Consider the following 144,179-nt stretch of genomic DNA (forward strand, 5'->3'; position numbering starts at 1 on the left):
AAGCACTCTCAATAACAATCAAGGCAGAAAACTTCACAAGTTAAGTGCAAATAAAAAGTAGTGGGGACTAGAAGAATATTCTTAAGCCAAAGCAGGGTAGATTTAGATTAGATAGCAGGAAGAAATTCTTACTGTAAGGGTGATGAGCCACCAGAACAGGCTGGCTAGAGAGGTTGTGGATGACCCATTCCTGGAACTGTTTGAGACCAGGTTGGATGGGGCTAGCGAAAAGTGTCCCTGCCCATGGCAGGGAGGTTAGAACTAGATGATCTTAAGGTCCCTTCCAACCCAAACAATTCTATGATTCTATAATTCTATGACTCTATGATTCCATGAATGGGAACTTCAGAAATATCACAATACCTAATTTTATTAGCAATTTTCTTGTAGAGATTAAAAGAAATGTCTATAAATCAAAAGAGCTCTCATACAATACAGCTGAAACACAAAGCAAACAAATAGTCATTTGGATTTTGTATTCATAGCTAGGAACAGTTCCACACCTTCTCCTTTAGTGTTACATAGCTACACATATTTATACATACAAGCTTTCGGGGTAAACAAAATCAAAGAACAAAACATCTGTCATATTGTTTCTACTGAGAAAAATGGGTATTTATATAAACAGTGTTCTGTAAATAAAGATTAACAATCTTGCAATGATATGTGAAACAGTAAAATCTTAAAATATCCTCCTTTTCTCATGCTGAGTTTTTGTCATCAAGGGGATGAGTTTCAAGCTTATTTTAATCAGAAAAGGTCATACTATCAAGAATATCCAGATTGAGACAATTGTAGTTTAAACTCCTTATATTTTATGGGTACATTTTTTTATTATAGACGCAGCCTGTATCTCAGCATTATGTGAAGACAGAAGAGTAACTGTGTGCTGACAACTCAAGGACACAGCAAAATTTCTAGAGACACTTCTACCTTTGTATGTGATTTTTACATAAATAGAGCTCTTCCTGTATCAGATATGTATCCCACTTGTTCCTTGGAGCTCCACAAGTCAAGTAGGAACAGCAGAGTCAATTGCTATAGGAACCATGCTTCTACAATGTGAGAGTAAAATAGGAGTCAAGTAGGGGAATGGAGAATGGTGATACTCCTCTGTTCTCTCTCCAGAAAGTTAATTTGACGAATGGTGTAATTCCTGAAAATTCTGCCTTGCAGCAAGAAAATAAAAGCACTTCCCCTGTTTATCACAGCCAATAGAAAGTGGTGAGATGAACATGATCCACAATCAATATGCAGAGATCACACTGTGATCTTAAATCTAACAGAGACCATTATATATTACAACTGAAATACAAAATCAGCAAGGTTTAGCCAGAAACAACATGTAAAATTGCCTATTGGTACAGCTTTGCAAAAAAATGCAATAAATTCTCTTCACCCTTGGACAGCTCTGAATAAAAACTGCATATCTTTCAAAATAATAAATTACAATTTTGAGGGAGACGGTGAACCTGCTGCAGGGATCTCTTGATGGATATAGTAACTGGTCCATGGAAGGCTAATGAAGTCAAGATCACCATATTTTGTAAATTAATCTACTGCTAGGTTTTTGACCCCATTAGGACAGCCAAGAGTAACAACAAAAACTAGGCAAGAAGAAGTTATTGTTATAAGCATCTCCTAAAACTTCCACCACCATGACAATCACTGCCAAGTTTAAAACCATTGCTGATGTGCCAATATCTACATGCAAAAGGATCCATTTCAAGGCAAGCATTTTATTTGTATTTCATTCATCCAGTTTTCTTTGCTCTTTTGTAGGTTGTGCTACAAAGGAGAAGCTTTCTGGTATTTCTACCAGTTCCTCCCATGATTTACCATACAGAAAGTGCTTTGCATGACTTCTTAGTAACTAGATCTTAGTCCCATGGATAAAACCTGTCACATCACCCGGCTCTAAAGCACATCTGTATTATAGAACCACTTTGATTGCAGCTACCAGCACACCAAAGTTAAGAGAAGTAACCCTCTTGACTTTTATATAGTCCCACAGTATTTCTACCCACCCCACAAGTTATATGTCTTTATTAATACTGGCTTTCAGGTTTTGGGGAGAGAAGCTTACACTGAAGTCAATTACTTTGGCTGTGACTGTGGTTTTTGTCCAAGCAGACTAAAAATCAGATCTTTTCAAGGCACCTTTACCTTGTCAGTTTCAGTAAAAATGTCCTTTGCATAAATGAGAATTGGATCAAGAGTATTTTCCCCATTGTTATACAAGTACCTATATTATTGCTTTGATCAATAAGGTTTAAATAATTTAAGACACATCACATAAATATTATAAATCAATTCCATCTGTCTGTCAGATCTTCATGTGAGTTTTCTTTCATGTATCAAGAAATTCTCATTTCTAATAGTTTTTTTTCTCAGAATAAGGACATCATTTGGAACAAAATGGTAAATGCAATTCAATATCCCCGCCTTCATAATAAAAATAAACAAACATTTATTGGGAGATAATTTAATCACAAAACTGAGAAAATAATCAGAAAAAACTCATGGTTTTCCTTAAATTATGCATTTAACATAGTTTTCAGAAAATCTTCCATTCCAGCCTGAAATCTATTAAATACATGTGGTAAAGTACTGTAGCAATATTGGATCCACTCAGCAAGTAGACACAAATTCCTAACAAAAATGTGAATAGAAATTCATTTCTATCTTCTTCCTGTTGCTAAATACCTCTGGAGTTAACATTCCTCACTACAGCCTCAAGCCCCACTTCTTTAAATACAACACTCTGATCACATTTGCGTCTCTAAACTTCTGGTGGTTTAGCTGGTACAGAGCCATGCACTCCTAAAGGGTTCCTGGGCTTGGAAGTTGCTCATAAGACATCGGGGTGTCATTTTTCCTGATCCTCCTTGTTTTAAAAGCCTGTGAAACGCCTACTTCCTCTTCACAACATTTCATCGGCCCCCTGCTGATGACTCCTTTCTCTTGGATCCCTGCCTCTCTCCTCACTGTGGGCAGATGAGAAATCACAGAGCACCCGGAGTCAGTGGTCACGGCAGGAGAGAGGAGCTCTGGAGCAGCAGTGATGGGAGCCAAGACAGAGCATATGCTACCTGAGAGCAAAAACAGCTCAGCAGTGGGAAACGAGGGCAAGAGCCACAAATGGAGGAATGGGCAGCAGGACTGAGTCCTTTGACTCTGATGGACACAGAAAGTCTGGAGAATGACAGAATTGGGTATGATCACCCTCAGAAAACAATGCTACATTCCTTTCTTAAAAAAAAAAAAAAATCCAGATTACTTCTCTATGTTTAAAATATTTACTGTGCATCTCCATCAAACAAGAAAATGTTTCTAGTGGTATCAGAGCACTGGATAGATAAAAGACATTTTTTGTTTTGAAGATTGCCTATGTTAAAAAAAAAAAAAAAAAAATTAAGGAAGTTTAATTGTGATGCAAAGCCAAAATGTCTAATCCTTCAGTAGAACTACTCAAATCAATCAAGTGGTCTTACCACCTCCTACTTTGAAACAAACCCTGGTTTACTTCTCCTGCAGTAGTTGTCCAGCAGGTCACCACTCTTGGAGCAGTTTGTGAGGCTGCCACACTTTAGCCAAATGATCCAGAACTTAACAGCAGCCCTTCTGGGGTCTTTTAATTCTTTGCCTTCACAAGGCCCCTGCATTGCTTTATCACTGCTTTACAGGGAGAGCTAAGGAAATTGCAAGATGTGTCTGAGAATGGCAGCAGAGTGAAGATGTCACTGGTGGTATTTCTTTAGAGACTGACTGCACAAGTGACAAATCAAGATCAAGCAAATTGCTCCAAAAGCAACACTATCCACCAGAGACTTGGATCCATTCAAACATGATACACCAAGCATAAAACCTTGGAGTTGACCTAAACAAAGCATACTTAAATGCCCTAACTTTTCTAGAATCTGATTGTTCTGATGGATCTCCCTTTTTATTTTCAAATTGAAAAAGAGACATTTTATGAAACTTTCACAATAAAGAGCAGAAAACATGTATGTGTAGAATTTTATAGAAGGAGAACATCCATGAGGAGATATGAGCAGGGAGGTGCAGAACAGGATCAAGTGATTTGTGAAGTTCTGCAAGTGGTTTTCATGCTATTAGGAACAGAAAATCCCAAACATCAGATTTCGCCATGGAAGAGAATTCTGAAAAAAGTTAATTTTTCATTGATGGGAATGTTTCATTTTCATAAAAACAACAATTCCAATTCTGATTTTTTAAATTTTGAATTTAATATGGAATATAGAGAAAAACACTGCCATCTAAACTGAAACTAAATTTGAAAAGAAAATACAAGAGCAGGCAATTTCAAAAATTATGTCAAGAATATCTAAACTGTCCTGCCTTGGTTTTTGAGGAGTGGTGACAGTAATGTGGTTTCCCAGTGCTACTGATTAAGAAAGAAACTGTGCTCTGCATGAACAGTTCTCACAATTTTCTCCTTCTACAGGAGCTGAAAGCAAGACCAGAGAACCAGAGAGCAGGACATGCTTCCCCAGCACTGAAACATTTCATCCATGAAAAAGGCCTAACAGGTGAGTCCCTCCCCAGCACAGCCCCACAGCCAGGGGCAGCAGCAGCCCATCCTCAGCTCTGGTGAGGGACACAGGGTTGGCAGGGAAGAGCTTCCTGCTGCGCACTCCTGGCCACTGTGCTGGGATGGTGGGAAGTGAGCTCTCCGGACCGCCTGCTAAAACCTCCAGAGAGCCAGAGGTGATGGAAATGCACTGTTACTACAGGGTTTTACATTTAAATTCCCCCAGACACCTAGGGAGGTCTCCAGCTGACGTAATTCAGACCTCCACATAGGAGACATCTGCATCTACACTAGCCAGCTGAGGCTCCCTTTATATTTCTCAAAAAAACCCCAGGCTTTCTCTAGTATACAATTCTTTTTATCTTAAAAATAGTCACATAAAATAGGTTAGATGAATTTTTCCACATTAAAGTGCCTACTCCTTGATAGCACAAGAACCCTGGCACACTAGCTGAAGGGAGATATTCCCAGCCCACATTTCCAAACCCAGGTCAGATGAAGCCCAGAACCCTTCTGCCCTGGACATGCCTGGGAACATCCCCAGCTCCACAGCACCAAATCCCTCTCCTGTGCTGTCAGCCCTCATTCGATTCATCAACCAGCTCCTCTGCTCAAATTCCTTATGGCTCAGAAGCTGTAACAGGAAAACAAAAATGCCAAGCCCAAGTAATTTTTTCTCACACCAGATGTCTGCATGTACAGCACTCATATGGGGAAGGTGCATTAAACACAGCAGTTTCAAAGGCCTGAAGTAAATGAAAGGTGACACTAAGAAGATAGAGTAAGAAGACAGAATTCCATCAGTGAATAAAGGCTGAGTCTTTTGGGGCCAAAAGTTAAGAAAAGCTACATGTCTTTCTGCTCTGTGAGAAGTAGCTCAAATAACATTTAAAAAGGGTTAACATAAGGCAACTGTACACCCTTTGTACAGCTCTGAACCCCTCCTGCACTAGGAAGTGAAACATTAGAATAAAACTGAAAATGGATACCTTTCATGAGAGTTCAAAACAACTGTTTAGAAGGAATTTAGCCAGGCTTATTATCATTTTTTCTTAAGTGTAATATTTGGAAAACAAAGAGATATTGCCAGGAATCATAATTAAGAGTTTTTTGGGTTGAAAAATATATATAACATTACACTTTTCTTCCCATTTTCAGACTTTTCTAATAACAAGGATAGTGATATGACAATTTAGGAATGCCAAAATTATAATTTTGATGAGTATTTTATTGCTTGAAATTATCATGCCTAAAATACTGTACTGAGAAACTGCATTCTCTGAGAGGCAAAACAGAGTATCTTGTTCATGTGAAAGTCAGATGTCAAGGAATAATCTACCAAGTACATGGTCTTTTAATAACTTCCTAGGTCACCAATTTACAGAAGTTTTCAAACTCTCAAGTCTACAAAACAGGATGCTTTTGTTTCCTATGCCTGTCTTGGCAAACTGTTTCCTGAAGCATCCCAGAATGCAGGAATGTGCAAGGTGGAGTTACACAGGGCATGCAACGAGTTGCACACACAAAAACCAGGAGATGTTTTGTCTAATTTACGGAATAACACTGGTGATGTATCCTAAGGTCACTGCAAAATGTCTATGCTTTTAGGTGATTAATATACATGTACAATCCAACACCAGTGTGGTGCTTCAGGTTATTGCATCTTAAGCCCAAAGCAGATTATTTTTTCTTATTTAGGTAAGACAAGTAAACCAGCATGCCTTGAAATTTTCTCTTTAGAAATAATTTGCCTATCAATGTCACTTTCAGTGACTGTTCCACTGCTGGGTTTTAGGGCATTTGGGGGGGAGGAGGGGGGGTGGTTTGCATTTATTTAATAAGAACACAAATCTTTGAATCAGCTGACACACAGCTATCATGTTATTGTGTCATTGCATCACAAAGGAATCAGTTTACTAACAAAGAAAAGACAACCAGCTTTTAAGTCAGACTGGGATATGTTGTAGCATTCCTGTCAGAAGTGATACACCTTAGGATAGACCCAGCCAAGTGTCAACCAGCAATCTGAGTGCAAATCAGCACTCCTCAGAAAATCCCACTGCTAAAGTCTATTCCTCTGCTCAGACCATGCCCTAATTACAGCACGTAAACCTTTCTTGTTAACACCATTGCTGATAAAGCCCTGGCTTCACATCCCTTTAACTGGCTACTAACCCAGAAAACTAGGTAAGAATAGAAAAATAACTTTGAAGAACCAACATATTGTTCTTTACACAGCAGTAAAACTAATTTTAGACTTGCTTAAGCCTGTAAGAATCCACCAGCCTGATCACCCTGAGGACAGCATAGAAGGAGAGACTCCAGATGTCAGCCATACGGTGAAAGACAGGAATAAAGTGATACTCAGACAGCTCAATTATACCTGGCTGCCCACCCCCATGGGTGAAAATCTCAAGGGCATTATTTCCCCTGCTGCACTAAAAAGCTGCTCCATGGCTGGATTCACAAATCTGCAGAAGGCAGCTTTTCTGCCTTCCCACATCCTTTGTCCAACATTTCAAGGATTTGAGCTCTCACGCAGCCCAGGTTCAGCCCTCCTTCAGTTAGAGGCAGGAAACACACCTGCCCAGGCTGCCACTGCTTGGGGTGGCTGGCATAGAGAGAGGTATCAGTCCTGTTAACACTGGCCTTCTGGTATAAATAAATAAACATTGCAGACATAGATGTACCATTTGATGGAAAAGCAGCCATTTACTGAACTACAAGATCATTTTCATCTGCTTGCTTTTCATTCTTAGTAAATAGTTAAGCTTTTTTTTTGGTGAAAGTGCTACATCATGAATTTTCAAGGGAGTCCCACTTAAAAGAAAATGACAACACAGTAATTAGGAAATGCACATTTAATCACAGGAGACCTGAGAGACATCAGTCAAAAAGAGCATTCCATTCTCAGCTCAGTGCCAAAGCCACCAGGTTGTAAAGTACTCTGCTGAAGAAAGTTTCCCAAAGGCTCCTGATTGACACAGCTTCATTTAGTACAAAGAATTCAGACATCTCTGGCAAGAATGCTCCCCTTGCCTCTTGATTAGCACTCACATTCTGGAGTAGTGACAGATTAATTAGTTGAAATAAAACAGTAGCAAAGCCAAAGACTGAACACCCTGCACAATACATCCTACCTTTGGGCAGGGCAGTGCTCCCTCCTGGGCAGCAGAGAATGTTCAAAATTTCGGGGCTCACGGCAGAGCACAACTCTCCTCCCCTGCCTCATGAATGAAGCTACAACACTGCTTTCAAGCCCTGTGCATATATTGGGAGTCATGATTTCTTTCCATTTTTTTACTTCAGCAAAAGCAACTCAAGTACTTTTAGGTGTAACTTTTCTCTCTTCCTAGAGAACGATGCTCAAAAGTAAATTATCTATCCCTCTCATGGCAGATCTTGCATCCAAAGAGTCAAGTATCTGTATTTTCTAATTGAAAGGAAGCTAATCCAAAGGTTGTGTAAGGTCACACATGGCAAGTCTAGGCGAACAGCATTAAAAAAACCAGAATCAGCTCTCTTGCATTCATACCATCCCTGACAAACAATTAAATACAAGGACCTCTGCAGCGTGTCTGTAATCAGTACTTAAAACTCAAGAGTGTGTACTCTACTCTCAGAACTAGGAAGAAAAATCAGAAATTTTAAGGATCCACATTCTATTAATCTCTTCCAAGTCACCATGACATGTCTGCCTGCTCAGGCAGAAGCAGGAAGAGAAAGGCAGTGATCTGTCTTTTGCCAGGGGTTATTTTAAAAATATAATTATAGATTACTTCAATATTTTAATTCAAATTGAGAGGTCGGTGCAACAGAGTTGAGGTTCTGCAATTCAAATCCACTGAATATTTATGTGGGGAAAAATATTTTAGAGCTGCTCCTAGAACTGGAAACTAGGTAAACACAATTAGCAAATAAACATCCACCTCCACAAAACTGCCCACAGCCCAACCCAAACACTGAATCTGAGCAAATAAAAGTAGGTTTTAATTGCTGTCCACTTAAACTCATATCCACACTTTCCACTTACTTAACCTGAAATGTAGCTGAAATGTTACTCTTTTTACATGAGAAACTAAGAAATACATTTTTTTCAGGACTGCATATCTATGATTATATTTCCAATATGAACATACAGACAAATAAATAAAACAGTCAATGGTATCAAAATTAATTTACAAGACAGGTGATTTCTTAATGAGAACATGCAGTTGATGCATTTGTGTTCAAGTAATCTTATAGCATATGGAATAATGTTTGTTATATGTTAAGCACTTCAAAAATTACATATAAATGCTTATGAACCAAATACACTATTAAAATTCACTCTTATTTCTCCCTTGGTGAATTTTCTAGAGTTTCAAAAGAAGACATCTAATACCTTCTTCCCATTATATAATGCAGCACAACTGTTATTGGTGTAATAATGTCATATTTTAGTAACTTCATCATAACGGTACATTCCATGTTTTAAGATTTATAGATAAGCAAACATGTTGAGACACAGTACTTTGCAACTTCAAACTACTTAGCAGCCTGTACGTGTGTATGAGTCTGAGGGAATCTGCCCCACCACAGGCCTCTGATGCAGGAAACAGAAACTCATCTCAGTAACAATCTCCTTAAGAATATGTTTACGGTCCGAGATCACCCTGATATGTGAGCTCCTCCTCCTAATTTTGTCACAATTCTTCTGACCAGACTAAAAGATAGGTGTTAGAAACCGACTGCAATAATTTCTGCACAGAGGATGAAGAGATATCTCAAATCTAGAAGAAGCTTCTCTCAAATCTGAAATTATTGCAAAAACAGATATCATCTCAATATATCCAGCTTCTCAGAACCCTCATCTCTCATATCAGCCTTTAATTTTTCCTTAAACTGGCAAGCAAAGCTCTACATCACCACCCTGCTCTGACAGCACAGCACAGGCTGCTCTCCAGCTCATGCAGAAGCAGGAAGAGAAAGGCAGTGATCTATAAAGCTGTCACCATGGAAAGCTGGAAGAGCAAGATGCAGAAGACAGTGCAGAAGAATAGAGTCACTCAGCAAGCCATGGATTTGGCAATCACTTCCTGGGTGCCTCAAACACCCCTCAAGAGCCACAGGTGTTCAACAACGCCCCTAAGTCACACACTCTTTATTCCTGCTCCTAGCACCAGCAGGACACACTGCACTGCAAGATCCACATCACAGTCAGGCATGCGGCCAAGAGCCCAAACACTGCTGGACAGCCCCAGTTGCTCCATTTCATCAAGGTTTGCCAGGGAGGAGTTCAGTCCCAAGCATTCAGAAGTGTGCTCACAGAGGAGGTTCAAGCACGGCACAACTCTACACCTACATCCATTTACCTGCGTGTCATGGAATGATACCTGGAGCTCATAGTTCTTCAGCATCCATCTATGCTTGTATAAATGTTTCAAGGCTAAATGGACCGCGGGCAGCACATCTGCTGTTAGGTTTTTCTGCTCAATCAGGCAGCTGCTGGGTAAAAGCCCGAGAAGAGAGAGGCGAGTCCGATTCAGCTCCTCAGAGCACCTAATTATTAGTAACACAAACAGCATCAGAGTGTCTAGTTTCCAGCTCCAGAAAACCATCTTTTTTGGTGCTTTTCTTCTTTTTCTTTCTTTTCCCCAGCAGTCCACATCCCTGAATAGAACCAGGCCTTAGATGCCCTGGTTGCCTGACATTTTGCAGCTTTCCTTTGCTTCAGTCTGCTGTGTCCCTCTAAGAAAGCAGCTAATTGTTATTAAAGGATAAAGACCTCTCTACGACTGGCTTTTCCAATTTGGACAGTAATCCAGCTCACAGCAGTGCTGTGAATCAATACTTCACAAGAATAATCTCTAGGCAAATTACTCTGCCAAGTCTAATTTTAAACATGTGTCATTTTAAACATTCTCTAGGAGAAATATTCAACCATAGGTGACAAATCAATACAAGAACTCATATGATTCCTTTGAAAATAGATATTCTAGGGGTTGATCAAAGTGGTTGATACTGAACTCAGATTCGAGTTGCATACAGCAACCTGTATGCCATTGGGCCAGAAGATTGCTTCGGTTTGTTTTATCTTGCACAAACACATTTTCTATTGGCTTCATACATGTCAAATAGAGAATATGAAGTCTTGCATATCGATAATATTTTCTATACTTCTAGTGCAAAAGCTGCATCAGCTCAAAGCTGTACATCCTTTCCCCGGTTCTGCTTTTTGTCAGAAACCCCATGCTTTCCCTAAAATCAGTGGTAGTTGTAAGGAAATTCAGCATTCAGGCCTGCTCCTCCCATCTACAGGCACATAGCATTTGACAGGCATTTCACATATTGTTGTAGCTAGCTAAGTAATTTCAACAGACTATTTGCAGTTTCCCAAGTAATATGCCAGGCTACGAAATGGAACGGATGCCGCACACGCAGAAATGCAGAGAAAATAATAACGCTGGAGAAAATCTTCCCTGCTGCTAATCAAAACTCACCAGGGTGAGCAGGGATTATACACAGCATCACCACACCATAGAAGAACCTGCACCTCTGCTCCCCAGGACTCCCAGCCTAGCTCACCCCTCAGACAAGCAGCATCTTCCCTGTCCCTCTGGCAGCTGCAATGCTGCTGTTCTCGTGGAGGCAGCCACCTGGCTGACCCCTCTCCTCCATTCAAGCAGCCAGAACTCCCCATCCACAGGAAGCCCCTCAAACCTACTGGAAATGCTGTCCTAGGCAAGGGAAGGAAACACAAAGGCCAAGCCTAGTGGCATGGAGAGGAAGGAAATCTGGGAGATGCTTGCTTCTCCGAGTAGGAAAAAAGCTCTGATTTTCAGTAAGCCTCATTATATATGCAGCTGAAAAGCAAATTACTTCACCACCTTGTGGAAATTCAAGGTTTCAAAAGAATTCCCTGTGCCAAGCTGGGATGGAAACCCAAAACCTCAAAGGTTTTCATGACTCAATAATCTGAAAGGAAAACAAAAGGAAGGGCTCATAAGCAGAAGGTTAATTTGGTATAAATCAAATCTGAAATTATATGTTCAGAGCTTGGCAATTTATTTTGTGAATGGCTGACATTTTTAAAAAAAGGAAGCATTAGTTTTCTGCAGAAAGTAAGGGTAGCTTGTCTAATTTTAATTTTAAAAACATGGCGTTACAGGTCAACAAATTATTCTGAAACTGACATGCAACTAAGAAGTTTTCAGAGAAAATCTCCACATGAATTCTAGTCATAAACATTCTAATTTATAATTACAATATATGTGTCACATGACATGAGGACATGGAAGTAAATAGATAAAATTAAAACGAGCAAAATAGCAATGTATAAATAAACAAAAAATGTCTACCTTGGACCCAGCAAACAGCTCCAAGCAGGAGATAACTCTCAGTTAATCACTAACTGTCCACAGTGACCCTTCTGCCAACACACCTGGGCAACTGAACGGACAAGAAAAGAGCCCAATGCATTCTTATGCACAAACACAAGGTGAAATAGAAATGCCCTTGCTTAGGGTGGAGAAAAAAACCTTGCAAAAAGCCTTTTTTCTTTTCATCACCATTGCCCAGAGTCAGAAAGCAGCAAGGCTGCTTGGGGCCCTTTGTGTGGGGAAGGAGATGCTGGCTTTCTTCCTCTACAAGGCCATGGCCAGATCAAATGCAGTAAGAGCAACATTTACTATGGTTATTTCCTAGACCAAGAAATTGAACACATTGTCTGGGCACAACACGAAGTAGGAAGCACACTCTCATAGCACAGTCTGCATAGCAACAATTTAACACAATGACTTAATAGGTATTTTCCATTCCTAAGCCTTATGATTCTATAATGTGATCCCTGAAAACATATTTTAAAACATTTTTTCAACTTAAGATGAAACTCTTCCCTGAGCAGGCGGCCATTATAGGCCAAGATGTTGCTTAAATCCCATTTAATACCTTCCTTAGAGGCTTAAATGGGATTTTGTTGGAGAATAGTCCTTGGACCAGCCTTCCTTACCAGCATTATTTCAGCATTGACTACACTAATGAAGAGGAGAAGCAAGCAGGCATTCATGCTGCCAAAACTCAGCAGATAAGGGGCCCTGAACTGCTCTTCTTCCTATCCCCAAATCTTCTCACCAGCTAAGTGAGGACATGGGTCTCCACTGAGTCATAGCTTTGGCTCATAGGTTGGCAACAAAAAAATGTGGTGTGACTATCCAACACCCTCTTTAGCATTTCAAAAGGCACAAATCTGCCACCACACCTCACTGAAGCCCTGTTGCTCAGCCAGTGCCTTTAATTTCATAAGAGGGTGACGGCGAATCAGAGGCTATGAGATAATTTTCAACACCATATGGATGGACACACATTTAAGGGAGCATCACCTTATTCTATAGATCCATGACCAGCTTCAACCTAGACCAGTCTTTTTCTCTTCTGGTGCTACTGCTGGGTGCCCTCAGCATTGCTGCATTTAACCCATGCCTGGCAAAGGAGCAAACAAGATTATGAATTACAGCAGCCTCCTGTCACTTGTGTCCTGAAAATCTTCCTCCTGACAGAAACATTTACCTATCTAACCAGACAATTGTTTCTTATGTAGTATTTTTATTGCTAACTAATCCTGTAAAACTTGCATCAAAACAAGCCCATGTGTCTTCATTTTTATGAATAAAATAGCTGTATTTGCCATGCTCATGACTGATCATGCAGGTATAATCTTCATTTTCAGAATAGCATCTCCAGAGGCTTATTACCTACAAAAGCAGATAACTAAGCCTCTTTTCACATTTGAAGGTAGAGTCTTTCAAGTGAGTTTGCCCAACACCGTCAAAATTTACTAAAATATAACAATGGGAAAATTTTAAGATGATAAATCAATTCACTGCATCTTACATCCACTTCTCGAATGTGAAGCATTTGAAATAGCACTGATTTTAAAACTTGATTTCAGTGTCAGAAAAAGAAGGCCAGTTGACTTTAAACACTGCCTTCCACACTGTTTTGGGGAGTTTTACCAAAGGTCAATCACTGTTGTTCAGTACATTAAAGTAGCTTTTGTAAGATTTAGCTGAAAACCTTAGGACAGAGCTGGTGACCAGATGACTCACTGTTGGCATCTCCTTTGTCAGTTCCACAAACTGAGTAATATTCAGAGAGGGAAACTGTAGGAGGAAATTGTGCTCCCTCGTAGAAGCACAATCCATGAGAACTTAAAAATAGAAAAAACCCCGAACACCTGGCATAAATGTGTCCTCCACAGCCAATACTTTCCAAAGGCAAAAGGAGGAATCTTTTCAGTGTTGGCCTCCTTGCCACATTATCCTCAAATTTTACAGCATTTAAAATTCAGTTCTCAGTCCCCTGATAAGTATTTCTGAACTGTAAATCACTTAAACAGTTATTAGTTCATGTAAAAGCTTGATTATAGACTGTACTAACTGTGTTAAAGACTGGCTATATATTTAAGCTATATGTCACCTCATGCCTCCCACACACAGCTTCCTCCCCCTTGAGTAACACCCATTAACATTTATAGGATGTTCTAATCCCAGCCTCACATGTTAGTTTTTTTCAGAGCAGGTTATCATTCACCCCTTCTGGTCCCACGTGTCCCTGCTCTTGTTGCTTAATCGCTCAGTGTAATCAGAGTACAGAGCATATCCTAAGAAACCTTGGTAATGTATTGGAATACATTTCTTGTGGAAGGCAACTCCTGCTCTGACCTTGAGACCTCTACCTACTGCCAAGAGCAGCTTCACTATCAAGGTACTACTATCTGCTGTAACACGTCCCAGCTTTTTAAGGAACTAACCTAGACATTATTTACCTCCCACAGCACCATCCAAATGTGCAGGCTATTTACATCACAGAATTCACAGAATTACTAGGTTGGAAGAGACCTTCAAGATCATCTTGAAATGAAAATGAAATTTTCATTTGAAATGAAAATTTTGTTTTGCCTCAAACCCTAGTGTCTCACTCCCTGTGTGTAGGCTGAAAATCTCTCTGCCTCCTTTCCCTTTTTCCCAGCAGTGCAACACAAAGATCAAATTAATTTCCTCCATTCTGAACAGAAGGCTTGAAGAAAAGAGATAAAATTACTAGTATTTACAGCAATGGTGAGATTATTCCTGAAGTAATGGATGAAATTCTAGTGGCAGCACTTTGAAAATGAAGATAACAAACTGCAAAAGATTGAGAAGAAAGACACAAGAACACATAAAATGCTGAGGGAAAAAAAACTGAAATCAGCAATTCCTTCTATCTAGTTTAATGTTCAGAGGTGGCTTAATCTGTAACCTGCTCTACTGTGGATGGAAAAATGATTTCTAATAATACCAAACTTTTGAGTGGTTAAGGAAAACACATTCTGCCCTTCAGTAAACTATCCCCTTTTAACTAAATAACCTTTGTTAGAAAAAAAAGGTGTTTGCTGCTGTAACTACAGGAAGGGCTTCTGCTGACATTGAGATAACACCTCCTGATACCCAGCAGCGACATAATAGTGCCAGCCATACAGACCTGCCTTGAGTAACAGGGCCCTAGGGACAGTACTCCCACCATGTCACTCTCTTTGTTTACTTCATACAAGCTGTTATTTTTGCCAAGGTCAAACACAACATTTTCAAATATGTATCAATTGTAAAAATGACTATTTTTTGATTTATTGTTTTTTAAAAATACTGTTCCTTGCATATTTCTCAACTATAAGATCCTTGAGATGCAATAATCTAATTTAAAAAGATATTTAATACTGCCATTGATCCTGAAAGGATTTTTATCCCAAAGGCTGAATGAAATCAGCATTTTATTCCACCAGGCAATTTGAAACTGTAAAGCAAGTAACGATGAGTGCCTTTGTTCTTAATTAGAAGTGGCAATTCTAGGTCTCCTCCTCATAGAAGCACTGCATTTTCATAGGTGGGCTGGCTTTCTGAAGTGCTGAGCATTCAGCAATTCCCACTGTTGTTGACAGAAAATGCAAATCACTCCGTGCTTTTTGGAAAGCAAATCTTTAGTTCAGGGACCTAACTGGAAACCTTTAAAAAAAAAAAAAGGAAACAAAGAAAAAAGTGATGTGGAGCTGATACTATTAGCATGCTTCACAGCAAAAAATGAGGAGCAGAGGGGAACTTGACTAAGTTTAAAGATGCAGAACTTTTTGTATCACTTTATGCACAGGCAGCTATTGGAACTTTATTTTGCTACATCACACAAAATCTTGCTGCCACTAGCATATCCCTCCAGATTAGATTCTCACCAACAACATGGGATTTTGTCCTGCTTATCATTTTTAGAAAAAGTGGGGATAAAAAGAGGAAGTTGGCTTTCTCTCTTGATCAACCTCCTATAAATTATTAATAATTCAGGCTTGCCAAATCCACAGGAGCAAATAGAAAGCAAAACCCAAGGTGCTTCTACGGAACTTTAAAATTATATGGAAGACCCCACAAAAACACAGAGCTTAATATTTTGATACCACATTCCAAAATATAACTACACGGTGCTGGTAAGGTAAACACAAGTGCACATCTGAATGGCAATGCTTGAAAAATTTAACATGTTGTATTTTATATCACACTAAGTGTTAGTCTGTCAAAAATTGTCCCATCATATAGAGTTAAAGATATTAAAGACTGATTTATCCTTTGCTAGAAAAACATTTAAATCCCTGTGAAAACAGGAGCAGTAAACAGTGAAAAGGAAGTTAATTAGCATCCCAAAAGGGGCCTCTTACTACTTCTCCCTGGAGGTTTTGGATGTAAAATGGTTACTTAGACACCTATTGTGTGTATGAATCTTCACATAATTCTGTAGTTCAACGAAGCTGCAGCAGAAGCTGAGACCTACCCTAGGTAAATGGTAAATTAGAATACATAACTACTTTAAAGACATAAAAGATTCAACAAACAGATTCTTTTAGAGATATGTGGTGGTGATTATTTGATAAATAAAATAAAAGAGATTATGGAAATAACTTAGACAGACAGAGACGATAAATTCCTCTGATTGTGGCAAAAAGGGTCTTACAAAAAAGGTGGGGGTCAAGAAGAAGAAAATCAGTTCAGCCAAGGATTCAAAAAAGGTTCTGCAGAGCCATCTACTCAGTGAGAGAGCACAAGAGCCTGGCAGACCCAGCTTGCAAAGAAACATGCACACAAGGTTTTCACATAAAGTCTGAGAATCTCACAAAGGGAAGAAGTTTTCTGATTCCATCAAGATCCAATCCACCAGAGTCCTTCATAAAAGGGAAGGATCCCCTAGACAGCCATCAAAGTCAGAAAGCCCTGATCCCCCTCTTTTACTGGTGATGTCCTCAGTCTGTAGCTGATCAGGTATTGCAGGGATGGAGGTGTATGTAAAATAAAATTGGAGCTGCTCCTCTCATGGCTTCAGTGGCTGCAGGGTCAGCAAAAATTAAGCTGGAAATAACAAGCAAATCACAGAGAAAAGTTGTCCAGGGACAATGATTTTGGGAGATCCTAAAGACAAGATAGAAAGGTTTTCTGAAGTACATATTCTAGTTTGCAGCAGAGTGGGCAGAAATCCCCAGCTGAAATACATGGTCTGTAGTGTAAAATGTGGATAATCCTAATGGTCCTCTGATCTTAGAACTCATTAATTATTTAAGGACAGTACCATGGCCATAGTAGGAAACCTAAGTTTTCTAATCCTATCACTCAAAGTCCTGATGTTCACTTTAAAGCAATTAGTCCATTATCTGGGCCTTCATCTCTCAGAAGCCTCAATAACAACAATTTGGACATCCCTGCTGAATTAGCCCCCATATTTTTCATTCTTTGTGAGTGTAGTTCTCAGGCAGAAGGTGGATATTTGTCTTTAATTTGTTAGCTTTCCTCTTCACATTTGAGAAAACTCGTTTGAAAAATACTATGGATAAAATTGTCAGGAATAAAGGCAGATGATAATGAAAAATTAATGGCACAGAAATTGAGCATCAATCACTGACTTAGCAATGAGATTACATGGCTATTCCATCACAAGGGGAAAAAATGAAATTTAAAAAGGTGTTTGCCAGTCAGTATGTCCCATTTCCACTCAGCAGGCAGTAGCAAGCAGTCCCCAAATCCAGCAGATTTTACCCACAGCAAAAGCCCTTGCAAGTAGAGAAATCCCTGCTTAGCAAAGAAGGCATCCCCTAAGTGTCAGTGGCATGGCAAGGGGAGACACGGGGTGACTGAAAGCATATTCCACCTGTTCTCAGGGGCACCACCTTCTTTAAGTCATAGCAATGGTGCAGCCGAATGAGCTCGCTTCAGGAGTCAGGCCACTGGGCCATTAACACTGGAGCCCAAGAAGCACAAAGGTACTGCAAATCTCAGTTCTAGCTCAGCTAGACCCACAAATCAGAGTGCAGCTGGCTGCTGAAAAGTTAGAGGCTCTGTCACTGATTTAGTTCCAAGATTCTTAGTACAAAAATAAATTTGAAAATACGTGATGTATGTTCATTGCACCATCTCAGTTTGGAATCCCACAGTCTGAAATAGGCTTCCTGGGATATATGGGGCTCCTGTGTGTGAATAGACATCTCCACAAGACTGTCTGAGTCATAGCGGTGCTCACTCATCTCAGTACACATCTCTGCTAACCCCAGCTGCCCCAAAAATTATCCAAGTCAAAAGGAATCATTGGGGGTTTTCTCTGTTAACTTTCACCACTTCATTCCTTGGGCCAGACCTCTGCATGCAATGGTTCAACCCTTCTAAGGAAAGGTATCTCCTTTCCAATTTAGCAATGAGTTTTGTTTGGTGCCCAGATTCTACAGCTTGCTCACAGGCATTATTCTCCTCCCTTATGCCATAAAAATGTCCACAAAGCAATGAAATTGAAAGCAGAGAACAAAGCTTGATAGGCGCATGTATCATCATATTCAGATTATTAATGCAAGGTGGTGTTCTGCAGCCTTGACATGCAATGCTATTTATGATGTCATTCTAAATAGTTACATATATTTAATTAAAACAATATAAATAGCATATGAACAACATTATTTTTGAATGCTGCCATTAAATCTCTCTCATCTAGCTCCTTCCTCTCTGTTCTCCTCTTACAAATATTTTCTTCACAGTTACCACCAGGATGTTACATCCCATCTTTACCACAGACTTGAGTAATTAACTCTGGCTGATAACCATGTAAGAGGACAGGGCCTTTCTACTCTTTCTTCAAATGCAAATAAATACTATTTCCTAGATTTAGTCCAAAAAAAAGTTTTTTCCATGCTGGTGGAGCATGTTTGGCAGTTGAATCTAAAGATTCCATAAGTGTATTTTGCAGTATGCATAGGATAAGTTATACAAGAGATTGCAAGACATACGCCAGAAGCTGGCTTTAATCTCTCTGCAGAGATATTTAGAGGATATACATTCTGCAGGTCTGGGATCCGCACCCAGAGGAGTGGGTGCGGTGAATACATGATTTCTCTCCTCTCCCCACCCACACCTTAACATCAGTGGAGAAGCCAGCATAGAATTAACATCAACACTTAACTTTCAGATTCTTCCCTCCAAGTTTACAAAACTCTGAAGCAAAAGGAGGTTATGTCGTGAACAGAGTCACGTTACTCGGAAGTCAGAGGGGACACTGACTATTTAAAGAAGCATGTCCCTTCCAAGCAGAGTGTCGCCAGCAGAGCAGACAGTGACTGGCACCATGCACGCAGCGCAGCGCATTTTAATGCCTTGCTCTCTGCAAATATCAGACAGCACAAGTACTCAGTAATATTTAAATTACCCAACTACCTCAACATTTGCCAGACACACGCTCACCTGACGATGCAAGAGCAAATGTCTGCCAGCTCTGTCTGCTGTTAACCTACCCTCTTTCAGACCCTGACTTCTCCTGGGTATTCAGCTGTTCCCCTCAGATGACCACAACACAGCCTCACCTGTCCCACTGTGAGCATTCCAGAAACCAAGGCTCCAGACAATTTAGTGCTCACAGCACTCACAAGCATGACAGGGCTCACCCCAGAGAGCCTAAATGACTTTGGGACATCATGCTTCCTCTTGCAGATCCAGGGAGGGACTTGGATCGATGCCTCCTAAGACAAAGGTGCTAACCAACACATCACATGCACTTCTTTAGGGGGCAGAGGTGCCCCTGCCCAGCCCTGTTATGGTAATGGAGGAGCTTTTCAGACAGCAACCAGTAGCTGTTGGTCCCTCTCTGAGAACCACCTTGTGGAGCTCCAGTGGACAGACACCTTACCCTCTACCACTGACACAAACCTGCTCTCCTGTTTCTGGAATGTGTTCCCCATACTCAGCAAAAGTGAAGAGCTTTCTTATTTCCACTTGCAGAAACAAGACCATGAGTGGGTTTTGTTGACACCACTCATGATAGGACTTAATGGAAGGGGCATCTTTATCTGGGGGCTCAGGGTCCTTTAAAACTTAGAACAGCTGGTAAGAATGACTCAGATGGGAGCACGGCCTTTCTTAAGCTTTGAGAGTTTTACCGAAAACATGCACTTTTTTAGTTAAAAAAAGAAGGAAACAAAGATAAAGTCGACACATACTACACCTAGACTGTAGTTTCTTGTCAGATAAATTAGGAAAGGCACTTTCTACTTAGTTACAGAATAGAAAAAGGCAAATATGTCTCAAATATCAATCAGCTCACATTTTCCTTCAGATTTTGTGGAGTCCCGTGAATTTTCCAGAGCTCATCCCTCTATGCCAGCCTGCTATTTAAAGGTATTAGAATGTATTATTTCACAAAAATGAGATTATATCATGCTTACCAGAAGGTGTTTGTTGTAGTGAGAGAAAATTAAATAATCTCATCTCCCCAGTACAAATATTCTTTCCTCTTTGTGATAATAGACCCACTTAGTTCAGGAAGATTTTTTTTTAGCTTGTCAAAACTCACTTTGATTTTCAGAAACGAGTGCTTTCTTGCCTATACATGCTTAGATTCAAAACAAACTCATACTGTCTGTGCACCACTTGCAGCACTGCTCCTACAAGAAATCAGAAAATCCAGTGCATATATGAAGAAAGTTGCCCAGATGTAGGACAGATATCCAACTTATATTAACTTCCCTTGCCTTCTTCCACAATGCCTCTTCCTCCAGGTACTATATGGTCACTTTTTGCCTGATGCAAATCAAATACTTTTGACATTTATAATAGGGTCCACTAGAATGATTAATTCCTTTTTTTTAGGGTTATTCTGCTTTTTTCCTCCAACAGTTGTGGGTCAGGGTGCTTAAGTTGAAATAATCTTTCCTGATTTATGTGCATCTTCAGCAGTATCTAGTGTTTGTAGAGGATTTTCTTTCATTATTTTGCAAAATATGTATTTTCTTTTTCAGCCAACTAAAGCTACCATCACAGGGATGGAAAAGAAGAGAAGAAATATTGTTTGATGGTTGTTGATCTGAAGCCATAAGTTATCAAGCACCCTTAACTTCTAGGACTTGGTCCAAGGGCTGCTGGAATTGGTGCATTTACTGCCATTAATTTCAATGGGGTTTGGATGAGACTCTTTAGAGATCACTTTATAAATTTTTGAGTTTCTAAAATAACACAATTATGAAATTTTGCCCAAGACTCTCATCTAGAGAGAGACTCCCACTCTCATCGAAATGAACAGCACAAAGTAAAGTCACTTAGACCAGAGTTCTGCAAATGCCTACATCTGAGCTTCATTTTACTGGCTGAGTCTGCATAGGAATGCCCAAATAGATAAAGACGTGCCCATGAAGTAGCAATATAGACTGGACCGGATCACACTCCGAGCACATTTAAAGATCAAAAAATACCCAGAACAGAAGCCTCTGCATTTTTGTATGTGATGTAACCTGTGGTCATATTTCATAACAAAGATGTAATTCACACAATCTCGACTGAGTCATAAACTAAACATTGTACTTAAGTGCTTAATTCAATTTAAATGCTTTGAAAAACACTAGAGCTGCTGCTCATGTCCTCAAAGGTTAAGGAGTTCAAGTGCTGACAAACAAGTTGACCCTAGAAGGCACACTGCAGTTCTTCAGATGGCTGGTCAGAAAGTAAAGGCACTATGATGCCTCCTTATACAAACCAGAACTATCAAGCCAGATAGAATTCCGTTCAATCCTGACAGAATGAACCTGAAGGCATAATAAAAAATAAAAAAAAAAATCTAGTCTGTTTATTTTCATTATCGTTTTTCACAAGCACTTAGTTAAAGCATTACAGAAAATTGCAATACAAGGATCAGATGGCAACAATGAGGGATTTTGGAGAGACACAAGGGAGAATACACGAGTTAGTAAATCACTGCCATACATTTCTTAAGCAATATAAATATACTGCAATTATTTCTCAAGCTATTAAAAAATCCCATGTGTTCAAGGCTCTACATTTTCTCTTTCAAGAGCCAACAAAGTCACAAGCACCACCTGAGAAGCCCTGAGAGGGAGAGCTACTCCCTGGTCTCTGATTATGCAATGATAAGGATCCAGGCCCTTCAGGCATATCTATTTATTGGCAGCCTCAGAAAATAGGCTGAGAATCAAGTGGGCATGATGAGCCAGCTACCTTCCTACTTACTGTAAGTGCACCGAAGGAAAAAGGTAATGTCTGAAGCGAGGGAAAAAGTTTGTGCTGCCATTAGGTATTTAATGGCTATCCCAGGCACTCTTCCATTCCGTTTGGGTGCAGTCAATCTAGCATTTTTTGTGGATGCTAACTTACTTACTTGTCACTATTAAGCACGCAGTAATGACCCAATTGTACTCCAAACATATACGTTCGCCTGACTTAGCATTCCATAACCATCCATTTATTAATTGCTTAAAAGCATTCAAAGCAACACAACAAGCTGGCAACATGACCCTGATTTCTTATGTCCCTGGAGTACTAAACAGTAAAAATACAATTTTTAAGAAACTGATACTTGTTCCAGAACAAACAGGGTAATTTTTTTCCTGAATATTTTTATAATAACTACCTAGTCTAGAACCCAAAATTGCTATGAAGAACGTCACAATATTTTGTCTGCAATAAAGTGCAGCACCTGAGTGATTAAGATATTACTGTATGAAGAAGGGACATCCTGCCTAGGGTCCTCTAATTCCTATGCGTATTTTGTAATAACTCTATCCAGGGGAAAAACTAATATAGAATAACATAATGAAAACAGGATTAGGAGACCTGTGATTTTTTCCTGACATGCATCTCACTTTATAAGACAGGTAATGCCATTCAGAAAATCCCCATAATTCTTTTCATTACAATTGCAGAGTTCCCTGAGATTCCTTTTTTTAAGGAAACAAGCAGCTACTCTAGGTTGATCTTGCCTGTATTCCCTGTCAGTGTCTAGTCTTGTTCACACAGCACAACAGGATGGCAGCCTGCTCCTTCCTAAGTGACATCTTCAGCAGTATTGCCCTCCATGCATTTCTGCTCAGAGATATCTTAAAAAAAACCACACTACGACAAATTTATGTCAATAAAAAGCAGCCACCCTGGAAGGAGAGGCCTTTGGCAGTCATTTCAGGGACGGAAACACTGTCACGAAGCAGCACAGCCTGTCGTTGCTGCTCTCAGCTTATTCCCCCCGGACCCTGAGAACCCAAAGAGAGCAGACAGGGGCTTCCTTAAATTACAGCCGGCAAGATTTTCAGCAGTCACTTGCTTTACCGGGGGTTGTCTTGGAAGCGAACCGCGGCGCCAGCATTGCACAAGAAGCGACTGCCATCTTCAGGGGGGCCCCGGTACCGGAGCCGCGCGTACCCTCCGCAAACACACAGGTACTGAAGTTGTGACAAAAACCCAAGGCAGTTGTGGGCGGGTGGTAGTGGCAACCAGCTCGACATAGCCCTCGCCTCGCTCCCTGCCTCTCTCTCCCAGGTAAAGGGAGTGTGTTTCCTCAATCAGCAGGGCTCCCCGCTCTCCCAGCCCTGAAGCGGCCGCTGGCAGCGCTCCGGAACGGGGGCAGGCATCCCGCCGCGCTGGCAGCGCTCTGCGGGGACCGGCACTGCAAATTTAGTTCTTCCCGAGAAGCGAGCGCCTCCGCGCCTCGCCGCCGCCGCCCGCCCGCCACGCACCCCCGGGCGAGCGCTCAGCCGCTCCCGCGCCGGAGGGCAGGGACAGGGGACATCTCAGCGAACCCCTGCCAGAGCCTCCCCTCCTCCTCCTCAAGCTACGGCTGCGATCGCTGCCCTTCGCGTCCCGTCGCAGCATGGGATAAGCCGGGCTGGCAGCGTGAGCCCGTTGGCGGAGCGGGGGAGCGGAGCGCCCGGTGTGCATCTGTTGCTGAGCGGGTGGCGGCTGGCACAGGGATGCGGCCACGGCTTCGCTGGGCGAGGCAGCTTTCCTCCCACCGGTGTACGTGCGTGCCAAGGGCAGCGGATCCCAGCCACCGCCACGAGATCCCCCACCGCCCGGGCACCGGTCCGGGCCCACCCCCGCGCTGCAGGCGACTCCCGGACAGGGGCGCTCCTGGGACGGCCGGGCGAGCCCCAGCTGCCGGGGCAGCCGCTCCTGGTAACACCGGGCGCGCAGGATACGGCCTGCCGGCCATACGTCCCCCCCCTCCGCCGCCGGTCCCTGCACATCTGCCGGCAGCCTGCGGGGCCCGGCGGGCAAGGCGGCTCGGAGGCGGCGCGCACGGCCCCCGCCGGCAGCCGCAGCCCCGGCCCGGACGTCCGCGCTGCCCTTGCGCCCCTGCACCCGCAGCGCCCCGGGACTGGGCGGCGGCGCCTCCCCCTGCGCCCGGCAGCGCGGGGCCCGCGGCGGTCCCTACCTCTGTGTCGTAGACCAGCAGGTCCAGGTAATAGGGGCTGAGCAGGGACTCGTTGCGGATCTGATCCATGGCCAGATACACGGCGGGTAGCACTCCCTGGGTGATCCTGCTCTCCTCCTCGGACTGGTTGACCGGCATCAAGCCCATGATGGAGATCGGCGTAGTGGCGTTGGGGCGCAGCCCGGCCGCCCCCCGGGAGCTGCCCCGCGACCAGCCCCAGCCCGGCGGCGCCCAGCCCAGGCACAGGAGCAGCAGTAGCATGGCAGGGTTGGAGGTGGCAGCGGCCGGTCTCCGCGAAGAGGGATGCATGCTGCTGGATGGGGAGGAGGAGGAGGAGGACTGAGGGTGGGGGAACGGGCTGAGCGGCGGAATAGAGCCGAGCCCCTCTCAGTCTGGGCGCATCCCCCGTCGGCAGAAGCCAAGGCGGGAGGGAAAGATCTGCCTCTCTCCGCTTCCTCGGGAGCCTCGGGGTCTCCTCTCTCTCCCCCCCCCCCCCCCTCCCCTGGCAATAATCCTTCTGGCAATGGCGCCTACTCCTTCCCAGGTCTGCCAGCTGCAACCACCAGGAGCAATAAATAAATAAATAACCACCACCACCACGCACAGACACTCTCCCCACCACCCTCCTCCGCTCTCCCCGGCGGCACAGCAAGGGAGCGGGACCTGCCTCTGCCTCCCCGGCAGCTCTCCCCCCTCTCCGCTCAGGGAGGGACAGCACCTCTCAGGCGCAGGGGGGGGAACCGAACAGCCCTCATTGAACACTTCCTTCCTTCCTCCTCCTCCAAAAGGGTGAAAAGGGAAAAAAAAAAAAAAAAAAGGGATGCTCCGGCAGAAAACGCCGATGAGGAAAAAGCCCCCCCCTAGAGCCGGGGAGGCGGAGGAGGGGAGCGGAGCCGAGCCGGGGCGGGGGTGCTAGTGCCGCATTCCGCGGGAGCCGGGGCAGCCCCCGCCGCGGGCGCGAGGTGCCGCCTGCGCCCTTCCTCCGGGTCGGGCAGAGCCGCCGGGCAGGATGCGCGGCCGGGGGCAGAGCAAAGTGTGCGGCGGCGGCGGGGGCCGGACCGAGCTCCCTCTTCACGGCATCAGCGTTGGCCGCCTGTGGGTCGGGCACCTTCTCCAGGTGGAGCTGGCAAGGCGGGCGCGGGTGGGCGCGGGGAGGTGCAGGCTGCGGCCGCTGCCCATGGGCGGGCAGGGGAGGCCGGCGGCAGCCGCGGCCCGCGGGCTGTCCCCACGCGCGACCCGCTGGCACACGCACGGAGCCCGCTGGCAGCGCTGCCCGGCGCGGGCGGGCTCCGCGCACTCTCCCCGCCCTCCCCCGCGCACACGCGGCACGCAAACACGCTCCCACTCGGGCTCGGCACCCCGCACACGCACACGCGCAGCCAGCCCGGGCCACGGCGGCTCTGCGGCACGCAGGAGCGGCGCGTTTCGCTAGAGCTGAAGTCGTGGGGGTTTGGGGTTTTTTGTTTTGGTTTGGGGTTTTTTTTTTGGTTTTTTTGGTGTTTTTTTTTTTTTTTTAAGCCGGTTTCTTTTTTCCAGCAGAATTGGCGGGGTTTTGGGGGAGCCTGACGCCGCTCGGGTTGCAAAATAAAAATAATAAATAATTAAAAAAAAAAAACTAACCACACAAACAAGAAAAAAAAAATTAAGGCTGCGGCAGGACTCTGGGCTTCTCCAAGGGCTGTCGCAACCCTGCGAATAGCCTGTTCCCCCAAATAATATGGGATATGGGCCATCTCCGTGGCTGTGGGGCATATCCCATAAACAGCCCATGGCTTTTTGCCTTGCTCCCAGGCTATTCCCGCACCTCAGGGAACACCTTCACACTGCCCACCCAGATCTATGGTCAGCAGAGTCCAGAGGAGTAGTTCACTGATCTGTTTCATCTCAGGTAGATCCCATACAGGAGGTGGTACAGGCAAAATGCAAAACTTTTCTTAACCCTGCCTTAGGCACCCCAGTTTTTGTACATATTCATAAATTTCCTGAGGTCACTCCGAGCAAACCTTTGAAGATCAACCTAATACATCTAATTTATGTTACACAGCAATGGCAGCCTGTCTGCAATAAAGTGGAAAGAATTTTCGTGGATTAATACATTCTAAGATTGTAAGATCTGACCTTGGGCTAAAAGCCCTTAACCAGTAATTTCATAACATTTGTTGTGTTACAGCCTTTCACTCAGAATGACGTCCAGCAGTGTTGACTTTAAGGCATCAGTAATGAAGAGTCCATCACATCTCTTGATAAATCATTTCCATTATTAATTAGTTTGCTGAAGGGTGAATTTCATATTCCATATCAATTTGTGTTAGTCCAACTTCCAGCCACCAGGTCTCATCATACCTTTATTAGCCTAGGGGGACGTAGTGTCAGTGATCTTCTCCCACACACAGGGGCTAAGATTAATCACATTTTGCTTTTGTAAAATAATAAGGCCAGCTTTCCCTCACCTCAAGAATCATTCCTGGAGGCACTTCCAATGCACCTCTCCTTTTTCCACATGATGTTGAACTGGCCCTTCTGACCCTGTGACCTGCCTGCACTGGGCCCTAAGCTGCAGGCTCCCTCAGTAGCTCCTTCAGCACCTGCCAGTTCCATAGCCTGGGCAGGTTGAGAAACCTAATTCCTACAGGCAGACCAGACAGTGTGTTGTCCTTGTGGGGATGTCTCTTTATGAAATCATCTACACCATGTTTTTGATGCCTCAGGTTTTAGCCTTTGTACTTTTCAAATTCTGTACTTCTTTAGTGTGTAGTTCTGAGCTTCATATTAGGGGATAGTAATTGTTTTATCTCCTACTCTTCACAGAGTAGGAGATAAAACAATTCCTTCTCTAGCTGAAGACCAAGGACAAATTGTCCAAATTTCAGGCCCAAGAGCATAAACAGTGGACTGAAGAGAAAAAAAAAAAAAAACAAGAAGGATGGGACTTCATAATCTAAAGCTATAACTGGACAATTAACTCCAATATGCAAATGGACCAGAACTTACAAAAGTGTGCTATTATATTGCAAAGGTTCCATATTGCTAGAGTTTTGTATCTCCTCGATGTTTCTCATAGGCAGTTCCTCTAAGCACTAACTCATCCTTTTTCTCACAGTAGCCAACTAACTCCAGTTACCTCTCAACCCACCCACTCTTTTATAGCACTCTTCTTTTTAGTGGCTACAGCTGCAGCCTGTTAGAGTCAGGCCTGTTCCTAAGCTCTAATAATTGGCTCAGCTGCAACTCTTTAAGGGGTAAGATTACTTTCTATACTACCTTTATTTTCTTATATTGTATCCCCCTTCAAAAGTGAGAGACCTCATGACTGCTCATCCATTTTGTGCCCATTTTTGGTTCATCTCGGGTGTAGCCCTGGCTGGGCTCTTGTACAGCCCAAGGTGTAACCATTGAGGCCTTTTAATAAATACATACTTTATTCTTTAACTCTGTCTAGCCTCTGTTCTAGGTCACCCTTCACAAGGCATCAGTTTCTGGTGACCCAGGTGGGGCAGAAGGCATCTGGAAAACCCCTGGACCAGAGCCAGAGGAACATCCAGCTCTTGCCCCTCCCCACTCCTGCCAGCACTGCCTAAAAGCATCACCTACCTCCTTACTCCTGTGCACTTGGTCTTGCTCTAGAATAAATCAAACCATGACCTTTATTTGTACAAGTGACTTGTCCAGCAGTTTGTCACCTGCAAACTTTCCAGCAAGTCATTTTCTTCCAGAAAATTGATTATCATAACACCAAGAACATTCCTAGGATGCCAACAGGAATAGGTGCCATATTGATTTTGTGTAATGCTATTTTTAACCAGAATATCATATGCTAAATGATGTTTTGCCATTCTCAACTTGCTATGCAAGTTTGTCTGTCAAAATTAGTTCCACAGAAAATCTTTCTTCACTGCTTGTATACTGTATCATTCCGTGATTTTCACGAGTACTTGGCTACCAGAACTACAGCTACTTGGATCAATTTGGTGATCATTTTACAATATTGGCAGTTTATTACCACACACACTCACGTTGTCTCTGGACTGTCATCATCTTTCCAAGATCTGGGGTTTTTTTGGAAGCAATTTCTACGGTTTTGAGAAATCAGTCTTTCTGAAAGAAAGCTTGAGGCCAGGTTGTGTGTTGCAGCAGAATTAGTATCTTAGACATTATTAGCAACTACCTGACATCCTTCTTTGCTACTGCTGCAGCAGCAAATGTCCCTTTGTTAGCTGAAGATTGAAATGCATCTCCTTGCTTTTCCCAGCACAGGTCAGAAAGAGTCGCAGGACAGTTCCACTCAGAGTGAAGTTCAAGGCTTGCCCTCATGTGGGAGGCAGAGACCAGCTGACACTGGTGTCCCTGCAGTGCACAGGGAAGGCCAGTGCTGGAGAGGTAGGGCAAAGAAATGCATCTAGGAGAGGTCTGCAGAGGTCTGGAGTGTGGCTGGATATCATTTAAACCAAGCAGAGCTGCACTTCAAATTACAGTGTTTAACAATGTGGTGCTTCTGACCTTAATCTGTTTCTTGCTGCACTCCCTGTCAGTAAAACAGGGTGCTCTTCCTTCATGGTAGTGTGAAGACAGATTAATAAGTATTTGGGAAATACTAAGAAACTGTAACATTCAAGTTCTATAAAAACAACCAACCAACAGAAAAAAAAAAAAGGAAACAACTTGCACTAAGAAAATAACTTTTATTTTCTTTTATTTTTCAGTCTAGGGATTTGTTCTGGGGATGCAAATAAGGCCAAGTATTGAACAATGAGGATCAGTTAAAGTAAGCCTCTCAAAATTCTTCCTGTGTATCAGTGAGGCAAGAAAATGACAGTTTCTCCACCTTTTGTAAAAAACAACAACAACAACAAAAAAAAACAACAAAAGCAAACAACAAAACCTCAAGCACCCCTCACTCCCCCCCGAAAAACAGGGGGTGTATTGCAAGAAAATGTAATTAAAAAGTGTAGTGTAATAGACACACTGAGGCCAACTTTTGATTTCACAAAAACCTTTATTTCTGGCACCTAAGTATTTAATTTGCAATCTGATAGAAAGTTTCACGTTGTCCACGTATGTTTTCAATGTGATTCTCTGCTACAGTTATATTTTGTAAAGCCTGCTTCTTTCCAATTCTCAGCACTGAAAAATTTCTTCTTTCTTAGGTACTATGCTGTGTTTATGCATAACAGATGCCCAGGTAACAGCCCATTTTAAATAAAAGGAGGCCTGAAGGAGAATTGCACCAAACTGCTTATTAAATATTGTGTCAGACACAGCCACTGGCCCAGCTGCCTTTCTTTTCCCTTAGAAATCCCCCGAAGGTTTTGCTACTGTCACATTGGTAAAGTGCATTCCCTAGAATGAAATTCTCCGAAGCAGGACACATCCTTTATCTATTAGGCAAAAAGGCATTATATTCTCATTTGGTGGTCCACATCAGACACCCTCTGTTTATTCCTTGCTGGCTAAAATATCAGTTCACAAGAATTGTAAAACCTGTTCTCTTAACTCGAAAATCAAATGTCACTTGCTTCTTGGCATGTTACCCAGTCATTTCAGTGCTTCAGTCATGTGAATCCTTCAACCATATTTCTGTAAAAACACTGTCAAGTATCTTCCTGCTAATGATTGCTTCCAATTTCTCAGTTATTACTAAGTCTTCTCACAGCGTATGCACAATTAACATTTTTTTTCTTTATATATTTATATTTGCTCATCACAGAGTACCTAATTAATTAATTTCACATTTAAGCATCTGTACTAGTATGACTCCCTTGACCACTTTTTCTTCAGTTGCAAGTTAAGTATCTTCAGACCATGGATAAAGTCAAGAAACTCAGAAAACTGATTTTCCATTAACACCGACAAATAAAATGCATCTGCTGCAAGTCCTCTCGTACTCTGGGAGATACATTTGCTGTTACACAAAATGTATCATGCAGCCCCTTAAGCCAGCAACTCACGTCCTGTATGTATTTTCCTGTATATTCATCTTCTTAATACTTTTGGAGAGATCACTGAGAAGGTCCTGCCCTGTTTTTTGTCTCCAGCCACCTTTGCAAATCCTGGGGCCATGCAATTCCTGTCAGTGCTGATGGGACTGGTCTAATCAGGCTTTGTCTCTTCATTAAAATATCAGTGAATAGTGGATTAAAAGAAAACCCAAACTGGTAATCTAGGCATAGTAATTTTAGTAGTGCATGTACATGCATAATGTTTTTCCTCTGCAAATGAGAAATGTAGGAATACTGCAGTGCTGTAATTTGAACTCAGCTATTGCTGTTGAGCCTCAACAGAGCAGGGGGAGCTCTCCTATCCATATTTTCCCTCCCTCCCAAGGGCTTTCACACCTACCTCAGCTAGCTTCCTGGACTAAAGTTCCATATTTGTTACAAGAGCATTCTCAAACACTGCCAAAAAACCCTGCACATTTGCAAGGGTATACACACAACTGCATGGTCCTAACCCTACAGTCTCTCCAGACACCTTGACTGCTTTCTTTCTATTAGGGTACCAGGACAAAGTTCAACTAACTTCAAGTAAATCTCCAAATCTAAAGGCCTTAAGGAAGGCAAATGAAGTTAAAAGAGCATCAGATTTTAAATTACTGACCAAGCACTATGACTGTGTAAGTGCTCGTGTTTTCATAATTATGAAATAGGAGCACAATCTCATCAGTCCTGGTGTTACCAACCAAGATGAATTTCCCCTTGCAATGCATCTTGCCACTTCCTCTAAATATAACAAAAATTGAACACACTTTTGAGTCTCTGTTTTCAGCAGAGCCAGCAAGAAATACTATTTCTAATTCATGTTGACTGATGCATATACGATGATGGCTGTTGTTCCCAGGTGTTTGCAAGCTCTAGCAATCCCCCAACATAATGGCTCAGACAAGGCCACAATACAGAGGTTTTAGTGGTTTATTTCTTAGAAGGAAGGTTCATGTACTGTCTTCTGTTGAAGTGAAAATCCAGTAAGTTTTAGCCCATGTTGAAGACCCATAATTTTTAAATGAAAGGAAATTGGTGAGTGAGTAAATGAAAAAAAAAGTCAAATCACTACCTGATAATTTCAAATAAATATGATAATTAGGTACCTGATTGAAGTCTGGATGGCTTTAAAAAAATACATAAATACAGGAATAGAAAGATTAAGAAATATGCATTAATTTGTGACTGAAATCCTCCAATTTTTCCATTTCTATGAGACATCCAGCCCCATCTCTGCTCAGGAGAAGTCTGAAGCCCACAGTCCATTCCTCAGCAGGTAACCCTGACCTCCTGCAAAAGGAACTCTGGAGATGTTACAGGAAGTCTGAAGATGTGCTTCATGACTCAGATGCTTGAAGGAGTCCTTCACCCTCCAAACCTGAAGCCAGGCATTAATACAACTCCAGTGAGTTAAGAAGAAGAAAAGACTGTCAAGGAATAAAAAATGGTGAGTGGAGGGACTAAAAGGCCAACACAGAGGGATCAAGCTGGTGGCATTGCTAGTGTTTGGTGTTTGCTTTTGAACTCAAGTGTGTTTGTCTAGCAAATACGCAAGCCAGGCTGGCAGGTTTGCTAGCATATGTGAAAACATCTTAGCTGCAGGAAGCCAAAACCATCAATACTTCCCTCTAAACAAGGGCAAAGTGAAAAGATGCATAGAAAGTAATTTCCACTTACAAAGTTTCACGTGCATACCACCATCTGATGATGAAATCTTGAAATCCCAAGACTAAGAAAACCTCACTGAGAATGAAGGTCAGCGAGAGCTTTGGCTGTGATTCTAGTAGCTGGGCTTTTATCAGCTGCTAACATTGTCAATCAGCAGTCAAGAGGGCAAAGCAGAAATTAATAGAAAATCCTTGCTATTCTTCTCCTGCAGCCACTCACTTTTGATTTGTGGCTCCACAAAGCATAAACCACTGCTGCTACCAGGTGAACAGAAGCACTACTGAGTTCAAGAAACAGAACTTAAGACACCATAAAATGAAGCTGTCTTCTCCCAAGTGTTGTATGAATCTGGGCCTAAGAGATCAGCAAAATGAAAACCACTGACCACAAGAAAAAAAAAATAGTGGATAAAACATTTCCCACTCTACTGAATCGTAAAATATTTTATTAATTCTAACATCCGTTTCAACAGTCTAGCCCACAGAGACAAAATTTCAAAGGTTCTCACAAAACCCCTCTATCTACATGGGTAAGAAAGACCTTGGAAGAACATGTACACATGTATCTCCTACAGGCAGAAACCCTCCCCCCACACCCCAATCATATAAATAGGTATGCCAAAATGGCATGAGCTTATGGGGATTCAAAGGAAAGCCTGTACATTTTTTATAGAAAACATGAACAAAAGCAAATAACAAAACACATACCAAACTAATCAAAACAGATGCCCAGAGTTCTGGGAGGGAAAAGGTTGACATTTTTTCATCCTTCTACACATAAACATTCCTTCATCTGATAGAGAAAGAAACTCTTCTTATGAGCTGAAACCCTTCTAATCAACATGGTAATGCATTACTATACACTCCTTGTCTGACTGGGCAAGGCAGATCCCACACACCAGGGCACAAACCATCCTGTACTGCTGCAGATTACACCCCCTGTTTTCAACAGGACCACATGCAGGGTCAACTCATCTAAAAGGAACTCCCAGATAAAATGCAAGTTATACCTCAACGACAATAATTTCTGTATTAATATTAGCTGAATTTCACAGAAATCAGTTGCAAAACTGTTTTGAAAATATAGTCGTTTTTACAGGAATCATGTAAACACTCAGATGTTAAAACTCATTTTCTCTAACTGTAATTTTGAAATTTTTACAAAAGAGTTGTTGATAGGTCTTATCTTGAAAGTTTTATGCACATTGAAAATCCACATAACGTTAAAGTTGGTTGTGGACTCTAGGACACAGCCACATAGCTGGGCTCATATGAATCTAAACAGCTTTTCCCAAAGCATCACCTTTAAATATTGCTGCCTTCTGCCTTTAAGAAAGATGAGAAAATCCCCATTTTACTCCCAAACCAATCTTAAGCATGATTAGAAATTTTTCAAGTGCCATGAACATCTAAAATTGTCAGACCAGTTAAGGTATAGTATTGTCAAGCATGTGCAATTTGTATGCAACTAGATTGTTATTTGTGCAAAAACATGCAGTCATACTCTGCCTTTATGTGTAAATCCACACTGTCTTCAGTGAGGGCTTTGTGGTACTCACTTAGGGCAGAATATGGCCTACATTTACCTTCTTGGTATTTAAAAGACAAGAATAATTATTAACTACTATCTGTTAAAAGACCCAACTTGAGAATGTTTTAGTAGAAAAATAAACATTTTCAGTTATTGGCAGATTAACATTAGTGCAATTTTTTTTGACTGCCTTATTTCCACACAGTAGATTAAAAAAACGTCACTTGTGAAAAGGACCTAAGACGCTTCAGAAGCAGTTATGTAGCTGCCAAATAAAAAGGAGCAGATTCTGTGGCACTTTATGAAGCTCTCAATACTTAGTGCCTTCTAAAGCTCCAGGAAACGAGATCCAAGGCTTGTCAACTAATTACAGTTCTTTCCATACAAAAATATATCACTTAGGAGCTTTTCAAAAGGCTGACTAACTGCTGACTAGAAAGAGCACATTTTGTTTTTTGTATTCAGCTATATCCTAGACAACATCTGGATCAACTTCTTTCTTTGAAGAACCACTTTTGGTAGTCCGAGTTGGTACAAGGTCGTAACAATGGTGCTGGGTTCCCGTTGTAAGCGTTTGCCTCGGCTTGTACACACCTCTGGGTTTGTGGGTGAAACAAGGTACCATCCTACAAGAGACAGAAATAAAGTTAGCTTTTCAGGTCTCAAAAATTATGCTGACATATCACTGTGTTTTAAAGTAACAGAAAACATTGGCAACAAATAAATATCCCACATATCCCTCCAGTGGGGTTGTGCGGAGGTAAAGCCTAATTTGAGGATGTCAGAAACTTTATCAAAAGATCTCGCTTTTAAACTTACATAAACTGACATCAGCATTGCTTTGGAGTAATTCATGAAGTGGCATCTCAGCCTGTAAAGGATGTGCTAACATTTGCTTTCATTGCCTTTTGTTACCAGACCAGAACATGGCAGAAAAGAACTAAGCCAAGCACAAGCATTACCCAAATGTATCCATTTATTGCACATCTTGTAAATAAAAGGTAAATATTGATCATTAAGTATAAATTTTTGGAAATATTTTAGCAGGAAACTTTCCTGTCTCTTCGTAGGGTATATTTTTGATGGAAAAAGTAAAAATATCTAAGTGTGCCCCTTTCCAGCAGATGTGTGTGGAGTTCACTTGCTTTGCTGAAAGGCAGCACAGCTGCCTCAGAAGTGTAAGATCTGACAGGCCTCCACAGCCAAATTCCCTAAAGAACACATCTTGAGACTTCAGGCCCTTTTTTAATGTTTATCTCCAGATCAAGTCTCTCTTTCCAATCCAGGAGCACTGTCAGCTAGGATAGCGAGCTGCAAAAGGGCAGCATAGCAGCTGTGGAGGACTGCCCTGCTCTGAGGCCATCCCCTTGGCCTGGGTGCCATTCCTACATGCATTCCCCAGGCCACTGGCAGCTTTGAAAGAAAAATGAAGAAAAAATTCCCTCATCAGGAATGTTGCATCCTGAGCCGCAGCTCCTGATGCCCAGCAGCATGTGCTTGCTTACAGACTTGCTGACAGATTCAGCTGCAGAACTACTTTCTTGCTTCCATCACAATAATTCAAATTTTAGAGTGGATTAATCAGTATCCATCTCACTCATTTTTGACTCAGTGTCCACAAGAACTCGATTCTTGCCAAGCTGCTGGGAAGGCTGTTCTAATCTTTGATTATGCTCCATCCATAAGGACAGCTGTCTGACACTACTATGCACAAAGCAAAAGAAATGTGGTGCTGACACCTCACCCATCACTCGACTTGAAAGGTGGAGACTGGTGCTTTTGATTTAGTGCAGCAGCAGAAAAGGAATTGGAGCAGAGCAGTATGTTCAAATCACACAGGCACAAAGTCATCACGAGAAAGAACATTTAAAGTAATTCCTAAAGTTTCAGATGATGAAATTAACGGTTTGGAATACAGTGGAAACAGATGCATTCCATAATTTTTTTCAATTTTTTCATTTTCTCAATTGAAAATTTCAGTTCTCTTGATTACTTCTTGAAGTGACTGAAGATCCTTCAATATATGTCATCTTAGGGATTCATGTGTATGACTGAGCAATTTTGTTAACAGACGACATTAAAAATGAAACATCATTTATAAAGTCAACCTTTAAAACATTTTTATTTAGTAATATCACTATGAGCTTCAGTCTGGACTAGCTTTAGGGAACGGACAGTAACTTCCATCTTATTTTTTTAGAGTTTACCCTGCTACCTATCACTGCTGGTAGCATCGAAATGTGACATTTGTCAGCCATGGAGCCTGTAGGGATTAGATGCATTATGCAGACACATTATGTAAATATACCATTTTGATATATTATGTGACCTTTTCCATTAGCCAAATAACAACACTCCAGAACCTGACGAAGGCCATCATTTTTCATCCAGCTTATTTTCTCTCAGGCGTCCAGGAGCTTCTTTACGGATTCAAAACTACCAAACACAAGCTTTTCTAATATCATGTAGAGGCAGCTGCTTAAAAGCAGGAAAGAGCGAAAAGCAATGGTGATGTGTGAAGTATTGGGGATATATGGTAATATAAATATTGGAAAATAAGTCAATGAAAAGAGAGCAGAAGTACGCCAGCCATATGACTGGCTGGGGAAGGGTTATATTGAAGCACCTCAGTCTCAGGAGAAGACAGTAGGGGTAACATGCAAGAGAGAATATTCCCAATCTCCTTGATGTGAGAAACAACTGCTCACTTTGAAAATTTAAAAAGGTTTATTAAACCTTAATAAAAATACAACAAAGGACTGCATAAGGAAAAAGTTGCAGTGCTGGGAACTGCCACTCGTGCACACCACGGGGCCAGTTCATCTTCAAGATGGATGCTCAGTCTTTTATACCCCTGGGGGTTGCATCAGCCAACCCTGGCGCCTCCCAAAGTCTGTCAGTCAGCTCTTCTTTGCCATTTTTCAGTGGAAACTACTTTCTTGTAACTTGATTGGAGGTCAGGTGTTGCCATGCCACACCCCCTAAGCACCAAGATTTTCTATTCCCAACTGCCCCATACAAGGGACACGTGCATGCCCTCTTTTTACCTGACCTAGACAACCCCAGGTGTCTGATAGTCACAATACAGGGGGGAAAAGGGAACTATGGTGAGAACAGAGGACATCTAAACTACAATAACATAACTATGCATCACTAAAACTTTTATTAATATTCACACAATAGTTATCTTTTGATTGTGAGAGCCAATCATCTCATTATCCATCTATAACATTGATGTTAACAAGGGTGCTTTCCTTCCTGTCATCTCCCTGTTCTTTAAGACTGTAATACTCTTTGCCTGCTGCCCTGTTTCTGTGTTCAGATATTAGAAGCCAAGATAGCCTACTTCTCCCAGAGACCTGTGCCAGTGTTGTGGCCTGCATGATGTGTATGCAGTAAGATAAAAATTTTAAAAATTCAACAATTCTCCTTCCACCCACTCCCAACAAAAAGCAAACACAAACCCAAGCAGGCACACTTACCTCTCTGAAAATGAACTTCTGGTTTTCAGGAACGCTGTGGGCATTTTCTTGACACAAGTACATTGTCAAGTAGTCAGTCCCTGAATCAACTGCTGCACAGACTTCCGGCTGTCGCGTGTTGTAACGTATTTCATTATGGGATGTGTACTCGAAAAACTACCAACCCAAGAGAAGAAACAAAGGACAGCAGTCATTTCATATGTACACAGAGAGTGTTTATAAAGAAGCATATACTAAGAGACTATAATTAGGGTCACGAATAATAGTTGCTGCTGTGAAGGGAAATTCTGCCAGAAATATTCAAGGGTCCTTAACTTCTACTGCTTACTATTTTACAGAAAATCAATCTCATCACAGCACTGTTTTACTCTTGTAGCACTTAAATGTCCTGGAAAACAGGCATTCCAGCATTAAAGAATTTCTGAAATTCAACTGCAATATTTACCTTTCACATTCTAGCCCCCCCCTTAAAAATAGGATGGGAAAAGTTTCTGGCCTGACATTGTGCCTCCTTAATTCAGTCATCACAAAGTAATATTACTTTTAACTAAGGAGGTGCTCACTGCAAAGTTCAAATGCAGTTTGGTCCAGGTTAATTTCCAGTTATAATGGTCATATACAGTACTAAGGATGCATGGTGATGAGCATTTTGTTCTATAAAGTTTTAAGATATTATTTGAAGCAAAACAGGTACAGCTCCTTTTAAACATGAAAAAAACTTCCTTAAAGACAATTTACTATCTTTACTTGTTGCACAATATTCTACAGAAGTGTTACGAACATGCTCTGAAACTCCTGGCTTCTGTAGCAGTTATGGTTGAAGACTTCCTTAAAATTTTATACTTATCATGAACATTTGCCAACTTTTGGACTTCATTAAAGAGTGGCAGAGTTGGAGAGTTGTTTGTATTTAGCAAGCTTATAAAAAATTTAGATGACTGTAGTGCACGGATGTGTGTTTAGATCTGATTTAGATTATACTCAATAAAGTAGAGGAGAGTTTTATAAACATCAGAAAATTGCTTATTACCCATAGTACAGCTGCATTAGCAGAGACCAATAAAAGGATGAGGGAGAGAAGGAATCCTCTTTTGTTTTGTTTCCCCTCTGGACACTGTAAGGCTTTGTGCAGGGGGCTGTACTAATTCAGACGTACGTACTTGAACTTACCACAAAAACATCCTTAACAACCACCAGGGCTAATAACCTCGATGAGGACTTGGAAATGGAGTTTCAGTATAAACAGGACTGTGCTATTACAAAATCTTCAGCCATCCATTTCCAAGCGTAAGAGCTCTGATCTGGGCTACACTGATAATAGTTGCTTCACGAAATCTGCCCCTCCTATTATCACAATCAGGAATTTCTCTGTCAAGGTGGCTGTCACAGCCATACACCAACAGATGCTGCCCACTGCATAACCCTGTGGAGCCTCAAGGCTTTTTTTTTCCCAGCAATGATGCAAGTGACTGACCCCTGCCCCAGCCCCTCCTCACCCTAGAATTTACCTGTTTGCCACAAAGGGAAATGAGTGTTTTGAGAAAGCAACATCAGGTTTGAAGTCTCCCTGCTGACATAAGACCCCAGAGACCATGATTTTCCCTTGAAATCTATTGCTAAGATCTGTTCCTACAATGTAGGTTGCACTACTTTTACATTTGCCTTATGCAAAAAAAAAATCTCATCAACAACAAAAGTAAATTGGGTGAATATTGGTCCTATTATTATTATTTACCCTAACAGGCAGCAGCTACTCCCTGGCCTTTAGGCTTTATTCCCAGGTTCAGAACCTGATTGACGCATGGAAAACCTGCTACTTTGGGCACCACAGTGAGCTACAGGTACATGCATTTTAATCCTATGGCTTGTGAATAAAGAAAAACCCTCAATTCTGCTCAGTTGTGTGTTGATGGACACTTTTTACAGCTGCCACTTTCACAAAGCCATATATAGATCCTTGCTCGTTAGGGGATTTATTAGATATAATAACTCTTTAGCAATTTGTATTATAAGTGAAAGCCTGCAAGCTGCTGACTGTACCAGATGCACCAAGAATAAATGGAGCAGCTTCTAGATCAGAGCACTTCTTACTACTGATATCTTTCCTGAATGGTCTCTCAAGGACTTGCATCAGATTCCAAAGAAGAGCAAGTGCAAGTAAAAGGGTTAATTTCTGGACAGCTTTAAGGAATGGGGTTATAGTACTAACAACCAAGCACTCCTGCCTTGTTGCCCAATGAACATCATCAGTTCATTACCCTACACTGCTTCAAACTGAATAAATACTTCAGGGCTTTTCCAAGCTCTAGTAATACTTGAAATAAATATCCTCCTCCTCAAGGGATAAAGTGTTTTTTAGTTCTCTTTTCTTGCATTCTGTCAGCAGAAAGGAAGCATTCCCAAACTGATCCACGGCCCAATAACTAGTAGCCTTACTGCATTTCTTTCCTTCTGAGAATCAGTAGATTCCCTTAAGTGCTATTGGCAAACCTGATGAAGCCTTTTACTCAGTGCCTCTGGCTTCTGGACAATTTACAGGATATGTCTCAGCTGCATCGGTGTCTCTCTGGTACTGGGGCCAGCAGCAGAGTTTGGCTACCTCACTGGACCCTGAAACACACTCTCATTCTTCTCTGTGCCTGGTACTGTTGTTTTGCATGCAGGAAAAAGTTTGCACTTGATGTGTAGAACCAGCAGAGAGGTTACCAGGTCTGATACTCTTTTTTGCTGAAAACCCAAGGGCTTTGCTAACCTCTTTGTTTCCCTCTCACTGTTTATGTCAAATGTATCAGCTCTAAATGGGAATTCTGGGAAGAACACTGTCAGTGCGTTCCCATCCTCTTATCACATCAGGTTTTTTTCTTGCCAACACACATTGGTGCCCTCTGTACTGCTTCCCAGCCATACCCAGAAGGGCAAAGGGCTTTACTGGTGTTGAGTTTCAAAGCCTTTCATTCTCCTCTGTGGGGCAGATACTCCCACAAAACATAAGTAGCCTGAGGTAAAAGCAATCAGTAGCCAGTGTTTTGTGTATTTCCTGCCTCTCTTCCATATACACTCATCTCTTAATACTGCAGTGTTATCCTCACTTTCTTGTGATAAGGGTCATGCTAATTTTAAAAAAACCTCCAGTTACTTTTGATACAGTCACGCAAAAAGAGTAAAAGAAACCCTCTCAATTAGAACATGGATTCAAGAAAGAACAGCAAAAAACTACCCGGAACTTTAGTTTTCTGAGAGTGGTTTTATTCACTGAGATATAAAACAGGAGCAGGTGCTGGACCTCATAAATAACCAAGAGCACAGTGCTCTCTCCTCTCGGCACACAGCACACAGATATTCAGAGGTCACCAGGTGGAGACTTGTTGCCAGTGAAAAGAGTTTTGCAGTTGTCCCCATCATAAACAGCCACCTGCCTGTGGTGTGGGACAGGGAACGGGAGCAAAGCTTGGAATGAGGGCTTGCTGCTAAAACTCTGAATAGGAAATGAGTGGAACAATGAGAACAAACTCCCAGGAAAAAGGCAGGAAGAGTTTGGGATTAGGATGGCAGTTTCCTTTCCAGGGGGCCAAAGAGAAGTTAATGGCTGTCTGCTGTCAGTAAACATCTCTGAGACTCCATCCATCTCTGAGACTAGAGGATGACCAAACCTAACCACAATAATTTCATCAGCAGGTAGCAATGGACATAAATGTGGAAGATTTGACTGTTTTGATCCTGACAGTGTCACCTGCCAAAGAATTCACACCATGAAAAACAGCCTGCTACTTTTTCAGACTGACTGTCAAGGAGGTGGTGGGATGGGAAAGAAATGGAGAGAAATGTCCTGCTGGTAGGCTTCACAGCTATTTGTGACCCAGAAAAGGGAGCTTCAAGTCCAGAAACCCCAACTTCATTTCCCACCTCACTTGTGTTTCTACATCTTGTCTTATTTTAGTCTCCCTCTGTTCCCCCACCCACAACTCTTCCTGCTGTCCACTTTTCTCTTGCAACTACCTGTCACCCCTACTCATGTCCCCCTTTGCCAGCTGGTATCTCAGCTCCCACATTCAGTCACCCTGCCCCTTTCCACTAAAATGTTCTCCAGTGACTCTGCTTGGTTCATTCCCTGTCCTACTCTTTCCTGTATCACACATGCCCTGCTCAACCTCTGTCACAAACTAGTTTGTCACCTTGACCCTTTCTCCCTGGCTCCTGCCAGCCCTCCCATGCCTTTTTTCCCATTTCACTAATCCTGTTTTACCCATTTCCTGTGTTTGGCCTTCCCTCCACAGGCTCTGCAGTTCTCTTGAGTCATCTCATATTTTCCTTTATCGGTTTACACTGCAGTCAGGTGGTTTTTCCATTTCTCCCTCCTCCTCCTGCTCAGATGCCAGCAGAGGGAGTGGTTTGCACAGTTCCCAGAGTGTCTCTGCTTTCAGCCCAGCGCCTGCCACCGCAGGTACACGGATGCGCTGCACCATCAGCACAGATGGAAGAGCATTAATACCCAGGGATGAGATATCTTGCAGTAAATTCAGGTAATCTCTTAGTGCGAGCTAAACAAAGGATAACTGTAAAAACATGACAATTCGTCTCTGGATTGTACTTCTCTTTTGCTTTCACCTTTTATCTTCTTTCTTTATTCTTTCTTGGGGAAGGGGATAAAATTAAAGCTAACTCGTTTCGCTCAGAGAAATGCAAAAAAATTGCAACCCCTCTCCTCTCTGTAATCAGCAATACAAGGAAAAATAAATCTATATATATCTTTGGCTTGTTAGCTTGTAATCCTGTACATTAAATGCTTCTTAATCTACAAAAGCTACCAATGTTACTTATAAGAAACTGATTTCACTGGGTTATCTTATTACTAACTTCTCTATAGATCTATAGAGGTGTTCTTAACTTCTGCAAGAATCTCAGCTGAGGGAGTAAACAGGGTGAGGTGGGGCTTGGCATAATTGGCATGCATCTGTCAGTATTGAGATCCTTTGGCTTTTATGCCTTCCCCTGCCTCTTGGCCTTAAGGACAGAAATATTACGAAAATTAGGACATAAACCAGACATGAATAATAATAAATAATACTAAATAATAGTTACAATACTTTAGGCAATAAACTTGCTACCAGCAACAAATCTATTTCCTTTTAAGATATGAGGTATATTGCTTTTTCTTTCTCCTTTCTCATGTAAAGTGCAATTCATATCAGAAGCTTTCTCCCCAATAGATTTGCTTTACACTCCTCGAGCTTTTATGTTTGTTTTTTTTAAAGCAGAGTTCAGAATGCTAGCAGATACACTGCTTAACTGTCACATCTCTGGTTTCTTTCCAAACTTTGTTTTCCCTTTTTTCCTTTTTCCAAACAATCCTAACTGAATGTTTGGATTAATTTCATTAAAAAAGGACCTAAACAGCCAAGCCACCCAAGCTGTCACAGGGTTATGTACAAGAGGCCTCACAAGACCTTTGGTACTCAGCACTGATGAGACCATATCTCAAGTACTGTGTTTATTCTAATCTGGGTTAGAAGCCAAAAATCAAGATGGACAGGCAAGTACGTGCCCCACATCAAACATCAAACTTCAATTCTGGAAGGTGGTCACTCAAAACTATGCAAAACCAGCCATTCTAGCTTGGCACACAGTGCCCCACAACACCTTTACCATGGCATTATGCAGAGAGGCTTACAGGTATCAAAACTAACAACTGCTGCACACAGTTTCAGTCAACACGGACAAAGAAAACAGCATTTTCAGCTTCAGAAGTTAAAAACAAGACAGCAAGAATGACAGTGTTAAAGAGAGCCCCTGCTCTCCTGGACTATGGAGCCCAAGCAAGGAGGACATTTCTGTAGGACAGGAGAATATGTGGTCTAAAACCTCTTGGGTAGCTTGACAGGCACCACAAGGAAGAGACATGATGACAGACCCAGGTGGAACTAGGTGAGGTTTCCAATGTTATTAAGGGCTTTAGAGGCATGGACAGACAGAACCTCAGAGGGGTTTTGGAGATAAGTGAACACTGGCCTATGAGCACTGTAGCTGCACCGATGTGCTATTAACCCCTGCTCATGAGCTCTGTGGAAATGCATAATAAAGGTATGTATGAGTTCCCTGGGCTGGGTAGACACATCCTCAGAATGAAGAAAAAGCTGACCTGAAGATACATCAAAATAAAAAGCATTTAGTGCAAGAATCAAAACTTGAACTGAGATCACCTTACTATGGCAACACATTCTCTCAGCCCTACTGCAATGACTTTACCATGCTTCCTTACATTACAACCATAAGTGTTAGTCAAAATAAAAATAAAACATTATTCTTACCTGATTTTGTCCCATGCCATGGCACGGGTAGAGTATAACCCTCTGTCCAGTTACTTGATGTTCATTTGTAGGGTTATAATCAAAGCAGAAGTTTTCCATTCCTCTATTCTTCAGCTAATCAAAACAAAGGAACATTTTAAAATATTTGTCTAAAGTAAGGAACATATTCTGTAGTCACTCTACACCCATCCTGCTGGGCTCTGAGATCCATTTCAAAGCTAGTGCAAAGCAAGTGGAACAGATCAAAGAGATGCAATGGCAACACCTCTCAGACTAATATGAAATAAAACTGGACCATCTTGACTTTGAGCACTGAAGCAGCCAGACACGATGGCTTCCCCTAGGAATGACACCGTGTTCCAATGTATTTGCAAAGGAAGATGGTAGAAACTATGAAAAAGTGTGTTGAAACCCAACAAGGCAGCAAATCATGCAGAACAAAAGAGTCTGCCTTGCCTTTTTCCCCCAGGATCTACTTGTTCATTTTTCTTATGAAAAGATGACTACATACTTTTCTCAGTTTGTCAAATGGGAAATGTTAGGAGGATTTGTTCTCAAAAGGACTCCAGTACCCTCTTGAGGCAGAAGAAGCAGACAAATTTTAGGATCAGAAATCTTGAAAGTGGGCAAAATATATCTTTGGAAAGAGATATTAGGTGTGATATTAAATGCTCTTTATTCATGTTGCTGATCTCTGACAGAAGAGGTGCGTGACTTCTAGATAAAATTTTAAAATATTAAGTTAGTTAATTTTAAAAACAACAGGCTAGTTAACAAGGATTTGCATTTAAGTATTCAGGGGCAAAAGTATCTGAAAATAAGTTAATCACATAACCACTGATTCCTGGTATCAGCCACATAACCAAATTTGAAAATACACAGAGCAGAATAGGTTCTGTAAGCAAGAAGCTGAATGCCCCTGTTACTGAGTGTAATTATATCACAGACTAAAAGAATAGGCAGAGTAAATCTCAGAAGAGTTAGTTCAGCAAGGTGTAATTTCACTGATCTTCCCTAGTCATGATAATCGTATCCTGAGTTCTTAATGTGGAAAATGAGCAGACACATAGGGACTGCAGGCGGCTAGAACTAAACAAACCAGACAAACCCTGCGGGGCCTAAACCCACCACAGAGCAAACCACACAAGCTGGAAAATTAAATACTTGTGTTCTATATATGCTTGCTTTGCCAACTTCTACTTTTAGTGCTACCCAACATCATCTTTCCACTGCCTTGTGCTCCCTCCCACATTAGACCACTGCAACCCTCCTTGAACAGTCAAAAGAAAACATTTTGTTTACTTTCCTAATGGCAGCCAAGAATTACACTTAGAAAAACAGGAAAGAGAAGTGTCTTACATAGACTATTTTTAACACTGCCATGGAACTACATAAAACAAACAATAACCTTCTCATGTTTCTATATTCTACATCGGGAAATATCAACCTAAAAGTCATAACCACTTAAAATGGTAATTTTATCTGTACAATTGTTGTTGTCAGCAGCTGTCTTCAGGACCAGAGGGTCTCCCATTAGTAGGTTTAATAACATATGACTCTGTCTGTCTACTGGCTCCAAGGGCAGCAAAGCCCTCATCCATGGTGCCCTTCCAGGCAACCCAATGACTTCACTAGTGCTCTTTGCCATCAGCCCCTGGCACATGCCCAAGTGTGAGCCCCCTTTTGGGAAATTTGAAATAATCTGTTTGAAAATGCCCTCCACCACCAGAACTACAGTAACTCTCATATGCATGTTACTCCATTCCCAAATACACACAGCAAAAAGATGTGTAAAAGCTTACTAAACTTAAGCTTCATTTCAGATGGTTTGAAAATGAGGCTGTGCTCCAGGATGTTACCATGTATGTTCTCTCCTTTTTTGCTTTCATGCATAAATGCCTGTGATACATGCCAACATCTTCCTACACGTACATGGTCCATGTGGTTCACCTGGTTCTTTTATTTTGTCAGACATTGGTAGATATGCCCACACTTCATCAGGAAGCCCAATAGGCATTCAAGACCTAATTAGTAGGAATAGTATATTCTAAGCTTTTAAATTACCTGATCTGAAATGACATAAAAAAATTTGAAAATCTGACTGCAGCACCATTTATTAAAAAAAAAACAAAGGTACACACCTGCCATCTGTTCCAAGGCAGAAAAATAGTATGAGAGAATTTGTGAAATATTTTTCTTGTTAAATGAGAATATACAGTTTAAGTATCTTTTATGTGCAAGAGCCCTATCAAAACAGTGATCATCCACTCATTTCTGAAGCTATGTTTATTCCCACATCCACCATAAACAAGTCATGCAACAAGAACAAAATTTTCTCTGTGACTTACCTTAGTTCTTTTGCAGAATGCTGCATTAGAGAAACAGAAGCAAGAAAAAATGTTGATCACCTTGCCATTCAAACTCATTGTTCAGATCTAAAACAGTGTACCTGTGCAGGACTGTTGGCTGTGGTTTTTTACAGCATTTGCCTCCTACTGAAACATTGCTATTGAAACAAAAGGTGTCACTCTACATGCCATTTAGTTACCACTGTTTGGAGGCTGAGATAGGTAATAAACACCAGCTACCAAGACATTCAACATAGACCTTAACCCTTACTGATAGGAGATATTTAAATCTATTATTTCTTAATATCTGGACACTTGCATATAACTACACAATACAGATGGCATTCTGTGAATAGGTCTTGGTTTGATAAAGTCCATTGTAAACAAACTATCAACAACAGATTTTTGACATTAAAACTTCATTACATTTGTTGATAAGTATGGCCATTGGAGCCCTGCCAACCTTTTTCTACATCCACAAAATAGATCAGAATCCTCTTTATTCTGCCAGTGGCAGTGGTGCTAATCTATCTGTGATATGGACAGAAGATACTGTGGGATGCAGTAAAATACAGATTTGCAGCAAGCCAGACAGCTTCACTAGTACTGATCAAACATCAGCTTTTACCTCAAAGGTAATCCAAGCAGTCACAGGGAATGATTCTACTGAGTAAATGCTATTTTCATATCACCTGTTAACTTCTTAAGGGCAGTGCTGAAAAGGCATACAAGACTGATAACTAAAATCCTCTGAAGGAAGGTGACACACTGCTGTTGGATTCATCGGCTCAAGCCCAAATCTCCCTGGGAAGCTCAAAAACCTATAAGCATGTGGCTCAAGCAATGGTGTGTTCACTACCAAACACTTGAATTTTTTCCAAAATTTTTTTTTAAAAAGCCTCTGCCTAGCTTTCAGAGGCTTTTCAGAGCCAACCAAGTGGTGCATATTTTTCTGCAATGGGCATGAGGTCTCCAGGTCTAGTCAGTCCTAATCTTGGCTACCAAGTCAACCTCAAGTGGCAGCTCTACAGATTGGGTCATAATGCAGTTTTAGAGGTGTACCTTAGAGAAGAGACCCTGATACCTCTGAGAGCTTGAAGCACCAGTCATGCAATATCTTTGATTATGTAATTTAAACTGCATAGCTCTCTTCTTCTGCAAGCCCATCCATATATATCATGTGTTCTTTAGATAATTTAAATAATTTTAAATTCTCTTTCATGTTACAGCAAAACACAATTCTTCATGATTTTAAAGGCATAGTTTAAAATCTTCCTTCCATTTTTTTTAAAGATTATACCTAGTCAAAATTAAAAGAAAATTATGACTGAGCACTTGAAAATGAAGATGAGGTGGTCGTGGAGGAAAATGGGGAAGGAGCTGTCAAAAGAAAAATTTAAGTTTTTGATTTCCCAACTGACTCAGTCAGTGACAGATGCCTTTACAGATAGAAGGCAGAAAGAAAGACCAGATATAAAGCCACAACACAAGACATCTATCAGCTTAGTTGCTTTACATTCAGCTGAAAGAAATATCAGCTAGAAACTGAGAAGAACAAAGAAAAACTTATCATGTCAGAATATAGTATGGTCTCACCACCAAGTGATCAAACTTACAAAAAATTAGAGTAAAATCCTGATTTTTGTGTCACCACTGTTTTTTAAAAGCAATCTTGATGCCAAACTTAAAGCCAAATTCACTGACTGACCATAATCTTTATCCTCAGACATGCACCTCAATGCCAGCCATACTTAATACACACCTGAGAAGAGGGAAGAGCCCTGACTGCTCCCTTGCTTTGCAGCCATGCCTTTCCACAGTCACCCAAAACATGAAGAGATCACAGAGCTGCCCAGCTCCTCTGTCTTCATGCAGCTGCACAATGCAGAGATGTCACCCCACTAATGCTGAACACACCAGCTGGCTCAAAGCTCTTCCTGCAGATGCCCACACCATCCCTTCCCAGGGTACTTAGGATATGTAAGCTGACTGAGTCTCTGCTGTCTAGGTGGGCAATCTGTGCAGAGCTGGGGCTCAAGTCTTGTTACAATTTCATACCTACCTACTTGTAGGTACTCTGCCATAAGTGCATGATCAAGGATGGCCAAATCAGAGGCTGTGCCAGAAAAAAAGACATCAGTGTGCTACACCAGAGCCTAAAAGATATCATCAGCCTTTCCAGAAGTGCTGACATCTTATTTTAACCCACTGAGTGTCTACGAGTTTCTCTTCCTCCTGCCCCTCTAAAGAAATTATTCAAGGCAGAAGGTTCATGTCCCACAAAATTCCAAAGCTGCATGAAGCCCAAGGAGAAGCAAGAAAATATTTATCTCTTTTATAGGTCTCAGGCAGTTTGCAGGAATGCAATCATATCTCAGGCAAAAAAGGTTCATAATTCAGTATGTTTAAGTAAAGTTTGAGGCAGCTAACTTTTTAGATAACCAAGGGTAGTATAGATATTTTTATCTATGTATCAAGAAAAAAAATGTAGCATAAGAAGCTGCTTGTCAGTGCACAGCACTGAATGCTGCTCAATAATTCTTGACTCCATTTGAATAACACATGGCTGACTTAGAGGTAACCTTAGAAATATTTTTAACTTCAGTTCAAAAGTAAAAAGATTTTTAGGGAAGGTGTAAAAATCCCCATATTCCCTTGTATTCTCCTTGAACAATTAAATAACCTCTCATTAAGTTGAGTTGTTATCAAAGCTGACACTTTTAAATACAGGATTTTTGTGAAGCAGAAAAGCCCTACACAGCTAAGGCGGGAGTAAAGAGCACCATCAGTGATTCATTGAAGCTAGCAGATGGGACTCAATATCCACAAATCAGCTGAATCAGTAGGTGTCGTTTCTGCGCTCTCAATTTCTCAGAGTACAACCATATTTCCATCACATTTTAAATTCTTCCTCCCCCCCAAAAATGCTGTATTCTCATTATGCTCACAACTAGATGACAGCATTTATGAATTGTTTTTAGAGAAATATATAGAGCACACCTAAATTACACTCTAGATACTTCAAGCAGCTCTGAACAAGAGTTATTATTTCTAGGTACCGTCAACTCCTTGCCTGAAGATGACAATTAAATCATAAAAGAAACTGCACAAATCCCTTCTCTTCACTATCACTGGCACCAGTCTAACCCTTTCTTTTGGAGGGAGAAGGATGGAGGAGGAGGGAAGGATAAAATTCCTGATGTGCTCCTGGTAGGTAAGTCTTATAATACCTTACTGCTTCAAGTGTCTCAGAACTTGCCAGTGGCAATCCAGTACAAAAGAGCAAAAACAGAGCCAATGGTGTACCAGGGTTTGTTCAAGGTACTTGATAATGGTGGGTAACACCTTTCACGCCAGTGATCACAGAGATACCACCTCTCCTGCAAGCTCCAAGACAAATGGAGGAGGGTGGCAATTCTCCCAGAGGCTCCTAAGGGCTTTTCTGACAACCGCTGCCCTCCCCAGGGGAACTCCCACAGCTCCCCAGGGGAAACCACAGCATTTCCACATTAGCATCTTTTTCATTCAGCAAGCTACAGAGCTATTAGGGCAGACTGTGGGGAGACTTGGTTCCTGAATGTTATGTATGTCCACAGAGATCAGAATTTTTTTCCCTTTCCTGAAGGAGATTCAGCAGAGGCTGAGTAACTTGGGAAAGGGCAGATGGCAGGAAGACAAGGGCTGGATGTGATGATGCAGTGTGGGAATGCAGCTTAGCTGGATCTGCAGAGTGATTGAGTTACCAGCAAAAGTACTTTAAAGTCAATGTGGCATTTGGTAATTTGGAAGGTATTTGATACATCTTTGGCTGGTGGAAAGGTGCAGTTTTTGTTCCTAACATGCAGCTGGTATCTGGTCATTTTTCAGAGGAAACAACTACTTGCTGCATCATCTCTGCCTTCATCCCTTCCAGATGAGATTACAGTAATGTAATATACACAGAGCTATAGTTTATATTTCTTTGTAAGCTGCAAAAAGCATAAAGAGCTGTCAACTCTTAAAAGAGAAGAGGATTCTGATTGAACCCATTGCCTGTGCCCTTGTTGGTCTAAAGTGACCTCCAGATTAAAAATTAACATGTTGGTTTAGTATACAGAATCCCCTATGATCTGGAAGCACTTAGCCCCATCTCTCTTTCCCATCACCAGAGCATCATAGTTTTCATCAGATAAAATGTATGAACGTGTTTCAAAGCAGACTCCTTTTCTTTTCAATTCAACAAGTAAAATAAAACACTTTACTGTTATCTCTTTTTGTTATGCAATGTTTCAAGAAATAAAAATCTCATCCTTTCCTGCCTTTAACAGTCCCAAGATGTTACTTAGAAGAGTAATTTACAGCAACATTACCTGTTCTCCTACTCTGTCACAGAACTCCTTCAAAAACAGCATTCCCTTAAATAAAGATTCTGATAAACACCACATTTTAAAGCCTACCAGTTTTAACTGAATTCTACCAAAATCCCAAACTGACTTAGGCACAAAGCCACCTTCACACTGACTTAATAGGAGAGCTCAGAGAACTGCAAGCAGGCTCCCTTCTCAGCAGCCACGTACCATTCCAAAGAAGCCTGGTCTATCCTCGGGTACGTGAAGTTCTGGATACACATTCTCCAAAAACCATTTGAAGTCCTTACATTTCAGCTTCTCTCGTAGAAGTCTCCTTTCTGTCACATCTCCATATGGTTCCTGAAAGAAAAAAAAAAAAAAAAAAGAAAAAAAAAGAAAGGAAGAAGAAAAAAAAAATTTAAAAAAAAATCCAGAACAGATGCTCTCTTTTAAGTTATCTGTATACATTATTAGGAACCGTATGCTACAGTGATGAGTAGGACTTCTAGCCAGGAAAAATCACCATGTTTGGGTGCTGGATTTGATTTCATTATCCTTACATTTGTTAAATGCTGACAAAAAAGAATTGGAACTGTGCAAGTAGAACTTTAAAATATTCTAGAAGACAGTTTGTCTAAGAAAATTCCCTGAATCTGCAAGTGAGGAAGCCCTGGAATACAGATTGCTGGAGACTGAGAAGGCGTATTGGAAAATGAGACATCCTTTAGAAAGATAATTGAAAATCTCCAAAGCAGTGAATGAATTTTTAGGACTTTCAATTATATCACTATCCATTTGCAAATTACCTGTACAGTTTTACACTTAAGCGGTGAAATTTGTAAAATCTGCTAATGCATCCTTTGAACTTCATCATTTTGGGGGGTGGGGAGTATGAAATCTTAAACCTCCAGAGAAAAGCTTTCATTGCAGACTTTTTCCTATCTATGGATTGGAGCAGAGTCCACGTCTTTTTATGTCTGTCTTCAAAAACCTATCTTCATATTGACTAGGGATTTCAGATAGTCAGGCATGAGAGAGCGTTTGCAGCCCCCAGATTTTTACAGGTCACTTGACACAGCCTTTCATCAAACCACAAATGTATTTGCATTTCTCAGAGCTGTGAAAACACAAAGCAGATGTAAAACAGAGATGCCTGTTTGAATAAACAAACAGCGTGACATATTAGCTCTGAGGTCTGAACATTAATCTTGAAGTGAAACTTCACGGAACCAATTTTTGCAGCCATAACATCAATCATTCTCCTGTATGCTACGGAACTGAATATTTGGATTTGATGAAGTAAAAAGGTCTGAACTCAACTGCTGCAACAAGTGGTGCACAGAGCATTATGGAAACCAAAGTTCGTTGGCAGCAGCTTTGATTTGTGGAAAAATAACCCGCATAAGTTTCAGCTTATATCCGCTGTGTTACAATAAGCCAATACATGAAACTTTCAGTACTAACACACAAATATCCTTTAAAGTTAAAGCTCTGTCATTACAGACATAAGATGCCCAGCACTTTACAAGAAAAATTGTCAATTGTTTATTGCTCTTTTTGTGTATGACATGCTGAAATCAACCTGGCGTTGCCTAAGGGCAAATCCCATATTTCTCTCCAAGTCAGACTCCCATAATAAAACCTAAATGGCTTTTATGACATTAAAGTAAACCAATTATTACAAATGTGTGGACTGTAATGATCTAATTACCCAATTTAATCCAAACAAACACAAGATGAAAGCTAACCAAATTCAACATCTCCAGCATCCTCCAGCATATTTTTTAAAAGCCTGATGTTTTCAAGGGCAGTTTTCCCTTGCTGCATCTATAGGGGTTGGCCACTCAAATGAGTAGGGGGCTCCCTGTGCCCACACTGGTCCCTCAGGTCTGATCCAGTGCAGACAGAGGCTGATGCCCAGCAGCCCATCCCAGGCACAAAACCAAAAAGGCAGTGTTTAGAAGACTTTTCATGCAAAGAGATCATGCTGGGGAGATCAGGCATCTCCAGAAACAAGCAACAGCAGGCAATGATTTCTCTGGGGCCTGAATTTCAGACCTTGTGACAGAGGTTCATTTCATTCATTTCTAGACACTGAGAGAATATTTCAATGTTACTGTTTTCCAGCCTTCAGGCCCCTAACGATAAATACGTTCAAGTTATGAATTTGCACACTGCTGCACTGTTCTGACATATTCAGTTTTCACAGTAATAATCTCCTGAAAAATTCTGCAACCACTGATCTCGTATTTTCATTTCAAGGAAAATAAAATCATCAACTTAAAAGAACCTCCAAAATTCACAGAACTGATACTTGAAACATTTTCTTAGGAACATTTTCATCTGAGTTGCCATGACTGATTTTAATTAATTTAATCAATATTGATTTTGGTTTCCATTTGTTAGTGTTTTTTTGTTTTGTTTTGTTTTTTTTAACTGAATATGGTGCAACAGTAAATCAAACAGAAAAATCTATTTTGATTTACATCAGTCCAAAGTTTTACAATTATCACAAGACAGGTAATTTTGCTAAATATTATTACTGTACTGTTGACCTGAAGGTCTACTGTCCACTGAAACTTGGTGATTTGCATTCATTAATTGTGTAATTCGTATAGAGAGTCCTGGATCAGCCATTTCACAAAAGTGCACATTTTAAGCTAAACAACTCCTCCTTGCTTTGATGACCCCACTTCATATTATTCTTTTATTTATTCACTTATTATTGACATAGATTGGGCCACCTTGTACTCTTACAGAATTTAAAATTTTTTTCCAAAGAATTAAAAATTATACACTTATTCCATGTCTTGAAAAATGTTTCAGAAGGAATAAGAAATAAACATAGAAAGCACTTCATGTTAAATATTAGCTTAGTCAATAGTTAGTAGGTTGAAAACAAATTCTGAAATTGCAGGAACAATGGGGTTGAACTCACCAGGCGAGCGTGTGGGTTTCGGTGGTAATAAAGTTGTTTATATTCATCCATCCACACTTCAGCTGCACGCACACTGTTTGCCAGAGCTTTGGCCCGTGAGTATGGAGCTTGTTTGGGGAAAACATGACCTACATGGGAGCAAGGATGGATCTCAAGACTTCCTCCACACTGCCATATCTGAGCAAAGAATTGACAGCGTGTATCATTAATTTTGTCTTCTGCAAGCTCAAGGATATAGTAACAATAAGCCTGTGTAAGAATAACACCGTCTCAAGACTACCACACCATACTACAAGTAACACATACAATAATTTTGTGTCTCATTTGATGACTAAACTGGATAAAATTACATCCTTGTTGCTCTTAGTAATTTGCTCTGAGTTCACAAGGAGATAATCACTCTCTGGTTTTATCTGGAGTGCGATAGTCCTTTCTTAATTTTATTTTCTCACTATAAGATGTGGTCTACCATATAAATTGAGCAGGCATTGTTTAAAAAAAATAAATAAAAAAGAAGTATGTTTCTTTTCCAAATTAACCATGTAAATAGCTATCTCGGAAAGAAATCAGTAACTAATTCTTACCAGAAATCTACAGATCTATATACCATCTATATATTCTACTGCAAAGCTGACTTGACAACACAGGTAAGTTTCCCATTTGTACATTCACCCATCTAGGAGGGAGGCATAGGTGCCTGGTGATAAAATCACACTAACCTTTTCCATTGGGAAGCTGGGAAAGGTACCCCAGACCCAACACATGAAAAGAAAAAGCAAAGTACTTCTCTAACTTATGATGATCCAACCAACAACAATGAAACAACCTCCCCAATCTAAACCAATATTCCTGCTTGATGCCAAGGAAGTACTTGCACCCAAATGTGGAATTGGCAGATCCCTGCAAGCCATCACTCTGCCCTTGTGCTCAGGCTCCTGCTTCTCTGGCTCCCCAGGTTGGGAAATGTACAGCCCATGAGATAAAGTCCAGGAACAACCATCAAGTGGATCTATTAGCCTCAGCACTCTGTACACATTTTTGTAATTACATTCTTCTCCTCTGAAAACCAGGGACTTTTGGCAGTTCATCTCCACAGCCACTTTCCCATCACCCATTCTGATCTCAAGTTTGATCACTTGAAAGGAAAGCACAGCCATGCATTTCCTGTTCAATATTGTGTGTGACCACACCATGGCAGATGCCCTGTTTCTGAAGGGTGCCTGAAACAAGGTTTCTGAAATTTTGCCAGATGGGAGGAAGGCCGGAGATGTTGCTGTACTTGAACTAACTTGAGGCTGTTACCAATGGCTCTGATAGACTTTTCATAAAAGATTTAGAATTCTCCTCATGTATTCAACCATGCATAAGTGGCAGCTCATCATTCCTTTGTAAATGGAAGACAAAGGAAATTAGCTGGGATAGGCTTAAGGGGTAGAGGTTTGCTGCCTGACAACCTTCTTGTATAAGACATACATTTTTAATTACATGCTATTCAAATGAATGCAGCAGGAGTGAAAGATATGAGGTAGCAAATAAAAGCTCTGCTGCTAACAGTGCCAAAGATCAGTGGTGGGACTTTTCCCACTTCTCTCTCTGGGAGTTTTAGGGATGTAAAAAGATAAAAGCTTTCAGCTCACACAAGATAGGACTTGGTTTTAGAGTGCTAACTTTTAGGGGATTTTTTTAAAGTTACTTAGAATTTCTCTAAAATTTCTAAATTTGGAAATCAATGAGTATCATCTCCATTGATTTGGTTTTGGATAACAGCATTGGACTTTCTGCATGGCACAATACTGTATTTAATTACTGAAGTGTAAGCACTCTAATACATATGCTTACTTTTGAAACAGAGAGTTTCTTTAAAGATAGAGGTAATTCATTAATGAGCTATAGGGAGTACTGGATAATTATTACTGCCTGGATTTAAAATTTTAATTTCTTCTTTTTCCATGTGAGGTTTCTCTCCTCTTTTTTGCTGCTTTTGAGGGAAGGAGTATATTTGTCATTTGAACAAAGATGATCAAAGTAATTATACAAGAAATCTAGGATTATGTACTAATCTTTTAAACAATTTGCATATTTTCTCAGGTAAGTTACTTTACTGCCATTTTAAAAGCTGCTATGAAACCAACTATTCACTTTCACTTTGCAACCTCCTTTTTTGAGATTTATTTCAAAACAACATTTTTCATAATTATTATTTCTATGTTCAAGATTATTTTTTAAAGCTGCAATTTATCATTCAAGACTTGTCAGCAAATATTAAGAGCCATAAGTTTTTTAGTTTAAACTTTTCCAATGTTATATTCTACATAAGAATTATTAATTCACCTTTATTTATCTACTTTTAAATAAGATATTAGGAACAGATGATAAAGATTACTGAAATAAAAATGTAGTTAAGAAGGAAGCACTTGCTTCAGCTCTTCCATGATAAAGTCTGATTTCAAAGGAATGAAACAAACTGACCATATCTCTGTTCAATTGATGACAAAAAGAGAATTCCATAACAGCTGAATTTTTAATAATTAAAGCTATCTAAAAAAATAACTGTAGGTTGCTAAGCAATGCTCATTAAATTCTAAGTATTTCATAAAAACAGTACAAAAATTATCTTGTCATCCTATTACAAAAGAAAATTGAATATACTTCAGCTAAACAATTCCTCAAAAGGTTTATTCACTTTCATTTTAATGGGAAAATTATGACCTCTATATAAAATTAGGTAGAAATGAACAGCCATAAAATAAAGCGAGGGATTTAATAGAGAAACTAAAGTTGATTACTAAATGCTAAGGAAGTGGCTCTGCAGAAGATTCTCCATAAAACTAGTTCAACCTTCTTCAACAGAAAAGCACATAAGGTTTCACGCATATTTTGCAAGCTCACGTACATGTAGATCTGTTTCTTTATTAGGTTTGGGTAACTCACAGCTCTCATTATAAAAGCACACATTTTTCCCCCACTTCAATACGAAAACAAGGTGACATTCCTTTTTTTCACTTTCACTTTCATCTTGATGCATGCAGACTCTCGGCATATTTTCTTTTGTTTTCAGAGACAGATGGTAGCATTATGAAAACCTACAGAAAATGCTCAAAATCTCACCTTGGGATGGCTGTCCCTGCCAGGGTCTCTGGACAATTGACCTTGTGCTGGGTCGATAAATATTAAAGAATAAAGGCTCTACCAGCTCATTCTAACATTTTAAGACTATCTGGAAGAAATAAAAAAAAATAGAAAGGATGCTACATCCTAAAAAAGGGCAAAATGTGGTAAACCTTACGTTTCTGCTGCTCGCTCTCTGCTGCAATTTTTTCTTGACAACTCGTGGCTAAGTCCCCACTGTGGTGTTCATGCAGAGTCTGCTGGGAGCTGGGTGGGTGGAGAGGCACCCCAGACACACTCACCCTTGCTGCTCTCAACACAAGACAGAGTTCCAGATCCAGACAAAAAGAAACAATACAAAAATACTGGAAATAGAAGACCCCAGGTGTTCTGAGGTGTATCACTCAGGCTCATGGGCAGTAACATTTTTGAGAAGAAAGGCCTTTTTGCACGTGGTAGGCTGAAGGACAGACCACAGACATATTAAGCCTTGGTCCAGAAACAAACTTCCATTGCAGCGCCACTTGCAAGACCAAGAGCAGAGAGGGGACAGAAGCTGCAACCAGGTTCCCTTTGCTCTGAGTACAAGAGGGAGAAGATTGAAGAGCATGTTTTGAATCTCTCAGAAAGAGGAGTTTCAACGCCCATTATGCCCATGAAGTGAAATTTTATCCAGCCAAATAGCATTAAGCAATCCAAAATCAAGGTACATTGACTCGATTGTGCATTCAGCACGTAGCCTCCATCTCTCTTAGTCATCGTGCTTTTAGTGAAAGCTTTGTCCTTGTTGCACCTCTCAAAACCACAGAGAATTTCTTCAGCTCAGAATAATCGAAGTGCAAGAAAGAGGAGGCTTGAGGACAAGTCTTTTCATGTCATTGGGAGAGAGTGGTGTTTTCAGAGACGAGAGCAACAATAAATTAATTTACAGGGGTTTTGAGTAGTTCTGCTCCTAATTTTCAGGTCTGACAGGTTTAGAAAACACAAGGACAACAACACTAACAATGATTTATCCCTTCCGACCTCTTGGAACACTGCAGGCAGCCAAAAGAACACAGTTAAACAACATCGTAGCACTCTGCTCTGTTCCACAAAAATCCTCTCCACACAGAGCACAAGTACAAGGGCTCCAAATCAAACAGAGCAAAGCATGTTGCGTACAAATACCCAGATGCTACTGGCAATCTGCACTAGGAAAATTGGCATGGCCAGGCATATTTGTTGGCCATTGCACAGCCTATCCTGTTAAATCATTTGTCTCCCAGGAGTTGCTTGAACCACCTGCACCTACATGCTGGCTTAGACCCTTGCAGAGTGTTTGTGCACTCTGTCCCGGGGACGCTGCTGCCCCCTTTGCACTTCTCCTGTGTGCTAGGGCATCTCTGAGGCTTCCTCTATCCCATGAGGAGACCTCTGTCCTGCATGCTGAAGGAGAAGAGGCACTGCTCATACATGCTGCTGCACCCCACAGAATCCTGGCTCAGGGGAACCAGTGATGCACAAAATGAGACTGGCTGCCAGGGCTTCATAGAGGTCAGTGGCAATGGAAGGGTGGGTCTAAAGCAGCAGCTGGTACTGGGGCACTCTGAGTCAAAAGGAAGGGTCATGCTGCATGCAAGCCTTGGTCTCCCTAGAAGCAAGACACAAAGAGCAGAAAGCCAAGCGCTGCCGCCAAGTGTGCCACATTAGAGGTTTTCTTCAAGGAGTTGAAGTTCTGGGTACACCGGGACCGGAGACTCCTGCTTCAGAGGTCACAGGGCTGATGGAGGTGGGTCACCTGCTTCTCCCTTAGGTGGAGGCCTGCTGAACTCAACCAAGACTACTGAGTAAGCTGTGTTTGGATTTATGTGCCAGAAACTGTTCCCTAGGTGAAAAAGGAGGTGGTCATGAACTCAGATCGAAGAGCCTTTCCAGCTGAGAAGTCTCCCTCCAGAGAGAAACCATATCAATTCTAGGCCTGTGCTTGTTATTCCTAATAATTTTTGTTCCTTATTTTTAAACCCTCTTTTCTACTGCTTTGCAGGCAGCAGGAAATCGTAACAGCAGCCAGGAAGACTCCATGCTTCTCTGGTTAACACACAGACATCCAGAGAGACAGTCTGCTGATGTCTCCTTTCTTAAGAAAGTGGTTTTCTAACATTAAAATGCTATTTAACCTTGAAATCTGTTGTCACCTGGTAAAAAATTCAAAAATCCTCCTGTACCAGGAGTCAATGACTCAGAGAAATGCAAGCATGACCATCAGAAATAACAGATGATGGGCAGAACAGACAAGGGTTATCCAGGATAATAAGCTCTGAACTCCATGAAAGCCAAAAGAGGCCCTACAGCATCCCTCCTACGTCACCCACTGGATGGCTTCAATGAGCTAAGTGTGATTTGGGGTTAAGCATAGGCAGCCAGTGCTCAGTGGGAATCAGCACTGGTAACAGCCGAGCAGAGGAGAACATTGCTTTGCTGATCAGTCTGGACTGTCCTGTGTCTCCTCTCTTTTCCTGCTGTAAATCCTTTCCATTACAGCTATCTGACTCACACCTGAGCACTTGGTCATGCCTCCTGTGGGCACAACTCTAAAGTTACTGAAGATCTTCCACTTTTTATAACCTTTGTACAAACTTTTTCTGAGGTGAAACAGAAAAAAGCCTTAAAATTAGTACAGGGGCTGCTTTCTCCTGCCCCACTGGGAACTGCTCGCTCCATCAACCAGAGCAAGAACTCTGAGTCACATCAAAGCACTACAAATCTTCTTCCCAATGACCCCCTTCAAGCTGCAGGATGTAAACTTCACCCACTAGTATCACAGCCCTTTTTACGTTTTATACTAGAGCTCAAAACAAAGACATGTATTTAAAAAATGCTTTAAAATGGCTATTTGGAAGAAAAGAACAGTGATCCTAAAGTGCAAGAACAAGATACTTCCAAAATACTCCCTTCTTAACACTTGCTTACACTATAGCAACCTCATTAAGTAAAAGGGAATGAAGAAAGAAACAGGAACTTGTTGTATTCTGAGGAAAAGAAACTTTCAATTAAGCCACCTACCCTAAATGAGAATTCAAGGTTTTCTCCTCCCCAGACTTCCATTCCTGTGTCATAAGAACCAAGATAATCAAAATACTTCTTGCTCACAGAAAATAATCCACCTGCCATGGTTGGAGACCTATGAAAGAAAATAGTAACTCTGAACTGAATAAAAAGAAAAAATATTAAGCCAATGCAACAGATGGAAAAAATACAATATATTTCTATTTTCTCAGTCTTTTCTGGATACAAAGTAACAATCAGAAATTTATCAATTATTATGAGGCCATTTGAATTTAATTTTGTATTAAAAAACTGTTTCTGAAACAACATCAGAATGTAAAAATATTGTGTTAAAATACATTTTTCCAGCTGCAGTGTCTGTGAGTAAATGAAGAGCCTCTTCACATAACAGAACATTACTTCTTTGTGGCAGAACTGTATTAGTCGGTTCTGAAATTCCAAGTGCTGTATCCCTATCTATTTTACTTAAGCAATAATTAAATAAATACTTGTGCTTTAGTAATTAAAACATTCTTGATCCCACTAATATCAATTGAAAAAACTCTCAGATTTTAATTATTAAGTAAATATAGCCCCTAAAGAGATTTGTTTTCTTTCTAAGAAAATCTTCCCATCTGTGTGCTCTTAAATTTTTTACTAAGTTTGGGGAAAAAAACAATCAGGAGTCATAGCTGGGTCCTCATTGAAGATCACAAGGCCCAGAGTGCCAGCACACTTAAGGGATGTACTTCCATTATGGTAGAGTGTGCATATATACGTAAATTTGTATTTGTTCAATGTTGTTCCCTATTGCTTACAGTCTTAGGATGACTTTCTTTAAAGTGCCAAGTATATAATGGTGATTAGTACTACGTTCAGTTGACATTATGTGAGTTTCACTAAATGGCTATTAAGGTAAATATCAACAAAAGCGAGATGCATGATCAATTACTCTTAATCTGTCAAAATTAATTTTACCACCTATCTTTTTGAAGCAAAACTGTCTCACACTGTCATATGTTGTTTCAAAGAATGGAATGAGATGAGGCAAGACAGAAGGAAAAATAACAAACTCCATAACCAGCAAAGTCCTTCTGTCTCCCTCCAGATATCTCCAAACCAAGCTGTTGGTGACATCACTCCCAGCTCTGCTGCTTTTCCAGACACTTGCTGAGCTCACAATCCTCAGGCTACCATGAAACTTCATCCCTCATCATTTTCCTTTTGGCATGTCAAAGGCAATTCTTCTTATCATGAAGAAAAAGAAGCATAATATTTGGACTAAATGTTTTAAAAAACATTTACTCTATTTTGATTTTTTTTTAAAGGAGGACATGGACTAATACATACTGAACAAGGCCCAGTTACTACCTCAGTTTTCCCATTTTAAAAAAAAAGGACATTCAGTTGAGGATAAGTACATTAATATTTATGAAATACTGGGTATTAAGATCATGATAAGCAACTTACAAAAGGCTGAGAAAAATTAATAATTCCGTATTTTTTGTGGTCTATACAATAACAGATAAAAGTACTAACAAAATGATGGTATTAAAAATGCCAAACAGGTTAATTTACTTCAATAAACTGCTGAAATACAGAAACTTCCATAGCAGGTGGGGCTAGGTTGAACATGGCAGATCCTCAGCTATCAGGATCTTGTCTACCATTCCCATTTTCCAGATGCCTTGTTTGTTCTGTTCTCTTACATCTCCTAAAAATATGACAAGGAGTGACAAATAATACCAATTGATGGCATCTTGTTTAAAAATAAATCAAAATTAAAACCCATAGTGAAGACATCAGTCTGAGCTCTGCGAGTTGGCCCTTCACAGCAACCAAGGTGGATAGAGCTGTATTGTTTCATCCCAGTAAAGAGCTGGCAAAATTGTTCACCTTTGAAAATAGCACAGTGAACTACACAGCACAGAAAAAAATCTTCAAAACTGCTTTTAGTTTCTTACTGGTTGGTGATTTTTTTTCCCTTTTCATCATTGCCCTTGATACATTTGTTTTTACAACACAGAGCTCTTTGCTTTGCACAGAGGACATCCTCCAGTATTAGTTAATCAGTTACACTCTTTCCATGTGCTGTTAAGCATCTGTAAGAGTTTGTCTAGAGGCGTCAAGAGACTACTTTGCAATAAGTTTTCCACATGGAAGTGAAGCAGGATTTTCATCTTTTACAGCACTATTTTTTCCAGGAACATGGTAAACAGGAGCTATTTTGGAAAAAATAGGGAACGAAACAAAATACATACTTTTTAGTAGTAAGTTCATTTCCCAAATATCTTTCAGCACCTGGCATTTTCAGGTGAAATCAAAAACACATTCACAGTTTCTAGGATGCATAAAAATTAACCTGATGACATCAGTCTTGGACTTCCTCCGTTTTTGTTCTCTTTCAGGGGTACTGTGCCAAGTGAAGACCAGGCGCCAATCAAATCCACCGATCTGTGGCTCACCAGCATTTCCCAAGTACTCAAATGTGTTCCAGTCAATAACATCAATAACAGGGCAGACAACAGCTGTTTCTTCTTCAGCAATCCTGGTAAGGTTTTAAAACAAAAGGGTGACTTCCACGAGAAACATTTCTAAAATTAAATAAAAAAAACCAAAACTTGGAACTGAAAAGAACTTAGAATGCTTACAATACCAAACATGGTGTTTTGCTCCTTTACAATTCATGCTGCAATAACAAGGAAATGATGATACAAAAAATACAAGAATAACCCCCATTTTCCTACATCAGGAGGATGCATCAGGATGGACTCTGCTGGCAAGCATCAACCTTCCTGGATGGTGGAAGCAAGATATGCCAGATGGCCTGAGATAACACATTCAGCATCTGGCTTGGCTGCCATAGCCAGCACCACTTTATCAAGACAAAAAAAAAAAAGTTAATTTTCTTTTGTACAGGTAGCTGTTTAAGAGAGCAGTTTGATTGCATACTTTTACAGTGATGAATAATAAACCAGCCAGACTCTTGGCCCTTGAAGTCATGGCTGTTCTGTAACTGTGATCATCTGCAAAAGTTGTAGTGAGTACTGTAACAGTAACTCAAAAAGAAGCCCTGAGTTTAGAAAAAAACAAACCTGCAACATGGGAATTAGACCTCCAACAATGAAACATAACTGAAAGAGGCTTCCAGAAACCCTGGCAACATAGGAGATGAAAAAGATAAATAAGATAGCACTGCAGAATGACATTCCTAATACCAAGGGTGATCTAAAGATAGTCAAGATCTTTATCATACCAAGAATACATCAGAGCTGATGACATTTCTCGCAGGTCTGCTTCTACAAGGAGATAAACCCCTTCCTCCCATTTCTCAACATCATGCAGGGCTTTCAGGATTCCTTTCCAAAAGGATTCATCCTTACAGAAGGCAGTGGGATTATTAGCCTTCTCCTAGCCTTCTAGATGGGCCCCCCTCAGTACTAGGAGCAACATCAAGCACACAAGCTCAAGCCAAGGTCTTTCTCCTAAATCACTGCTTAGCATCTTCCCTGTTCTAGTTAGACATCCCCTGATAGTTCAGTGAAATGAAGTAACTTGTTTCACTTAGAGATGCAGATATACACTTTAGCCCTGCATCTTGTATTTACATATTTCAGAGGTGAAGGAAAACTGAACACATTATATTGTCAAACAAGTAAGAGATGCAGTGCATCTGTCATTCAAAGGGAGCTCATCCCTCGTGGGATTGTAAGGCTAAAAATCTCTAGACTGACCAATGGCTCATACTGTGAAATTAGAGTAGCTTGTGATGGTTAAATGCAGCAGAGAACAGCAGCAATTCCAAAGTAGTTTTGTCTGAGCTGAGAAAGACTGCCCAAAGTGTGAAATGGCCTCTTGTTGCCGGAGGGAATATGTGAAACAGCTTCTTCTTTATGATCTCCCGTTGAGACCTTGTTTGGTAGAGCACACAAAAGAGCTTATACAAATATTGTTATCTCCTGTCTCACTTGCGTAAAGCTGTGTAAATCCTCATTGTACAAAGCAATGAAAATGATATCCACACTTAGAAGAAAAGGAAAAAAAACCAATAAAAAGTAAAAATATTTTCCTCCTCCTGTAACAAGTAGGAAAATAAGTAAAAGTAGGTATCTGGCATCTGATTTCAATTATGAAAGGAATGAAGTAAGTGAAAAGCCATCACCTTTTCTGTAAGTTAAAAATTAACTAGATGGTACAATGCACAGGCAGCTTACAAACACAACTATGTTTTCACTGCAAAATGCTAACACTGTGGTATTGCTGCCACACATTTGAGTCAGATATGGAACAGAAAAACCCATTAGAGATGTAAGTCTGCTTCTGCAGCAAGAACGGCAGGAATTCCAAGAGAAGGCTAGCTTTTTACAGGTGGTGTCTATTGCGTTTAAAGAAATCCCAATCCTTCCTCAAGATTGCCATCTAGTGGTGCGCTAAGGAAGTGAGGCAATCACAGACTTTTCCCCCATCATACACTTTTTTAGTTAAACCTATGCTCATGATTTGAGGGTTTTCCCTTTTCCTTTCTTCACGCTATCATAGCTACCCCACAGTTATCTGGAATACCCTCGCTGTGAAATTTAGAAACAAGGTAAGTATGACAATTTTAAGACAACGAAAAACTGAAATTGTATTCTAGATACAATTTCAAAGGGACATGGGGAATTTGGGAACACAAGTCCCCAAATCAGGAATCAGGAAGACTCGCACACACCAAGACACTCTGTGCTTTTGGAAGTCTCTCTCCGGTTTGTGTTTGGGCTGTTTTTTCTGGTCCTTTTCTTTACTCTGCAGTACCTGGTGGGAATCTTAACAGGATCCAAATCAAAACACTGGCCTTGAGGAAAGATTTTTTTTTCCTTTTAATTATGTTTTAAAGAGAGCTGGTTTTCTACATAAAATATTTAGGAGGTGTGATTCAGGTCCTGTATCTATCAGTGTCCACTAATGGCATCCAAGGGGGAAAAGCCATGAACTGTTAGAAAAAGGGGCAAAACCAACAAAGCCTTGTAATGTGAGTCAGGAGCAGCAGGTGCTACACATGGGTGAGGCTTCAAGAATATAATAAATATTCTCAGCTGAAACAGAAGGCTAATGTTCTGGTTTCTGGGGGTTTTTTGTTAGAGTTTTTGGAAGGTTTCTTGGTTTTTTTTGTTGTTTGCTTGCTTGCTTTTAATTAACTAAAGTGTTCTGAACAGCCTGACGGATCTGCAGAATTAACAAGAGACCACACAGGCATAAAGTACAGTGTCCCAGGACAGATGGTTTCCAAGTAAGAGTCAGTGTTGACATAACATTTACTCCTCGCTATCCTACACCATGATGCTTTATGCCAGAACCAGTCTGGAAAGGTGGATTTGCTCTGAACTAAGAAGATGGAGTTTATTGACTCGAACTATGCAAACACTGCCCTGCAGGGCACACATCTTTCCAGACCTTCTGCTCACTCAGGCTGACAGAAATAGCCTCCTTTACCAATGTAGTTCCAAAGCTGGAGGTGAGGACTTGTCTTCTTGAAAACCAAAACTTTCCATTGCCCGAAGAGGCAGCTTGGTCCTCAGGGGGAAAAAAAATAAAACAAACAAACAAACAAAAACAAGCAGAAAAACCCCCACCATGCCATGATCTTTCAAACTTCCATTTGCATTTGCTCCCCCACAGCTAGGAGACAAACACCAAACACTGGCAGTGCCTCAGGGACCAGACTGCATTAACCTTTGGTGAACCATGAGTCATTTTTCCACTGCAGAAGTGGGCCAAACTGTCTCACCCCTTCTTCTCCAATGGGAGAGAAAACCAGCCCAGAGCATAAGCTCACCTTGCCAGCAGTGGCTCCAGCCAGCCCTCATGGCATTCACAGTGGCAGTCCAGAAATGTTAGGATGTCTCCTTTCGCCACAGACGCCCCCAGCAGCCGGGCTCGAACCAGCCCCTCCCTCTTATTTGCGCGGATAAGACGCACCTTGCGCAGGCCAGCCACGTAGTTTTCCAAAGTCTCCTTTAAATGTTCTGTAACAAGACAAAAAAAGAGGGAATAATACACTCTGAAATTATTTGTTTATGTCTTGCTGTAGGAAGCTCTCTCCTCACTAGAATTTTACTTACAGTAGGGCTCTAAAGATCGTGGTACTTTGAACTCAGATGCAGCTATACATGTTTAGAAAGGACACAAAAAAAAGCACAAGACCTGGATTTGGACACAAATCACAGTTACTTTTGAGAAATGGAGTGCTTCACATTTACCTCTGTAATACATCCCCAGATCGATAAGAGCTTCTCAAATGTTACTTAAGACTTTCTGTATAAAAGTTTTACTCTTAACACAGTTCATGTGTGGTGGAAAATGCCAGAATTGCCTTTGTGTCCTGTTGTTCAAACAAGACCAACGAACTAGGTCACTGTCATTATATGAGACACCAGGGGAGCCTTGCTGCAATCGAAACTTGCTCAATTCAGGAAACCTGAAGTGCTCTGATCAGACTGTAGTCTATCTATACACACAAGCACTCATGTTACAGCACAGCAAATGTGCATCCCCATTACAAACTAAATTTGGTACATAAGCCAAATTTTTTCACTAGCACACTACCAAAAAAAAACTATTTTTCAGTGAGAGGCCTTTGTTGTACAGTTTTCTGGTACATGACCTGAACAGCATAATTTTTCTTCTATGAACTGGCTGACCAAAAAGCCCATCAACAATCAATACTATTTAGATTTATTCTTCCTACCTTTGTCACTGTAATCATCTACAAGGATAATTTCTTCCAAAAGTATATCCGGAGATGTCTCAAGGACACTGTGAACAGTTCGCAGAAGCGTTGACCAAGCCTCGTTATAAAAAGCTATCACAACAGAGGTCTTTGGCAGGCTGTAATAATCATATTTCTTCTCTCTGCATCTGTAAAGGGGGGATAACATTTAGCAGAAGTGCAAAAGCATTTATTAATTTTCAGGAAACAATCCTCAAATCCATTTGCATGCTAGTTACTATCTGCAAGCAAGAACACAGAATGGATCTTAAAAGAACTGCATGTGTGTGGACAATTCTATGAGAAACATTAGGAAGTTGCACTGACAGAGGTTCCATTTCCACAGAAGCATTATGAATAAAATTCTGCAAAGTACCAAAATGCCTAAAAAGAAAAATAATAGGAGGTATTCTGGGCTGGTGTAGCTGCAGTAGCTGTCTTTGCACAATTTCAAATAGAAGAACAAGCAATGGCTAAAATGTGCCTCAGAATAAAGGAAAAAAAAAAAGAACTGTAAAACCTAAGTGCAGTAAAAACAGTAACATAAACTAGGAAACTGCTTTGGAAAATAGAACAAGTGCTAGACAGTAAAAATATGACTGTGAAGGAACAGCAACATATAAAGAAAAGAAAAACCCAAACCAAACAAAACTGAAATGTATGTACACTGAAGCAGAATTTGGAGAGACCACACAACTGGCAAAATCTAATAGCGAAATTCACGGAAACGTAAAACAGATATAGAAATGCATGGTTTTGGCTCTATGGAGAGCCAGAAAGTTTGCAAACCTTTGGATTAAGCTCCAGAATGTATTTCCTATAAATATATATATGAACTTCCCTAAATGAACATAAGGATGCCAAGAAAGTTATAGCTGAGCCAAATGTATAAATTCTTAAAAGAATCCCCTGGTTTAGAAGAATTTTAAAATAACGATGGCATCTTCTACAATTTCTCCTCTTTGCTTAGAGCATTTCATATTGGCAGTTTTTATTGCCTGCAGTCAACTAGGCTTGTAAGGGGCAGAAGGACAGACTCCAATTTCTGTAGACTGCTAAATCACAGCAGATATCAAGGCAGGTAGCAGAACAGCAGTGAGTCCTCCAGAACATATGCTATGGGGAGCTGAAAAGGGAAATTAAAACTGATCAGTAGAAAATGCAACAGGGAAATACCTTAGATGAATTTAGGGGCACAAAAATTCCCCAAATCACTAAGAAAATTATACTAGAAGCAAACTGCTTACCTATAGCACATTGAGAATATTTTAACAAACTATTTAAGTCTGCTGTGTCTGCAATTAAAAAAGGCTTATAGGTTTCTTTGGAGGTTAGGCAGTATCTATTAAGATCGGTTGTACAGAAAGAAAAAAAAATCTGAATCTGATTATGCCTAAAATTAAAACTCTTACGAAGGAAACAAAAAGTCTGTAGAGTAATTCTGTAATAAATATGTGAAAATGAGGAAGCAACAGGACAAATGACACTCAGGCAAAGAAGGGACTCAAAGGCTGCTTCTCAAACATGACAGGAGCGCCCTGTGACAACCCCTGTGCATACAGACATGGGTAGGTACACATGGACACACACACTGATGTAGTGAAGTACAAGAATGCCTGTCCCTCCAGGCAGTAACTTGTCCTGAGGGGCTTTCACAGAGGGAACTGTCTCACACCAACACCTGGTGACAGAATTGATTTATTTAGCCAGACCTTCGTGTATTGACACATAAAAAGGAGTGACAAGTGACATTTTAATTACCTTCTTTAATTGTAATGCAGAAAAACCCACTATATGAATCCAATTTTAGAAATACATATTTAATTTAGCCTACCGAAAAACATTTCTGCTCAGTACTGCCAGGAAAAAAAAAATCCATATACATCAGTCACTTGTACCAGGTAATTTCGAGTTCATTTCTTGATGGAAATAGGATCTCTACATATCCATTTTAGAAAGCTGAAGGAAACTATAAATAAATTTGAAAAAACACCAGGAAAGCATTCTTTGAAAAATATGTCAGGAAGATTCATGGAAAATAATGCTGTATTCCATTTAAAGAAAGGAAACCCAACAGGTCTAAAGAAGCTTATAAGTCTAATTATAGATTAAAGACTTCAATGGATTTGCCTGAAATTACATGCTGGAGATGGAAAACACAATTTGGGACAGAGCAAGGCAATCCCCACACTGTTCGTGATTCACTGTGCATTGCTGCCTCCTTCCTTGAGCACACCCCACACTGCAGGAAAAGGTCAGCCTACTACAGGACATACCAGAACGCACGTTTCTTAGGTTTCCAAAGTCAAGAAAGAGGCCACTACTAAAAAATGGGTTTAATTTACCAGCTCCGTGGTGGAAGGCAGCACAGGACTGCAGAGAAGTGACCCACCATGGTAGCAGGGCAGGCTGCTGGCCAGCACTGCCACCCTGACCTGAGAAGTACCCTGATGCCCTTATTAACAAAAAAAAACAAAACAAAACAAAAAAAAAGTCACATTATTTAACTTCTGTGCAGATTTGCATGTTTATCCCAGATATTATTTCCAAGACATATTTCTTGCCTAAATTGCAAGAAGATCTCAACTTTTATCAGTCTCAAATAGTGTTGCTAAAGTGAAGCACACTTTTCCTTATCTTTCTGTAATGAAAGAGTTTCACTAAGCCTAAAAAATTAATCCTGTTCAGGAGATTACAAACCCAAAGCATTTAAACCCTGAAAAAATTATAGCATAAGAAAATCTTTAAAAAGCTAATTAATCCCTGAAATAGAAATGCTTGGCAGTGTTGCTGAATAACAATTAAGTGGCATGCATATGGACACTAAATACTACCACTTCACAAGATATAAAAATTTTAAAAAATCCACTACGAGTACAAAACCTGATTTAAAGCCTAGTAGTCATAACTCATCTTTTCCATTTCTCAGCTCCTGTTTACCACAGCAGTGCCTCAGCAGCCCATCTTCTGTATTCACACTTGCAAACTTCAAGATGTACTTTTATTATCCATGTGTCAGCCAAGTATCCCAGCTCCTACTTTCCAAGTGAATCATTTCACTCCTACTTTTGGATTATTCAGAAAAACAAATGCATATCAATTACAGTATGCTGTTAAAATGACGGCAACTGGTGACAGCAGTCCCAAAATATGTTTTTGCAGACAGTGGGAACGTATAGTTGTGCATACTGTACTGCAACCTGCTTTCAGCTTCTGAGTAGGGCACTCTTTGGAGCCACCCTCAAACCCATAACACTGTCCTTTCCAATAGGGAGGATCATGTTAAGACAGTATTAATTGCATCTCACATTATTCATCCTAAAAACTACCTTTGAGCTGATCATCTGGGTTCTGCAGGTCTATAAAAACAGATCCAGAAGGCAACTCGCCTCACCCTCCTTAAGCCATTGATCCAGCACAGCCCAAGAGACCTCAGTGGGTCCTTCTTGTCTGTAGAGATTATAGAGCAGTTCCTTAACTTTTCTATGAATAAAGTTAAATGTGGTCCCTACCACTGGCTGTGATACATCTATAAAAACAGATCCAGAAGGCAACTCGCCTCACCCTCCTTAAGCCATTGATCCAGCACAGCCCAAGAGACCTCAGTGGGTCCTACTTGTCTGTAGAGATTATAGAGCAGTTCCTTAACTTTTCTATGAATAAAGTTAAATGTGGTCCCTACCACTGGCTGTGATACATCACTTTGAACCTAGGCATCATAACGGCCAAACGGTTGGTAAAAACATAACACAGACATAAGGAAAGTAGTTGCCTGTAAGTGTGACATTTCCAAAGATGGAAAATAAATGCAGATGCATTTGAAGTCCAACATTCCTTCACAATTCTCCTTATCTTATTCAATCACAGGAACTTTACTGTTTTGTAATAATTTTCTAATTCATATTTTAAAATAAACAATTACCTAAATTAAAAATGGCATGTTGTGCATGTTGAGTGGGTTCATTTTCTTCAGAGAAGTAAACATATCTCTAGTCAGCCTGGTTTTGGTAACAGTTATCAGATACCAGGATCAGTCACTGAGGAAAAACCTGTTGCCAACACATCCAAGATGCTATTCTAGAGGTAACAAAATAAATGCATATAGTTTTGAACAGGACTCAGATTTCAATGACAAACACTGGTATATAATGAATAAGAGCCACAACAGGTATGGCAATGCAAAGGAGTGACACCTGCTCAGTCTCTGCTCTCTGCAGATTCACTAGAAAATGCACAAGCAGAAGCCTCCTGTAGGAATGTGCCCCCTGTTGATGGAGCGACAAAACTATCCTTTGTCTCCTTAAAAAGGAAAAAAGCCCAGAAGTTTCTTTCCTCAATTAGCAAAAAGACACATCATAGGACCTGGGGGACTTCACCTCAAACTTAAGGATAGCCAATTGGACAGAAGCCAAAAGTCCCACCTGAGCAATTTACTAGAAAAAGAAGAGAACAAAGGAACTAATCGCTTTTGTGAGGTGTTTTACCAGGGGCAAGAACTTCTTGCACCTGGCTCAGTTTTTCTCTCTAAAGAGTTTTGTTATTTTCCCTTTTATTAATTTTTTTTGTTTCCAACACTACCACAGAAGCCATCCTGCTGATTTTATGCCTTCTAAGGTAGCTGAGCTATCTTGGGTGTGAAATAGATCTCCAAGAGCTTATGAGACATGGCTCGAAGAGACCAATATTTCAGCCTTGTGCACAGTAGAGTGACAGACACAACATGGCCAGGACTGCCCCAGCCATCTTCCAAGGAACAGACGGGGACACTACAATGCTCCAGCATCATCCTGCTTCTGCATCATCCTTCATTTCCCTGAGGCACTTTCTGCCACACTGGGTGGGTGTTCCAGGGACCCTCCTGCTTGATCACTGTGGCATAAGACAGGCAAAAACAAAATAAAAGCTTTGTCTTCTGGCATTTCTTATCAATTTACACTAAGACAACATCTATATTTTAGAATTGTGTTCATCCATAAACCTTTAAATCTCTCTATGGGAAGAGAGAGAAAATAATGCTGGTATGTACCTGAACACAAAACCATGTTCAGTATGTACCGCCCTTTCTCTATGTTTCACTACAGCTTCTACTCAAACATCTACGTCCACAAAATGCAAACTGAAGCAAAGCACGTGAAAGTGCATTCTCACACATCCAAATTCCTGTGGATTTTTGGTTTTGCCTTTTTTACACTGCATTTTTAAATCACAGTCTAACCGAGAGTAAACAGCTGACAAGTTTAATAAATTAACCTTGAAATCTACTACACTACACAGTCTTCTGTTAGCAAGTTTTACAATAGGTTATTTATTAGAAACTAAGGAGACATCACTCAGGAAATGTCTAAACAAAATTAAATGTGTTGTTTTCAAGAACATTTGTGTCAATTAATGTAATCACTCAATTTATTTCTTTGTAAAGAGCTGTTTCTCTAAGAGATGTGTATCTATACACAAGGAGAGAGCATGAATGTGTGCACACTGGGCACACTGCCATTAGTTAATTAGGAGTGGTTCCTGACATGCTCTTACTTGAGACTTTCACCACAACTGTGACAATGATACAGAAAGGGAAAACAGCCTTTCAGTCTCTAAATTTGATCTTTTATATGCACAGTTACTTATATTTTAACAAAAAAATATGAAGTATTCTCTGAGTTTTCAAAGATTTGTCAAGAACACAAACTCCTCATCAATTATTTAATGCTTTCAGAAGGTGTACTGCGTGAGTTTCGAAGTTTCAATCTGAATGCCCTAGGCAAGTTCAGGATTGTGCAGTTCTCTCAAGAAATGCAAAACAGCACGTGTCACTGCTGAAGCTGATTTAACTTGATTTATGCGACTACAGTATGTGACATATACACCCCATCCCAGTGTCACCTGGAAAACACTGCCAAGGTTCTACTTTCAGGCTGGCTTTCACATGGTGGGCTAGGAACCAGGTTGGCTGGGCTTGTTGCGATGGGCCATAAACGTACTGACCCACCACAGAGCCTCCTTTCCTCTTCCTAATTTGAACACCTAAAACACCACCAACAACCAGCTCTTTCAGTAAGAGGTGTGCTCAAAAGTGGTATTTTGTAGGCTATAAGCAAATGAGGCTGATGGGGATGAATGGCAGCATCCATGGGCATCTCAATCTAGCTTCACCATCTTCATTCCCACGCCACAAACTGCAGAGGCAGCAATGTGGGCATTGGAATCTGGCAAGTACCTTCATCCAGGAGAAAGCGCCTCCTTCTCTCACTTTCCCAAAGCCATGGCACAGGACACAGCAGTACTGGGATCTTCTATCCTCTTTTCTACTTTTGCCCAAGCCGCAGCTTAGGGTTCTGCACATCCATCCACAAGCACACCAAGCCCTGCAGCACGACAGAGGTGGCAGCACTGGTTTCTAAGCCACCCCACAGTTACCAAGGCCATGTCCCTTACTCCAGGCTGAATGTATTGTTGAACATCCACTCCTCATCCCTCTGTGTGGGAGAGTAACCTACGGATAAAAAGCAGCACATGAGCCAAAAGCAACACCACCCAAAGCCTGGGATACAAAAGTGCAACATCTCCAGTGGAATTAAAGGATATGATAAACATTATTCTTATCTCCTCCAAACACTACCCAACTTTTCATGCTAAATTTATTTTCTCACATAAGATTACCTTGATCCAACTGCCAGTTCAGGGATTTTCCTCTTTTTTTTTTTTTTTTTTAATTAAAAAAAAATTAAAAGGTTTATCTGGGCATGTAGAGGCTCTACCTGGTTTTAACACACCTACACAAGCCACATGTTCAACTATTGCAGAAAAAGGCATTGAGAGTTTACAGAAGGTGTGTCTTGGTGTGAGTAGCAAAGCACATAGCAGCAAGGTGCTGATACTTGCCAGAATGGCCAGATTATTTGGGGCAAGGCTGGAACACTTAAGCAGGTGAGTTCAGGATGCTGGCCTACTCTTCCCTACTGCTGGTCCCAGCCCAGCAGGCTGGCTAAAAGCTCCCTAAATTATATCTGCTGAAACAAACCATGTTAGAGAAAGCACCCCTGTACAGTCCTCAACACTGTGATATGATCAAGTCTCTGGAAACAGAGGCTGGTTTGATTGTGAAACAGTTTTTCAGTTTTTAATGTTCTACAGAATGATTCTCCCAATGACAAGAAGGTACTGGCAAGACTGACTGCCAAAAGCTGTCTTAAGATTTCAGATAATAATGGGCTGTACTGCCTTGTACACAAACATTGTGAGAAGCAAGAAAGAAAGACACAAAGTCTGAAACAGAAGAAAACAAATTTGTTAAGAAGTTGGGGGTTGGGAAGTAGGTGGCACAGAAAGCAAATCTCTTTAAGACAGATTAAAAATACATTAAGAAATAAATGTCTAGAAAGAACAAGTAAGAGAATTTACAAGGACTGTATCCTAAAATCCACAAATTTAGGAAATCCATAGAGCCTCCTAATTCCAAATTGTTAGAGATATACTACAGAATTTCCTAACTGACCCAGATTCTGGATGTGCAGATGAGAAGGAAATTCTGCAGGTGACAGTGGGAAAACCCACTCGTTTTTTATTTTATTTTTCTGAGCTGAAACAGTTGTTGCATTTTGCTCAAATGTTTTCACTTTTTTTCCAAGATAGTGAGATACACTTAACCTTTCCACAGAGACATACTATTTCCTACACCTACATTCAAAAACTTACTTTTGTGAGTGTGAGTAATTTGATTCAGGACAAGAAAAAATATTTTGCAAAGCCATAACTGAAAGAAGCTATTGTATTCATCACTACAAATAAGCTGTGGATGCATCTGATCCTTATAGACAATTGTTTAAATAAAAGCAGTTTTTGAATAAAAAAAAAATCAATTTTTGCTTACTACCAATCACAGATCTGGAAACCTTTTCAATTTAAAAATTTAATCAGCTGAAACCAAGCAATAACCTAGATGTCAAAGGAAGTCTACCAGAAGCCGGAAAGAGAAACGGTGACAAATAATCATGTGAGCTCTTCTGGAAAATATTTGCTGGAGGTTGTTAAAAGCATAATGACAATGAAAAGTGACACATTTTTACAGATGACAGGAAACAAAAGTAGCAAAATATCCTAAATATCAAAGCAATAGTGGAAGAGTTGCTTCATTTTGTATTCCTATAAAATGCAAGCCTTCCTATCAAAACTAGAAAAACAAAAAACAATCAAACAAAAAACCCAAAACAAACAAAAAAGATCCCCCAAAAAACCAACTATAGTGAAGAATTATTTTTATCCCACTTACTGTCTGAGGAAAGACTGAAATGTCCTAGAGAAACATAGCTTTGAAGGTCTAAAGCCTGTTTATATATGAAAGAAATCCTGCCAATTAACACTAAAGTAATGACTAAAAGGTATTATAATTATTATAGTTACTAGTAACCAATTACATATTTCCAAAAAGCTCAGAAATCGAACCAAAAAATCCTAACACCAAACAAGTGACCATAGTGTTCCCAAACTATACCAAACACACTCTTAAGTGTTTAATGGAAAGCCTTAGCTTGCAAGAAGGAGTGTGCTGTGTCTCCTGATCAGACACAAAGCATGGGAACACCCGTGCCAAAGCCAGCTCTGGGCACAAGGTGCACCATCAGCTGATGGTTTAGAGGGAAGCGATGTGCCAGAAAGGTCAAGCTGCTGCATCTCACCTCTTCAAAGGGTTCTCTTTCCTATATGCACTAAAAAATAAATAAATAAATAAATAATAAGAATTTTAAAAAGTCACTGCAGTTGTTTCGCCTTTAGGTGAGAGATGAAAGAGAAGCTCCTGGGTGAAGTCAGTTGCTCACTGCAGGCTGAGGAGGGAAACACTCAGCTGTTGTGCCTTTTCCCAGAACAGGGTCAGGTTAAAACTCCTGGCAGGAGTAGCTGTGATTTTTGGAGAAAAAAAGGAATCACAACCTAGTATCAAAGCTTATTCTTGGAACTTGCTAGTAAGATACTATCAGAGATCCTGGTATAATTTAGAATTTACAGCCCAGAAAACAAAACTAACCACAGAAGAAAGAGAGACTCTGAGAGAATCAAATTCAAATATGGGAACAAACAGGAAAAACAGTATTGAAAGACATTGAAAGACAAAACAATCTTAGCACAAGATTGTTATGCTAAAGTCAAAGATAATGTTCCCCCCAAATAAATAAAGTTATAGGCATAAATGATGGTGTCAGAGGAATTTGAGCATTTGTGTATAGCTAGCTATCTATAAAAAGACACTTAAAGATATATGCACACACACTTAAACAAATACATAAAATCACACATATAAATATATATATATATATATATATATATACATAAAGAATCTCTGCAGAACACAAAAGATTACCTAGAATTAAAAAGCAAACCTCTAAAACTTTTTTTTTAATAGCTGCAAAATACTATTCAGACCACATTCAATATTTTGGGGGCTTTTTGTGGCTACTTAGGAAAGACAGGAAACAATTAAAAATCCATTTCCTTGTGATCACAAGTAAAATGAGCCCCAAGGGCTGAATCAGGCTTCTACCATGAAAGAGAAAACATGAAATGCTGAGTCAGCACAAAAGTGCCCAGTCCTGACTTGCTCCTTTTGTACCAAGAGTCAGCTGAAAGGCAACTTGTGTGCTTTTACAGAGCCTATCCCCAAAATAAGTGAATAACCCATCCCTACTGTAATACAGAAAGAAAAAGTAGAATGCCTAAAATCTGAAACAATGCTTGAAAATAGCCCTTAATCTAAAAGAACCCAGGTAGAAAAACTGGAAATGTAATTCTTACACATTGTAATAAGCTGTAAAAGGCTATGAGAACGTATCAGTTTTCTGCCTAGCCCTACAGTCCCGTAAAACAAGCACACAAGGAGAAGCCCCATGGGACACAATGCTGACGTGTTGTTGCAGAGGGAGGAGGGCAGAGCAGCAGCAGCAGCCAAACTCCATGGCCCCAAGCTCATCACACCCTCTTACAGGGCATCAGCCCCAACAGGCCCCTCAGTAAGTCAAAGTCTGACAGAAGACACTTACTGGTTTTAAACCTCCTATAATTGTTGCTCCCTTTAAGAGTACAAACTCAAGACAGAAAGGGTAGGTGTTGGAAAGACAAGCTGAGCCATCCAGACAACCTTATGATCGGGGACAAAAATAAAAATAAAATCACTGTGGCAGTGATGTTGCATTTAAAGAGGTGTTCAAATGTTGTTGAATCTCCATCCTTGAAGGCTTCAGAGTTGGACTAGATACCAAAGTTAAAGTTTCCAAAAGATAAAGTTTACCAAAGGTAAAGTTTCCTTCCAACCTCCATCCTTCTCTAACCTTACTGCTTATTTCACTTCTGGCCTTGTACAAACTATCATCATTAAGTAACTTACATTCTTAGCCCTAAGATTCTCCCAAACAGACATATTTATAGATTATTAATACATAATGTTTATTTGTTTATATGTATACTTTCAGTAAAATTAAACAATTCCTGTGTGATGAAACACATTATCAGTTGCTGACATCAAGCTCAGACAGTTAAAGGAAGCAGAAATTGTCTAAAGGAAACAATTGTTGTCAAGTTCTTCAGGTCTGTGGGTCAATAGAAACAGAATCATTTATCACAAAAAGAAAGTTACAGTGGTGAGAACAAGAAGGAATAACAACTTTCTGAATATTTTCACTGTCAGGAATATATTACTGGGAGAAAGATCTATGTTGGAAACTTCCTGGATCCATAGTCAAATATCATCAATCAATACATTATTTGTGAGAGTAATCTCAGCCAAACTATTCTTCTCTTCCTGTACAGTATTACCAGACATAGAGACCAGCAAATATCTGCCACACTTCTGTTCCAAGGCAGGTCCAGGACGTACAACATGCAGCAGTAGGAAAAGATTTTTGGCACGAGTTTCTGACACAGCAACACCTTTTGCAATCATTTTGCATATCACATTTAATAGCTCACTGGTTCAGATACTCTCTATCTTCTTAGCAAAGCTCTAGTTTTCATTGGATTCGACAATTCACACACAGAGAGTGGGTTCATTGATCAGTGTGGGAGGACATTAACATCAAAAGGAGTGTTGGGGCATCCAGGTGGTGGTAATATTGTCTCTGTTTCCCTTTTATTCTCCCATTTTTTTGGTATCTAAAATTTCCAGATTGCCTCCACACACACAAGAATATGCTGAAACAGACCTAAAGCCCATAGCCTGGAACAGAGTCTCCAAACATAGTGTCTGTCAATACCTCCTGAATATTTGATTTAAATTTTCTAGTGGATGGACTATGCTTTACAGGAAATGGATTTTTGGAACAGGGAGGTGGCAGAATTTGTTTTATCCATTTCCATGCATCAACCATGTATTGCAGGAATCCTGCAGGAGATACACTTCCAGAAGGCCACCTGTCTTTCAGACTGAAGACCTGTAAATTAGTCTCTTCTTTATGAAAGCCATGCTGTAAGTTGAACTGCATTGAGTCCAACACAGATTTCTGTGGGACTTTTTCTTTGCTCCTTAAAACAAACAAAAGTCAAAACTAACCAAAAAAAAAACCTGAAAAAAACCCCCATCAAAAAAAAACCAAACCTGATTTGCAGCTTCTACTCAGTTATTTATAAATGCACAGAATTTCCACATTATTTCACAGTCGTTTAAGGAACTCATCAAGTAACAACACACTTCTTTATCCATATAATTACAGCCTTCAAAGAACTCACATAGATTTGTAAGACACGTCATCCTTGACAAAAGCCTTGTTGACTTTCTCAATAGATCACACCCTCCATCTGTAACTAATTCTTTCCCTTACCACAGTTTGTAGATAACATGCCTGGAAAAGATCCAAGGATTGCCAGCACACAGTTCTCTGGTTCTCTTCTGGGACTCCACTAAAAAAAATTGGTGCATTTGTCACCTTCTGGTCTTCTGGTACCAAAGCTGTCTCACTGATCACATCTAAAATTCAGCCTTTGCATTATTTTGGTAGACCACTGAAGTCCAGTTGCCATCTACCATTACTACTTATTTCCCATCATTGTAGCCTCACCCATCAACAAAATGTTCATTAAAGGTCATAAATAGTCAAGCATTACCCACCTTAGAATAAAATTTAAAAAAAAAAAATTCCCCTAGACTTGAGATTTTGAACTGTATAATCTTGGAACTAAATGCAACGCATTTTCTATGGCTTTGGGCTGGGCTTGGTGATAAATTCTTCAAGTGTTTTTTTAATTATTATTATTATGGGGGTTTTTTACTTCAATCTCTTACATGGTCTTCCTTCTTGAGAGAAGGAATTAACACTTCATTGCAAAATTGCCTTTGGGAAAGTTTTTTACATTTGCTGTGTGAGTTGGAGAGATGCTCTGTGACATTTTTGCCATAATTTAGATTTAACTATGCACAAAGGCATGAAGCACCTGCCAACAGTACAATACAGCCCCAGCTTCAGAAGGCAATTATTTTTGAGATAATGTCACTGATGCTTCTGTGATTCTTTTGGTTTGGATATATTTTGTCATTTCAGCATCCATATATTCAAATCAAAAAGGGACGGCTGTTGTAGCAAAATCTATTTAAATTATTTTCATTTCTAGAATAGTCACCCACATCCATCTATAATGTCTCCTAGTCAACAACTGTGACCTTCCATTTCTTCTAACTTCCTGTCATAGAGAAATGGCAGAAGTCCAAAATAACTCATTGAAATGATTTAATTTTTCCCATGGAAATGAAATTTAAATGGTCCTTTTTGACCTATGGTCTACAGACTGCTGATAAGAGGGGAAAAATAACTAAGTAAAACAAGCCTAGTGTCAGGCTTGAACTTATGATGAAAAGGCCTTGCATTTGCACTGCAACTTTTTGAAAGTGATCATAAAATTCATGCTTTAGATTCAGGACTTACAATTAGAGTTGGTGAAACATTGGGCAGGACACACGGGCGTGAAGTGAATGTACAGGAGAGCCAGAGCCCTGCTTTTTCCACAGCTTTTTCCTACCATATTGTACAAACCTGTTGCAACAAAACAAACCAGCTGAAGCCAAGCGGAAGTGAAACAGAAGTGAGGAGTCAGTAGCAGCCGTGGCTCCATCCCAAACCCTGTGATGGCTGGCATATCCCCTTAACTGGCTGGGCCTTCCTCTCACCAGCCGGCAGCTCACTCACAGGAGAGCCCAAGACGGTGCCACCCTGAGTGTTTGCACAAGGGCACAACAGTCAGACCTGTTGTGCCACGCTGGCTTCACAGCTGCACTGAGCCATTGCCGGTAAACCTGAGCCACCTCATCGAACATTATCTAACCCTTTGTTTACAATTGCCTGTGCCATTATCTGCCGCTGGTGTCATAACTATCCATGTCATTTGGAAATGCACCTTGTCCCAGCAACCATGCATCCCGGATCAAGCACAGTCCCACTTTAGAATACTGTTACCCACCTTTGTGAGCACCATTCCTAGCTCACTCCTGGAAAAGCTGCTGATAAAACAATCTCCTTTAAACTGTGTGTCTTAAGACAGTTGAATACAATGCACAGCTGAAATCTGGGAAGCGTAACAGTTGTAAAGCTGGGAGTGACTGAAAAAGTATGCTGCTGCCCATGGTGACTGACCCAGGGGACAGCAGCAGGAGAAACGCGGCAGAGCAGCGCAGCTTGAGGACTGAAAACACACTACCAGGGCTACGAAAGGAAACAACCTGTACACACACCACCAACACGCGACTTCGTACCGCCTCGTGTGGGCGCCGCAGCCTGGCAAAGTCACAAATCGACTTAACTCTGAGAGCGAACGCTGTGATCCAAGAGCGTTTGTGATGGGAAAGTTTCCAAAAGCCTCCACGCTCGCGAGCGACGGGTACTTGAGAGAGACACGACTACCCCGCGCTGACCGCTGCCAGCAGACACTCCAGTTTGCCGGAGCGGCTCTCTGAGCCACAGCAGCAGCGGCAGGCACGGCTCCTCTGCCCCGGCCCCACCTGCCCTCGGCGGTACTCACAGCGGATGCCAGCGCTCGGGCAGACGGCGGTGCAGCGAGATGCGGTCGCTCAGGTAGATGTTGATCTGGTGCCGGCGGATGCTCTCCTCCTGGCGCCGCTTCTCGGCCGGGCTCAGCTCCAACCTCACCGCCCGGCCCAACTCCCCCAGCGCCCCCGGGTCCAGGGCCGGCTTGGCGTACACCGGCCGCCGCAGCAGCTCGGAGTCGGGGGACGGCGACTGCGGCGGGGCGCGGCGGGCGGCGTGGAGGGGCGGCGGGCCGTGCCGCCACACGAGGAAGCCGAGGGCGGCCAGCAGCCCCAGGGAGAGCAGCGCGCCCTCGCCCCGGCAGCCCCGGCCCCGCTTGCCCCAGCACATCCCGCGGCCGAGGCGGCCGGCCATGCCGAGCGGGCGGCGGCTGCCGTCTCACGGACACGGACCCACCTCCGCCCCGGGCAGACTCGGCGAAGTTCTCACGGACCTGCCCACGCCGCGATACCAGCCCGCCGGCAGCGCTGCCCCGCCAGGAAGCCCGCACGGCTCCTCCGCCGCCGGCTCCTCCCTCCTCCCCGCCCAGCCGCTGGCCAGCCCGGAGGGGCGCGGCGCGGAAGAGCCGGGCTCGGGGGCTGCTGCGGGGCGGGGAGCGGTACCCCGGGCAGGGAACCCGCCTCGCTTGTCCCCCAGGGGTGCTGCGCCCATGCCGCCCGCCAGCCGCCTCCCCGGGAACGATGTCCCTCGGTTTCCTGGTGGTCGGAAGGCTGCTTGGCCCGCTAGGGTTCGTGTGCCCCCCAGGGAAGGCACACGGCTCCAGCCTGCTCCGCGTTCACCCTGGGGACACAATCGGTAGAACCAGGGCTGGTGCTGACCCATCCCGAGGCAAGGAGGGAGTGGAAGCCATCCCGGTTCTGCTGGATTACACAGAGCTGGGATGCGGGGAGGAGAGAGGCATGTTCCTTTTGCTGTCACCCTTCAAGGGAAAGGTGATCTGGTCGCCTTGAAGCTTGAGGGACCTTCATAAGTGCTGGTAACTGCATGGTGGATGTGCCATTTCCCCAGCAAGGGAAAGCTCTGTGGGCACTGAGCTGCCAGGGCCACAGCAAGCTGCTTTGGCCTCTGGAAGTGATTGAGATAGCCCCAAGGCTTGCTGTCTTCAGATAGAAATTTTCAGAGCCGCAGGACAGCAAGGGAGATTATTTCCTACAGAGGGACTAGGAAGACCTTCGGCGTTGAAGGGAACAAATTGATAGGAAACCAGGCTTCATCCATTCTGCTGCCTCTAGAACAGCATGTAATTCAGAAGTAGAGCAGAACATGGGCTAAGAAGCTATAGGCATTAATGACAAGCTTTTTTGCTGAAGAAAGGAATGTTCTTGGTTGAAAAAAGAAGTTAACCAATGTGGCCTCATTGAGAGAAATCCAAAATACTAGCGAAAACCCCAAGTTTATTATACACATAATAGGCAGTCCCTTCTATGACAGAATCATGAAGGAAAAAAACAGCAGTAGTTAGAGCTTTCAGATGCTTCATACTCAAAAACATATCCATACTGATTGTTTTACTTCAGCTCCTAACAATATGAAGCCCCATCTGCCTAAATTTGTCATCTGGAGACGGTGAGATTACATGAGAGATCCTGATTTTGCGTTTGAAATACTTTAACATAAATGTAACATAACTGGATACAGTTTCTCTCTCACATGTAGCAGGGAGCTGGAACTGGTTTTGAGGTGTCATTTGCTCTGCCCATTTTCCAGAGACTGTTCACTGCAACATCCTCTGCTGTTGAAGGCCTGTCAAGGTCAACCCAGCAGAGGAGTTCGGTCATGCCCAGAGGGAGCGCTTGAGCCCAGTACACAGCTCTGGGTGCTGCTCACCAGCACTACTGAGGAGTGAATGAAAATAACACTAAGGAAGGGAAAAAAATTCATCACTATCAGGGACAGAGCATACAGCTATTGATTGCGCTGAGCTAGAGATGACTGCTGGGGATATTTCTCCTCAGAGACACCTTTAGCTCGCAGGCAGTTGCAGTTAGGCACTCGGAATGAGCCCATGCAAAGTAGAAACTCAGTTTACCTCTAGCGGAAAAAGTTCAGGCGATGGTGAAGAGAAAGAGAGCGGGTTCTGCGGGAGGGTTAAATCCAGAGTTTATTCCAGGGTGATACAGTGATTCTGAATCTCGGTAACTACTCCAACAGAACAGGACCACATGGCTTCAACGCCTTTTAAGCTCACCGAGAGGTGGGAGGGCAAGGATAGGTGAGCCACCAACCAGGTGGGAGGGGGAGGGTCTCAGGGGACAATGACACCTGGACAGGCCAATGACTCCAGGTCTGAAAAGCATCTTTTGAACTTCTGTCAATCACACGATGCCCTTGCTGGAATGTGGAACTTGACAGACAGCAATTAGGAAGAGGGCAGGGGGAAGGCAAGGAGGAAGTAGTCACAGCTGAGGGACAGGATTTAGCTTCACACCACAACATACAGCTATGAGCTCTTTCTGATTTTACATGATAATAAATATTGTATGTGACAACAAACACAGACTCAGCTACTGTTGAGGCCATGCTCTAGACAGAAGGGTGCTGAAAACCAGTGACTGATTCTGATTCTGGCAAGCTAGTATAAATCAAGGAATTTAGGTGGATTTGTGATGAGTGTGTGTATAGACAGATTATTTCTTATTCAGCTATACAGCTAAATATCACAGGAAATTATATAGGCATATTTCAGAATAAAGTTCCTAGTTCTAGGAAAAGCCAATGCTTACTATATTCTAAAGAAATATTCTAAAGAAAAAAAATCAGAAGAATATGATAGGAAACATGATGTAGGAATACTTTGGACATAGAAAATTTGCTTAAGGAGAGGAGGAATCATCCAAGTTATAAAAAATACCCAATGGAGATAGCATTGGACCTATGGGCTCAGTGTTCACCATTGTTTAACTGTGCATAAAATTGCACTGCCCTGCAACACCCCCCAGTTCTAATCTTGGCTGCTCTTTCTCCCCTTTATTAGCACAAATATTTTTTAAATATTGTTATTCAGACTATTGTACAACCAGTGCCAAGGATTTTTTTTTTAATAAAAGTGTTTGGATTGAAAGTCTCTTTATTTGAGTCAGCTGCACAGCGCATGCAAAACACGAAATGAGCCACACCCTCCTTCCCCAGTGCCAAAGGGTCCTCGGTGCTTCAGCAGGAACCCTGTCTTACAGGGTAGGCTTTGGGTCAAGAGGGAAGCTGGGTGTATAGTGCACAGGCAGAGAAATCGAGGAGTTGAGATGAGAGGAAGACCCTAAAAATAAAACAGAATAAAAACATAGACTTGATGACTGAGATAGAAACTGTTGCCTATTTCAGGGATTTTCTATGAGGCTGATGAATAGAGTGAAATTCTCCTAGTGACAGGTCAATAAGATGAGGCAGCATTCAGTGGATTACCTGGGCAAGACCTCAGCTGCACCAGTTTGCAGATCTCTGTAGAACATGTATGTGCACATGTGTATAAGTACCCATAGATAAATTACACACACAAAATGCTTGCTCAAAAGGTCACACACAAGCCAGGACAGACAGAACATGCATCAATCAATGATCAAAGGCATCAATCATTACATTTGCTTGCTGTAGGTATGTGTTATTTGCATATAATGTTTCTCTTAAGCTGAATAGCAAGTATGAACTGCAGGCAGTGGAAGAGATAAGGAACATAAAGGAAACCTAGGCCAGGAAGCTTAGCTGTCAGAAAGTATTGGAACAAAACTGCAGTTCTGCTCACAAAGTATGGTATGATGTACACATTAATGAAGATATATTATGTTGGAAACCTGACTGATTTTTCACAGAGTTTGATGCAGACACAATGAATTAAAATACTGAGCTGCAAATACTTTTTGAAAGTTTGTCAAAATTATGGCATATTCTGAAACAAATAAACGAAGTAAATTCCTCATAAAGGTATAGCAGCTGGTCATAGTAGACAAAGAGAAGACCATGATTAAAATTTTGAACCAAGAAGTCAAGCAGATATGTTGTGAAATTAATGTATGTCACCCTACACTGTAGCTACTTACTACCATTTGGTTTTTAGTAATTTTTTCAAGGTTGTTTCTGTTTCTATGCCTGAAAGGACCACAGTTAACATACATAAGTTCAGTGATACTGGGGAAGCATTTTCTCTTCTGTGATGGTATTTCTAATATATGTGTCTTCCTTTTCATTAAGGCAAAGATAAGTGTCTTCACACAAAAGACATATTAAAAAAATCAATTTTCTTTTTCTCAGAAGTATGACTTTCTTGTGATTCACATCAGCAAGATTTTACAGTAGAAAATAAGTCTTTTACCTCTTAAATTGCCATGGAAAAAAAGCCATCATACTTGGGAATTTGAGATGCCACCATCCTCACACTTTGATAATGCAGATTATGAGTGAGTCAGTTGTTTCCAGTTTTATGGATTTCTTTGGAACAGATTGCTTGACTACTTGCATTTCTACATTTCTGAGAGGCTTTTGATTATGATGGCAATTTTATAGTTTTCCATATTACATGATCCTGAATTACATATGAGGTAGAGATTTGCTCATGTGTCATGGTATGTGTCCAGATATATTACATCCTATTACTACTGTAAGAGCAATGGAATTTTTTATGACGTTACCTGGCCAATTTGTAGCTCTACATCATTGCACATTTGCCATATTATACTTACTTTACTAGTTCCACAGGTACATTACATGCTCTAATGATTTCCTTGGCTTTGTTTGGCAAATGCTTAGTTCTGAGTCTTGAAGAACAATGACTCTAAGTAATTTATCTCTTTCATTTCACATTACATGATGAGCAGCATCAATAAAGCTTGTATCTCCTTCCTGGTGTTGCTGGCGTTTTGAGATCATCAGCAGTGGAGAAGTTATGTTATAGAAGTTTCACAGATGTTGATTCCTGACGTGTACTTCTGCCTTATTTGTTCTGCACTTTTTAGTGGGCCTGTCCTGTTCCTTGCACTTTTCTCATCTTTTTTATTTGAAAGTAATTTCTTCAATCGTTAGGACTTTTTCTGTCATTTAAAATTGTTTTAACCTTGGAGCAATCTAACACTGACCTATACAAATTAGCACAGAACTGATGTAAATTAATTTCTTGTCAAAAGCAATGCATTTTTAACTGACTGGACAAAGATGCAGTTTGGATAAATCTTCTGAACAATTAACACACAGTCTGCACTTGAGAATCTTGGTTTTACTTTGTACCATTTTATCTTCCATCCTAAGTTTTCTCCATTACTTTATCCTAATGAACTCATTGAAAGGCTTAGGTTGTTCTTTCATTGGTGAAGAAATCAAGTCCTGTATTTTCTAAAGAGCTTGGTATTGCATCATCCAGGCCAATATTCCATAGCAGTTTATTCAGTTCAAAAGAAATTTGATTATTTTTCCTTGCCTTGATTGGCAGTCAGTGACAGAAATCCCTGAGTGATCATACCAGTATAAATGCCTAAGATGCCAACTGAAGATGATAATGACCATCAGATAACAGCAGCAGAATTCAGGACAAATAATTTTCCCTCTCATTTTTTAAACCCCATCAAATATTTCCTATGTCTTATAAACTTCTTAAAATAAATGTTGCATCTTTTGCTGATAGGTTTCTTATTCCATTCATTATGTCTTTGTCTGGAGTTTCAAAACATTAGTAGAACTTGATAGCATAACCATCAGCTACATAACATAAATTTGTAGGATCAACATGTTGAGTAGCTTATCTCAAAGATAAACTGAAGTGATCCTGTCACTAATTTGACTATTTCTGAGCATGCACTTTGATATGGTAAGTATGACCCAATTTTCTTCAATCATGAATAATGCACTGCATTAATCACTCTTGCCATTCCCTTCTTCCAGGCTCTGAAATCTTACAAAGAGTGATTTGCACCATCCAGCTTTATTGACAACGGCAAGCTTCTCATACTGTTATACTTTAAGGCTGGCTGTAGGCTGTTTTGGCTGGACCAAAATTCTCCCTAGCCATGCACCTTCACTCTGCTGATGGCCATTGTAAGCTTCTTTAAGCTTAAGGAAATTATTTAACATAAATGTAGGTGATACATACTTAAATATTCTACATTAGTTAAATATTCTACATGCTATCTATAATGAAAGAAGTATCCCTGAATGCGTACCCTGTCCAGGAAATTGTTCTTTTATTTTTGTTACGATAAATAAGCTTTTTTTTTTTTTTTTGCTATGAATGGTACTTTCCCAAAGGAAAAGTGTCCGTAACTGCAGCCAAGACTCTTGGCTGTAGACTTTCTCCAAGTGTAATTTTTTGGCCCTTTGCCATGATGATCTGGTAACCTGGATTTGCCAGTGTATCAGAGCCAAAAAGCTGTATAACTTGGAAGATAAGAATGCCACTGCCTAAAACCAGGGGACTGCTACATTTTAGTGGCATTTGATAATTTTATACTTCTTTTAAATTCTCCTAGTCTTCTCATCCCCATCCTCCACCCTGCAACAAGTGCCCTGTCCTGCCATTGAACTCACTGATTGTATAGATAGGGACACAACACGATATCATTGAATGATGAAGTTCAAGATTTTTCTTTTCTTTTTTGCTTTGCTTTAGATGTTGTAAAATCAGTTTAACCTAGAAAAGATTTCAGGATTTTCTGGGGGCTGAAACTGAAGAGAAGACACACAAGAAATTCACATTTTATGCACAAAGATTTTAAACTGAAAGACTAGTCAGCACTGTCAGGAGATGGGAAATGGGTGTTTGTAGGGGAAAGGACAGAACTTCGAATCCTGTATCTCACCAAAGAGAGAGACCGCTTTGGAGCTAAAGGAGACACAAAGCAGGACGGTGCAAGTAAAGGCTGAAGTATCAGGTACACCGAGCGGGGCTGGCAGAGGGACCGCGCCAGGCTGTAGGAAGTCGCGTTGTGAAGCAAGAAAAGGGATTGTTGTGTCAGGTGAAAATAAGCCCCATAGCGAAGGTCTGCTGCCATGACCCCGGGCAGAAAGAGACGTAATGCGGAGACACTTAATTGTGCGGCAGCCAGTAACGGCGCGGAACGGCTGCAGCCCGGAGCGCAGAAATCTCCTGGCGAAGGGGGCAGGAGCCGTCAGGACACAGGCGCTGGCTGGGCGAGGCGGGGGGACACCACTGGGGCTGCCAGCGGGGCAGGAGAGGCGCCGAGACCCCCGGCCCAGGCTGGGATGACCCTCGCCGGCTCCGAGGAGCGCGGCCCAGCCCGGCTGCCCCTTCACGCCGTGCGAGAGCGGCCGGGGCGCTGCGGCCGCCCTGGGCCGGCCTCCTCCTGCCGGCCGAGTCCCCTCCTCCCCGCTGCCTTCCCGGCGGCGGCGGGGGCGGTCGCGGGCGGCCGAGCCGCTCGGGCCCCGGCAGCGCTGCCCATGGGGGAGTGCGGGGTGCCCCCCCAGGTCCAGCTCTTCCTCCGCGCCTGCGAGCAGGGCGATTGCGAGACCGCTCGACGCCTCTTGGGGCTGCCCGGCGGCAGCGGCGACCCCGCGGCCCCCTCCTCCTCCTCGTGCGGCCCCGAGGAGACGGCGGCGGAGCCCCGCGGCGAAGCGTCGTCCCCGCCGAGCCCCGCCGTGCCCGTGGACTGCACGGACGAGGCCGGCAACACGGGGCTGCAGTTCGCCGCGGCGGGGGGGCACGAGCAGCTGGTGCGGTTCCTGCTGCGGAAGGGCGCCTCTGTGCAGAGCAGGAACCACTACGGATGGAGCCCCCTCATGCAAGCGGCCAGGTACGGGGAGGGAGGGAGGGATCAGGGCCGAGGTGCGGGTCTCCGACCGCCATCCCGCCTCGCCGCGGAGCGTCGGCCTAGTCGGCGGCAGCCCCGGGGCGGGGAAGGGAGGGAGGGCTGCCGGGGCTCTGCCTTCCCCGCCTCCGGGCTGCCGCGGGCGCTCGGCTCCCTCGCTCTCCGAGCCGCGGTTCCCGGGCCGAGGGAGGGCGCCGGGGAGCTGCGGGCGAGCCAGCGTGGGAGAGAGGGCGGGCGCCATGTTGAAGGCCGCGGTGGGTTGTTGCCAGTGGAGCCCTGAGTTGTCCCGGGGGGATCGGAGTGGTCGCCTGTTCCCGTCCCTGGGCGGGGGTGAGGGGTGGCTGTCCAGTGTAGAATTGGCTAAGTGTTATCCTGGGGCATTAGGAACTTTCCGTGTTAAGAATGTGGTATTTGAAGTATTGCATGCTATTCCATGGTTTAGCCAGCGCAAAGTTGGAGCTAACGTGAACATGAAACGGTGCTCTCCTCTGTGACAATAGGTATATGCACGTAGCCTTACTTAATTTTGCTTGGGGTTTTTTGGTTTTTGGTTTTTTTTTCCATCTGTGTGTGTCTTACTTGTTGAAAACTACGTCTGATGTAAAACATACTGAACCGAACTGAAACCCTTAATTTCCCTTAGCTTGCCCATGTTTGCCTAGGTGGCTTGCCGGAGGATAGGGGAAATCATTGCTGAGGGGTTTTAATGATGAAACAGTTGTTATCTGCATCGGTGCTGCTGTCCTCTGCGTAATCTGCTGCTGGGCCCTGGGTGCTTGCTGATGCTGGGGTTGGTGCTTGGCTTTATTCCTACAAGCACACCTTGGGCTCACAGGCGTGTTTTGCATGGTTGGAGGGCATTGCTGTCCTATAATAACTGAATACTTAATCAAGAGAATAAATGTTTTTTGTTATTCTGGAGGTGTTTTGTTTTGTTTTTTTCTTGGTGGGGGGGAAGAGTTTAAGAGTTTTTGTTTGTTTGTTTGTATTTGTTTGGTTTTTTTGTTGGCTGGCTGTCTTTTTTTTTTAAATTTCATAACTTCAGAATACTTGGAAGAAAATAGTCTGATTCAAAGTCAACATTTCTCTTTTCAGTTAATGGCCATAGAAAGTTCTGAAAGAATGAGTCACACAGCTGGTTTCCCAGTAAGAACAAGAAAGACAAGGTTCAACAATTTGGTTATTTTATGAAGGTTTAAAAAAAAAGGGAAAAAGTTGCAGAAACAGATTTTTTTTTTCCCCTTAATGAAAACCATACGCTCATTCCCTAAAAACAATAAAGTCAGATGACTAAAACCCTCTTACCGATTTCAAGAAATTACTGGCTGACGTTTGAAAAGTACTGTGTATATTGTTGAAAAGAGTAAAGTAGAAGAGCATTTTTCTCTTTTCTTTTTAATGGATAACCAGAAAGGAAGCCCAGTGTTTGTACAAAGGTTAACTTCAGACTTAGGTAGCTGTTTAATTTTCTGGCTGTGATTAGCTCTATTGCAGTTGGACAGGAGGTAGCATATATGCATAAAATTAACTGTGTGCAGGGGTTGCAGGCTCTACTGAGGTGATGCAGTGAAGGGTACAGGATAGATTTAGGGAGTACGCAAGCTCCCGAGGCTTCCTCCTGCAACTGTATACTCTCTGGAAGGAAACAAAGGACTCTGGGGCTCATGGTTGCTTCAAGTGGTTAGTAGCATTCTCTGGGGTTTCATCGACTAAGGTTTGCTTTGCTGTAATGTGCAAAAGTTGCCTTCAGGGTCAGAGTTGGGTTGTGCTAAGCACAATGTGCATGAGCATGCAGTAGTGCGTGATACCTGCAACACGAGCACGATGCACACATCTTGTATTATATTTATTAAAATATGGGGTTGCCATTTTCTCACTGATAATTGGCTGGTTGTGGGTGTGGCTTGCCTGATTGCCTTTTGCTTACTGACAAACTAGCAGAGCCTCTGATACTCAAGTGATGTCAAGACTAGGTTGCTGGTAAAACTGGTGTCAAGAGTTCAGTACTCTGACCAAATTCTTGTAGATATTCCACACAAGGAGGGTTTGGTGCCATATTTCTTTATTGCCAGATACTTAATATTACACAGGGTTTTAGTTTAGCTTTGTAATATAGCAGTCTCTTGAAATCATAGCACAAGCCTGACATAGCAACTGCAACATACAGTCAAATCACAAGACACCATGGCACACTCATTACCAGTCCCTGTATGCTCATCATCACATGCTGGGTGTTGGAAGGAATGGGTTAAAAAGCTCAAGACTGTTGAGGAGGATTGTAAATCACTTAAGTGACCTTGCAGCCAGGAATAATTCTTGTTAAGTCTTGTGTGAACTGCAGGCCATTGGTCCTTTATCATGAAGTGGTTATGGTTATGGTGCCTGTTTCTCCACTTCTGTATCTCTGCCTGTGTGTTGCTTTGGGGATCCCCAGGTTCACAAGGTAACAAATAAATTTACTCTTTGCATTCCAGCTGAGTGAGTTTGTGGTTGTTCTGTCTGCCTGCTTTTGTCAACTTACACACTGGGTATCCCCAGTTATCAGGAAGGAATACCTGACTGCTAGCCAACTCAAGCACCTTACTTTTTTAAAATTTATTTTCATTTAATTTTGGTGCTCAGTGTTGGGCTGAACCGTGTTGATGCTTCCCCCCATGCTGGTCTGTCTGACTGAGGAGCAGAATAATTTCCATTGATTTTTTTAGGGGAGGCCATTCACATGGCCAGTTGTCCCACTCTGCTGGTAAGCCATCTCCTCTCTCGTCTCTTTGGTGTTGAGGGAAGTTCAGCTGACTTTACAGCAGTGATGGCCACTCACCGTGTTCTCTGAGCTTCATGGACACATCTATATTCACTGAGTCTTCTTCCATTGTGGGAGTTCATTGATGGTTCACAACTGGAAAGCAAGGGATAATGCAAATATAAAAGACTGACTCTCCAGTTGATAAAATGGTCTTTTTCTTCCTTAGTTAGCACTGACTCTGCAGTTTTTACTCCAGTTGTTCAATAGTAACGACAGTACTTAATAAAGATCTCTGGAAACAAACTGGCTTTGATCTGTTTATGTGATACAGCTGTGGAAAAAGAGGATGAAAGTGACACTGGTTTATTGAAGTTATGAGTTGGTACCCTGCAGCAGGAAATGAGGCTGGCACTTAGCTGCTTTGAGCAGACCATCCTCTTCAATAAGTGCCTGCTTTATGAGCATGGTCACTGGTGCATGTGGAATGATTTAGTTCACAGTCCTCACTGATGACTGGTCTCCTCCAGCAAGGTGCCCATTGTCACATTCAGAGGCGTTTGTACGATCCCTCACAGCATATGTATTAGTCAATTGGCAAATTTGGTAATGAAGTTTTCTAGGTTCAGAGTATGTTGGTTTTTGCAGTCCAAGGCATTAATTCTCCCTTGTGTCTCTTTCTTCCAAGGTTTGGACATCTAAGCGTGGCCCACATCTTGCTGGAGAATGGTGCTGATCTCAATGCACAGAACAAGTTAGGAGCCAGTGTCCTCACAATGGCCTCCAGAGGCGGTCATGTCAGCATGGTGAAATTGTTGCTGGAATCTGGAGCTTTTGTGGACAATTACGACCATTTTAGCACAAATGTACTTAACAGCAGCAGAGATGACCTTCCCGATATCACTCCACTGATGGCAGCTGCTCAGCATGGACATGAGGCAGTGGTACATCTGTTGCTAGACTGGGGAGCTGATTGTAACTACACTATCAAGACCATGGGCTGGAGCCCTTTAATGCTGGCAGCCGTTAGTGGAAAGGTGAGCTTGGCACAGCAGCTCATGGACAAAGGTGCCAATCCTGATCACTTGAACGTACTACATAAAACACCTTTTGAAATCTCTGTTGGCTTCAAACACAAAGACATGAAGGACTATTTGGAATCTCTCACAACGATTAGGCCTCAGGCAGGTATGGAATGTTAGTTTTTGTTTCACTTTAGAAATTGAGGAGCTTATTTTGTATGGGCATGATGTTCTTTGTAATTTGCGGCTGGATTTTGAAAATGTTGGGGTAGGCACACCTACTTCATCTGAGGTACAAGTGCCCAACTTCAGCATATTTTTTCCCTGTTAGCAGTATAAGATTCCTGTCTGTATGTGGTTGTTTTGGGGACACTCTTCAAGATATTTATGCAAGCCAGCACTGGGAAGTGCTTAACAAGAGAGTTTGGAAGAGCTGGATTTTCCAGCTTTTTACTGTTTGCTATAAAAAATAAGGATGTGGCTAGCTCTAGAACGATCATTTTCCACTGCCATATGGACATGTCCAAAACTGTTGTGTACATTTGGTGCAATTTCTGCAGGTCAAGCTTCCCTTGTACTTGAAGAAGTAAGAACAAAAATCAGACATATGTTTCTGCAGTAGAGAAGCTGTGAACTCAGATATTGACTTAAGGTTAAGTTGGAACTCTAGAGCTTTCATACAGCCATGCTGCCAGACAGGACTGATTCATTGTAGATGTTTGCTCATGACCTTGAAGAACAGACATCAGTTGCTTACAGTACACAGAATCAGAGATCCATGGAATTCACTAGTGTCCATGTGTTTGCATGTACAGGGTATATGTTCAGGCAGAGTTGGCCTCAGCTTAAAGTATTGAAGGACTCGGTTTAAGTGAGAAGACTGGACTTGCTTTAAAGCAGATTGATGTTTGTCACCTCTGGTGAGGGGGAATTTCCATCATCAGGAGGTAGTAACTCATTTGGGCCAAGAGGGGAGTAAAAACATTATTCTTCCACACAAATTCCTGCATTGGTTTTTGACCATACTTCAAGTCTTCTCCTCCCGCTGGAGTCTTGAATATCCTGTGAAGAAGAAAGATAATTTCTGTCATGGAAGACAGGAAAAAAGGAACTTTTCTTCTGATCCATTGCCACAGATAGGGTGAATTGCCTCCTAGGAGAAAGCAGCTCTCTTCCCACAGCTGTTCTTAGTAGCAAATTTACTACCTGGAATGGCTTGAGTGTTACCTGCCTTCTGTCCCTGTCCTTACTTAGGCTTACCCAGATTGCAGTCTTTCCTTCTGGCATCTTCTCATAGTCTCCTGAAGCTGCCTCTCCAGGGTTTTCACATGACAAGAATGGAGCCTGGTCCTTTCCTAAACTTGTCTTTTGAAATCTGTTTTACAGTGGTGAGCTTATACACACAGTTCTTCTATAAGAGCAGTTTCTGAATCAGGAGAAAATGTCGGACCCATCACTCTCTTTCCTGGTCTTAAAATAAGAGTTTCTTGGAGTATTTTGGGCTTTTCAGCAATTGTTTTTGTTCAGCATATTAAGGTGACTTCCTTTGGAGTAAAGCTGTGAACATAAACCTATTCGGTATTTCATAAAAATGCCAGAATTTGGCTCACAAAATCTCTCAGTGTCTCCTTGTTTTCCATAAAATTTTGTTACCCCATTGATTCTGTAGTAATAATTTGGAAGATAGAGGACAGTATTTTCTGGCATGAATGGAAGGTGAAAAATATGTCACTATTTTTTTCCTCATCTTATATAGTGTCAGAATTTTCAAAGCACTGTTAAGCCATGTAAAAAGAATGATTCTTCACTCAAATATTACAATTTGTAATAATTACAGTTCTTATTATGGGGATGATTATCTGGGAGCTGAAGAATATTAATTCACAACTAACAAGTTGCGTAGTTAAATTGACACTATTATTTTTGTGACCTTTACAAATTAACTTGGAAATACTCAAGAGGAAATAGAACTGGAGCAGCTTGTAAAACTCCTTTTGAGTCACCTTTCAAAATAATCCCATACAATTTGAGTGTTCACTGTTTTACAGGTGATTTTACCAGACCACAAAGCCATACTGTAATTCTTTAGTGGATATTTTAAACTTCCAGGAAGGAAAAAAAGAGTTTCCAAATACAATTTCCTGATGGAGAATGGAAATTGAAAAGCCTGTGCTGGTGCCTTATTATAGTTTCTAGCTTTAGCTCTGCTCAGAGAACTATACAGGTGATTCATTCTTCCCAAAGGTAATACCGAAGTTGTCAATACTTTCTTTGTTCTTATTAAATATATCCCTAAACATATGTTTTATAGTACTTAAAATTTTTAATAGTTTTTTGTATAAAAATTCTACTAGAGATTTTTGCTATTTTTTTTGATTGCTAATAGAAGTGTTTATATTTCTTTCAGATGCAGAAAAGAGGCAACCTGATATCTTTCATGCTTTGAAACTGGGTAAGTACTGTCATGAGTCTTCCACCCTGTCTAGTTTTTCTAACTTCAGAGCATGTCTTTTTGCTAGTGTGGGAAACGTGATTTTTCTGTTCCTGCTCTTCACATGTGAGCTACCAAAACATCTTCCTGGGAAAGCCTCAAGTCTGTTAGATTTTTAGAGTGATCTTGTGCCCACCCCTGTGATTTTTGAGATTTATAGATGTTAGTGCTGGGTCAGAAGAAGTAGCATAGAAGGGGCCAAGTGAATACTGGTCAGCACATTGGGTTTTGGCTTTTTTTATTTAGCTATGGATGGCAGCACTGTTAAAAAAGCAACTCATTAGGTTAAGGAGTGTCCAGGGTTCAAAGTAAATTCTGGTGTCTCTGTAGGTTCCAGGGTTTCTGTTTAACAAAGTCTGTGCCCTGGGTCTGTGTTAAAAAAGCCACCCACTGTCTTTTACCAAACTGGAACATACAAAAAGTAGTCCTGTTCCAAGAAATTAGCTGAGTGACCTTGGTGAATGTGAGTTTCAGTGAGTGCATTCAAGTGGCTGCAGGGTTTGTCTGGGATTCTGAATGACTTTCCAAGGAAAATGTTCATGTGTGTGATTGAGTTGAAAGCAGCCTATGCTATGAAGCAGTTTACCATGTGAAGGGTTTTTTTAAAGGTGAAAATTTTTCCATTTGCATGGCAGCTGATGATTTGCTTGTTCTTGCTCCTGTTCCTGTGGTGATACACACAGTCGCAGAGATCTTTTTTTTCCTTTCTCTTCTTCCCTGCTTTTGCCTGCCATAGGACATAAAAAAAATACAGGATGTAGGTGAGCTTAAGCTCTCTGTTTAAGGCAATCCTGACTACCTCATATGGTTTTTAAAAGCAACCCTACTTCAAGATTTAGGGAAAAACCCTCAACCTTGTTCAAATACATTCAGTAACGTATTTCATACTGCTTTTTGTAATCTAGACAAGAACTCAAGTGACTAACAGCTCCTTTATGTGGAAACCTGAAAATTAGATTAACTTTTAAGGAACTGTAAAGCTGTGTGACAGCTTTATGACAACAAATGACTTTACTCTTGAGCAAGGAGTAGGGAAGTTTTGTATTGAAGGTGTAGTTCGAATACTGGAGGCAGAAAAAAAAATCATTTGGAATATAAGAAAGTTGAGCGCTGGAATAAACTCCTTTGAGGTTGTGGAATTCTATCAGTAAAGGTTTTTAGAATCAATGAATTATCTTTGTAAGAGAAACTTACGGTCAGTGTGAGACAGGCCATTATTCTACCTGTTCAAGGCAAGGGATGACCTCCACCACCTTTTAGAGTGCCTTTGTACTCACCTACTTTGATTCTGAAGTCATTGATTCTGTGATTGCAGCCTGTGGAAGTGGAGCAGGGATCTTTGAAAGAAAAATCATGGTGCCTGAGCATCATCAATTTTCCTTGCACGACATCGTCTTATGGCAATTTAATAGAAATAGTTCCTATTTGTGTGATCACATGCAGGATGCACTGCAGTTTATGCAACCTTCCTTAGTCGTTAATTTCAGAAAATAATTATTGTAATGGGATTGCGCCATAAGCATACCGGTAGAGAAAATGAGGAAAATACAGTGCCTCGTGCAGTTTTATGTTGGCTGGAAAGATGTACTAATTAACTAATATTTAGGTTATGTTTTATCACTGTTTTGCAGGAAACTTCCAGCTGGTTAAAGAGATCATTGATGAAGATCTGAGTCAAGTTAATATTACCACTGTTGATGGTGCATCTCCTTTAATGATTGCGGCTGTAACTGGACAGCTGCCCCTTGTTCAGCTCCTTGTTGAGAAAAAGGCTGATATTGATAAGCAGGATAATGTTCATGGCTGGACAGCACTAATGCAGGCCACGTACCATGGGTAAGATACGTGCTTGCTTTGTGTCTAGCAGTAAAGAAGTTTAATTTTTCTTACATCCCAATACAAAAAATCCTTTTTGATACTGACTCTAGAAGCAGAGAGATCTCAAAAGAAATTAAGAGACTTGTGACCTCAGTTTCTCATGACTCTTACACTGCCCCCAGCTTTTTGGAGCAGATCTGAATCATGTTTTGATCACCACAGTATGAGAAAGACATCAGAGAATGTCCACAGGAGGGCAACACAGATGGTGGAGGCCCTTGAAGGGAAGCTGTGTGAGGAGTGACTGAGGTCACTTGGCCTGTTCAGCCTGGAGGAGAGGAGTCTGAGAGGAGAACTCATTGCAGTCTACAACTTCCTCATGAGGGCAAAAGGAGGGACAGGCACTGACATCTTCTCTGTGGTGATCAGTGACAGGACCCGAGGGAATGGCCGGAAGTGTCAAGGTGAGGTTTAGGTTGGATATTAGAAAGAAGTTCTTCGCTTAGAGAGTGGTTGGGCACTGGAAAGAGCTCCCCAGGGAAGTGGTCACAGCACCAGGCCTGACAGAGTCCAAGGAGTGTTGTGTCAGAGACATGGTGTGACACACCACATGGATGGTGCTGTGCAGGGATTCAACAGTCTTGGATTCAACAGTCTTTGTGGGTCCGTTATAACTCTGGTTATTCTGTGATTCTGTGATGTTTGGATTTTAGAATGAGTAAAGTATTTGGGAACCTGAAGCAAACTTAGTAAGTACTGGGAACATAGTGCTCCAGGCTGTCCCCAGGAGCCTTGGTGCATACTTCAGCTTCCATCCTTTGATGTTTTTCAGTATTGTGAAAGATTCTATTACCCCTCCTGCCAGAGTTGTAAGTCTACATGAAGTTGTGAAACTCCAAGGCAATCAGCTTTCCATGTACCACATTTTCCAGTTGTAAAACCATTTCTATGTTCTCCTGTTCAGCCTTTGGTTTTCATCAAGTTTTTGGAAATGCAGCCAAAATAATTGTCATTTTCTGTAAAGCTCCTTCATAAATCTAAGTAGCTGCTTAGGAGTCAGGTCAGAAATTGGGCTGGCTGGTACTTCACATGTGCTATCTCTCCTATACTTAACACTGTTTGAATACAGGATATTCAGTTCGGGAAGGTGAACTTTTCTTTGTTGTAGATAAGGCCTGCAGCAAGGTGAAGGTTCTCTTAAGTGGTAGTGCATTAATTGTATAAAGGCAGGTATTCTGCACCAGATTTTTTTTTTAGTCAGCAGATCTCCTTGGACTGTGTAAGTACAACAAAGAGGAAAAATAGAAGGTCAGGTTGTCATTGCCTTGTGAAACTTTTCTGAACTAGTTCTTGGGACCTTTATTGATAGTAGTGACAGAAGTGCGCTAAGATCAGATTTTCTGGTGCAGCTGTTTCACTTAGCATCTGTCACACAGTACACACCTGGAATAGGAGCAGCTAGCACAAAGTGATGGGCAGGGCTGCTAGCATGTCCTCTTGCTGGTACTCAGGTATTTGTTTGTGGAAGCACATACAAAAATTAGTCCTGCATGTGTTCAGATATTCTCTGTTCAGTTTACTGGAGGATGGGATTATGAAAAGTCTTTTCCGTAATAGTCAGTCTTCATAGTATGAAACTTTTTAAGTTAATTTTTTTAATATGCCTAACATTTGAGGTAGTGGAATTTTAGGAGTGTTTGGTATTGTTCATGCTTAAGTAAAGCTGTCTAAAGGACACTGGCTCAGTTGAAAGACCAGAAGGACATCCTAGTCCAGGAAATAAGGAAGTGACTTCTTGGGAACTTAGAGCTATCTGTGAAGGATAAAAGATGTCCAGAGTAACCCAAGGTAATCCCAGCATCACAGCCATCTCTCAGTGTTGTATGGTGTCATAGGTAAGTAATGACAGCAAGACTGACTCCAGGGACATCTGGATCAATGGAAGAGCAGCATGAATGCTGCAGAACAGTTGCTGTGCTAAGTTTTACTAAGATGAACAATCATAGTACAAGTGGAGGTAGTACACTTGAAATACACAAGAGCCTTGTGTGTAAAGCCACATTCACACTGCCCCAATGTGGGTGGAATACCTCATGTGCATAAATAAGTACTTATCCTTGTAATTCTATACTTTGCATCTGAGCCTTTTTCTTAGCATGGAGAGTTGCAAATTTTCATAACATCTGGAAATCTTTGGGCTCCACAGAACCTCAGCTAACCCTTCCTCAGGACCACCAATAGTGTGTGTGAAGGGCTTGAAGGAGGGAGCAGGCAAGGTGTCTCTGAGCCAGAGGCACTAAAAAGTTGTGTCTCTGTGTGCTCACTAGGTGCAGGACTGGAAAGCAGGATGGAGGGATGATAGTTTTAAAGAAGAGTAGGAAAGTAATAGGAAATACACAGAGGAGCTGTTGTGACTAGAAGCAAAATTTTTGTTAGAAGAGAGGAGTAACAGTCGTCCTCCACTCCATTTCAGGTTGATTTTGTGTGGGGTGAGTTCAGGAATGCAGATGTAATCTGAATAAGAAATGATGTTTTGAAGTGGAGATATTGACATCAGTTTTTCAGCTTCATTATTAGAATTTGCAGTTACCTGTTGGTGCTTGAGAATATTTTTTTCTCTGTGTTGCTGATGCATGTCAGAGTTTGATTTTATACAAGGTCAGTCACTGTTAAAGAGTTTTAATATTAAATATATTTTCCCTAGCTTTGTTATCTATTCAGTTATTTCATAGGCTGAATTGAAGTATTGTTTTTAACTCAAGGCTAGTCCTGCTTATTTACTCAGATGTATCAGAGGGGAGAGGGGCTAACTGGAGCAGTATGGTGAGTGTCTTTTATGCAGCTAGCTTTGAGGAGCTTTTGTTGGAGGTGTTTGTGTTGGTTGACATTTAATGCTGATTGTTTTTGCATTTTAAACACCTCAGGGAAGTGATAATATGCCCTCTCAATTATAAAATTTATAGCTGTAATTAGGTGAAGTACTGTTTGAAGTTTATAAGTTATCTTCAGTCAGTTTGGATTTTCTGTATGCAATTTCTTAATGTGCAAGTTGTGAAAATGAGGTTGAAGTATTAGTGATGGCGTATGATGACTACTGAAATGTCCTTTGTCGTTCCATTTCCTTTTCTGCCCTAGGCATTAATGGCTTTCATTGGAAAGGTGTTTAGCAACGTATTGCAGTCACTTCCAAAGGAACAGCTTAGGAAGCTGATATTTAAATGGTGCTTTTAAGGCTAACTTTCTGCATGTTGATTAATGTAAGTCGTACTGAGTAAACGTGACTGACAAAGGACTTGTGGGAGGTTTTAAAGAGCTTGTGAACAAATTTTACACCAAGTTCGCTGTAGAATGTGTAAAACTGATCCCTGATTCAGGAACAATGTTGTAAAAAGTTGCAAATGGAGTATTGGGAGCTTCTTTCTTCATTTACTTCTTCTTTAAAGTGATAAATGCCTTTTTTTCTTCCCTTAAAGAAACAAAAATGTTGTTAAGTATTTGTTAAATCAAGGAGCTGATGTTAACCTTCGTGCGAGAAATGGATACACAGCTTTTGACCTGATAATGCTGCTGAATGATCCAGGTATGCTATTTCAAAATGCTGTGGAGAATTGTGCAATATAAACAAATACACATTCCTTCCAATCTAGAAAATACATTGCAGTTGCTAGGAATATCCTCTCATGTCTAAGCCAGACTGGACCAAGAAAGGACACTGTCTGAAAGTGGTGGGGTTTGAGTTAATTGGTTACATGAGTGTATACGTTTATGGGTTAACAGATTTTGTGCGTTCCTCTTGCTTTTGGTTCTGAAGGTGCTTTAAAACTGTGCTGTTTGTGTCACCAGAGCCAGCTGCGTGGCATTTCTTTGTGGGGACACTGGTATTCTGTAGTGTCATCAGCACAGCGCTATGAGCTGGAGCTAGAAATTGCCCCTTGACAAAGAGCAGCAAAGGGACAGGACAGAGAGCACAGTAGGAACAGAACTAGGGAACTGACTGAACCTCCAGCTAGTTCTATAAAGGCTGAGAATAAATCACACCTCAGGGTTCAGGTTGTTTATGTGGGAGTGCTGTAGGACAAGACAGCATGCTTTGGGGAGGCTTGAGTGAAACACATTTAGTTTTTGTTGCAATTTGTTTTACTTGTATAATTTGTTGTTGTTAACCTTTCTTGGCACCTGAATGGATTTATCTGAAGCCAAAACCCATTACTGCTAATGAAATCTCTGAATTTACACATTATGGTGGTCATGGTTACTAGCAGATTGTTTTCTATGTCAAAGGCAGATCACTAATAGTACAACATTTTAGACAGAAAATACAAGAATTATTTTAGAATTAACTTCTGTGACGGAATAGTTTGTCTCACTACTTTCTCTTACGTTCAGTTCTCTCTGTCTTTCTGAAAATCCTGACTCCTGTACAAAATGCAGATTTACAGATTTTTTTTGCTTTCCTGTCTCCTGTCATGCTTGTTCTTTTTTCATCCTCTTACTTTTTTTCTTACTTCTTTTTTATCCATCTTTTTTCTTACCATTTCTTTTCAGTCTCTTCATTGTCCAGGCTGAACATCTTCTTTCTCTTTGGGATTTACTTTTCAACTTCTTTTCTGCAACCTACCCTTGAAGAAAGAATATTCATTTTTCTCTACTCTCTTCTGTGCCAGGTGAGAAAAGGGAATATCTCAATATTGTTCTTAACTTGTACAAGTGTGAGAGAGGGCAGTTCACTTGTCACACATGACTGATTCCAGCTGAGTAGCATGCTTATTTATTCATATTGATAAATACCTTTAGAGAGATGATAAGACTGCAGCCCAAATTGTGGGGTGAAGACATGGGAAAATAAGTCAAGAAAGAAAGGTTTGGGGTTCATCTGCTTTTTGTTTGAGAGATAGATCAATTGCTACTTATATGTGATTTACAGGGAAAATGTCAGTGCATCAGTTGTAATTTGGGAAAGCAAAACAGGCCAAACATTATCTTAATTTGCTTCCTTTTAGATACAGAGCTTGTGAGGTTACTGGCATCAGCATGCATGCAAGTAGATAAAGACAAGAATAAAGTGAACAACAAATCATCACTGCCTCGTTCCAGAAGTAGGCAATCCTTAAATGTCCCAATGTTGCCAGATGACAAAGGAGGCCTAAAGGTAAATATATTCATTCTTGATAAAAACTCATTAATTCCTCTAATGTATAAGCAGAAAAAACAATTGCTAAGAAACGTTTTGGATCTAATATGTAACTGGGTTTTTTGGGGTGTTGTGTGTGTTTCTTAATTCCTTGTTGACAGTGTGTTCTGGTTTTGTGGAGTGTAGCACATATTCAACTTCCTTTTCATCAGGTAGCAAGGCAGTGGGAAGAGTTTGTGTTGAAGCATTTCAGTGCCTAGAAATAGATCTCATGATTAAGTGGAAGGTACCATGTTGATAAGTTTGGAACTCAATTTCCATTATGATCTTGCTTTTAAATCTGGACAGAGGGTAGACTCCTTCATAGCCATAAATGGTAACAGGCTATTGACATTGAAAATTAAAAATATCATTGCAGAGATTTTAATATGAAGAGTTTTGGAGGAGTGTGCACTTCAGGTTTACATGTGGTCTGGCCTGCTGTATCCTTAACTCAAAATTGATGGTAGTCCAATAGGAAACAGCATTGAGTGAGAATAAGTATATGCCAACTAAACAAAGAGACTCCAACTTTCATTGACTGCAAAAGAGAAGGAAGAAGAGTTAGTTTTGTTTTTGTTGCCATTGTTGTTGCCTGTTTCCAGGCATCAGTTTATTTAGTGAATAATCTTTAATTATGATGTATGTGTGGTGTACCTCGGAATTTCCTGGAGTCCATGATGTCAACCCTTAAGTATAAATATTACCAGTATCTTGAAAAAAGTCATGTTAATGTCCAGGCTATTTTTGACATGAATTTTAAAGACCATTTAAAGTTCTGCTTCAGCTCAAATCTGTTTTGCAGTTTTAACTATGAAGGAACATATGGTTGTTTTCATATGATTATGCTATCATTCAGTATGATACAATTTCATTGTCAGTTTAGACAGAGCTATTTTACTTAGGTGGGAAATTGTCAGAATAGCTTTTGGCTTTATGGAATACAGATCAGCAATGGATTGGATTGCAACCTTTGCAGTGCTATGACACAAAGGCTCAAATTAGGGTCATAAAAGATTGTGAGGTGAAAAAACCCCCAACTGTTAGCCAGTGATAAGGATACAGACACAATTATTGACAAAAATTTAATATTCTGGAATATTTAAGTATTGGACCTCAAAGCTACAGAATATTACAGTGCTTACTAGTCATTATCAAACTTTTTTTTTCCAGCAGAAATTGTATTCTATATAGTTCTATAAAAAATATAACCTGTAAGCCTATGTAATCCATTCTTCCATCACTTCTTAATGCTTTACTAATCAGCCTGTCTGACCATGATTATCTTACATTTCGTACTCTTCTTACAAATACTCCAAAAGGGTAAAAACTACATTTTTAGATTTTCTGGCTGGAGGGCAATGTCATAACAGTCATGTCTCTTTGGGCCAGCCTGTGAAGAGAGGGCTGTGGTGAGGGGACTTCTCCTGGGATTTGTAGCAACAGTGTTTCTGTGTGGACAACTGCTCTGTGGTGAGCTGGAACTGTAAACAAAAGATACTTATGGCAACTCAGCCAGTACAGCATTTTTTGTCCAGATCCGTGCAAATGACTGAGTGTGGGGTCTGCAGGATCATGGAAATATGAGAATGAGAGGGAATTCATGAGGCTCACTTGCCTTAGCATCAGGAGACAGAATAAATATACCAAGAACATCTTTGACAGATAGTCTGTTCATTCTTTTTTCACTGTGGTGAAGAGGATCCCCTGATCCCATGGTTTCTCCATCAGCACCCAGTTCCACTGCTTGATGCTTTTTTGGCTGAGAATTTTTTTCGCCCTGCATTTTTTCTTTTGTTGCCCATTAAACTTATTGAGTCTTATTCAGTGGTCACCTTCATTTTGGTAAGAACTGTATAAATACTTAGAGAACTATCATATTTAATCTTTTTTTTTTCCTAGTCTAAACAAAATTGATTAATGCAAATTTCCTTGTTTGTATGTTTTGATTTCTAAACTTTTGACTATTTCTAGTTTGTGTGTTATCTGTCAAGATGAGGATTCTAAAATGAGTGGTGAGATTCTGACCAGGGTCACAGTATCACTTAGTGGCATACAGAAACGTCACAGATGTGTTTCCTGTTACCAGTGAAATTCACTTTTTTTTTCTGCAGCAGTAACACTGTACATCTATACTGAGTTTCTGCTATGTTGTGACCGGTTTTTTTTTTTCTTTAGTACACCTGCTTTGTTCCTTGCTTTTTTTCCTACATTAATACACTTGATTTCTTCTTGCATGCCAGCTTGAACCTCCACTCAATAATGTCAGTTTGGCAGTGTTTAAATTTAGAGTGATCAAGGTGCTTACAAAACTGTCTAGAAGGATGTCTTCCATAAACTGCGGAAAAATATGTTGTGTTTCACTGTTGCAATTAGCGAACATTCCCAAACCTATTGCACAAAGTATGTTCTCCCAGTTTGAGATCAAATAATTCGCAATTTGTCTCACTTTTCGGCTCTGGTCTTTTGCTTTATTAATTTTACTTGAACCATATTTTTCTCAGTTGTTTGATGAATGCTACATGAAATAGCAATAAAAGCTTTAATAAAGTCAAACTACATTCCAACTTTTCCTGCCTTCTGCTCACTTGACTGGTTATTCTGTCAAAAAGAGATTCATTTGGTAGAGTTTATTTTCAACAAACCTATGCTGGCTGTGTCTTATGAGCTGTGGTGACATATGAAGTTTTTTCAGTTATGACTTTTCATAGTAAGCATTTTGATCAGTAAATTTTCAGATTTTCCCTTTTCAGTGATTGTATATTTGCCTTTTGCCTGATTTCTGTAACTTCTCCCATACTTTTTAGTGAAGATAATCAGTATTTATTCAGAGGTCATGTTGCCTATAATTAATCTGGGGTAATTTTAGTCAATATTGCCTGGTTCTAATTTGTTTAAGCTCATTTAAATCTCTTACTCTGTTAAGCAGTATTTATATATATATATTCCTGCCTTCCTCCTGTTAATGGTACTCATACTAAAATACCTGAATACTGCTAGGCTGCTTATGAAGTTTAAAAAAAATAAATGCTTTTCAGTCTCACCTCTACTTTGAGCACTTTTGTCATTAACTAGTAGACTTTTTATTTTGCAATGTGTTTCTTTTATTTCTAATTTGTGCACAATACTGGCCCCTGTTCCTTTACCTGCTGATAACATAGTGGATATTCATGATCTCATTCTTCACCTCTATCACACAAGAAGTGTTAACTGCTTTGTTTCTTACCATTTCATGGCCTCTGTGTGAATCCACACAGGTGGGTAACCAAGGCAACCACCAAGCCACAGCTGAAATGCAAGGAGAAGATTTATTTTGGTACCTCAGCGACAGCAAGGCTGGGTGCAGGCTCCAGTAGTCTTATTTCATCCGATAAGTAATGGCTTTGGGTGTGGCTGTGAGAATGTGTTACCTATACACAGGAATTCTACTTCTCCAGTCAGGCAGAGGATGAACAACACTAGGCATAATAAATGAAGTTTTCCACACCTATGTTTTTAGAATTGCCAATTGAAAGGTCACTTTGAGCAGGAACTCTTCTCTCCTCTTACTTGATTTTAACCCTTTCCTCCCAACAGCCTCAAAACCAAGGTTGTCCCTTTTCCATATGTAAAAAATTTATTTCCTTTTTTTTTCTTCCTGCCTGTTCTTCTTCATCATATTACACTCTCAGTATCAGTATTGGAGCAGTGTGAATTACGACATTCAGTTTCTCTTCTAGATTAAAATTGAGGGCAGAGATTTCCAGTTCTCTCCCTTACTCTTTTATTCCTAGCATTGTTACAAATGTCTAAGGTATTTCTAAAATGGCAACACCATTTTTCTAGTTCTTTGATACTGTTGTAGTCTCCCACTGCTGCTATATAGACACTGCCTTTTTATAGACACTATTTTTAACCAGAAATGAATTTTTGTTACTTGACTGCCTCAGTCTATTCAAAGCCCTTTATTACAGCTTCTGTACATGTGTGATGGGGTAAGGGGTATATGGAGAGACTGCAAACTCCTACAACAGCAAACTAAAAACTCCAGAGATCAGACCATCATACTGTGAACACCAGAAGACAAGGTGAACCTCTCCAGTGTCATTACTTTCTTGCCAGAGAGTTTTTGTCTGGTAACATAGTGGCTGTATTTATTCAGTTTTGGGGTAGTTTGTGGTGTGAGTGTATATATTCAGGGAGCAGAAGCACTGTGGGTAGGAGTAGCAGAGATGATGGGCAGTTAGAGGTGATCTTTCTTACAGAAAGCAAGGTAGCTTCAGTGACCAAAAGCAAGAAGTGCAAACATTCTCTTTTGTAAGCTCATTGTACTCTATCTTAAAACTAGATGAACTTCAAGTTCCTTTTGGAAGGTGAATAAATGCTGAACTGTGGGTTTTATTGCTTTCTCAGAGCTATTTGTCTCTCTTGCCTTTTTTCATCAGATCTTTGTTGCTGAAAGTAATGGAAATCTTTATTAGTTGTGACACCAAAGAGATACAGAAGTCTGAGAACTCTATACATTACTAATGCTCTGTGCTGATCTAAAATGTTTTTAGTGGTCTTCTGCTACAAAGATTAATATGTAGAGGATAAGTATAAAAAAGTTGCAAAGACACGTATCAGTGAATAGTTGAAAAATATTAAATGCCAAGAGAGAAGAATATATATTGTGAGAAAGGGTTGTTACCTGGGTTGTTACCTGGATTTGCTGTCACTTAAGGCTATCCTAATGAAGTGTTGTTACTTTAACATTAATTTTTTTAAAAGTGTTCTGGAAAGAGAAGGAGGAACTTTATTAAGAAATAATCAGGAGGTACTTACAATCTCATTTACCTAGAAGCTACATAATTTTTGGTGCAAATGGCATAGGTTTTGTATAGTCTAGAGAAATATCTTACTGAAGACTTGCACTGTCTGCCTGTAAAAATACGCAGGTCTGTGAATATTTGAATACATTTTTTTTTGAGCAAAGTCCTTTTGCACAACAGTTTCTACATATGTGATATCTGTATGGATGGAGGTTATAGGTACATAGTCCTAAGGTTTATGTTGTTTTCACAGCTGCTGTTTCCTTGCCTTGCTCTTTTTCAGTTTATAGTCTTCCCACTCTGGTTAGATTATCTATATAGCAGCACTATGGATTGTGGATCTTTAGTTTAACAGAAATACTATCAGAACTGTTCCGGTTTGCCACTGGTTTTGAAAATGTTGGCGAGAAGCTTTGATGCAGATTACATAAGCTCATATGCACACCTCTAAAAAGCAGAAAATCGAGATGCCACTCATTGATTCCAGAGAGACTAAAAATTGTTGGTGAAATTGGAAGTTAATGGGAAAAGTAAATATTTTCTGTGTAGCTGCAAAAAATCCCTATTCAAATTGCCCTAATACTTCTGTCTACTTTGGCCTTCCAGATACTGTGGAAAAATATTTTAAAATATTTTCCAGGTGAAAAATAAGGGAAGAGATAATTATTACACATGCAAATTACACTGAAGGATTCTGTTGGTAACTGCAAACCACTTTAACATAGCTTTTTTGTTTATTTCAAAAACTCCTTGGTGAAATTATTGCTTCTGTAAGGATTGCTTAATTATACATCTCTTTTCCTCCTTTTTTTTCCTTTTAGTTGGAATTAAATTGTTGTGTCTTCTTTTCAATCTAGTCCTGGTGGAGCAGAATGTCCAATCGATTCCGCAAGCTGAAGTTGACTCAGACATTGCGCCATGGATTTCCTTCTAATCAGTTTGTGCCTTTTCCGGATGAGACTGAACCATCATTAAATTCCACTATAAAAGTAGCCTCACAGAGTGATACAGACATCTCTGGAAACCTTGATGCTGCTACAGCTTGGAATACAAATAGCAAAGCTAGTGGTAAAGGCAGAGTTGTCTTTTGGGGTGGTCAGGATGATATTATTTCTGATTTATTGGTTTAGTTCTGCTTTAGCTTAATAGAAGTGAAAAAATGTAACGTATTTGTAGTCTGTAGAAAGAGATTTTTGTACTCATTGTTGATCATGCTGAGTGTGGTAGCATTTAAGCAGGAAAGTACTAATATAGCCATGTTACTGTTTTTTAGTAAACACCATTAAATTAAGACCGGTCACTGAAAAGTGTTAGTATCTTCCGTAAAAATCCCCCACTGTCTGCAATGCAAAGTAAGACTTGGCTTAACTTTAGCTGAGGTGCGTGAGAGTGTCACTGGAAATCCTCATACTGTGTGTGTACTGAGGGTAAAGCTGTTGATTGTTTGAAAACAATGAGCTAGCCTTAGAAACAGAAGTAGAAACATGTAAACAACAAAACATAATTTATGTATTTTTCAGGTGCAAACACTGTGAAAGGAGAAAAGGATGATGAATTATTGACAACTATGGTATGTTGCAGTGTTTTTGGTGTTTCAGCTTAATTCAGAGGGTCATGTAGCTCCCATAATTTTTACAGTTTTTTTCCTCCTTTCCAGGTTACTTCTAGAAAAAGAGCTTATTTGTAGTTACTAGACATGAACTGATAGGCTTTGATATACCAGTAGTTCTTAGACTAGAAAGTGCTAAAAGTAGTGTGATACGGAATCTGTACTGACCTCTTTCAAAAGTTACCCATACCTTTGTTTGATCAGCAGTGAAATAGTAAAATAGATGAAACAGCTGCTTAGTTGCTGACAAGCAGTATCAAGTGAGGAAGACATGGATGAAACATGGTACAATGGATGTGTGAAATTGCTAGTAGAGGCAACCATGAAATATTTAGTTTGGGAGGTGTATTTGTGTTATTCTATTTCTTCTTTTGTTATGCTGTAGCTTTATATTCCCCTGCAGCTTACTCTCTGGTGATGTCATTAAATTCGTCTGGTTATTATCTTTATGTTCTTTTGTAAGAAGTTTGAGTTCTTTTGTAAGAACTTTTGATATGACTGACAGAACTCCAGGGAGCAAAATCAGTTGTGTTTTTATCTCTTTCTGCAGTACACATACATGCAGTTGCTCACTATTTCCAGTCATCCTGTCTGGGAATACAGAGAGGACTACATTGTTATTTCTTTGGAAATTCATTGCTATTCTTGTGAAAGTCAACTTGAGCAATATTCAGCCCAATAAAGGAAGAGACAGTTTCTGCTGCTTAATGAGCTATATTCATTGCATCAAATGAATAAGCATAATACTGAGGGGTACCACAATGTTCATTGGTTTCTCTCTTGTTATTATGTGTTGTACTTCTCCTCAAATAGTACTTTTGTGTCTCATATCTGTTCTGTTTAAATGTGTTTTTGTTTTTTTGCTTAACTTAATATTTTGAAACTAAATCACCAGGTCCCAGTAAACTTTCTTCAGAAGTGACTCTTTCCCTCACCTTTTTTTTGTTCCCCTTTCTCAGCTGAGGAGTAGTGCTCCATTTACCAGGCTGCCCAGTGATAAGCTGAAAGCAGTGATACCACCTTTCTTACCACCCTCAAGCTTTGAGCTTTGGAATTCTGACCGAACCCGACTCGGCAAAGATGGCAAAGCTGAACAGATGAGAACTGCCTGGCCACAGAGAGCAGTCAAGCACGATTTTAACAGCAGTGGGAACTCTGATATAGTAAGCAAACTAAACGTGTATGAAAATACTGTGTTATGGCCTGGCCCTGTTGACTGGTGAGCCACTCTGTTTCTGATTAGAAATTTCTTTTAATCCACTTTCAGCAATGGCTTGTCTGTTTAAGCGGTGCTGCTTGGGAAGAATGCACATCTGTATGGAAGGAGCATAATGAAACAAAAGTTCTGTATGAAGTGAAACAACTTTTTTTGTTTTTGGTTGGTTTTGAGGAGTTATTGATTTTGTTTGGTTTTTTGTTTTGTTTGGTTTTTGGGGGTTTGTTTTGTTTGTTTGTTTGTTTATTTGTTTTTGCTGTTAACCAGAAGCACCAGCAGTGTGGTAGAAACTGCTCTGATTTGAAAAACAGATCAGGGACAGTAGAAAAGAAAGAAAATTGATCAGTTTTTAGTAACTGAGCAAGAGGGAAGAAATTCCAGTAAGACCAATATACAGACATAATATTCTGAAAGATAAGCAATATATGAAATGGTAGCAAGAAGTTATCAAGTGCACTTGAAGGCACACAGTTTTAAATTGGAAGTACTGTAAAACTGGAAAAAGTCTTGATTATTTCTGTTTTTTAATAGAAGGAGCTTGCCTGATTCTACAATGTTTTCAGTGAAAATGCAAACCAAGAGAAAAATAGGCGGTTTGTCTTGAGATAGGAAATTAAACAACCTTGACAGCCTTCTCTTTCATAGTTGGAGAAAAAGGAGAAGTGCTTACTCGCTTACTCCCCTAACTGTAGACTGTAATAACTAGATACAGAGAAGACCAGTCCAGAACTGTGTTTCAATGTCAGTTCTAGACATGGGACAATGAAAACATTTAGGAGGAATTTTTTTCCTCTTTCCTTTTTTTTATGTGGATGCTAGGTTAATACCAGTAGAGGTGATTTAGGTGGAATAAGGCAGAATAAGGAAAGTGACATAACAGGAAGGTATGTGTTTATCATCCCAAAAAAATAGTTGCAATAACATAGCTGGATAATTGGCATGTGTATAAAGTGAGGAGTAGGAAGAGTAGGGGAGGACTAGCCATCAGTCCTTCTGTGAGGAAAGAAGGGTCTTGCTGAAGGTATAGGAAGGAGGGAAACAGTAAGTCAGAGATGGAAGAAGTGATTTGAGCAACAGAATAAGAGACATTAAAAAGCTGAGCTGCAAAAGCTCATATGTCAGGTGGCTGGCATTGGCCAATGGTGTAAAAGCAGAAGAAATGAAGGAGAATGTGGCTGAGGATGTGGGTAGTGTATAGCTGGATCAGTAGTGCCTCACTTAATAAAACTCAATAAAGTGGTGCAGCTGTCTGTTTAGATTGCAGGGAATGTAGAAATGCAACTGGTGGAGAGAAAGTTTATATCACTTCTTGCAGCTTAGTTTGTAAGAAACAACGATATGATGGATGGGAAGGTGGTAGCTGTTTTGTAAGATGGGAGAGACAAAGCCAGGATTCTGCAGGAAAGACATTTCACATGTGATAATTTTTTTCCTTCCCTAGTGCTCATAATACTGTGTATATAATATCTCAGGTGCATCATATATGCTCATTTTTGTTGGCCAAAGATTAAGAAGAATTAATGGCTTAATGTGGTTTAATTTATTTCATTGAATAATTGTATTCAATATATATATGTATTTATATAATTATATATTCAGTATATATGTATATGTAGAAAAAGATTCTTTCTGATATCTCCTTTGTTCTTCAGTGCAAGTTTCAGAACTTGGGATAAAGAAAATAGCAGTTGAAGTTTGCTCTTTATTTTTCTCAATCAAGAAAGAACACATTATTTTTCATTTTGTTTTCCAGACATCTGTTAGCAAAGGTACTAGACCAGTCAAATTGCCAACATTTGCAAGAAGACCAGCATCTCCTTCAAATTCCAATAACTTCAACCATTCTCCCCATTCTTCTGGTGGATCTAATAACATTGCAGGAATTAACAGGCATGGAGGAGAACTGCATAACCGATCAGGTACCATTTTTAAAAAGAAAGTAATTTGTATATGATTTGGTTAAAAAATTAGTGTTTGTGATCATGGTAAAAAATACTAAACCTTTTCTGAATGCTCCTACCATTGTAGAAGCAAAGCTTCTGTAAATTTAGTGGACACGGGATTGGACTTCAAACGCCTGCGTAAGGGAAGAAGAGCCTTACATCTGTTACAGAAGTCTCAGTGGTCAGCCCATCTCATACAGATTTTACTGGATTCACCCATGGTGGATCAGGTGGATGCTGGCTCATTGCACCATGCATGTCATAGAGCTGACTTCTATGGCTGTTGCTTACTTTCTGTTTGAAATAAAAAACAATTTTCAATTAAAACCAAAGCTGCATGCATTGTACCTAGTAGTTGTTGAAGACAGTGTGGTGAAGTGGCTTATGAAAACTATGTCCAAAGGTATGAAAGTCAGCTCTGTGTGTGTATAGACAGGGCTGGCTTCACTCTTCTGCTACTGATTTCTGTTCTTTAATCTGGAAACTGCTGTAGAGATCTGAACCTTGCAATTGTCTCATGCTTTTTCCAGTCAGTTTTTAAATGAAAGTGAATGTTTGAGAGTTAACAAACATTTCAAAATTATGGTTTCCTTTACTGGGTTTATTTTATTTTTTGTTCTAGGTGGCAGTGCAGATAATGTTTTGTCTCAGATTGCAGCCCAAAGAAGAAAAGCATCAGGCTTACCTGAACAGAAACCCAGCCAACAGCACAGTCCAGTCCAGTCAACTCCTTCATCTACCACATCAGATTCGCAGCGTGCTCAGATTGTTGGCAATGGACATGTTGTAAAGGTAATGGAAAATGTAAAATTTTGCACTCCAGATTGGCTAATAGGTCATATCTCAGTCATGGGTGGCTGGTGCACAACATTGCACAGCCAAAGAATGGACACTTGTTATGTTAGTGGAAGCTTTTCAGCTCTACAAACCTTACTTTTAAGTGCAAGCCCACAGAAGATGAAACCTAATAATAAAACATGATTTTACTTTATTAATAATTTCACTCTTAAAAGAAAAAAAGTAAATGTAATACTTGATTTTAGGGTAGATCTGCACTGTTATGGTTTCTCATTATTTCTTTCTATGGACCAGATATAGTGTTTTATGTTAGTTATTTCTGGATTTTACCCTGAAGTGATATAGTTAGTTTCTCCAGCTAGTTTCCCTTCAAAGGCTCAACCTGAATGCAGAGAATGACATAATTTGTACCAGGATATGGTGACCACAACAATATGCACATAACCAGTCTGGTCCACTGGTGTTATTTTTAAACAGTAGGTCATCACCAAAGTCATGTGCTGACTTACCTGTCAATTCCCTGGAATAGCTTTGCTCTCACGACCTGCACATTTTCGTGCATGTACTTTGAAGTTCTTAACTGCTTTGTACAACGTTTTTGATTGTTAAAGATTTTAAATCTTCAAGATCTGTAGAGACACAAACTGGATAGCAGCATCATAACAGAAGGTGTGACACGCTATTGAGAAATTGATTGGTTTATTTACATAGAGAAGCATGCATTTCAGAGAGCAAGAGAAGGAAAACACAAAATTTGGGGTTTATGTTCTAAATGCCTAATATTCTGGAAATGTTAGAATGCGTGAGCAAGAGCAAAATTTCTCCAATTTTTGCTTATGTAATCTCCAAGCAGCTCATTTTGTTTTGCTTTGTTTGCATCTTTTAGTGAGGTTCTTCAAATTTTACCTGAGGAAACAAAAATGACCAGAGTATAAAATTAATACTTTTGCAATCTCATTCTATGATGTCTTATGTGGCAACAGTACACAATATTTATATTTAATCAGTACATAAAAATGATAAATGAAATTGAAAAGTTTTTCAGAAATTACATGGAAATTTCTGGAGGACAAAAATCAGAAAAAGAAAAGTTGCAACCAATGTTGAAACAGTTTCCATAAATAGTCATCTTGTCTCTGATATGTCAGTCCTGATTCTGGAGGGGCTACTGGTTGCTTTTCAGAATAAGATTGGGAGCTAAAATTTCTAACTCAGCTGGACCACCAGAGTCTGAGGATTTATACAATTCTTTGGCATATGGTAATCTTTCCTCCCTTTCTATCCTGTGTAACTGCTTCCTGAGTTATAAATGATCCATCTCTTTTTCCTGTAGACAAAACCCCTTTATCATCCTCTTCCCTCATTAAAGTTTTGTCTGCAGAGCAGCTACCAAATGCTTTTTCTTTCAGAGGTGGTCTGGCCAGTATGTTTTAATTAAACTCTCAGCATGTCCTCTCGGCTTGTTTTTAACTTGGAAATAATTTCAGAAGAGCTCCTTGTGTACCCCCCAAAAGTCTCATTTTTCTCCAGTTATATTAATCATCCTACCAAGACATAATACCTGTGCCTGTGAGCTTTGGGCTGTAGATCCTGTGGCCTTTTGATGCAACAGTGCTGCCGCTAAGAAGTTTATCTACTGTTTCCACTCACAGTGGGATACATTAGTGGATAAAAGAGTAGTGAAGTGCAATGTGTTGCAGATCATCTTCTGGAAAGGCTGTTCTTTGTAATGCTGAAAAGATTTTTAAACAACATTTATGCCACTGTTTTGGAAAGCCAACAGCTTTTTCAGTGCTCTTGGTTTAGATGTCTAGACAAGTTTCCTTCTATCCACCACTAACAAAACATGTCATAGTGTGGATCTCACTGTAGATATTCTTGTATCACACAACTGAGATGATTTTTGGAGATTCCTGGTGGGAGAATACAATCAAATATGGTTCCACACTGGCTGTAAAGGTAGCAGTGTGTTATTGTAATCAGCAATGTAAATGGTGGAAATTTAATGTCTATATCCATTGAGGAATGGCTTATGTCCTTCCATTAGGATCATGCTGTCTAAACTTGGAAATAGCTGATCTTAAAATGCGGTGATTTTACACTGATCAATTTTGCAAAACTTAACCCATGAGGGGTGAGATGGTGCAAGATTTAAAGATAGGGAAATAAAAAAATTAATACATTTTACAAGATGATGTAATTTAAATAAATGCAGACAGTGTGCTAGGGAGGGAAGACCATTCTGCAACACAAATGGCCAATAACAATTTAGATGGAAATTTGGGACAGAAAGTTGAAATGAGTTCATCGTGCTCTTCAAGAAACTCTCAAGTTGTATCATACTACTTTACTTCTAGTCAGTTCAGTGCAGGGCTAAGGAAATATTACATTCTGACATAGGATAGAGTAATGGAAGAATGTTACCACTCAAATGAGTTTTATCATTTAAATCTGCATCTTTTTCATTAACTAGAAATGTTCCATTTATGCCACAGCACAAAAGCAAAATTGTAAAGACAAGAACCGCTGTCATTCTCATTTCTTGCATTGTTACCTGGATCAATTTTTTTATCAGTTTGTTTTTAGTAGCCTGAGTGACACGTGGTATTTAAACTCTGAATTCAGGAATCCAGTAAAGAATCACCCTCTTTTTGGGTCGTACAGTGCAGACATCAAAGTGTATATGTAGATCAAAGAATTTAGGAGATGAGGTGCATTGATGGTTTTTGGAAAAGTCTGTTGATATGTGTACATATATATATCTTATACTACCCATTTAAAATCAAGTATTTTCCTGTTTTCCATGGCTACAAATGTATTAAATATTTGCTAAATTATTAATAAATCACTTGACTCCTGTTAGGTAATAAGAATTTTGAGGGTTGGCTGGAAACTTCCATTCCAGTTCAGCAAGGGGTTTAATATGCCCAAAATTTAGTTTGTGCTTGTTACATGTTTCTGGTTAATCCAGCATGAAGTGCTGCTTTAAATTAGCATCTCATATGTTTTGAAAATCCTTAATCTACAAATGAAAATCCCTATTTTCAAGTCAAAGTAATTTACTTTGTTTCTGTTATTAAACTGTTTTTATTTCTAATGCCAGTTTTACCTCTGCTTCTGCACATTCCAAGGGAGGTGGGGAGGTGAGTGAGAGACTGTGTGGTGCAGAGGTGCCACCTGTACTTAAACTGAGATAGTCCTTTTAGAAAAAGAAAAATTGTAGTGCTTGTGGGCAGTATTTCTTCACAAGAAATAATTTTCCTTTTACAAAATTACAGCCTTAATAAATGTATTTTCTTGATAATTTTGAGGAGAGAGTCTTTAATCTGGGATAAAATAATTATTGCTTCTATTATTTTAATATAGGTCAAGCAGAAACTTCTCGTTGTGACTACATGCTCTCAGAAATGATACACAAGTAATGTTGAAGCATCATGTAAAGGTAAACATTTTTGTCATTATTCTTTAACTCAGATGATTGTATCATTAATTGCAGCAAAAATTGGAGATGAACAAAAGACCTCCATCTGGGACTTCATCTACGTCTAAAAGCACATCACCAACTCTTACACCTTCTCCATCACCTTCCCCATCTCCTAAGGTTCAAAACGCAGAGTCTTCTGTCTCTTCTTCTCACAGACACGCCAAGAGCAATGGCTCCAGCAGTGGTACTATTACAGAGGATGGTGAGTAGCTTACTGCAGTTACAGAATAATTCATCCAGAATACTACCTGTTTAAAGCTATAACTATACTGGACTAGTGTGTATCTGCATGAGAGTGAGGTCTCCCTTCTTTCTAGAAAATATATTATGGTGTTTCGTACAGTGAGATCGATGCTCCTGCACTAACTGCCTTTTTCTCTCCCAAAACCTGGGATTCTTTCTCTTTACAGAGGGACTGGTATCACCTCAAAGCTAGCATATAGGCTGGCCACTCAAAAGTGGCTTATGTCCTTCATGGCTTAAGTCCTGTTTTCCACCCTTTGCTGAGGGTACAAAATGCACTTTCTCCACACTAGATTTTTTCTTTTTATTAGTAAATGCAGAAAAGCACATCACTACAGAGATACATTTTTCATCCATAGCAAGTCATAGCTACATGAAGTTAAGAGCTGTAGTGCATTTATTTTTCTGAATCATGAAAATAACCTTATAACAACCTCTTTTTAACTTAAAGTTCTCAGAAATAATTATGATGTTATTACTTTTCCTGTAAGATTAGTATCTTTTAAATTAGATTTTAGGTCTAGATTACAACATTTTAAAAGTCGTTTACTGCATTGGAAACAGGGTATTAATAACTTTGTTTTCTCTTGTAAATATCTCAAAAAAAGTGAAGAAAATAACATGACTCAGAACCTTTTAAATAAGGAATGGAGGCACTTTGTACTATTTTTGTTTTTTCTGAAATTGTCTCTATTGATTTTGGTTTATTTTCACTAATGCCAGCTTTGTCCATTAACACTAATTCCATTTGACACCGAAGACAGGTGATACTTGACCTTCTTTCTGTCCTCTTCTTATGGCTTAGCTGTGACATATTCTAGTGACGGCTGGAGCAAATCCTTTCATGTTTAGTGCCATTTTATAATGAGATCTTGATAACATAAGTGTTGCTGATTAGAGATGCATAAAAGCAAGAGAGCTCACTGTTGGATAATGAAGCAAATTCCCCAAGCCATCAGCTGCTCTCATCTCACTAGTGAAGCTCAATTTTGTGACCGTTCACTAATGCCAGGACACTGTGCGTTCCCTTGTAGCAGAGGTTGTTTGTCAGAAACCCAAGTAGCTCTGGATTCATTGTGTTTGTAAGCTTTTGTAGTTAAGTGCTCCTTTAATTCAAGGACTTCTCTTACTGATGTTGGATTCAGCAGCAGCAGACAAATGCTGATATGCCAAGCAGTAATCAGAAGAATAAGTACAGAAGGTCTACAGTGTTAACTTTTCTTTCAAGTGAACTTAAATGAGTAAGAAAATTGATTTACATTGACTGTTACTGTGAAGGAAGAGTAGGCAGCAGCATTCAGAGGTGCTGTTTGTTTCTTTGTTTCTTTTTAGGCAACCATTTGGTGGACCATCAACAACTTGGCCCTATACTGAGAGCTAGTGACATAGAGAATTATGAAAGACGAAACCATGTGAGAGTAAAAGAGGGCTCTGAAAACTTGGAAAAAGGTAATCTTACCTTACAACTATAGAACAATATGAAAGGAGGTGCTAAATAGGAGTAAAATGGCAAAAGCAGTAAGAGCTCCAAGAACCTTAGCTTGCTCCTGGCATGGAGGTAAGGAGACAAGGTAAGTGTAGAGCAAATAGAGTGGTAAAGCGCTGGACAAGCATGTTAAACAAGAGTTGTAAAACGGAGAGGTTTCAGGTTTTGTTCAGCCTTAGAGTAATAGTACAGGAACTGGAAGAAGGGTAGAGGAAGAGAAAACATGAAGAGCCTACTCTGAAGGCGTTCTCGGTGTGTGAAAGGTGTTTGGTGTTATGGTTGTTTATGACAATAAGACTGAGCTCAGACACCCTGAAAGTTTCTTCTCATATCATGGCCTACAGTTCTAAACACACCAGCATGATGAAAAATGAGAAGGGTAACTAACAACCTATAAGAAAAAGCAGTTAACAATATACCTAAGGGTCATCCAATGAAAATTCTCTTTTCTTTTTCTAAGATGTTATTTTTCATCAAACAATATAGAGAAGTTCCCATGATACATTTTTAAAACTGATTTCATTTTCCCATGGATTAATGTCAGGGTATTAAAGCTTTTAGTCTGAGACCATGTCAACTTTTGCAAATCATGTTAGGCATACCAAGTTAGTTGAATTTAAAGTTTAAAAAAACCCAACAAAACCCTAGCAGAAGATAAGACTTAACTAGAATTTTTTTCTTCAGTTTTCTGTGGATTCTCCTGTGTAAAGAAGTCTTCCAAAATAGTACACAGAGGTGTGTTTATCTCAAGGTACTTGATGTCTTTTGAGAAGCTTAGAATATGAGATTCTCTTTCATGTTTCTAGTGATGATGAAAGAAAAGGGAAAGTCAAAAGACAAAGAAGTGAAATAAATGAAAGCAAAGTATATTTGGTAATGGACTAGTGTTGTCTTTAAAATGAAAGTGAGTTTATATCCAGAATTTTAAATATAGTCTTGTTTTATAATGTAATAATTCATGTTCTTCATTTGGACTCTGACTACTTAGTTTACTGACCACTTAGGTACTTAAGGGGAAAAAACAGTTAGTTACTTGTGACAGCAAAGTAATAAAAAGAAAACTTTAGCTGAGAGATGTAACGTGTAATTAAGAAAGGTAATGTCAGGTTATTCTGAAAGTGCACTTATGCTCTTTAGCTAATCACATTTTTTTTTAATGTGTGGGAAGAGTCGCTGTCAGGTCCTGCAACGTTTAATTTTCTTAGGCTTTTAGAGGAAAGACAGTATTCAGAGCTCTTAGCCTTAGAAGGTGGCCTTGTAAAACTTAAATTCTGTCCAGCTTTCATCTTAGCTGGACTTCAGCTGTCTTTGTTCAAGGTGCCTGGATGTTGGGCACATAAGGAGAAGAGGGTTCAGAAAGACCTGTGCTGTATCAGTGTTTTCAAAGAGCAGGTGTGTCATTGCTTGCTCTATTCTTTGCCTTCCTGGATGATGACATAGAAATATGCCTTTCAGTTCTTTGCCTGCTTGAGGAGTTCTGCTGTCTAACCTGCAGAATTTGGATCAGCCATCTGAGGCCAAGCACCTGCATTTTAGGCATTGAAGTGCCTTAGTTGCCCTTACTGGTTTGGTTTTGTAAGATCCTTTTAATGAGGTAGAAAGGGCAATACAACAGTGCTTATCCTAGCAAGGTAAGACTAGATGGAATTACAATATATGTGAGTAGGTGAGAACAGAGTAAGCCAATGTTTCAATTTCGGATGGAGAATAAATGGGGTTGTTTTTTTCTTGCCATAAATGACTATGGGAAATATAGGCTTTAATATATATTTTCAATTTATAATGCTGAGGTCATTACAATATTTTCTAATCTATGGAGTTGACTTTTTTTTTCCCTGTTATTACAGATGAGCTGACTGGCCTCCTTAAAAAATTGTCACTTGAGAAATATCAGCCTATATTTGAGGAACAGGAGGTATGTCTTCTCTAAAAGATCTTTTACTGTTTTAATGAAAGTAGGGTAAAAGACATTGCATCAGATTTGTGATCCAGAATCAAGTTCTACAACCAGTCCTGGTTGCAGAAAGAACCTTGAAACATGGACCAAGTGGTATTTGTGACATTCTCCAGAATAATGCAAATAGCAGAGCTTTTTACACTTAACTTACAGCTTTTCTATACATAGGGTTGTTTTTCTCTCTGTTGTTACACTCTCCTTTTCCATATATATATGTCTGTATCCAATGTGGCTAAACAGTTCATAGGACTTACTGTATCCTCCCTGGAATCACGGCTGAAACCTCATTTTCAGAAGGAGAACAGCAGGGTGTGAGTCACTGAGGTGGCTGTTTTATCTTCTTTATCCACTGTGCATAAGCAATAGGAGAGTTAAAGTGGGGAGCCTAGGCATTGTGATAGATGAGAGCTGTGACATTGACTTGCTGAAGGATGCGATGACAGGAAATACTGCTGAAAATAAGTAAAATTAATTCATTACAATGTTTAAGGCAGGATCAGATATGAGCAAATACTGTGTGTTTATTTGGGCAAAGAAAAGGGTAGTGAATGGACATGCAGTAAGTTGACATTGCTACACAGTTCAAAATTCAGCGCAAGCCCAGACAATTTAGCTGCATCACAATAGATTGGGTTATTATTGTTCCTCTGCATGATAGGCAAGGGAGCATTGTGTAGAAATTAATATACTTAGTGTGGGAAGGTTCTATCAATATGAAAAGTTTCAGATGTTTGTTCTTATCACAACCTTATGGATATGTTATAATAATAAAAACTGTTACATAAACAAAACCTAGATTTTTCTCAGGAGACACTGGAAAAGTAAACACAGTATTCTGAAGTTCCTGAAATACTTAGGGGGAAAGGATGAAGAAAAGAGAGAAACCTTAGGTTGATTCAAGTAGCTGCTACTGTAGGCAGAGGAATTTCTGTGGAGACTAAATATTCTGTATTAATAGAACTTGATGGGAAAAAACCTGAAAATCCATTAATATTTTAGGTGTGCTATCATGATTAGTTGAATGAGTAACAGCAGATTAGAAGCCTTACAACAGAGTGGCAAATTCTGTACCATTTGATGCTGGCAATTCATTAAAAATTTTTTTTGCACAATATTTACATTAAATCTATGCAATTAAAAAAAACCCAAGAAGCCACTTTTAACCTGTAGTAATGAATCTTCACATAGGTAAATTTGTCTTACCTTTTTTCTTTTTTTATTTTCCTTTTTTTATATGCAGGTGGATATGGAAGCTTTCCTCACACTTACTGATGGTGATTTGAAAGAGTTGGGAATTAAAACGGATGGATCAAGGCAGCAAATTTTGGCAGCTATTTCTGAACTGAATGCAGGAAAGGTACATTTAAAGTATTGTACTTAGTAAATTATTTCAAAGTTTTTATAAAATTAATACAACATACATTTTGAAATTCAGATACAGACGCTAGTTAGAAAAGCTAAAATAATTTTTTCCAAACGTAGTGTTTCATGTATTTGACTAGTAAAAAGTCTTACTTTGCAGCACTTCCTGTTCACTTTCAAGAACTCTTTTCTAGTCCAGTGAACAAGCTACTTGTAAACATGAGCAATTTTGCACTTTCTGAATATTGATTTCAGCAGTGAACCATCTGGCTGCAATAGGGCAGCTAGAGAATACTGTATAAGAGAAGGGGTGTCCTTTGGTTAATGTAAAAGGTTTTGATTCCTCTGTGATTATGTGAATAGCTTTTCTCTCGTTTCACACACTTTTCTTGCCTTTGAATTGTATGTCGATATGAAGTAATTTGCTAAGAATAGTGTACAGTAAACAGTGCTCTTGACAGAGGGATTTTATACTGCAATATGTCTTTGATTAGGCTTGCTGATGCTTCTCAGCAGCTTTCTTAGATTTGAGGTCCATTTTCTCTCTGATAGTGGAAGTTTAGACAAACAAAACACAAAGGCAAATTCTCTACATCAGTATCAACAGTATTGATGAGGCTAAAAATTTGGGGAGGTGGATGATGTTGTGTACTAAGATATGCCATAAAGATAGGAAGAAAATAATGGAAATGTTTCTATTGTCTGGTAGTTTCAGGAAAAGATTGCTACAAGGTTTTCTATGTATGTCTGTAAGATAAGGATTTGTTGTTATTTCTGATAGTATACTGAACATAGACACGCATATTTACACATTTGTTGTGTACTCTTAGTAAATTCATTTTTAAACAGAAATTTAAGAATACCTTATTTTATTGTTCTTTTACAGGGTCGAGAGAGACAGATTTTACAAGAAACTATACACAACTTCCACTCTTCCTTTGAGAGCAGTGTTAGTAACACACGACCGCCAGGTCACTCCCAATGTAAGTAGCACCTGAAATTAATTTAAAAAAGTATTGCAGGTTGAATCACAGTATCAGTTAGGTTGGAAAACACCTCTGAGATCATACAGTCCAACCTATGACCAAACACCACCATGCCAACCAGATCACGGCACTGATTGCCACTTCCAGTCTTTTCTTAAACACCTCCAGAGATGGTGACTCCATCATCTCCCCGGTCAGGCCATTTCAATGTCTAATCACTCATTCAGTGAAAGAAATCTTCCTAATGTCCAAATGTGTGGATATTTTATATAGTATTGGCTGGAAGACAGAATGTGACAAACAAGACAGTTAGCTACGTTCCTGGCTAATTATGTGTGTCTCTTGCTGAGACTGTAGAGAAGATTTCAATATAAAATGTAGAGGTATCTGTAAGATGTTTATGCGCCCTTCATTACTATCTGAAATAAGGATAAGATTTTTGTTGTGCATTACTAAACACAGAAAATGGATGTAAGTATAGCAAACCAGAGTATGCAGTATACTCTCTATAGTGTCTGTATGTATATATGTAGCATCAGTGGGAGGTGTTCCTGTATGATACATAATTAACTTTAGCATACTCTTTATAGGAGACACTTTAGTATGATCAGGTAGAATAAATATATTCAAGATTTACAATTTAGCATAGTGATTTAGGCAGCTATGTTAATTATATATTTATGTATGTATGTATTTAATTATTTTGCATAGGTGATATTTTTATGATTATTTTATGTTGGTTGCTTTGGAATACATGGAATACATTCCAAGCACCAGTGTTATCTGCTAGCCAAGCTAGAGAAACTGCCTTTTAAAATGTCCTGTCTGTAACCAAAACATACAGGAAGGTGTTGCCGACCTGTAATAATTGAATACATTTCCTACGCTCTCAGATGTAAAAACTGCAAATCTCTGTCCTGCCAGCCACCTGAAACAATGGCAGATACTCATCTGTTACTTCAGATTAAAGCATAGGGTAACCTATTCCCACATGTACTTCTGTATCCATGTTTTAGTAGAAACAACAAAAGCCATTGAATAGCTTTGAGAAGTTCAACCATGTTAAAAGTGCATCTTCTTCAATTGTTTATTTTGCTGCTTTCATCTACTCACAAAATAATTTCATTTGTTTAGGGGCTATGCTAAATAATTCAGGTATTGTATGCTTTAGGAAACCTTAATAATGAGCCCAGTCATTCCAATCTCAGCTGCATTTCACTAGATATGTGAAAGCAGGTGCTAACTGTTGACCTACTAATGTCTTGGGGCAAACTGGGAATTGCTGGGGTAGTTAGTGAATGTGGGCCACTTCCAGTATTCTGTGTAGTCTGCTTGGCTGAAAGCCACTATCAGGTGTCTCTGTATGCATTGTGCAACTTTCCATTCTCAGCGTAGTCAGCATGTGTGGGAACTTCTGGATTTCTCTTGGTAACATCCCAGAGCTGAAGAGCCTCTTCTGTAGGTATGACTAGGTGAGCAGAAGCTGTTTGGGATTTGATTACGTGGTGCAAAGAACTGGAATTACTCAGGAACCAAAGAAGCATAGAGGTGTAATGTATCTCCAAACAACTTGCTGACCTTAAGTGTCTTGAAGACATCAAAGGACAAGAATGGTGGCTCAGAGCTGGGGAGAACATCCTTTTGTAAGAATGGAGGCAACAGTTGCTCCTGTTGAGCTTTTGACAAGAGACTGCAAGAAGGCTACCATCAGAGGTCTGGCTTTTGGGTTTTTGTGTATGAGAGCTCCATGATACAGATTTGGCTGTGAAACAGAAACAGAAGCACTAAGAGAGAAGAGGAAGACAACATGTAGCTAAAAGAAATTTCTGCACCAGGTAAGCTGCTTTTTATTGTAAAAAGTAGCAGTGGAATCCTTATGCAGTCTCTGGAACTTGAAGTAATTTCCAGGAATGGGTAATATTTTAGGGCATAAGAGCAGCTGTACCAAGTCAGATCCAAGGTCCATACAATTGTGTTCAGCTTTTTCATCCAGTCTCATCTGACACTGATTGGAAGAGCTACTTGCTTTCACTTGCTATGAACTTGCCATGTCCTGACTTCTTTTGCTTCATCATACTGGATCAGAAGATACAGTGAGCAGTTGTTTCCTCTTCACTGCCTCCATGCCACTGATGATTTTACAGATCACTGTGATATCCTTCTTCATTCATGTTTTTTTTCAAGGGCATATAGGCTGCTTTGTCATTCCCTGTACCATAGGTTTTCTAACTTCTTTTCCTTTTTTGCTATTATCTTTTCAGACTTGGGAGATACCAGCCTAGCATACAGTATTCAATATGTAGGCATATTATGGATTTACATGTCAGACTGATGTTTGTTTTTCAGTTGTGTTCTTTGCTTTCTATTCTCTTGCTCTTTCCTAGTTACTTTTGGTACTTTGCTGTGTTGGTTATAATTGAAGACTGAATTGGTATTCAAATTACCTCTTACAACCCAGCTGAACTACTGAGTTTGAGCTCACAGCCTATAATTTTATATAAACACACACACATCATCTTTTCCATTTACCTTACTTCATATTACTTATCTTTATATTACTTTATCTTCACCAAATTTTGTTGCTATCTTATTGTTTAGGCACAGATGTCATATGAAATCTTTTTGCCAGTCTTCTGTTTACCTTTCTTTTTACTTACATGCATAACTTAGGAAGGTTTTTCCCTTCACTCTATATGCCCTTTCAAAATCATATATTGAATATACTGTTCATATCCTGAATATTCCCATGCAGATGCCTATGAAATACTAGTGGTGAATCTCTCTACTATGGAAAAAATCACTATTAACTGCAAACTTCGGTCCTCTGCCTCCCTAACAGATTATTTATTCACACAGGAAATTTTATTTTTACCCTGTGGGTTCCTTATTATCTTAAAGGCTAACCTTGAACCTTGTGAAATGCCTTGTCAAAATCCAAGCATCAAATGGACCTCTTTAATCTACAAGACTGTTGGCACCTTCAAGGAATTCTAGTAGGTTGGTGAGGGAGGACTTCAAAAATCCCTTCTTGATTGTTTCCAACAAAATTTCAGATTGTTACAGGTTTACTAATCTGGTTGGTATTACTGTCCAACTCACTGGTCTCTGTTTCCCTGCATTCCCTGTTGAACCATTAAAAAGATTTGCATCACTGTTATCACATCTCAGTTATGTGACAGTTTGAACAACCTCTGTTCTGTACAAAGCAGTTCAGCTGCTTAGTCCTTCTGCTTCTCTAGGACATCTGCCTTAGAAATTTGCTATTACTTGCTTGGTGTATTCGTTTCATATTCTTTTTTGCTAGTACTTCAGGTTAAGCTGTCTTGGACTCCCACATAAAGGTTTCTGAAATGGAATCCTTCCACCCCATCCCATGCCGGGGACACTAGGTTAGACTGTATGAATTCCTTACTCCAGTCCTTGCCTGACCTGCATAAGGCAGAGCAGTGTAAATGATTCAGAGGCTACTAGACCCCCAAGCCATTAGGTTTGGAAGCACCATGAATTCTGAATAGGCGAACGGTACTTGCATGGGGAATGTTGCCTCCATCTCTTTTTTAATGGAAATTATTTGGTCATTTTTAGGAAATTCTGATAAAATTATCTATTTTTTAAATTGCAAGAGTGAACCTTTTAGCGGGTTTTGACACTTCGGTGTTTTGACTACTATTACGTCTTGGAAAATTGACAATTTTCCTATCCATGACACCCTATCCATGATAAGAGCAACTTCTGGGAAGATACTGCTTCTTTATAGCCCAGTGAATGTGTCCAGCAAACACAGAATTACTGTGCTGCTTTGCCATTTAGAGCAGGTAACCAGTCCATGGAGGCATGAGGCTCTGAGGAACAAAATGTCTGGATCCTTTGTCTGGATTCCAACTTCAATGAAACAGCAAGTGGCAGCATGAAGTCCAGCTTTCTGAGAGAATGGGATTTAACAAATAATATTACCCCAGGAAGAGTTTCTGTTTGTGGTTTGAGGTGACCTTACAGGATTCTGGTAAAAAAGAAAATTGGACTTTCTGAATGCCTTGTTGCCAGGACTAATTTTTTAGTTTGTTGGGGGTGGCTGTGTTAAGATTCATGCTCCCATTAACTGAGTGCAGTCAAGAGGTTGAACAAATCTGGCAGTGGTCAGCAGGTTAATTAAAGCAAATGACAACAAAGAAGACAGAGTTGCATTTCAACACAAACTTGCCAAATCAGAAATGAAAAGCTGAAAAAAGGTCATGTGAATGCTTATTAAAAAAAAAAAAAAAAAAGGGAGTGGGGGAGAAAAGCAACTGAAATAATTTCCTCCAGAAGAGTAGACATAAAATCCTATGTGCTAGTTATTGTAGAGATAATGAATGTGTAAGGAAGTGTCACATGTTAAATCCTCTGATAAAAAATGGAAACACTTCATGGAAGTTCCCTTGCCCATTTATGGCTTGCAACAGAATTTGCCGTTTCTACAAAAATTACATGAAAAATGCAAGAGAATATCCAAGGTTTGTACTCAGAAGGACAATCTCTTTCTGCTAGGATATTTCTTAAACTCCTTATGAAAAATCCCATTGAGATTGGTTGGAGGTAAAGCTAACTCAGTTAACTTAGTTTGCCTTTTAATGCCAAGTTTATTGAAATGTCTGAAAGAGAAAGAGCAGCCTTGTTATTTAGTACAGGCATCCAGCTGCTCCCCCCCATCTAAACAACTTCTGATACGTGGGAAGAAAAGAGAAAATCCAAACATCTGGTAGGGGCAATGAACAAAGGCAGGAGAATAAACTGAATATTCTCCAGAAAAAAGTTTAAATGAAGAGTAGCTATACCTATTATGAAAACAGAATATGATGCCATGCAGTGTATAGTTAGTGGAAATTCTGGTCCTCCAGATTCTTTTCACATATTATAGTATGTTATATATATATTGATATATACATATGTATCTGCAGATACAGAATTGTTTGTGCATTTACTTTTTATTTTCGGATTTAGACTCAAAAATATCCAGTGGAAGTTATCCAGCGGAGGGAGTTAGAGATTGCAGAGAGAGAAGTAAAAACAGGAGCAAAATCAATAGAGACTTGCATATAAATATCATACAGGATTCATATAATCACTTACTGGAAAGGTGCACATTGAGAAAAGAGGGATACTTGAAACTTTGTGGCACTAGGTGACCTTTTCACACATGAATTTGACTTTTTATACCTTCTCCTTAAAGGAGATGGCTTAAGATGAGTAAAACGAATTACAGGATCAAACTGTTAGATACTGATATAACACATACATTTTGAAATATGGGCCTGTTTGCAGTAGTTGTGGAATTACTCTCTTGTTTACAGTTGTGAGTCTTGCTGACTACAGTTTTTCAGACTTTTTGTTCTCTCTTACAGCTCCTGGATGCTCTTTAAAACCACAAGAAGCCGTTTCTTCTAAAAGGTAGCTACTGGAACAAAAGTGGTTTTTATTTTTCATGGTGAAGTCCAGCATCTGACTAAGTAAATCTCTACAAATGAAAATTTGAAAAGCTAGTCCTGACTACACTGACATAGGATTTTCTGCAGTAACGTGCTTAAAATACAAAACCTACAGAAAGGCAAAGCAAATAACAAAGAGGTTGCCTCTATAGTTCAACCTAAGTGTTGAATTGTTCAAGGCATCAATGGTCTGAATTTAGGAAGAGCAAAGTCAGAAGAGCAGGAAGAATGGGTGAAGATGCAAGAAGATGGATGTTTCATTCCAGTCTTGCCCATAGATGAAGAGCCCACAGGAGACCAACATGGGCACAAGTCAAGAGGAACAAAAGCATGGAAGAAGGCAAGAAGGTCACCACAAATTGTGACCCCTTCTACATGGGGAAATACATAAGCTGAATATGCCTCTTTTGATTGGATACCGATAAAGTAGTCTAGATTGAAAATGTAATGATTTCATGGGAAGAAATATAAAGGAGAAGTAATGCTGCATTCTTCAATAACCAAAATATATTTTATCTATTCAATATTATGAGGTTAGAACAGCAGTAAAAGTAAAAACAAAATACCTATTTGTAAAAACAGCACTTTATTTGAGTAAATGCATAATCTGTCACCAATATTTAAACTGAAAGAATGTTAAAATATTTTATATTGTTGACTATTTTTTAAAAATAAAACCATTTACATGATATTGTCTGGGGTTTTTTTGAATAGTAACACTAGCATATACTTAATGCATTTTTATAACTTGATTTTGTAGCAGTTTTGAAATGAAAGTTACAGTAATTACAAGTAGAAATAATTTTCTGCTTAGTAAATATCATTTTTGTTAAGCAGTTAAAATGCAAATCATCAGGAATTAAAATACAATTCATCAGAAGCCACTGACACTTTATTTATCTTTCTGGAGACTCAAGTACTGCAGGTAAGGGCAAGAAGATCTTGGAGATCCAATTACCTGAATATAACTAAAGATTTTACATTTCTCTATGCTCCTGACAGCTCATGGCTGCTTTTTCTGCCTTTGAGAGGAGGTAAGTTTGAGACAGAGTGCTGTATTGTGTGTCTTTGTGTCAGGGCTGGCATGGGCAGCTCTTTATACTCTGCTGTAGGCAGTGGAGGTTGTGGGTACCATCACCAGGGCCTCAAAACCCAGTATCTTACTGGGCTAGACCAGAAGTTTGATTCAGTTGTTCAGACCTCCAGTGGCATTTGCCAGGCCTTAAGGCATCCAGAGCACCCAGAAGGGATGCTAGAAATGACACTACATGAGAGTTATGATCAGGTTATTTGTTGCAGCCACTTGGACAGAGACCATTCAGAGATGGGGACTGTAATTTCATTAATTTGTCCTGATTTGTCACAGACCTTCAAAGGTGAAAGCTTTTTTTTAAAATTCCTGTTTACTGTTCATTTTCTGTGTTCACCTTTTCAGTTTAAGTGCAAATCTTTGTTAGCAAACTTTGCTTACCTGATAATGAAAAGTGATACCTTCTGGGTTTTACCAAAGAAGAAAATCTTACAAAAACCATTTCTTGTTATGATTCAGTCTAGTGTTACAGGCTTGACTAATCTGGAGTTATTAACCTAAGATTTTGCTGAGGAGTACTGTTATTTTACAAGAAGCTTTTATAAGTTTCTTTGAATTTAATTTTCTTTTTCTGTACTTTGAGCATTAATGAAGATCTGATTTTGAATAAAGATACTTTGTTATCTGGAAATTATTCAAGCAGTCATCTATCGTATTTCTCATGCTTCAGCAAATGCCTTAGAAGCCAGGTACCTTCTCAAGGGAATAACTTTGGTTTCCAGAGTGAAGGGGAACATAAGAGTTCATGCAAAGAGATTTCTTTAATACTGAGATCAGCTTAATTTACAATTGCTTGGCTTGTCTGACTCTGACACTAATAGCCTCAAACTTGCCACTTTATTTTATTTCAAAGCCCTCTTGGCAGTACAAGGGTACATTTAGTGGGAACAGGCTTTGTCCATTAAAACCGAAACTTCTTGTGCTATATTTAAAGCTCATTTGGAACACTTAATTTCCAGTCTCTCAGAAGTTTGTATTATTGAAATAAACTGTTAATGCAATGTCCTCCTTAAAGTGTCACAGCAAGGAATTGTTTCAAAGCAATTTTTGCCACTTGTCATGCACAGCATTTCAGTGTACATTAAACTTAATGGAGTTAACATGCAGTCATAAAAACAAAAGCAAACAGATATTTGAAGTATGATTGCCATATTCCCACCATTGCACCTATAGCATTTTAATTGGCCTCTTACTTCTCTTGAGTTTTTATTCATAAGTATGTTCAAAATAGGTCTGTCTGGTCTTAAGAGGAGTGGGATATCAGGACTGTTAGCAGAAGCACAGGCTAGTCCTGTACAGGAGCAGGGTTCTTGAAGGTGATAAACAGGTTAATGTGAGTGTTGGAAAGCAGGCCCATTCAAGACACTTTCTGTTAATAACCTAAAAATATTCTGTGTTCCTGTATACACTTGATGCATAGCTGTGAGTTCTTGTTTTTAATAAGCCAATGTGATTTGTTACCCCACAGAATTGGTAGCCTCCAATTAATTGGTGCAGAGATTTCCTGTTTTTCTGAGTTGTGGAACAAAACCATTGCACAGACAGCATCCAACAGTGTGCTAGCTTTGATTACAGCAGGCCTGATTTCAACTGTTCTCCACAGATTTCTCCATGTTTTTTCTAAGTCACTCTCTGCTGCCATTAAGAATGGCATTCTTCCTAAGAATGGGGAGAATGAATAAATGGAAAACAAATTGAATAAAAGCTAGAGATAGAAGTTTGACTGCTAGATTGGGATTTCTAGTTTTCTTTCCAGGATCTGCCTCCCTTTTAGTTTTTTTTTTGTTGTTGTTGTTGTTGTTGATGTTGTTGTTTCTGTTTTTTTTGAATACTCAGAATTAATATTGAATGCCCTGGGATTCACTTACTGCAGCAGCTCAGCTTACTGTTTATCCCAGACTTAATTCAAAATGTGTTGCTCATATACCTTTACTTAGAGCAAACAGAAAGTGTCATTCCCTGTGTTAGTAATTAAATGGTGTAAGCAGAGATCCACTTTTCCAGCTGTTTGGGCCACAGAATACAAACAGAGCTCCAGTTTATAGATGCTTCTAAAACATTGTATTATCTCCTATCATGCATTTGAATTGCTTATTTGGTGTATATGTTAAGCACACACACAAAGTGTAGTCCTTAGCAATCCCACAGATACATTTTACACAATGACAGAATGACTGAGGCTGGAACAAGCCTTTGGGGTACATTTTGTCCAGTGCCCCCCCTGCTGAAGCAGACCACCTAGATCTGGTTGTCTGGGTCCCTGTCCATTGGTGTCCCATCATCCAGTGAGATGCTCTTCATAGAAAGCTATCAGATTTGTTAGACGTGATTTCCTCTGTTGTGAATTTGTGCTGACTGCTCCCAAACACCATCTTAAAATAATTGGAAGTTATTTTTAGGGTTATTTTCTCCATCGCATTCCCCAAAGTCAAGGTCCAGTTCCCTGAATCCTCTTTCTTTGTTATTTATAAAGACAGGAATGACATGTTTTCTTACATTGTGCGGAAACCTTGGCCAATCACTACAACCAGTTAAGGATAACTGAAGCAGGTTTGCAATGACACCAAACAGCTCCCTCAGTACTTGTAGAGTGCACCACATCAGGTCCCATGACACAGACACTTGTCTGTGTCATCTCTTGGAATGCCATGGAAGGATATTTTGTCTACATGTGCCCCTCAAACTATGGATGCCATGCATACCACACCTCGGCTAATCCTTTGGTGGTTTATAATAAGACATCCTTTTACAGTGAATTTCATAGTGGTTTGTCAGCTCTATTTCAAGCATCCCATCGTTTTCATTGCACAGCAACAGCATTCATGGTTACCACTCTCTGGGCATGCTGTGTTGCTTCTCAGTTTACACAGAGATACATAAGCTTTGGGGTTTTCCTTCTAATTCCTTAAACAAAGAGAGTGAACAGCTTGCAGCTAAAATTTTCCAACACTTTTTTGTGTTAACAGCATTCAAGCAAATCCAGCATCATGATGAAGTGGGCAACGGCCTTTTTAAAATGCTGAGTTTGTTAGGCTCTGAATATTCTGAGGAAAAGGACCTAGTACATACTGAAGACTGCAATATAGACCCTGTATTTCCTAGCCCCACATAACTTCACTCTTACCACTCATCCCACTGCCAAGTACAATAAAACTAAATCAAGTCAGTGCACAGTTAGGAAACAGGCTATTAGATTCAGAAACAGATAGGAAATCCAGCAATAACAGAATGCCTCTCCTCAGTGTAGGCACAGGTGGTTTCCTGTGTTTTATCCAGATGACAGGCTGTGAAGTCATGCTGCCTAGTCCTTGATTCAGCCAGCCAGCCAGCAGACATGTGTCCAACTCCCAAGGAAGCCAGTCGCTCCAAGTGCCATTTTCTGCACAGCAATAATTACTTGCAACCAAGCTTCTCCTTATTTCCTCTGTGTGAAGAGAGATGTATCTTCTCAAGTATCCTGAAATGTAAACTTTAATGATCAGACAAAGATACTGACTTCTAACATTAGTAAGTGTCTATTCTTTGCTCAATTTAGAGGACAGTGGTGGTCTCAGATTAGGCAGCACCCCATGACAGCTCCTAAATGTGCTAGGTTTTGTGATAGCACTGTTTAAACATAATAAGGGTTTTCTACTTGTGGCAAGATGCTTGCTGAGAAATTGTAGTAAAACGGAATGTCCCTTTTTACCTTCCAGTAAATAAGTACTGAACTAAAGAGCCAAATACTGGCCTGATTTGTACCTGTGTAACTACCACATCCAAGCCACAGTGGATTGAAGTGCAGGGAACTACAAAAGAATGAATCTGGGCTAAAATAATCTAGAAATGAAGTATCCCACCTACCATGTCTGGTTGCATAATTTCTGTGCAACCATGGTGTGCGTGCAAGGAAACCATAGGTATGTTCTTAGACAAGGAGCTGCAGAACATGTTTGTTGTGTTGCTTTAAATATATTTTTAATTTTGTTGGTGGCTCGCCTTCCCTGTTGGCATTCATTATGCCATTGTTTTAACACCTTGGAAGGCCTTGCCACTCTAATCTGATCAGTAGTTATTTGATAAATATTATATTTGATAAATGTTATTAATAGACTTGTTTTATGATACCTTCCTTTTCTGCTGGATCAAAGCAACACAAAGAGCAGTTCATTTATAGAGATGAGGGGACAAAAAGGACAAAAGAAAACTACAAAAAAAAAAAACCACTGGAAAACCCTGACTTGGTTGGACATACCAACAAAACTAAGCTGATGATTTAGCCTGTTTATTATGTGGAAATTAGCAATAGCCTTCTCATACGTTAGCCATTATGTACATGTGAACACTTTAAATTAATTTGGGAGAATTGTGCATAAGCACAGCATGAGAAACTCCTCATTTCTCTCCTGGAGACAACATGCAACATTAGAAGCGTTGCACAGCCATTTCACAAGCAGAGCATGCCAAACAAATAGGAAATACAGAAGGCAGAGCTGATGATAGGATGGAAATCCGTACTATGCTGTTTTCACCTTTTATGTCTGGCTCCCCATGTTGCAGTAAATTCCTTTTAGTTTACTTAACTCACAGAGAAAATCTAGATTCTTTGTTTCGTACCTTTAAGACGTCTGGCAAGACACACCAGTGATTTCCTAGGTGAAACAAGCTCGATTCAGGAAGGGAAGAGGGGAAAGACACTGTCCTATGTTTTTTGCATTTTAAAGTTCAAAAATTGCACAGAAAGTTTTAAACATGAATGAGGGCTGTATAGCTGTATTTATGTTAAAACATAGTATTTTTAAAATCAAAACAAAAACCACACACATCTAGAAATTTCCCGTAAAAACATAAATAAATATTTACTTTCCATTTGCAACAATATTTTTGCTAGCTTTGCTGTCTCTGTTCATGTACCTGCTTTTTTCAGTCTGTCATCCTAGGTTTTTTAACATTCCCCAATGAGCACATGTTCCCTGTAAGTGCTTATTATCAGAGCCAAGTGCATGTTGCAATCCAGATAATTCACTTCACCATTGTGTTGCTTTTTTTGTTATGCATGTTAGACATGTATATTTATAATGCAATGAAACCTCAAGCTGAGGTCACTGGATGGAAGAAGTATTTATTTGTCTCAAAAGTCTGAATGGAAAACTATGTTCTTGGCATTAGTTATGTGGTGAATTTGAGGATCTGACCAGAAGGGAGTACATCCTGAGTTCTGCTCCTGCTTGACAACAACACGTGTGATGTTGAGTAAATCACTTTTCTGCCAGAGTTTCCCTTCACCAGTAGACAGCTGGTAATGTTCCATCCTTAGCTGGTTATGCAGCCACCAACACTGTCAACAGCAAGCTCCAAGAACAATTAACATTGGCATCAGTAGCAGACTACTCTTTCACATTCTTGATATTTTCTAGGAGTTGAAATGAGGAGAGTAAAAACACTACAGAAACATTCACAATTGCGTTGGTGCCCAGATAGGAGCACCACCATTCCCAGACTTTCGATCATATTCCTTCTCAAGATTCATGGTGAAAGCTGCAAGAGTCAGCATAAGGTTGCCAACTGCTTGACCAATCTGATTGCCTTGTACGACAAAATGTCTGAATTTAGGGATGCAAGGGCAGCACCTTGACTTTTGCAAAGCTTTTAACACCTGTCTCACAGTATTCTTATATCCAAGGTGAGATACCACAGTTTGGATGAGTGGATAACTAGACAGCAAAAAAACTGGTTGCATGGTCAAGTTTAGATAATAGTAGTAATAGCGCCTTAGTGGTTTATCCAGCAGAAACTTTACAAAATTCAGGAACAAATGTCAAGTCCCTCACCTGGGAAGGAAGAGCCCTGAACAACAATACAGGCAGAGTTATGAGAATCAGCTCTATGGAAAAGGGTCTGGGGGCCTTAGTGGACATAAGACAGGAGCACAGACTGTCTGCAAAGGCGGCCAGCAGCCACAGAATGAGAGGAGACAACCCCTCTCTGATTACCGTTTATTAGGCCCCACTCCATCGAATCTGGGGATCCACAGTGCAGGAAAGCAATGGATAAACTAGAATGAATCCAGCAAGGGCATTAAAATACTTGAGCACTGGAGCTCTTGCCCTCTTAGGAGAGGCTGAGGGAATTGGGTTTATGCAGCATGGTGTAAAGAGGGCTACACGGGACCCTCTGACAGCTATACAGCTAGTGAAGACAGCAGCCTTCTCATTCCTATAAGGAGGTTGTCAAGAAGATGGAGCCAGGCTCTTCTCAGTGCTGCAGGGTGGGAGGATGGGAGTCAATTGCCACAGTCTTGAAACGAGACTGCCGATCAGTGATGCTTTTCTCCCCAAAGACAGCCAAGCAGTGCAGCAGGTTGTCCACAGGGCTGTGCAGCACCCCGTCTAGCAGGATTTCGAGACCTGAGGGGGATGAAGCCCTGGACAGACAGCTCGTACCTCCCAGGGACAGACAGCTCGTACCTCCCGGCTGACCCTGCCTTGAGCAGGGAGCCGGACCAGAGCACTCGGTCAGCTGCTGGACCCTGCATCCTCCAGCATCCCATCGGGACTGGAGGGGTGCACAGAGCATTCCAGGATGCGAAGTGCTGTGCGAGGACCGGCTGATGCGGGCGAACCGGGCGCCAGGGATCGAGTTTAACATTCTCCCCTTCACTTTTTAAAAGTTGGAGCTTCCGCTGATCTCTCGGTACGCTTATCTCGGGTTCCTCAGCCTCTGCGGCAGCGCCTTGAATTATTCATTGCTATCGACAATCCCAGAAATTCAGTCTCCTCAGCCGAGGCCGCTGCAGCACCCTGATAATAATGATCGCAGTCAGAGGAGGAGAGGTGACATTGCCGCGGCCGCCCCTCAGCGCCAGGGCCCGGCCCGGCCGCGCAGCCAGGAGCGCCATGGCGGCGGCCTCCCGCCAGGGGGCGCTGCCGGCTCGGCGTTGGCCGCCGCCCGCAGGACCTCGGGAGTGAGGGATGGAGCCCGGGCCGGCCTGGCTGGGGCGGGGGTGCCTCGCCGTCTGTGTGGCGCTTTCCTCAGCGAGCTGCTGTGGAGCTAATGGGCTCTTCCACTCGCTTTGCCTTGCCTCGTCCCCGCGTTTCCCAGCAGGGGCGAAGGCCTTGTCCCCACCGCCAGGGGCGGTTTGAGCGCTCTGGGTCTCCGAAATGGAGGGAGGAGTGGTGCGATCTCGGCCCTGAGCTGTGCCCCGAGGACCGGGAAGGGGTCTGGGAAGGCGTCACTGTGGCTGCCCCGGCAGCAACGGCGTGGCTTGGCTGGTGAGAGATGTTCCTGAAGAGACTGCCAGGCCTTGGTTTTGCTGTGCCCGGAGCAGCGCTCCCAAGTTTACTGGGAGAGGGCGGCTGAGGAACCCACCCGCGCTGGCACAACTAAGGCCGCCCTCGGAGCGTTTTCTGCAGCCTCTCCCCACGTAACGCAATTGCTCAGGGTAGGCTGATGCTCTGACAGCTCCACGGAATGGTGGGTGAACTCTCCAAACAGGCACAGGGATCCAATCCCTCTCCTGTTTACGTACGGGAAAGGAGAACTCAAAAGATGATACCAGTGAGTGAATGCCAAATCAAGTATTATCTAAAATTGCCTTAGTGCATTTTCTGCTCCAGTCATTATGCTGTATATTTGCTGTAGAAATAAAGTACAGAAAGATCAAAAAGGGAACTGTGACAGGAACAGCATATTTGCAGGTACGCCTCAAAACACACCAGTGTTCTCCATTGCAGTTGGAATTCCCATTGCATTGGGAAGAGATGTAACTGTTCTGAGGCCTCCAGTCTGAGTATCTGTTAGTTTAAACCATCTGAATAAAAAATATTTATGGTAGTGAAAAATCTCTGATCTGCTTAAATTCTTCGAAATTTAGGTTTGGCGTTGAGTCATCATTGTACCCTGTCAAATGGTTTTGTGAACTCACCCAAATAATGAGTTGTCACTTGCCTAGATACATTAATAATTAGAAGGATTTATTGTAGTAGGCATCATGGGAAAGTGTAACTTTCCCATTAGATATCCTTAATTAGAAAAGAATGTGTCAGATTTCAGATCAACGTAGGGGAACTACAACTATCCATTAAAGAGAGAAGGACAAATAATGCAAGTGACAGCTCTTGCAGAAGTACAAAGATTTAAATACTTTATAAATTAAGGGGATTGAAGGTGCTCATTTTCATCTCTAAAGCTCTGTGACCTGTCTTCATCATCAGAAGGGTGCAGTCTCCAAACTCAATTAAACAATGTAAAGAGCAAGTGCTCTATAAAATTTTGACAATAGAATATTTGTGTATTCAGCAGTTATTCCTTTTCCTGTCTTTCAGCAATGGCTCCTTAAGGTGGGCCAAACTGCTCTGGAAACTGCTTGATTAAGCTAAATTAAAATTTTACGGTGACAGTGGCATCTCTTGAACCACAGGAGTCATAGCTAATACACTTGTTCAGTTGGTGGCAAGATGTGAGATAAAGTGGTCTGACTGGCTTTAAGATAAAAATTGGAGAGCTGTTAGGTAATTCTAGTATGTGGGAGGCATTACTGTAAATCTGAGCACAATGAGGTGCCTAACTACTTGGGCATGTGCAAGAAGCTGATTTAAGTATCCATCTTTTGTGTCTTCCATTTGGCTCTAGGTAATTCTTCATAGACCCAGGCCAAGGGTTTTACTGGGTGTTACGCAGAAGCTAGAAATTAAGTCTTACAATGCTTACATTTACTTAGAGTCATGAGCAGAACCAGTTCATACTCATATTTATGCTCAGTGCTTGGTTAACATTCAGGCAGGTATTTATTTATGCAGTCTTAAAATCATGCCATGGATGACATCAGAGCAAGGGTAATTTAAGAAACAGGAACATGTGTCTACAGTTTGTTTCAGCTTGCAAAGAGATGATGTTCCGAGATGGGGAGACTTCAAATTTTGCACCACAAGTAAACTACTCCATCTGGGAAATTGGATCTATTAATCCTATGTCAGTTACACCTGGAAGGTACTACAAGCTGATTTCTGTGGCCTATGGCTTCTACTACAGCTTTTTCTGCAGCTTCTCTGAAATCAGTAACACTGGACCAGTGCCCAACAGACAGGTGGCCACCGAGTTATTAGCTTGTTTCCTGCTCTTGATAAGTGTTTCATTTGGGATGGTTTTGGAAAGAAAGGTGAATTTTTTTCTTACCAGGAAAGGAAATCCTCTAACACGGAGGCTGAGCCACACAAGCAGGGCCTTGTTAAATAAGCCTTTCAGTTTTACCATTTTGTGTAGTATTTTGCTTGAAAAATATGTTTCTGTTCTATTATGAGCTTTTATCTGAAGAATAATCACAGTCATTAGGTCTGGATTTAGAAAAGGATTTATCTAGTTTACCTGGAGGAGATAGGTGCTCAAAACATATGTAGTTCTATGGGATTGAAAATGTGCATGTTTAAAACATGCACAGTCTTTGCTAAGACTTCTGTATCTTCTGTAGGTAGAACGTTAAAGATGTGACTTAAATACTCTTTTGAAATACTGTGTGAAAGCCTTCTCTTTTCTAAATTCAACCCTTATCACATATTAAATGCAAAGAGTGCTAGGAAACAGGGCATGTTCCAAAGGGATGCATAAAAAGCACCCTCCATAAGTTATTAGCATCCAGCATTTGTGTTTTTAATGAGCTGAACTGAGAAATCTTGTAAACTAAATTGAACAAACTACATTGTCTTAGTGAGAGCAAGGTGTCTCAGACATCAATCAGCTCTTGAAAGTTTGTTTGTGAGATACTTCTCTAAAAATCTTTCATCCTAAATCTGACACTTGAAAACTCAGCAGTAGATCTTGACAAGATTCACATATGAATGCCCAAGAGACAAGTGGTGCACTGTTTTACTGAGGAAGGTGGTATAAATATTCCACTTTTGAAGGCAGGACTAAACAAAGCTCACCTGCTCATTAAAAGGTATTGAAACCTGACTACTTTACTGTTTTGTAAATGAGAGTTCCTGAACACACCTTCATTTTCAAACCTTCTCTGAAAAACCTCTGGGGATAAGCAAGGTTTGGTATGACAAAGAAAACATTTTATTCAGCTTTAGGAGCTGGAATGTCTGCCTCAGGAGAGTGTTACCTGTGATGCCCACACATCACATAATCAGTAGAGTTGGCTTTTCTTGTAGTAGTAGTAAAAGTCGTATTTTTAGTTTTAAATTAAAATCTGCCTGAAGCCACAGATGAGTCCTCAGCACACTGCTCTCTGACCAAGGATGCAAATCTAAATTGAAACTTTCCTTGAAAAGCCTCTTTAAAGGTTAGCCATCCACTTGGAATGAGGGAAGCGCCTTTGACTTGAGGAAGACTAAAGTGCTGCAGATGTTTGCACTCTAAAATGTTGGATAAGTTATGCCAGAGAAAGAGACAGAGATTGAAGCCAGATCACTGCCTGTTTATTTCTTTGGCAGGCAAGGGTCTTCATGTATCCGAATACAACAATATTAGGGCTTTTGCATCCTAAGAATCTCTGTCACATGAATTCAGATTGATGAATCAGCACACCTGTTCACTTTCCATGTGTTAAAATACATGCCTGACCTAGTTTTGCCAGTAAAAGCAGTATTGAGCAGATTATACAATGAAGAAGTTACCCACACTAAATAGATGATTGGGAATTTGGTTGTTCAGACTCTTAAGGTAACCAAGTATACAGACAGATAGTTCAGGAAATACGAAATTTGCCTGGTGCCCCTTGAAGTAAAATCATGTATGCAGAGTAAACCATGCCTATTTTTGGTAGTATATCCTGTACAAAAATTGTGAATAATTATATATGTCAATACTTAGGGGAAGCAATGCCTGCTCATAGTCAAAATAAGTGCTTAGACACTGAACATTTTCCTGTTTACTGGGCTTTCAGGACCTTGTTTAATATGAGCAGCCAGAGTGTACCCTATAGCTCTGCCTAGGGAATGGACTGTGAGCCAGCTGAGTGCTCTTGGATATCAGTTACTGAGTACTAGGTGATGTTGTAGTAGGTGTAAACTACAGGTGTCATAATCAGGAAGAACAAATGGAAAAGATCTTTTGTAGACTGAAGACACCTCATGTTGCAGGCTGTGGTTCTCCTGTGGAAACTTCACCCACCTGATATCTTCCAAAGGAACAACACAGATATATTCCATCCTGAAGGTTCCTGGATAGTATTTCCTGATGCAAATGCTAGAGGATTGAGTGGGGACAGGTGTTCTGCTGGACCTCATAATTACAAATGAGGAAGGTTGAGGATGTGAAAATTGAAATCAGTCTTGGTTGCAGTGGCCGCAAGATAGTGGAGCTCAGAATCCTGAAGAAAGCAAGTTCATGACCCTGGGTATCAGGAGAGTAAAGATCATGACCCTGGACATCAGGACACTTTGGCCTTGCAGGGAGATTGTTCACACAGACTCCCATGAAATAAGGCCTTGAATGGAAAAGGGGCCCAAGAAAGCTGTTTGATATTCAAGGATTATCTCCTCCAAGGTCAAGAACAGTCTATTGCAACAAGCAGGAAGTCAGGCAAAAATATCAGGATGATTATATGTGTTAACAAGGAGTTCCTGGCAAAACTAAAGCATAAGAAGGAGAGACACTGTCTGAACATGCAGAAATTATGTTAGTAAAGCCAAAATCTGTCTAAAATTGTATGTAGTGGGGGAAGTTAAAGGTATCAAGAGGACTTCTCACAGTACATAATTAGTGAAAGGGAAAATACATACTTGCTGCTGAATGGGGCAAGAGCCCTGGTGACACAACATGTGGGAGAGGCTGAGTCACTGCGTGCCATCTTTGCCTCAGTCTTTTCCAGAAAGACCTACCTTCAGAAACCTGAGGACTGAGAGACCAAGAGGGAAGACTGGAGCAAAGAAGTCTTACCCTTAATGGAGGTTCAGATTAGAAAATAGTTAATCAAAGTGGACATATGAAAGTCCATGGGCTCTGGTGGGATGCACCAATCAGATCTGAGGGGACTGGCATCATTGAGACACTACTCTTGGTAATCTTTGAATGACATAGTCACTAGTAGTATCTGACGACTGAAGGATAGCAAGTGTCATTTTGTCTCCAGAAAGGGCAAGGAGGACCCCAGGAGCTACTGGCCAATTACAGCCTCATCTCAATTCCTTTGCATGTGATGGAGCAGCTAATCCTGGAAAGAATTTCCAGGCATATAAAGGACAAGTCATCACCCCAGGGAGTCATGCTTGACCACTTGATAACCTTCTATAATGAAATGACTGCTGTTGTAGATGAGGTAATGGATATTGTCTGCCTCAATTTCTCTAAAGGTTTTGACCCTGGCTCTCACAAGATTGTCATGCAGAAGGTGATGAAGTATAGGTTGGCTGAACAGAAAGTGAGCTGGGAGGAAAACTGGAGAGTCCAGCAGAGGACCACTAAGGGAATTTTATCAGCACATCAAAATATTTGAAAGGAAGGTGAAAATAAGACAGAGCCAAGTGGCTGGGGAGGCTCTATCCTTACAGATACTCAACAGTCATCTTAACATGGTTATGGGCAGCTAGTTTTAGGTGGCCCTCCTTGAGTAGGGGCTTTGAACCAGATGACCTCCAAAGGTCCCTTCCAACCTCAGCCAAGCTGTCCCTCAGTGAATTTACCACGCTTTCATTTTAGGGAAAAAGACAGATCAAATACATAAATAAATAAATCTAATTATATTTGCAACCCAATGACTGAATCACAAAGTATAAAATGAAAGTGAGGAAAATAGCTCCAGAAGGTCAAGACACTGCAACAAGTAGGGTTGTACTCTCTGACAACTAACAAGTAGTTTCATTTTTCACTTTGGACTCACTTTGAGTAAATAAAATGGCTGAACAGTATCCATAATGATGGGGAATTAACCTCATGAAAGATGTATTCAGTTCACTGCTGTGGAAGGAGAATATGTCCAATGTGTAAGAGAGGCCGGAGAGAAGAGACAGTGCTTCCTGGAAGGTCTTGGTATTGCTTCAGGAGTTCTTACCTGCTCTACAGAGTTGGCACAGCGACTGCTGTAGACACGCAGTTTGTGGTAATTGGGAGAGGGGTTGCGGTGGAGCCTCATGCCCAATGGGCTACAGCCGTGCAGGACAGGTGAGCAGCATTGAAGGTAATGGGACATGGAGTGCCAAGGTGTGCTGACCAATCACAAAGGGCACAGAAGGCATACAGGTGTAAGGCATGTAAGATGAAGGGTGTAGAAGGTTGGACTGAAGAACTCTAAAGACTACATGCTTGAAGCTTTCTGAGGTGGTATGGTGTTGCTCTGAATGGGCTGATGCATGATGCCTTCTGAAATTGTATGGTGATACTCTGTGTATTATGGCCATCTCGACATATGCTGTGATGCACTGCTGATCTTTTTCTGCCATGCCAGCAGAGCCACCCTTACTGCTTACAGACCCAGGAGCCCCACACCAGGATTCTGGAGTAATCTGGAGGTGGGGTGGAAAGCCTTTACCTTCACTTCTTCCATTTAAGATTATTGCTAGATACTGTTGCCAAAGTATTTTACTACATGTTTTCAGTGAGGAAGAGGTCCATGGACTGTTGCCAGAGGAAGATTTGTGTAGCCATATTGACGTAGGAGAACTTAAGCTGTGTAAGTTTGCAGTCATATGCAAACAAGGCCTCAGACCTTAGGCCAGATGAAGTGGTTAGGTGCAGATAGGGACCAGTGTGAATCCTGTGAGAAGTGAGTTTAAACATCTGCCTCAATTCTGTAGAGCAAACAATGTAGAAATGAACTTCCCAAAACATTGTGGAACAAAAGAGGGGCACTTGAAAAGGATTTTCCAAGGAGCCTGTCTTCCTTTACACTGATTTGTGAAGTCAATAGCTCCTTGCTACTCGATGTGCTGGCCAAAAATGGTCTCTATTTAGAGGTGGGGGAAGTTGATAGAAACAGTTAACATGTGCCCAGGCTCTTTTTATCTGCCTGACTGTAAACATCCGTGGATATTAGCACAGTTTGTATATATTTTTCCAATTACCATGGAAGTGAGCATTGCTGCAGTGTAAGCATTTTCATCTAGTTGTCTTTTGAGTAAACCCAAAAAAAATAACCAATACCAGAACATTAAAAACATTGCAAAATCACCAAGTGTTACAGCTCATACAGCTGTCCACTTTGACCTATTGTAATACCATAAGTAAAATTCTCAGTATTTTGCAGGCTTCATTTACCTAGTGTCATTATCTTTTTAATCAAATGATACTTCAGATATATTTCTTTTTTTTTTTTTTTTTTTTTTAACATGTGCAATATGAATGTGATTGGAAGGGTTGCAGCTTTTCAGTAAATGTGACTTTATGCGTAGAACAGCTCAAATATAATTACAAGTATGGACAAAGTCACCAAAGCATTTTCTATCCATGTGACTAACAGGGCTGAATTGGGTATCACTGTGCTTGATGAGTGGAGCTTCTGCTTGGCATGCCACATTTTTTCAAAGCATAATGCAGTTTCTATTTCCCTGTTGTTATGATTGTATGAGACAATCCCTAGCTTTAGAAAAGGCAGCAGCAAGTTAGGGCATTAAAATTAAAGGGGGGAAAAAAATCTACACAAACCACTTAAGTACACTCATTATTATGGCCCTTGCTACCTCAGGCCACTGGAGAACTTATAATTTAGTCAGCATTATGCAGTTTGAAGTGTTTTATGTTCTGCATGGGAGCAGGCTGCAATTCAAATATCAGTGGCCATGAAAAATATGCACATACGTTTAGTATGAAAATCTCCAAGGGCATAACAGAAGAGACGGGCACATGTAGCTGCAGTGTGATGGAGAATTTCTGTGAATTAATCATTTGGACATAGTTTATCACCATTTTATATTTTGCCAGAGATGCTTCCTCGGCATTTGTTAGGAAAACTTATTATACATGCACATCTTAGAAAGATAATAAGGCCAAAGCCTTTGATGCTTAAAGGCAACAGCCTTTGTTAGATTCTGTTATGACACAGACAACTTCTCTACTGACAGAGCCATTCAGATAACAAGAGTAATTGCTTATTTTATCGAGTTTAGGGAATTGTGCTCCATTCTCCCTTCTTGCCTACTACATTAGCTATTATGACCCATCTTCTACCATAATTTAGGGGGAGTGGAGTATGTGTATTTTTAAAGCTTTTCTTGAAAGAATTGAGTGCTGTATTTACATACTTCCTTCATTATTCCACAGGGCCAATACTTTAATATATTCCTTCCAAAGAAGCAGAGTGGCATGTGTGTGCATGTGTGCATCTCTTTCTGTGCCTAGGTGTTTGTGTGCAGTTAAGTGTTTGAGTGGGTAGGGGAATGAGAAGGGCTTATTTAGTTGTTTCTTTATACCTTCTTCTGACTGGAGACAATTCTATTGTAATTGGTATTAGCAAAACTACAAACAGAGCAATCACTTCTGACACTTTAAAAGAACTTTATTGACATCTCCAAACACGAGAGGAATTTTAAAGTAGAACCTTGCCATCTGTAAGGCTTGGTCTGATCAAAAGCGTGATAGTAGCTCCAGATGTAACAAATGAGGCTCCAGAACAGATTCCAGCTCCTTTTGGGTAAAAAGGAAAACAAAGGCTTAAGTTTGATTCAGCCTAATCCTGACAAAACTATCAAAAGGTAGCATTGCAAGGAGAGAATTAAAAAAAAAAAAGCTTTTAAAATTTATGTGCCTTCCAAAGATTTTAAAAGGTTATATTTAACCCAATATTTAAGTGTAAGGTTTAATATCATAAAATGCTGCTGTGCTTTATAGTTTTATTACTTAGAAACCCCAGTTTTCTCTAGAATGAGCATATTCTGGTTCTGGCCAGGACAGGGTTAATTTTGCAGTAGCCAGGAGGGAACATGGCTACGACCTAGAGGTTATTCTGTACCTCATTTCGGGGGGCAAAGGGAAGTGACTTCCCTTCTGAAAGGAAGGGCTCTCTTGCCATCAGGGTGGCAGGGTTGGAACTGTGGGCTCCACAGTGAGCATTTTGGCATGAATCACTCTTTTGCACACTTTTGTTTTTAATATTGTTGCTGTTACTGTTAGTTTTCTTTTCTCGTTGTTTCCAGGAAATTGTTCTTAGCACATTATTCTCTGCCTTTTGTGCCTCCAGCTCCCCTCTCAAGTGTACCACAGGAGAGGGACAGTAGCATAGGTTTTGATGGGAGTACTAAATTGGAGAATACCATTCCTAAACAACAGCAGACCACTATAGCAAAGCCATGAAATGGTCAGAATCTGACTTCTGAAAAAGCAAAAACCAATGCTGATCTTAACAGAAGGACAACTTTCAAATGGAAACTGAAGTGAGTTTTACCACTTCCACTGTATATAAATAGAATAATTTTCCAGAAGTGTAACCAAATATGAAGGCCGATTCTCAGCAAATTCCAGCAGCAGTTTCATGAAGGAGGAGTTAGTGATATTTTCCCCCCAACAGGAGGGATGCACTTTCACACTCCAGACGCACTTGTTAAGAGGCTGTTACATGTAAGAAAGAGCTTTGTGTTCCCTAGCTCTTTTTATTTCCTGATTCATGTGAATGCCCTGTTAAAGTATCTGAACCGACTCATGTAGCATCCTTGCTATCAGCTGGGTACACTGGATGCCAGCTTTATTTCCCTGAAGCTTGTTCTGCTTTTGTCTCCATGAAAAGGTCTGGTTAATACATCCACCTTTGTGTTTGTCATATTTAAATGTGCAGCCAGATTCTCTGTTTTGCAAGGACATTTTCTTCATCTTTTGAAGTCACTCCATGAGACTGGTAACAAATGATAGCTTGCCAGCTACAGAGTGGGTATTAAAAATGAATTTTTCATAGCAGACATTCATGCGATTGTCTTGTGGCTGACTGAGAGGACACAAGTGTGTTCTGCATCTCAGTGGAGCAGCTGGCAAGATAAGGAGAGTGTCTGGATTAATGTTCTCTGCTCTGATTAGCTCCATAAAGAGACAATTGGTCTATGCAGAAGGCTGTGCTGGATTAATGAAAGTACACCTTTTTCAGGACAGTCTCTCTGCATAGCACTGGA

At 40.4% G+C, this 144,179-nt stretch overlaps 2 protein-coding genes and 1 long non-coding RNA gene across 6 annotated transcripts; 1 reads left to right on the forward strand and 2 right to left on the reverse strand.

The window, feature by feature from the left end:
* Positions 1-32,350: 32,350 nt before the first annotated feature.
* GALNT12 (polypeptide N-acetylgalactosaminyltransferase 12) lies at positions 32,351-80,243 on the reverse strand. 2 transcript variants are annotated; one of them, XM_059856146.1, is made up of 10 exons: positions 79,733-80,240; positions 65,726-65,895; positions 64,814-65,003; positions 61,361-61,546; positions 59,017-59,134; positions 52,867-53,043; positions 50,157-50,288; positions 43,253-43,366; positions 36,948-37,103; positions 32,351-34,091 (listed from the first exon to the last, which is right to left on the reverse strand). In XM_059856146.1, exons 1-10 carry the CDS (start codon positions 80,110-80,112, stop codon positions 33,954-33,956), a joined length of 1,761 nt encoding a protein of 586 aa, XP_059712129.1. In that variant the 5' UTR covers positions 80,113-80,240; the 3' UTR covers positions 32,351-33,953. The 2 variants fall into 2 exon arrangements, with proteins under 2 accessions (XP_059712129.1, XP_059712138.1); XM_059856155.1 differs by lacking the exon at positions 43,253-43,366 and having other exon boundaries at positions 79,733-80,243.
* On the reverse strand, positions 71,820-79,697 carry LOC132332157 (uncharacterized). The gene is made up of 3 exons (XR_009487802.1): positions 78,643-79,697; positions 77,545-77,623; positions 71,820-72,233 (listed from the first exon to the last, which is right to left on the reverse strand). It is a non-coding gene; the product is annotated as an uncharacterized LOC132332157 (long non-coding RNA).
* Positions 80,244-87,076: 6,833 nt separating the features above from the next.
* ANKS6 (ankyrin repeat and sterile alpha motif domain containing 6) lies at positions 87,077-126,769 on the forward strand. Of its 3 annotated transcripts, none has more exons than XR_009487800.1 (18): positions 87,077-87,485; positions 90,929-91,428; positions 93,670-93,714; positions 95,385-95,589; positions 99,045-99,151; positions 100,572-100,720; positions 106,389-106,599; positions 107,052-107,101; positions 108,100-108,303; positions 110,110-110,275; positions 110,922-111,091; positions 114,594-114,783; positions 116,157-116,273; positions 118,158-118,225; positions 119,508-119,624; positions 120,516-120,612; positions 122,006-122,450; positions 125,997-126,769. XR_009487800.1 is itself a non-coding variant. In XM_059856125.1 (17 exons), the coding sequence occupies exons 1-17, from the start codon at positions 87,133-87,135 to the stop codon at positions 126,044-126,046; spliced, it is 2,799 nt and encodes a 932-aa protein (XP_059712108.1). In that variant the 5' UTR covers positions 87,077-87,132; the 3' UTR covers positions 126,047-126,769. The 3 variants fall into 3 exon arrangements, 1 of the variants encoding a protein (XP_059712108.1); XR_009487799.1 differs by having other exon boundaries at positions 122,078-122,450; XM_059856125.1 differs by lacking the exon at positions 122,006-122,450.
* Positions 126,770-144,179: the final 17,410 nt, after the last annotated feature.

Source organism: Haemorhous mexicanus, chromosome 1 (assembly GCF_027477595.1).
Source record: "Haemorhous mexicanus isolate bHaeMex1 chromosome 1, bHaeMex1.pri, whole genome shotgun sequence".
Classification (NCBI taxonomy): Eukaryota; Metazoa; Chordata; class Aves; order Passeriformes; family Fringillidae; genus Haemorhous; species Haemorhous mexicanus.

Coding starts and splice junctions, on each gene's coding strand:
- GALNT12 (XM_059856146.1), bottom strand. CDS start 80,112: ATGGCCGGCCGCCTCGGCCGCGGGATGTGCTGGGGCAAGCGGGGCCGG. Junction 65,896..79,732: donor CCCGAGCGCTGGCATCCGCT/GTGAGTACCGCC, acceptor CCCCCTTTACAG/ATGCAGAGAGAAGAAATATG. Junction 59,135..61,360: donor TCCAAGACTGATGTCATCAG/GTTAATTTTTAT, acceptor TTTCTTTCATAG/GTCTCCAACCATGGCAGGTG.
- ANKS6 (XM_059856125.1), top strand. CDS start 87,133: ATGGGGGAGTGCGGGGTGCCCCCCCAGGTCCAGCTCTTCCTCCGCGCC. Junction 106,600..107,051: donor TACAAATAGCAAAGCTAGTG/GTAAAGGCAGAG, acceptor TGTATTTTTCAG/GTGCAAACACTGTGAAAGGA. Junction 107,102..108,099: donor ATGAATTATTGACAACTATG/GTATGTTGCAGT, acceptor CCCCTTTCTCAG/CTGAGGAGTAGTGCTCCATT.